General features: G+C 45.0%; 2 protein-coding genes, 1 long non-coding RNA gene, 1 other non-coding gene and 3 pseudogenes across 4 annotated transcripts; 4 read left to right on the top strand and 3 right to left on the bottom strand.

Moving 5' to 3' along the window:
• The first annotated feature begins 33503 nt into the window (after window positions 1-33503).
• Window positions 33504-34656, top strand: LOC100399258 (alpha 1,4-galactosyltransferase (P blood group)). The gene is given in 2 exon segments (XM_017963945.4): window positions 33504-33662; window positions 33664-34656. Coding segments are annotated over 2 exon segments (1065 nt in total). The 5' UTR covers window positions 33504-33590.
• An 11830-nt stretch (window positions 34657-46486) lies between these two features.
• LOC144576543 (uncharacterized) lies at window positions 46487-119213 on the top strand. The gene is made up of 11 exons (XM_078353695.1): window positions 46487-46602; window positions 50541-50764; window positions 107736-107840; window positions 108396-108591; window positions 111841-111945; window positions 112507-112716; window positions 113140-113244; window positions 115112-115163; window positions 115947-116110; window positions 116776-116827; window positions 117338-119213. Exons 5-11 carry the CDS (start codon window positions 111900-111902, stop codon window positions 117549-117551), a joined length of 843 nt encoding a protein of 280 aa, XP_078209821.1. The 5' UTR covers window positions 46487-46602; window positions 50541-50764; window positions 107736-107840; window positions 108396-108591; window positions 111841-111899; the 3' UTR covers window positions 117552-119213.
• On the top strand, window positions 69036-70372 carry LOC128930942 (prostaglandin E2 receptor EP3 subtype pseudogene; annotated as a pseudogene).
• Window positions 82009-85794, top strand: LOC100391109 (ran-binding protein 3-like; annotated as a pseudogene).
• Window positions 114546-114685, bottom strand: LOC118149402 (U4 spliceosomal RNA). Its single transcript, XR_004736772.2, has one exon. It is a non-coding gene; the product is annotated as a U4 spliceosomal RNA (small nuclear RNA).
• Window positions 119214-136758: 17545 nt separating the features above from the next.
• LOC144580049 (splicing factor 3A subunit 2 pseudogene) lies at window positions 136759-138200 on the bottom strand (annotated as a pseudogene).
• A 1695-nt stretch (window positions 138201-139895) lies between these two features.
• LOC144579864 (uncharacterized) lies at window positions 139896-142670 on the bottom strand. The gene is made up of 3 exons (XR_013528327.1): window positions 142430-142670; window positions 141929-142073; window positions 139896-141804 (listed from the first exon to the last, which is right to left on the bottom strand). It is a non-coding gene; the product is annotated as an uncharacterized LOC144579864 (long non-coding RNA).
• Window positions 142671-144179: the final 1509 nt, after the last annotated feature.

The following is a 144179-nucleotide window of genomic DNA, read 5'->3' as shown; positions in this document are numbered from 1 at the left end:
GGAAGTGTGTCTGTTTCCTGGAAGATCATACCCCTGGAGGAAGTGTGTCTGTTTCCTGGAAAATTATACCCCTGGAGGAAGTGTGTCTGTTTCCTGGAAAATTATACCCCTGGAGGAAGTGTGTCTGTTTCCTGGAAGATTATACCCCTGGAGGAAGTGTGTCTGTTTCCTGGAAGATTATGCCCCTGGAGGAAGTGTGTCTGTTTCCTGGAATGGCATCATTTTATCTTAAACATTCCCAAAGGTGTTTCATTTTAATTTACATTTCTTTGATGACTAGCAAGTAGAATATTTAAGGTTATTAGCCATTTTATTTATTGTTGTAAGAATACACTATTTATGTTACAGTATAGGGGTCCCAATCCAGGCCCCAAGAAGGGTTCTTGGATCTTGCACTCAGGGCGAGTCCATAGACTAAAGTGAAAGCAAAGGAATAAAAGAACAGCTACTGCATAGACAGAACTGCCCTGTGGGCTCCTGGTTGCCCATCGTTATGGTTATTTCTTGATGGTATGCTAAACGAGGGGTGGATTATTCATGCCTCCTCTTTTTAGACCCTATAGTGTAACTTCCTGGCATTGTCATGGGATTTGTAAACTGTCTTGGTACTGGGGAAAGTGTAGCCATTAGTACAACCAGAGGTAACTCTCATCACCATCTCTGTTTTGGTGGGTTTTGTTTGGCTTCTTCACTGCAACCTGTTTTGTCAGCAAAGTCTTTATGACATGTATCTTGTGCCTACCTCCTATCTCACCTTGTGACTTAGAATACCTTAGGAATTCTAAGGCTTGGAATGCAGCCCAGTATATCTCAGCCTTATTTGACCCAGCTCCTATTCAAGATGCAGTTGCTCTTGTTCAAATGCCTCTGACATTTATGTTTTGGTCCAGTTTACTTTTGATGTATCTATTTGTTTTACTATTTAATCCAGCTCCTTACAGGAATGCTATAGCATATATTCCAACATTATATGTAATGAATCTCTAAAGTGAGGGTATTAATTGATATGTTCTAGATATCAAACAGGTTGGGAGCAAAACTGATTTTTATTTTGAAAGATAAGAGGGCTGATTATTTTCATATTTTTGAACAAATGAAATATACCCTCATTCTCTCTGAAAAGGGACTGAACTGAGCAGTCAATAAATATTTGAAAGCAGGGTACATATGTGAATTTAGAAAAGAGAAAAAAATTTATCTGCATTATTCCCACAATATGCTTGGACTATATTTCATCCTGGGATAATTTGTCCTGTGTCTCCTGAGTCACAGAGACAGTGATTTTTAAGGTGTTGCTGTCACGTTTTCCTAGGTAATGAGCACAGGATCAAGGGCCTCATCAGCAGTGGTCTTGTGATCTCTTTTATGTTGCAGAAGCTCCTGTGTAAAGCTCACAGGGAAAGTGAACACTTTTAGCTTCCTCTAGGACCAGGGCCATGTTTGTCTGTGTCCTCCTTTGAGGCTGTTTCTTAATCTCTATTTAAAAGTGAAAGATAAATGGGAATAAAATAAGCTACATATTATGAGATCAATAAGAAGAGACAAAACAATAAAAATAAGCACCTACATTAAAAGCATTGAGTCGAGCAAAATGAACTATAACAAAGGATTAAGGCAGGTTTGTCCGATGGATTATTTATAACCCAAAACAATAAAACAAATCTAGGATATAAGCTTAAAGTTCAATTCATAAAATATTTTTAAAGAAATATTTGCAGAATAAATACTTTTTGTTGTACAATTAACCTATGGTCTGGGTCAGTTAATAAGGCCATTCTTTCCTACTGTAACTATGGTAAATGTCATTCATCAATCCAGCATTATTTAAAACTGGGCCTTGAAAAAGCCTTAAAATGTTTCTGAACAAAAATATCCAAGCAGCTGTTATCAATCAAGAAGTTGGCATTTGAATTAACACATATTACCATTTCAATGCTTGACTCATCTATGTACAGTTTTATCAATTTAAAGATAGAAAAGCGAATCAGCTTTTATGCAGCAAGTTAATTCTTTCTCCAATGTTAGCACCCCTAGCACAGGAATCTCTCTCAGCTCTTGAGCCTTCTTTAAGCCACAGCTTCCCAATTGGAATACACACCAATAGGTCAAAACACATACAGGTATATGGAAGTTATTAATTCCTCAGCCTTAAGAAAGCCAGGTGGGGTTGAAGATGCCAGACGTCCTGGGCTGTTACTTATAACCATAAACAGCCACATCTGTGTACTCCAGTGTGCCAATATTATTGTTTTCTATTCATATTATGAAAAAGACAGAAAGTCTTGCTTGAATTACAGAACAAACAATCCTGTCCTAGTCAGAGACATTAGTACATGGGTAGTTCCTTCTAACTCTTACTCAAAATGTTAGAATTTTTCAAAATAATCACAATAAAAAAGTCAAAAGATTTATATTTTAGAATGGAATGTGTATATATTTATGTATTCATGTGTCACCTAAAGGCAGAGATATGTTCTGAGATCATCTTTAGGTAATTTAGTCATTGTGAAAATATCAGAGGGTGTACTTACACAGACCTAGATTATATAGCCTAACACACATCAAGGCTATAGGTGCAGCCTATTGCTCCTAGGCTACAAACTTGTACCTGAAGACGTGTTACTGTACTAAACACTACAGGAAATTGTAATACAATGGGAAGCATTTGTGTATCTAAACAGCTAAACACAGAAAATGTGTAATGAAAATACAGTACCATGATCTGATGAGACCACCATAATATATGTGGTCTGCCATTGGCCAAAACATTTTTATGCAGGCATGACTGTATTTATTATATGTATACATATTTTCAGTCTGAGACACAACTGATTTTACTTGGAGTGAAATACATTGTTGTGTGCTGCACTTTTCTAGAGCACAGCTACTGTTCATTGAAACTCCTGGCATTGTAGCATAAAAGTCCACTAGACGATCTTGAGTATTTAAGGAGCATTATTTGATAATGAGGTTATTTTGGTGTCAAGAGATGTTATAAACTCTAGCTGAGATTAACTTCATGGAGTGACTTCCTAAGGCACCTATAACTTTTCTTTCTCATTCAAATCTGTCTAGCTTGTATCTCTCTAGACACTTATAATTATGGTACTAGATTGATATGAATTAATAGGTTGATGGAAAATATTTCTTAAGAAATTAAAAAATTTCAAGTACAATTAATTTTTAACTGCCAGGTATGTGTATTATGGGGCATTGAATGCGAACCAGTTTGGAAACATAAAACAAATTGTAATTTACACATTCAATACAAACAAAACTATAAAGCCAATAAAAAGCAAACTGACAGTTAATTTAATGTAACAGGTGATTGCTTTTAATAGAAAGCAATCACACTTAACATCACAAATATGAGTTGATTACTCCAGAGCGATTCTTTGGGTCAGGCAGGCTGATGCTGCTTCTTGCCTCATAACTGAGTGTCCTTCAGTCCTTTCTCAAATTGTTTTTAGAGTGGTCATTGCAAGTGATTGACTTCTTTGAATGGCTCCCTACTGCTTGCTATAATACACAGATATCATCAGTTAGTGAACAGAATCCTTTTTATCTGAGTCTTGCTTACCTCTAGCCTCATCTATTTTTAATGTTGTCTGTCATTATTTAAACAGGTCTATATAATTTGTTCCAGCTCTACTATACTAAGTATTTGCAGTCTCCACAGGTGTCATCTTGTTTCTCTCTTCAGAGCCTTTCCGGCATGCCATTCCCACTGTCTATGTATAGTTTATAGCAGCCCATGGTCATTCCTTCAGAACTGGATTTTGGTATCTTCAGGGAAATGCTTTGTAATACACTCCCTCTTCTCCTCCAGCTCTGTATAAATTGATTCCCTCTTTCTGCCCACCAAAGCAGCCTATGCATTCCTGTTTTGACCAGACTTGACACTCTATGCTACAAATAACTGGTTTATTCTACTTGTCTGTGAGATCCCTGAGAGAAGGGTGAGGTCATATTCACACCCCTTGCATTTTAAATTATATTTTGACAGTTTTAAATTCTTCATAAATATTTTTGAAATGGTCAAAGGGGATGAGCTCACGCTACTGGAGTTACTGCGCATGCTGGTTTCTGGTTTGGGTTTTTTTGTTTGTTTGTTTCATTTTGTTTGGGGACGTGTGTGTGTCCTCATAATGCTGAATGCAAGAAGGATAAGCAGATGTTTTGTGAGTTACTTCCCTGAGGGGGCTTCCTGTGAGATATTTTTCACCTTCCTTTTCTTTTTTGCTTCGTTTTGCTATTACTTCTGTGTCTGTTCCCCGGCTCTCCCTCCTGTCTGACCTGTATTAGACATTTTACAAATTTCAGAGTCTTTTTTTTTTGAAGCTGTGCAGTAAATACAGAAGTGAATTGTCTCTTGGAATTAAACAAATCCACAATTTTTTATAGTTATCTGTGATCCACTTTCTGGCAATATCTGAAGTAACACAGTGTAGTGGAAACAGCAAGTACTCATTTTCTGATCCTCATCAGTTCTGCCAGAAACTCATCGTTCAATCCTAGATAAATAGCATGACCTCCCAGGTTTTTAGGAAATAACATTAGATTTTCCTTAAATGTGCTTCTACCTATGATTTTCTGCCTACAGAATATAATAATTTGCTAATGAAAGTGCCCCATAATCACTAAATAACTGTTACCATCTATATTTTTTGACTAATAGCCACAACTTATAAAGAAAGATCAGTTGTAAAAGCCATGTGAGTCTAAGCTTCCTCCAAACAAGAGCACACATATCCTAAGCAATGCAATGCAGGGAGTCAGAGAAGGTGTATGTTGAATGATGTTACACGTGATCCACTAGTTAACTGTTCATGTAACACAATAACGAGATTTAAATTCTTACTAAGTTGCATGAAACCTATAATATAAAAATACTAGCAGTAGCTATGACACGTAAGCAAAATGTAAAGTCATTTTTTCCTGCTTTTGTAAACTGCTGAGAATATCTAATGTTACAGTTCTCAGTGGAATTTCATGAAAGCTACATCTGAACCACGTACAAGTTGACCTCATATATCAAGGACCATCAGCACTTTACTACTATCCATGTGCGGGAATAAATTACTTTGGCAACATGCATTTCTGGGAACGTCATATTTACTGAGGCTAGCAATTAATCACTTAAAGTTGTATTTGAATAAAATGTGTTTCCAGGAAATTATTTTAATTTTATTATCCCTTTTATAATTTCACTAGGCCAATTAGATGACTTGAAATAGAATTGGATTTTCACAAAAAGTTATTACTTGCTAGTACAATCTATACAATCACCTAAATCCAACTTTATCATGTGGGGCTTAGTTTATTATAACTCATGAATATATAGATTTTGATTCATTTTAAGCTGCACATGTCTACATTAACAGTAGAAGTAGTGCTCTTCAAGATTTAAAATGAAACTTTAAGCATCCTATAAAAATAAATTTTGAAGATTCTGTTTTGATATTACCTATAGTTGATTTATAATTTTATCTCTATGTTATTTTTATAAGACCCTCTTATGATTCAATATAATAAATAATTATTGTGGTGTTGTTCAAATAGTTACATGATTCTAAATTACCAGAAAAATGCCACCCATCCTTTAGTAAAGTCATTTTGAAGAGGATATGTAATGATAATTTAACTCATTTGAGCATTAGTAAATATGCACAAAGTCTCAGTGTTACTGAGATGAAGTTAAGGTTTATATATAATAATGTTTTTCAAATATGAAATGTTACCATAAATTATTAATGTTATTAACTTTGCAGACTCTATTTTGATAATTTCTTATGCATAAACATATTAATATTTTCTTTATAATATATTTTGCACACATTAAAATTTATCACTCTTGGTACCTTAATAACTTCCTTACAAACATATTATTGGAGAAGTAACAATGAACAATGATAAGAACCTTTCTTAAACACCTTCTATGTTCCTGTCAGGCCTTGTGTTACATCATTTGTGAGCACTGTCTCATTTAATCTGCCAATAATTCTATGAGATTAAGTACTAGGCTTTAATTAACTTTGTTTTAATATTTTCTTAGTAATTGTAAACACGAATACTGTGGTGAAAATTTTTTTATATTTTATTCTTGATTCTAGATATTGCTTGAACATTTCTTTTTTTATTCACGTGTATTTATGTATTGAGCACCTGCTAAGGTCGAGGCAGTGCTCAGAAGTGCGGCAAACATAGTAAGTGCTAAGGATATAGCAATGAATAGGACAGAAAAGATGCTTGCCCTCATGAAGTTTATATCCAGTGTTGCAGTATAGATGCTAACACATAAACAGATAATATCATAATTTCCGGTCATGATTACTATTAAGAAGAAAGAAAACCAAGGTAATAACTACAAAATGACAATGGAATGAATGAGAAAGATGGTGGTGTGAAATCAAGTCAGAGAGTCGGGCAGGAAGCAAATTATTCAGCAATTTGTAATTTTTACCTTTAAACTTTAAATGTTATTTGTTAAAGACAATTATCCAAACTCGGATTTAAATACATCTACATAACCACTGGGGAGAGCATCCTTGTTTGAGTATGGTCACTCCTGACTGAGGCACAACATTATTATTTTTTAGACGGAGTCTCACTCTGTCATGCAGGCTGGAGTGCAGGCATGATCTCCACTCACTGCAACCTCTACTTCCCAGGTTAAAGAAATTCTCCTGCCTCAGCCTTCCTGAGTAGTTGAGCAGGGAAGTACAACATTTTTACAACTCAGTGACATTAGAGGTTTGTTTAGGGAAAGCCGATAATGTGAAATGATTTTTCCTTTTATTCACTAAGAAGGTGGGACTGCCTAAGTGGCTGCTTAAATAACTTTAGTCTTGCAGTAGATTTGAACGGGGTAAATGTCTCCTTACTGTTTGTTTGAGCAAAGTATATCAGTGTTAATATTAGTATCATTATTATAAACATTGTCTTTATTCTTTTCCCTTTTGAAAATGATCTGGTTGTACCTCTTGAACACTTATTACATAAATAGTGAGACTGTACTCCATTTACTGTCTTGTATATGTATCATCAAACTGTTTCTTGTGTTGGCCTCTCTGTCTTTTGTTTTTGAAGTTCATTTCCTACTGCCTTTTGAGAATATTTTCCACTCCTTATCCCACCCACTTCCTTCACATTTTGTGCATTCTTGATTTTTTTTTTAATTATTATTCTTTTGTTCTGGCTTCCTGGCTAGGTTTTCTTCAAATAAAAATCATGGATTTTTGCATTTTATTTAAAGTGTCAGCTGGGCACGGTGGCTCATGCTTGTAACCCCAGCACTTTGGGAGGCTGAGGCAGGCACAATTTGAGGTCAGGCATTCAAGACCAGCCTGGCCAACATGGTGAAAGCCCGTCTCTACTAAAAATACAAAAGAATTAGCCAGGCGTGGTGGCACACACCTGTAATTTCAGCTACTTGGGAGGCTGAGACAGGAGAATCACTTGAACCCAGGAGGCAGAGGTTGCAGTAAGCCAAGATCACACCACTGCACTCCAGCTTGGGAGACAGAGAAAGACTCCATCCCCACCAAAAAAAAATGTCAACCAGGTAGCTGAAATTTTCTTCTGATTTCTATGATAAATCATTTTTTCTCTTATTTGCTTATTCTGAAACACCAAAACAAAGCTATATTACATGACTGATGGCTGATTGATGCCGAGTTCACATCCACATTCTTAGCATATATTAGACATCCATAGAGTGTGGCTGGTTCCCTTTAAAGAAGAATGTGCTTATATTCTATCTACTTCGTTTTTACATAATCTGATCCCAAGGAAAGCAAAGCATTCTATATGTTTTAAATATACTTCTGCATTACAAGCCTCAATATGTATTACCTTCATGACGTTTTCCCGCTACTGCTCAGGGAAAAATATATTTCTATAATACAATGTGCTTTACCCTTTTTTTCATTCACTCATTCTCTAGGAAATATATTCTGCAAATAAATATAGGAAGAGAGATACTTAGCATTAGCAGTAGAAGGAGAAAGTGAAAAAGGCACTCCACTGGCCTCAGAGTTCAGTAGTCAGAGACATGCAATTGAGGAATGGTTTTTGGATGGTATAGATTATATTTCTAAATCAAAATACATAAAACTGGGTATTTATTAGTGTATTAATAATAATTTTAAAAATTTAAACAGAAATATAAAAACTAACAATGCTTAAAATCTCATAACCAGAGTTGCATTCTTACTGCTTTGGAATGACCATTTTCTTTGACTGTTGCCTTTGAAATAAAAATGAATCCAGACTATATTTGGAACCCCTGATAAAATTTTAAAAGAATAAAGAAACTGAGATAGTAAATAATGTTTCAAAATGAATACTGCAATGATGTGTTTTGAATCATCCTAAAGACTGCCTTATGGTAAAATAGAGTGTTGTGGTTTATTTTGAGGGTCATAAAAATGTTACCATCTCTTCAATGACCTTGTATTGTCTTTATCAAAATTCTAAAATGTGCTTATATTCTATTTTTTCTCTTATTTGAACAAATTACTGTTAAAGGACATTTTGTATCGACAGTAAATAATCACGTGTTGGAAAAATAGCCAAATAAATGAAGAAGTTGAGAAAATTGAGGTTAATGGATTGCTGAGTTTTTAATAGAATCTAAGTAGACGTATTCATAAACTACAACTAAGCATCATTTATTTTCTTAGGTTTCACTTATAGTTATTTACACTACACCCACATATGTTTGTCCAAATAAATTTGATTTTTTATTACATTTCCTACTTTAAAATGTATATAGCCACTATTCTATTTTCTTAAATGACCTTGTTACACATGGAAATTTTTTCCACATGAACTCTGAGTTGTTTCCTTTTTTATGTATTCTGAATATCAACTTTACATGTTTCATTTTAAAAGCATAAATTTTCCTTGGTGTTTTATTCTCTTAGTAGCAATTGTGAATGGGAGTTCGCTCATGATTTGGCTCTCTGTTTGTCTGTTATTGGTGTATAGGAATGCTTGTGATTTCTGCACATTGATTTTGTAACTTGAGATGTTGCCAAAGTTGCTGATCAGCTTAAGGAGATTTTTGGGCTGAGATGATGGGGTCTTCTAAATATATAATCATGTTGTCTGCAAATAGAAACAATTTGACTTCCTCTTTTCCTAATTGAATATTCTTTATTTCTTTTTCTTGCCTGATTGCCCTGGCCAAAACTTCCAATACTATGTTGAGTCGGAGTGGTGAGAGAGGGCACCCTTGTCTTGTGCCAGTTTTCAAGGGAAATGCTTCTAGTATTTCCCCATCAGTATGATGCTGGATGTGGATTTGTCATAAATAGCTCTTATTATTTTGGGATACATTCCATCTATGCCCAGTTTATTGAAAGCTTTTACTTCTAGTTTTTAGTCATCACTTTGGGTCATCTCTTTGAGTAAAGTCATCACTTTGGGTAAGATGCATCAACAACTTGTGGGAATCTAACCCAGAGATTGTTGACTCACCTTGCCTGTGAAAAATTCTATATGTATGTTAAATTTAAACTCCAGTAGACTTTATTATAAATTACTTGGTATAATATGTACAAATATAAGAATACAAGAAATCTAGGTGTAATTTATTTTATTTAAACAAATAGAAAACATTTTTTTCCAACCTCTCTACCAAGAACTTACCAAGTTGTTTTAGATAACTTTTAAATTAATTAATTTAGGTGGCTCAACATTTTTCAGTTATTAAAAAAGTAAATATACATAGCATTTTAACAAATCTTCTCCTATACTCATCTATCGCTTTACTCCATAGGTGTTTATAGAGGATCTACTCATGCCAGGCATTCTGTTAAAACACTGTGAAATGTGAGCAAAACTACCTAATATACTTGCTCTTAAAGAGTTTTCAATCTAGAGAAGAAAATGGTCAGTGAAATAATTCACAAAAAAATGTTGAATTTTAACATATTTACATGATATAGTAAGCATGTATAGCTGGTAGCTCCAACCTAGGCTTTTATGAGGGAGACAAAGTCAGGGAGTTCTCTTTTGAGAGAGTAATAAGACAGGTGGTTCATATTTACAGTGAGTGGCATAAGTTATGATGCTGTGAACAGAACAAACAAGAAAAAGTGGATGTCAGACACCCTCTGTATCCTTTTTGCAAGGAGTAAGGGAGAGCAGGATGTAATATAGAACTGAGAGTGAAGGTAGTGGGACAGAAATCACAAGTCATGCTTATGATTGTAGTCTTTAATAGTGCAATAAGAAGCCATTGAAATATTATAGAGATCATATTTTTGTTTCATAAATTTGTTTTGGATGCAGTGTTATAGGCCCATGGGATGGACGAAAGAATAGATATAGTGACGGCAAAGAAAGAGAATGTCAATAAGCCATGGGGAATGTGATTATTATCTTAGAATTGAGAGGTAGCAGTATAGATTTAAACCAAGTGAATGGAATCAACAGATAAACACCAGGAAGGAGCAAGAGTGTTCTCTATTAAATTGCACAGAGGAGGTGGCCTATGATTTCTTAGTTTCTCTCATGCAGAAATAGGTGAATTGAGAGGACATTGCATTAAGGGGAACTGCAGGAAGTAGATCAGTTTTGAGTTATGCTCTTAATTTACTTTGTTTAGACAATGAAATACTTTCAAAAATTAGGCAAGAGGGATTAAGTAGTATGTATGTTAGAAATACTTGTCTGATTTTCAGAGGGGAATGGGGACTGGGGGTAAAAATTTGAGTCGATTCTATTGATGTTCAAATGGAAGTCTTGGGTATGGAGGAGTTGGCATGGGGGAAAATGAAGTAACGTAATGAGGTCTTAAGACAGGGAATTGGGAGAACTTCAACTTGTAATAAAATTGTATAACAGAGGAGTTGAATAGGCAAACAAGAAAGGGGAATGCTTGTAATCATAGAGAATGATTCTCATGAAGCAATTTCATTTTGTAACAAAGAAAAGGGGTGGGTGAAAGGGACAGAATATGACTGTGTCCATTTGAAATCCAGTCAGTCACAAGCTAAGATGTCCAAAATCAGAAACAAAAGTCTTTTAATTTTCTTGGGTAATGAACTATTTAAAACACAATTATATCAATAATCGGTCAATATTTTCATTCAATAGTGGAAGATCAACTCATCAGAGCCACTGGGAACTTCTCTGTGCATTGGCTCTGTGAAGATTGCCTGCAAGATGCCAAAGCATAGTCTACAAGTTCCAGGTAGAGGAAGGGCTAGAGTCAAATTATGAGCTAACATAGCCCGAAATTCTAAAAGATTAAATACATTCTGCAAGCCCTGATTTTAGATAGCAGGCTGCTTTGAAATGCCCAAGGCTCTGCCCCAAGGGAGAACTTCAGTCTGAGTCAGAATCCTGATTCTGGTAGCCATCACCTGATGGGCTGCATTTAACATTGTTCTTGTATTTGAATTATAATCAACTTGTATTTTTACTCTAAGTTGATGTCTGAACAAGTGTTGAAACACCCTTTACCAATTTTTACAGTCTTTTCCCCCCTTTTTATGCTAAGGATGACACAAAAGACATTTAGTGTATGTATGTGTACATTCACCCATATAGTTTCTGTGTGTTTATATAATTTTGTTGTGTTGGAATTTGTACCACTCTAAATAAGCAAGCATTTAATAAATAAATGGATGTTGTGCTTTTTTAAAAAATTGAACTTTACTGTAAAAATATTATCAGCATATGTTGTATGATACAGGAGGGAAAAAATTAGTATTTGGATAGCAATTCACTAAATAACAGTTCAGTTAAGCTGAGTGGTACTCTTGCCTGTTATCATTAAGATGGGGGTACTCTTGTAGATATTATTCTTTCCAAGAAATGAGCTGTTTTTTACATATCTCATTGCTTGGCATTATCATTATAAAACATCAAAATACAAAAGAAAAAATATCCAGATGGTGTTGTGAACATTCTCATTAATGAATCAGTTCCTTCACTACGTAAGGCTCAAATGGGTCTTATCTCAACAAAATAAAATAAAAAGAGGAAAAAGTTCTAAATTAATTCTTGAGAAACATATGCATTTTTCTGTATCTTTTGTTAAATTTTAATAACATCAGCCATTCCTGAGATTATCCATCTGATTATTTCAAATATTGGGATATTTTGGGTCAGACTGATTTCTGGTATACTAAGGAATCAGATAATTTATTTTTAATTAAAAATCCCAGCTGGGCACGGTGGCTCATGCCAGTAATCCCAGCACTTTGGGAGGCTGAGGCAGATGGATCACAAGGTCAGGAAATTGCGACTATCCTGGCTAACCCCGCCTTCACTAAAAAAACAAAACAAAACAAAAAAATCAGCCAGGCATGGTGGCACATGCCTGTAATCCCAGCTACTCAGGAAGCTGAGGCAGGAGAATTGCCTGAACCCAGAAGGTGGGGTTGTGGTGAGCCGAGATCGCGCCATTGCACTCCAGCCTGGGTAACAAGAGCGAAACTCCATCTCCAAAAAGAAAACAAAACAAAAAAAGGAGCCGGGCATGGCTGTGCACATTTGTGGTCCCAGCTACTCAGGAGGCTGAGGCAGGAGGCTCACTTGTACCTGGGAGGTCAAGGCTGCAGTGAGTTGTGATCATGTCATTGCACTCCCTCCTGAGAAACAGAGTGAGACACTATCTCTAAATAGAAACAATAATAATGATAATAATGAATTCCAGCCTGGGTAAGACGCTGTTGCAAAAAATAAAAATCTGCCCTCACCCACCCTACTAATAGAGGCAGATTCAACCCCAGGCAGACCACTCCCTTCTTTCACAAGCACCGTTTGTGGGTTCCTCATCTCCAGCCAGAAAGCCAGCCACAAGCCATGCCTTCCCTTTCTCTCAGAGCCTGTGTGCTCAACCTTAGGAGGAAAGAAACCTGCGGGGGTGCTGGTAGGGAGAGAAGGGACACACTGGGCTCAGGAGCAGAAGGGGTGCTCCAGGGTCAGGAGAGCCCAGGGTAGCGTGGGCCAGGCTGTGCTTCGGGGGCAGGGTTTCACAGATGAGCAAACTAAGTCCAGGGCAGGTCAGACATGAGGGCTCTTCGGTCCCATACTTCTTCCTCCATGCCCTGGCCTCTGAAGCTCTCCCTACAGCCAGGACAGGTCAGGCTAGAAAATAATTTGGCCTCAAAGGCTGCTGAGGCATTGGGGGCCAGGTAAATTTGAATTCCAACCTCTGCTTGTCTTTTTATTTTTTACCTTTTTTTTTTTGAGACATAGTTTTGCTCTTGTTGCCCAGGCTCGAGTGCACTGGTGTGATATCGACTCGCTGCAACCTCCGCCTCCCTCTGGGTTCAGGTGATTCTCCTGTCTCAGCCTCCCAAGTAGCTGGGATTACAGGCATGCACCACCATGTCTGGCTAATTTTTTTTTTTTTTTTTGAGATGGAGTTTCCCTCTTGTTACCTAGGCTGGAGTGCAATGGCACGATCTTGGCTCACCGCAACCTCTGCCTCCTGGGTTCAGGCAATTCTCCAGCCTCAGCCTCCTGAGTAGCTGGGATTACAGGCACATGCCATCATGCCCAGCTAATTTTTTGTATCTTTAGTAGAGATGGGGTTTCACCATTTTGACCAGGATGGTCTTGATCTCTTGACCTCGTAATCCACCCGCCTCGGCCTCCCAAAGTGCTGGGATTACAGGCTTGAGCCAGTGTGCCCGACTGACCTGGCTAATTTTTTATATTTATTGTAAAGACAGAGTTTCTCCATGCTAGTCAGGCTGGTCTGGAACTCCCATGCTCAGGAAATCCTCCTGCCTTGGCCGCCCAAAGTGCTGAAATTACATGTGTGAGCCATCGCACCTGGCCAACAGTCTCCATTTTTTCATCTGTAAAATGGGGATGATAGCAGGGTCATGGCAACCTCAGAGGGTTGAGAGATTAAACAAGCTGTAAGGAGGCAGTGTCCCCAGGCATAGCCAGGAAGAGCTTGTGGGTCTGGGCACAGCTCGAGTGATGGCTACCATAAGAAAGCCACTCCTGGCCAGGCACCGTGGCTCATGCCTGTAATCCCAGCACTTTGTGGGGCTGAGGTGGGTGGATCACCCAAATTCAGGAGTTCAATACTGGCCTGGCCAACATGGTGAAACCCCATTTCTACTAAAAATACCAAAAATTAGCTGGGTGTAGTGGCAGGTGCCTGTAGTCCCAGCTACTTGGGAGGCTGAGATAAGATAATTGCTTGAACCCAGGAGGTGGAGATTGCAGTGAGCCGAGATGATGCTATTGCACTCCAGCCTGGGCAACAAGAGTGAAACTCCATCGAAGACAGGAAGGAAGGAAGGAGGGAAGGAAGGAAGGAGAGAGAAAAAGGAAGGAAGGAAGACAGGCAAGCAAGCCAGTCAGCCATTCCTGGCCAGGCATAGTGGCTCACATCTTTTTTTTTTTTTTGAGACAGAGTTTCGCTCGTGTTACCCAGGCTGGAGTGCAAAGGCGCGATCTTGGCTCACTGCAACCTCTGCCTCCTGGGTTCAAGCAATTCTCCCACCTCAGCCTCCTGAGTAGCTGGCATTACAGGTGTGCGAAACCATGCCCAGCTAATTCTTGTATTTTTAGTAGAGACGGGGTTTCATCATGTTGACCATGATGGTCTCGATCTCTTGACCTCGTGATCCACCCCCCCTCAGCCTCCCAAAGTGCTTGGATTACAGGCTTGAGCCATCATGCCCGGCCTAGTGGCTCACATCTTTAATTCCAGCACTTTGGGAGGCCGAGGCAGGTGGATCACCTGAGGTCAGGAGTTCAAGACCAGCCTGACCAACATGGTGAAACCCTGTCTCTACTAAAATACATAAAATTAGCCTGGCATGGTGGTGTGCACCTGTAATCCCAGCTACTCAGCAGGCTGAGGCAGGAGGATTGCTTGAACCTGGGAGGCAGAGGTTGCAGTGAGCTGAGGTTGCGCCCCTGCACTCCAGCCTGGGTGACAGAGTAAGATTCTGTCTCCAAAAAAAAAAAAAGAAAAAGAAAAGGAAGGCTGGGCGCAGTGGCTCATGCCTATAATCCCAGCACTTTGGGAGGCTGAGGCGGGTGGATCACAAGCTCAAGAGATCGAGACCATCCTGGTCAACGAGGTGAAACCCCATCTCTACTAAAAATACAAAAATTAGCTGGGCATGGTGGTACGTGCCTGTAGTCCCAGCTACTCAGGAGGCTGAGGCAGGAGAATTGCCTGAACCCAGGAGGCAGAGGTTGCAGTCAGCCAAGATCACGCCATTGCACTCTAGCCTGGGTAACAAGAGCGAAACTCTATCTCAAAAAAAAAAAAAAATTACTGATTTTTAAAATAAATTTCTAGTCATATTACCTCATAATTATAAATTTTAAAAAAAATTTTTGGATGTCATTGAAATTTTCTTTGTGGACTGAATACGGTCAGATTTCATGACTCTTCCGTCAGTTCAGCTCTTGAAAAGAAAGCACATTATCTATTATTAGGATAGAGAGTTTGAAATACTGTAATACTGTACTGATTATCTTATTTGGATCTTCTGAATTCTTATTTCTGTTTGTGCTACTTAATGTTTCTTGGACTGAAAGTAGTGATTTAAAATATCTTTTTTTTTTAAGATGAAGTTTCGCTCTTGTTACCCAGGCTGGAGTGCAATGGCACGATCTCGGCTCACCGCAATCTCTGCCTCCTGGGTTCAGGCAATTCTCCTGCCTCAGCCTCCTGAGTAGCTGAGATTACAGGCACATGCCCCCATGCCCAGCTAATTTTTGTATTTTTAGTAGAGACGGGGTTTCACTATGTTGACCAGGATGGTCTCCATCTCTTGACCTTGTGATCCACCCACCTCGGCCTCCCAAAGTGCTGGGATTACAGGCTTGAGCCATAGTGCCCGGCTAATTTTTGTATTTTTAATGGAGACAGAGTTTCTCCATGGTTGGCCAGGCTGGTTTCAAACTCCTGACCTCAGATAATCTGCTTCCCTTGGCCTCTGAAAGTGCTGTTATTGCAGGCGTGAACTACCGTGCCTGCCCGGTGAAACTGATAAATAAGTTTCTTTAGTCCAGGATGTCAAGGCTATAGTGAGCAGTGATTGCATCACTGCATTCCAGCCTGGGTGACAGAGTGAGACCCTGTCTCAGAAAATAAAATAAAAGAGATAAGGTCTCTTGGTGTGGTGGCTCATACCTGTAATCCCAGCACTTTGGGAGGCCAAGGTGGGCAGATCACCTGAGGTCGGGAGTTTGAGACCAGGCTGACCAACATGGAGAAACCCCATCTCTACTAAACATACAAAAATTAGCCGGATGTGGTGGCTCATGTCTGTAATCCCAGCTACTCTGGAGGTTAAGGCAAGAGAATTTCTTGAACCTGGGAGGTGGAGATCGCAGTAAGCTGAGATCATCCACATCACTGCACTTCAGCCTGGGCAACAAGAGCAAAACTCCAACTCAGAAAAAAAAAAGAGAGAGAGAGAGAGAGAGAGAGACAGGGTCTCATTGTGTTGCCCAGGCTGGTCTTGAACTCCCGGGCTCAAGCAGTCCCCCTGCCTTAGCCTTCCAAAGTGCTAGGATCACAGGAGTGAGCCACCATGGTGGACTAAACGGTATCTCCTGTTTCTCTCCTGTAAATAATGAATGTAATTTGTTTCCTGTTCCTCCCTCCTTCTTCCTTCCCTTTCTCTTGTCACTTCCCCATTTTAGTTGAGAGTATATTGAGTGGTCCTTTTTTTTTTTTTTTTAACTGGGCTGCCTCCCGAACCAGAGTAGGTTCAGAGAGACCTCCTACATTGAGTGATTTTTGAGCATACAGGCTTTTTATTTTCAACTCTGGAAACTCTCAGTCAGGTGGTATTCAAGACAGATATCATTGCCTACTCTTCCTTTTTTTTTTTTTTTTTTTTTTTTTGAGACGGAGTTTCGCTCTTGTTACCTAGACTGGAGTGCAATGGCGCGATCACGGCTCGCCGCAACCTCCACCTCCTGGTTTCAGGCAATTCTCCTGCCTCAGCCTCCTGAGTAGCTGGGATTACAGGCATACGCCACCATGCCCAGATGATATTTTGTATTTTTAGTGGAGACAGGGTTTCACCATGTTGACCAGGATGGTCTCGATCTCTTGACCTCGTGATCCACCCAGCTCGGCCTCCCAAAGTGCTGGGATTACAGGCGTGAGCCACCACGCCCGGCCTATTTTATTTTATTTATACAGACAGGATCTCACTGTTACCCAGTTTAGAGTGCAGTACTGCAATCACAGCAGTCGCACTGCTGGGCTCAAGCTGTTCTCCAGCCTCAGCCGCCATAGGAGCTGGGACTACAGGTGTGCACCACTGTACCCAGCCTGGAATTACGTTTTGTTATTTTGATTTTATTTTTGAGACGGAGTCTAGCTCTGTCACTAGGCCGGTCACTAGCACAAGCTCTGCCTCCTGGGTTCAAGAGATTCTCCTGCCTCAGCTTCTGAGCAGCTGGGATCACAGGTGCCCGCCACCATGGCTGGCTAAGTTTTGTATTTTTATTTATTTTTAATTTTTATTTATTTATTCTCTTTAAAGATGGGGTTTCACCATGTTGGTCAGGCTTGTCTTGAACTCCTGACCTCAGGTGATCCACCCGTCTCAGACTTTCAAAGTGCTGGACCATACCTGGCCTGGAATTACTTTTTAAATTCATGCTGTAATTTTGGATTAGAATTTGTATTTGTCTTGTGACAATTTTTTCTTTTCTTTGACAGAATCTCTGTTGCCCAGGCTGGAGTACAGTGGTACGATCTCGGCTCACTGCAACCTTCACCCCCTAGGTTCAAGTGATTCTCCTGCCTCGGCCTCCCAAGTAGCTGGGACTACAGGAGCACACCACCATGCCCGGCTAATTTTTTGTATTTTTTTTAACCGGGTGCGGTGGCTCACGCCTGTAATCCCAGCACTTTGGCAGGCTGAGGTGGGCAAATCACAAGGTCAGGAGATTGAGACCATTCTGGCTAACACAGTGAAATGCCACCTCTACAGAAAAAAAAAAAAAAGATTAGCCAGGCGTGGTGGCATGCACCTGTAGTCCCAGCTACTCAGGAGGCTGAGGCAAGAGAATCACTTGAACTCAGGGGGTAGAGGTTGCAGTGAGCTGGATCGAGCCATTGCACTCCAGCCTGGGTAACAAAGTGAGACTCCATCTCAAAAAAAAAAAAATTGTATTTTTAGTAGAGACGGGTTTCACCACATTGTCCACGCTGGTCTTGAACTCCTGACCTCAAGTGATCCACCTGCCTTGGCCTCCCAAAGTACTGGAATTACAGGCATGAGACACTGTGCCTGGCCTTGTGGCAATATTTTTTCTTTTCCTTTTTTTTATTTTTTTTATTTTTGAGACGGAGTTTTGCTCTTGTTGCCCAGGCTGCAGTGCAATGAGGCAATCTCGGCTCTCTGCAACCTCCGCCTCCCGGGTTCAAGTGATTCTCCTGCCTCAGCCTCCAGAGTAGCTGAGATTACAGGCATGCACCACCATGCCTGGCTAATTTTTTGTATTTATAGTAGAGATGGGGTTTCTCCATGTTGGTCAGGCTGATCTCTAACTCTAGACCTCAGGTGATCTGCCCGTCTCAGCCTCCCAAAGTGCTGTGATTACAGGCATGAGCCACTGTGCCCGGCTGCCCCTTGTGGCAATATTTTCATAGTGAATTTTCTTTACATATAAAAGGAGTGTTCATGATCTCCATTTTGTATTATACCTTTACATTTTTTTCCATATTTGAATTAGTTGAATTTTCCTGGAGTGGAGATTAACAGGAAGTTTTGGTGGAAATTGGGAGAGAAGCCAGAGCAGTTCTCTGGGTTTCTCTGGTGAAAGGCTCTCTCCTCTATTGCCATGGTAATGGGTCGTGCTTTTAAAATGTGGCTTTTCTCCAGGAGAATTGCTTGAACCTGGGAGGCGGAGGTTGCGGTGAGCCAAGATTGTGGCATTGCGCTCCAGCCTGGGTAACAAGAGCAAAACTCCATCTCAAAAAAAAAAACAAAAAAAAAGTGGCCTTTCTCTGCTTGCACTCCTCCTTCACCTCCAGATTCTAACCTGGCTCAAGAGGTCATCCGCCTCCAGCCCTGAGCGCTCCCAGTTCATTGTGGCCATAGCTCCTGCCTTCCACCATCTCCTTTTTAGAAGTGGTCTTTTCGGGGGTCTTTCATTCCTGAGCCCCCCGCCTCCCCCTCGCCCCCGCACTGCCATGTCTGTTGCTGGCAGGTACTTCGGGTCACATTCACTCGTTATTGGGAGTTTATTGGTTTTTCTGCCTCTTACCCTTGTCTTTCCCCATGTTGCTTTGTATAATTTGGTAGGAAAGGGAAAATCCAGAGCTAAGCTGCTGCCTTGTTTTTCTTCTGCCATGAAGTCTTCACCTCTGTGAGTTTTCTGTTTGTAACGACCACCCAGAGAGCAAGACCGCCTGCTTGGTTTCTGGCTTCTGAGGACATTCAAGTCTTGGAGTCTTGGGAGGAAGAATATTTTGTAACCTCTGCTCTGAAAACAGCCCTTCTTACAAACAGCTCTTCTTTTCCTTCTTTGTTGAGTCAGAGTCTCACTATGTCACCAAGGCTGGAGTGCAGTGGTGTGATTTCAGCTGACTGTAACCTCTGCCTCCCAGGTTCAAGCAATTCTCCTGCCTCAGCCTCCCGAGTAGCTGGGATTACAGATGTGTGCCACCACGCCCAGCTAACTTTTGTAATTTTTAGTAGAGACAAGGTTTCACCATATTGGGCAGGCTGGTCTTGAACTCCTGACCTTGTGATCCACCTGCCTTGGCCTCCCAAAGTGCTGGGATTACAAGTGTGAGCCACCACATCTGGCCACAAACAGCCCTTCTTATGCCAATGACTTCCTCCTAAAATCTGTCATTCTTACTTCTTGGGTAGAAATATTGTATTTATTTGTACCCTGAAAGATTATGGGGACCAGGGACGGGCACAGGACAGTGGGCCCTCCAGCCAGGGTTTAGAAGCTCTGGGCATTGAATTTTCACACCAAGGGGGATCTGAGTTCTAAGGTCAAGGAGCCCACCTGCTCCTCTGATGGACAAAGCAGTGAAGGCCCAGGGAGGGGCAGAGGTGGGTTCAAGGTCATGCTGCCAAATTGCAGCCGATGTGGAAGTGGGCAGGCCAGACCTGGATCTGAATTCTGCAGTCCATGCTGCTTCCTGGCTCTGCAGCCTTCCGCTTCAGATCCCTCGGGGTCCTTGGTGCCTCAGGTCTGTGCTAAGGTGTTACTTATCACATGCGGTTAGCAGCAGGTGCCCACGTGTCCCCAGGGTTAGAGCATTTGGTTAGTCCTGCCCCCACTTCACTGTGCAGAAGGGAATCTGAGGCCCAAAAAGGAAAGTGACCTCTGTAAGGTGACACAGCAAGTCATCCTCTTGACCTCACTGGTGAGTGGGCCAAGGACAGCTTCCTAGTTCTGCACTTGAGAGTTTTCAAAACATTCCTTACTTGTTTAATAAATATGCCTGAGCCCTAGGCTGGGTTAGTCTCTGCCCGCAAGGCATTCACAGCCTGATGGGGGAACAGACACACACACACACACACACACACACACACACACACACACACACAGAGTAGGGCAGCATGCTGATACACACAGTAGGGTAGCATACTCACACACGGATACAGTAGGACAGCATACTCACACACACAGACACACAGTAGGGCAGCATTCTCACACACACACAGCAAGGGAGCATTTTCTCACACACACACACACAGACACACAGTAGGGCAGCATTCTCATACACACACACAGCAGGGGAACATCCTCTCACCCACATGGACTCAGCAGGCAGCATACTCACACACACACACACACAGCAGGGCAGCACATGACAGCCAAGGCTGCAGCATGGGGAGCAGGGATGCTGCAGCCAGCAAACCACACTGTGTTGCTCCCTAGCTCCAGTGCCACTGCAGTCCGCTAACTTTTCTGAAAGTTAAATAGGAGAGCAGGGGCTGGGATTGGCTGGAGTAGTCCCTGCAGCCCTCACTGGGGGTCAGGCTAGCTAAGACCACCTGCCCACCCCATTGTTTGGGCTAGGACCACCTGACTCCCAGCTGTGTCCTCAGCAAGTGGAAGAACTTGGCAGGCTCCCCACCTTCTCTGCACAAAGGCTCCTGACCCACTGCATCCCTTCCCCCAAACCTCCCAGTCCCAATGAGTCCAGGTGTCCTCTTCTGGCAAGGGGGCTCCCATGCCACTTGGAGGTCAAGAGTGTGGTCCACCCAGGCACAATGGCTCACACCTGTAATTCCAACACTTTGGGAGGTTAAGGCGGGCAGACCACCTGAGGTCAGGAGTTCCAGAACAGCCTGGCCAACATGGCAAGAACCCATCTCTACTAGAAGTACAAAACAATTAGCCGGGCGTGGTGGCACATACCTGTAGTCCCAGCTACTTGGGAGTCTGAGGAAAGAGAATCACTTGAACCCAGGCAGCAGAGGTTGGCAGTGAGCCGAGATTACACCACTGCACTCCAGTCTGGGCGACAGATCAAGACTCTGTCTCTGTAAAAACAGTGTGTTCCTCTGGTGGGGGAATCCCTTTGTGGGGCGGAGGGGCACGAGTCCTCGACAGCAGCTGCGTGCCTTCAGTCCTGCGAGCCTGGCCCTGGCCCTCTCTATCTGCTGCTATTGCAGCCCCCAAAACCCCATATGATGTTGTGGGGTCAGGGATCCTGGTGTCTGCTGAGGGGGATGTGGAAGGAGAGAGGGGAGACAGAAAGAAAGAGAGACCAACCTGGACTGACAGGACCAAGAGAAAGAGGGGAGGTACAAGGAACCCCAGAGAGAAAAAGCAGGAAGAAGACGCTGACAGGAAAGAAGACATTGATTGATTGAGGAGGTCATCAGAAGTTTCCACCATTGACTTCTAGGCACTCCGTTTCTCTTTGGTGGGTACACAAGGTAGGTCACCATGGGTCTCTGTCTCCTTCCCTTGGCTCTCCTTGCCTCTGGGCCGGCTTCATTCCCAGGCAGGCTCTCCCCAAGGGTTCCTGGCTCACACCTAGCGACCCCATGGGAAGCTTGGCCTGGCCTGGGTTCTGCACGCCTCAGCCTGACCAGTGCGGTACAGTCATTAGCCAGACCTGAGTCAGTGCTCACCTTGACAGCCAGGGGGTGGGGCCCAAGGGCTCCCCCCACAGGACACCAGGTGTTCTCAGGGGAGGTAAACCTAGATGACCCTCTGTCTCCACTGCAGAACAGCGGTGCACGTGACTTTTCTCCTGCTGCAGAGGGAGATTCTCTACAGAGCTGCCATAGTAGTGATGTTGAAAGCCACATGTGACCCATAAGGTCATGGGGACCCTGGAGAAGGTGATGTGAGAAGTTTCCTTTCCACCTCACCCTGGCCAGGGTTCCATCTCGGGCTCCTGTCTGAGTTTAGGACCCAGCTGAGCCCTGACCACACTCAATCCCCAGAGCAACCTGTGACCTGTCCACAGAAGAGGAACGAAGGCTTAGAGCAGTGGCCTGTCTTGTGGGCACGGGGCAGGGCCAGGAAGGAAGCTCAGGCATATCACCGTGGGCCTTGGTCCTCCAGGCCTGGCCACACAAAGTCCTGCTCAGGAAGGAAGCTGGGAAGCAATGGGCTGGGAGACTCTGGGGTGAAGTCCACCTGGGTCTCTGTCTGCTCAGGCAGGGGTGGAGGTGGGTGAGGAGGGGAGCCGATTTGGCTCCATTAGAAGCAAGTATGACCATGGGACAGGGATGGCATGCCTGGACCGTCCAGTTGGTGACAGCTGTGAGACTGGGAGCGTGATAAAGAGGGTGCTAGTTCTGGCCGCATGCCTGTGCTTCCTGGCCTTAGAGACTATCCTGAGTGGCCGTACCCTCCCAGCCCCTTCACAGACGTCTGCACACAGATATATGCCAGTCCCCCCTGCTGAGAAAAAGGCCTGTGTTGTGATGGTCATTGCCACATCTGTTGAGAGCCTGCTCCAGCAGGGGCTGGGCCCTGGACATGCATTGCCTCCCCCCATCCCTCCAAGGTGGAGTTAATCACATTTCTTTTTTTTTCTTTTTTTTTTTGCGATGGAATTTCCCTCTTGTTACCCAGGCTGGAGCACAATGGCACAATCTCGGCTCACTGCAACCTCTGCCTCCTGGGTTCAAGCGATTCTCCTGCCTCAGCCTCCTGAGTAGCTGGGATTATAGGCACCAGCTACCATGCCCAGGTAATTTTTTGTAATTTTAGTAGAAACAGAGTTTCACTGGCCAGGTGCGGTGGGTCAAGCCTCAAATTCCAGCACTTTGTTAGGCGGAGGCAGGTGGATCACGAGGTCAACAGATCGAGACCATCCTGGTCAACATGATGAAAACCCATCTCTACTAAAAATACAAAAATTATCTGGGCATAGTGGCGCATGCCTGTAATCCCAGTTACTCAGGAGGCTGAGGCAGGAGAATTGCCTGAACCCAGGAGGTGGAGGTTGCAGTGAGCCGAGATCACGCCATTGCACTCCAGCCTGGGTAACAAGAGCGAAACTCCATCTCAAAAAAAAAAAAAAAAAGAAAGAAACAGAGTTTCACTATGTTGGCCAGGCTGGTCTTGAACTCCTGACCTCAGGTGATCCACCCGCCTCAGCCTCCCAAAGTACTTGGGTTACAGGTGTGAGCCACTGCACCCGGCCAGAGTTAATCCCATTTCATGGGCAGACAGACTGAGACTTAGAGGAGGAGCATGGCCTGACTGCAGTCACATGGCTGGTGATGGAGGGGGAGCCCCCATGTACCTCCACACTGATATCTTATACCTCAGTGGTGTAAGGCGATATAATCACAAATGAGCAGGGGTGGCCACACCCCAGCCTGGCTGTGCACAGGGGCCAGCTCCTTATCTGGAGGCTTGGAAGCCACGGCAGGATCCGGCCGCGGTACTGATGGGTGCTTCTTTGCCATTGCTGGGTGTGTTTATCCCCACGTCCCAACTTTGAATGAGCTACTGGCCTCCCACCATGGGGCCGAGGCTTTGCTCCTGGATTTCCAGTTCCTGTGCCCTCCTCTTGAGACCCCAAGAACCTGAGAAGAACAGAAATAGCCCCTGGCTGTACTGGAGGGCCGGTTCTTGTCTCTTATCTGCTGAGCTCCTGCTGTCTGCGGGGTCAGAATGAGAGATGGAGTAGCACCTGCCCCTTAGGAGTGAGACAACAGAAAACAGTTATTTCCAGGGGCTGAGGGCTGCACTGCGTGTGGTGGCTCCATCTGGTCCTACCATGGAGCTCTGGAGCCCCTGACTTCTGGGTGGATTGCCCCCTGCCTCCTGAGTGGCCTGTCCCCAGTGACCCGATGTGGGCTAATGTCATTGTAGGCCCCTGGGTTAGCTGGGGTTCTCCAAATAAACAGAAGCAGTCCATGAGAAGATGAGATGAGACGGCCCAGCTCAGCAGTGAGGCAGGAGGATGTGGGGCCAGTTTCTCCATCCTCAGCCTTTCCTTCTGCTCAGGTCCTTGAGGGTTGGGGGCCCACCCACCCTGGGGGCCATCTGCTTCTTGAGTCCGACATTCAAATGCTAATCTCATCTGGAAACAGCCCCCAGACACACCCAGGAGTAACGTTTAATTGGGGCACCCTGTGGCCTGGTCAAGTTGACACACGGAATTAACCATCACAGCCCCCATTACGATTTGGAACACATCTCTGAAGGCCAGTCCAGCTCCAGAGCTCCTGTGAGAGCAGCCAAGGCTTCTGTTTTGTTTTGTTTTGATGTGGTTTTTTTTTAGACAAAGTCTTGCTCTGTCGCCCAGGCTGAAGTGCAATGGTGCTATCTCGGCTCACTGCAACCTCCGACTCCTGTGTTCAAGTGATTCTCCTGCCTCAGCCTCCTGAGTAGCTTGGATTACAGGCACCCACCACCATGCCCAGCTAATTTTGTATTTCTAGTAGAGGTGGGGTTTCACTGTGTTGGCCAGGCTGGTCTTGAACTCCTGACCTTGTTATCCACTTGCCTTGGCCTCCCAAAGTGCTGGGATTTCAAGCATGAGCCACCAGGCCTCGTCGGCCTCTGTTTCAACAGCCTGACAGCTCACCTCTCCCTCTGCCCAGTGTTAACACGCACACTCTGAATGAAGAGATTCCCCCTTATCAGGCTTTGCATAATCCACATGGCTGTTTATTCGCCCAGGTGCAGGCGGGTTGAGTCTGAAAAAAGAGTCAATGGAGGGCGGTGGGATAGAAGTTGGTTTTATAGGTTTGGGGTGGGCAGTGGAAAGTTACAGAACTTACAGGTTAGGGCACTTGTTTTGCAAGCTGGGAGGGGGTTGTAGGGTCTGGAGTCGGGAGGTTGACCAAGTTGGTTACAAAATCCAATTGCCTTATCAATTAAGGTGTTTTGGAAAATTTTACCTGACAAGAAACCCAAGTGGCACTCGGGATTGGAGGAACACATTTTGTTATGCCTAGAAGGATTAGCACCGAAAAGTTTGAACCCTGGCTAAGAAAAGTACACAGTTTTTCTAAGTGAAGGGTCAGGGGAAGGAACTCAGGACTTTAGACAACGCAGCAGGTTTTAGACAGCGAGGCAGTTTTTTTTAAGGTTTTCCCGTTAGTAAGCAGTAAGCTGAGGTACAGAAGCAGAAAGAGGCCGTTATTAATTTTAAAAACAGGGATGGTTGCTGACAACATGCTGACAAAATCCTGGGCAAAATTTCCTCTTTGTTTCCCCCTTTGATGCTCTCTTACGGATATTAGGGAGCATCACCTTTTACACCCTAGTGTTTGTACTTAGTGGCTTGTACCCAGAGGGCTGGATGTTCATTAGGCAAGGGCCAAAGGCTAAAAGGAGCAATATGGCAGCAAGGGGTTCCATTAGTGGGAGGAGCCACGTGCCTGACTTTAAAGGGGGGACCACGTGGTTCCTGAGTTTGAGAGGCACTGTCTAATTTCAGAGGCCCTTTTACTTAGCCGTTGGGCTGTATTTTGTACCAGTCCCGACTGGCTGGTATAGAAGCAACATTCCTTTTCCAGAACAGAGATAGGGAAAAGCAGTGATAGACAATGTCTCAAGTTAATTAGGCCCGGCAGGGGTTGATAATGCTTCCTCTCTTCAGGGTCTTCCAGTTACTTTAGATTTTCTGGTTCCAGGAGGCCATCCAAAGTATACCTGCTGGTCATGGGTACCGCCACTGCATCCACGGAGCCCTCAGTCAGCCTAAAAGACCTTACACCCATTCCTGTATCCCTAGCCCTAACAGGGACTCAGAGCCCTCCCCAGGCCCTGCATGGGGTTCTCCAGGTCCTCAGTCTGCTCCCTGGGCCAGGCCCATGACCAAGGGCATCGAAGGAAATGTTGAGTGATGTGGGGGCAGCGTGGTGGGAGGGGGTCGTGGTCACTCATGCCAAGGGGCAAGAAAGAATTCACGGCGAGTTTGAAGTGCAAAGTGAAAGCAGGTTTATTTAAGGCTGGGCCATTGGCTCATACTGTAATCCCAGCACTTCGGGAGGCTGAGGAGGGAGGATCACTTGAGGTCAGTTCAAGACTAGCCTGGCCAACATGGTGAAACCCCCTCTTTACTAAAAATTAGCCCAGCATGGTGGTGGGCACCTGTAATCCCAGCTACTTGGGAGGCTGAGGCAGGAGAATCACTTGAACCAAGGAGGTGGAGGTTGCAGTGAGCCAAGATGGCACCACTGTACTCCAACCTGGGCAACAGAAAAAAAAATAAAGGAATGAAAGAATGTCTGCTCCATAGACAGAGCAGGCCCTAGGGCTGCTGATTGCCCTTTTTTTTTTTTTTTGAGACGGAGTTTTGCTCTTGTTACCCAGGCTGGAGTGCAGTGGCGCCATCTCAGCTCACCGCAACCTCCGCCTCCTGGGTTCAGGCAATTCTCCTGCCTCAGCCTCCTGAGTAGCTGGGATTATGGGCATGCGCCACCATGCCCAGCTAATTTTTGTATTTTTAGTAGAGATGGGGTTTCACCTTGTTGACCAGGATGCTCTCGATCTGTTGACTTCGTGGTCCACCCGCCTCAGCCTCCCAAAGTGCTGAGATTACAGGCGTGAGCCACCGGACCCGGCCCTGATTACCCATTTTAATGGTTATTTCTTGATTATGTGCTAAACAAGGGGTGGATTATTCATGATTTCCCTTTTTAGACCATAGAGGGTAACTTGCCGTGGCATTTGTAAACTGTCATGGCGCTGGTGGAAGTGTAACAGTGAGGACAGAGGCCACTGTCGTGGTCATTTTGGTTTTGGTGGGTTTTGGCCGGCTTCTTTACTGCAACCTGTTTTATCAGCAAGGTCCTTATGAGCTGTATTTTCTGCTGAATTCCTCATCCTGTGATTTAGAATGCCGTGACCGTCTGAGAATGCAGTCCAATAGGTTCCAGCCCCATTTTACCCAGCTCCTATTTAAGATGGAGTTGGTTTGGTTCACACGCCTCTGACACCTTTACCTCTCTGGGCCTCTGTGTTCCCATCAGAATGTTGGAGCCTCCAAGGGCACCACCGCGGCACTCTGGGAGCCTCTGTGTCCACACTCAGCCTGGATGGGGGCTCAGTGTGGGACTCTGTTTTGTTGGGTCATGGTTAGCCAGTGTAGGCCAAGCTGGGCTAGACACGGGGCCGTAGGGGTAGTGCCTCTACTGTAGGGAAAGGTGGAGGTGCAATTTGTGTAGGGATGACAAGCTCCAGCTTGGAGGGCCTTTTCCCGGCCCTTGTTGCTGATGCCCTCTGTTGGGGCCTGAAGAGCTGGTGCCAAGGGCCTGGCCAGCAGGGGTCTGACCTGGCATTTGGCTCTCTGTCTCCATTGCCCTGCACCTCTCAATTTTTATTGTTTATTTGTTTGAGACAGAGTCTTGCTCTGTTACCCACACTGGAGTATAGTGGTGAGATCTTGGCTCACTGCAACCTCTGCCTGCCAGGTTCAAGTGATTATCCTGCCACAGCCGTCTGAGTAGCTAGGGTTAGTGCGTGCCACCATGCCTGGCTAATTTTTGTATTTTTAGTAGAGATGGGGTTTCACCAGGTTGGTCAGGCTGGTCTGGAACTCCTGGCCTTGTGATCCACCCATGTTGGATCCAAAGTGCTTGGATTGCAGGCATAAGCCACGTTGCCCAGCCGATTTTTCTTTTTTTTTCTTAGAGATAGAGTCTCGCCCTGTCACCCAGGCTGGAGTGCAATAGCTTAATCTCCACTCATGGCACCTTTTCCTCCTGGATTCAAGTGATTTTTGTCCTGCCTCAGCCTCCTGAGTAGCTGGGATTACAGGCACCCACCACCATGCACAGCTAATTTTTGTATTTTTAGTAGAGGTGGTGTTTCACCATGTTGGCCAGGATGGTCTCAATCTGTTGGCCTCATGATCTGCCTGCCTCAATGTCCCAAAAATGCTGGGATTACAGGCATGAGCCACCGCATCCAGCCATGCCCTGCACCTCTTCTCACTCCTCACTTTCTAAGATAAGTCATGGGGGATCCTGGTGATGGGAGCCATGGAGATGCTTAAAGCAGGGGAGTGGCCACAGCAACAGGCTAACTGGGAACAGCTCCCTGGTGACGGGGCAGGAAGAGGTGAGCCTGGAGGCAGGGGCAGGCAGCAGGGGTGTCCCAGGCCCAGCTGACAAAGCCCACGATGTGGGCCGCAACTGTGAGGCCCGTCTCAGGCCAGGAGCATGCTTTGGGCCTGAGGTCACCCAGGTATTGGGCTGTAGCCAACTTGGCCCCATAAACAGTTTCTATTCCTGGGTCTTGGGCTCTGACACCAAATATGGCATGGCCCTTGTCTGGCATGCCCAGCTGTGGTCCAGCAACATCTCCTGCCCCTCCAGGTGGGCCCAGACCCCACCCACACCATGGAGGCAGATCATTCCAGCACTTGGAGCCCCCAAATGGCCAGAGGCCTGTGCTGCTGCTCCTGGTCCTCCAACTGTCCACCCATCCACGTGATTCACGTGGGGTTAAAATTACCCAGGACCAAAATAGCCCCTCTCCCTACAGAAGAAAGATGGGGCTGGGGGACAGTGTGTTTTGTTTTACACCAAAGTCCTGTCTTGCTGCCCACATCCCAGGGAGCTCACCTGGCCTCTGACCCCACATCGATCTGCACACTCACTCATTAATTCACTCACTCATTGATTCATTCATTTACTGATCGTTTATTAATTTTTCTTTTTTCTTTTTTTAATTTTGAGACAGAGTTTCGCTCTTGTTACCCAGGCTGGAGTGCAATGGCATGATCTTGGCTCGCCGCAACCTCCGCTTCCTGGGTTCAGGCAATTTTCCTGCCTCAGCCTCCTCAATAGCTGGGATTACAGGCACACGCCACCATGCCCAGCTAATTTTTTGTATTTTTAGGAGAGACAGGGTTTCACCACGTTGACCAGGATGGTCTCGATCTCTTGACCTCGTGATCCACCAGCCTCGGCCTCCCAAAGTGCTGGGATTACAGGCTTGAGCCACCGTGCCCAGCTTTTTTTTTTTTTTTAAAGATGGGGTTTCCCCATGATGGCCAGACTGGTCTTGAACTCCTGACCTCAGGTGATCCACTCAGCTCAGCCTCCCAAAGTGCTAGGATTGCAGATGTGAGCCACCGCGCCTGGCTATAAATCATTTATTAATGGACTTGGTGGTTAATTCATGTAATCACAATTTACTGACTACATGCTAAGAGCTGGGCACTGTTCTATTGTTCTAGAGCTGAGCAAAACACAAAACATAAGGCCAAGCGCAGTGGCTCATGCCTGTAATTGCAGCACTTTGGGAGGCCAAGGCGGGCAGATCACAAAATTGGGAGTTCAAGTCCAGCCTCGCCAATATGTTGAAACCCGTCTCAACCAAAAATACAAAAATTAGCTGGGCATGGTGTGGGCACCTGTCAGGAGGCTGAGGCAGGAGAATCACTTAAACTAAGGCAGCAGACATTGCAGTAAGCCAAGATTGCAGCACTGCGCTCCAGCCTGGGTGTCAGCGAGACTCTGTCTCAAAAAAAAAAAAACACACACACACACACACACACACAAAAAATAGCTATCCTCATAGGGTTATGTTCCAGACAGACAAGCAAAGCAAACAAGTAGGATGTACAGTGTGTTAGAATAAGTGCAAGGATGAGTAACCTAATGAGGGGGCTCTGAAGCGATGGGGGGGGATGGGAATTTCAGGGGGCCCAGGGAGGACCTGGTGGGAAGGGGACTTTTGAGTGGACACCTGAGGGAACAACCTTCCAAGCAGAAGGACACCAAGGCTCTGGCATCCACACGAGGCCTGAGAAACAGGTGGCCAGGTGTGGCTGGGGCACAGGTGGCGGGGAGAGCAGCAGAATATGAGGTCAGGCTGTGGGGGACACATGGGGCCCAGTGGATCAGGACTTCCCACATCACTCAGGGTCTGACCTGAGAATGACATGGCCAACGTATTTGTAAATTATCCTGCTGGCTGTTGAGTGAGTGGGTCAGAGTGAGCCTTTTCCCCATGTGCCTACCGTGTGCTGAGCTCCAAGCCGGGTAGTGGGGAGAGAAGACACAGGTGCACACTGGACGCTTGTCCCTATGGTGCTTATGGAGGTCTGGAGCCACCGCATCTCCTCCGTCTGACATGCTCATCCTTGGTGCTTAACCAAGTGTCACTTCCCTGAGGGAGTCACCATCTTTGTTTGTGTCCTTTTTTTGAGACAGAGTTTCACTCTTGTTGCCTAGGCTAGAGTGCAATGGTGCGATCTCAGCTGACTGAAACCTCTGCCTCCTGGGTTCAAGCGATTCTCCTGCCTCAGCCTCCTGAGTAGCTGGGATTACATGCATGTACCACCACACCCGGCTAATTTTTTATGTTTGATAGAGATGAGGTTTCTTCATTTTGGTCAGGTGGGTCTCGAACTCCTGACCTCAGGTGATCCCCACCTCGGTCTCCCAAAGTGCTGGAGCCACTATGCCTGGCTTTTTATCTTTTTTATTTTATTTATAGAGATTAGGTTTCACCTTGTTGGTTAGGGTGGTTTCGAACTCCTGACCTCAGGTGATCCACCCACCTCAGCCTCCCAAAGTGAGCCATTATTTCTTTCTTTTAAGATAGTCTGTGCATTGGAACAACAACAAAAAAAGTTTGTCTTTCTCACCCAGGCTGGGGTGCAGTGGCGCAATCTTGGCTTACCACAACCTCTGCCTCCTGGGTTCAAGCAGTTCTCCTGCCTCAGCCTCCTGAGTAGGTGGGATTACAGGTGTGCGCCACCACACCTGGCTAATTTTTGGACTTTTAGCAGAGACAGGGTTTTGCCATGTTGGCCAGGCTGTCCTCAAACTCTTGACCGCAAGTGATCAGACTTCCTCGGCCTCCCAAAGTGCTGGAATTACAGACATGAGCCATGAGACCTGACCGCTGTTTCTAAATGGTGCTCCCACAAGGCTGATAGCTCCTTCAAGGCAAGGCTGTGTCTGATTCTCCTTTTCTCCTGGGTACCAGTGCAGGGCCTGCCCTGTCCCTGAGTGTCCGGTGGAGCAAGTCAATGAATCAGTGAACACGAGTCCCAGGCCTGATTTGTGTGTGTGGCCAGGGATACAAGGCCTCTGAGAGCCAGTGGCCTGTCTCACTCAGGGACACAAGGCCTCTGAGAGCCAGCGGCCTGTCTCACTCAGGGACACAAGGCCTCTGAGAGCCAGCGGCCTGTCTCACTCGGGGTTACAAGCCTCTGAGAGCCAGCGGCCTGTCTCACTCGGGGATACAAGCCTCTGAGAGCTGGCGGCATGTCTCTCTTCTTGCCATCTTTTGCAGATGAATTTGGAGGCACTGCAAGTGCGTGGAAGGGCCGTATTTGTGTTGGCAAAGAAGGTCGGCCGCTGAGCCAGGGTGTGTCTCCCGGAGGCCTGCGGGCTGCCAGGATCCCCACTCTCTGCCACGGGCTGCCAAGGCTGGTCAGTTACTAGCCAGCGATATCATCAAGGTTCCCTGCTCTCTACCCTGGTAAGGGCCCAGCCTACGTCACCAAGCCCCAGGCTCCCAGAACCACACGCACAGGCTCACAGCCCATGTGAGATTACCACTCCAGCTTCTGCCTGTCCTTGGGAGGGGACCAACTCCCAGCTCCCATTAGTGCCCAGGTTGCACCCAGTCCCTTGACCTTGTGCCCAGGTTCTCTGGCACCTAATGTAGAAATGATGCAACTGCCCCCAGGCTTGCTGAGGGCCAGAGGGGGTAAGTTTGTCACAGAGCACTTAGAAATCATTGAGTCATTGCTGGTCCTGCTAGCTGTTAACAGTCGATATGGCTCAGGTCAGCTTCCACCGAGGTCCTTCAACACACGGGGTACACTGGCTAGCCACCTCTCCTAGGCAGGGTGGTGCAGTGGTGAGGGCAGGGACCTCAGCCAGGTGGCCTGGGATCTAACTCCTGTGCTGTCACTGCTGGCTGTGAGGTGGAGTCCCATGCCTCCCAGGTGTCCACACAGCCTTGCCACCAGGAGCAGAGTCCAAGTCTGTCTTGTTCTTCCAACCACCTGCGAGGAACCTGTGCATGTTCCTGGCCACCAGCCAAGTGGACATCACCAGGAAAGAGTGAGGTCCAAGGCAGAAGGACCAGTCAGCGTCACAGCCTGCAGCACGACCTCCCTGGTTCTTTCCCACCTGTGTCTATGAGAAGCACAGCCCAGGGTCCGGGCTGGACAGCCAGGGGACTCAAAGACCCCCTTGTGTCTGGGGCAAAGGGCTCTGGGACACAGTAGGCATCCCATCCTTTGTGCCTGGAGCAGGCACCCTGTGAGTGTACCTGCCGGGCCAGCCCTCAGCAAGCCAGCGCCTGGGCCCGCCAGAGCCCCAGGCCTCATGCTGAATGTCCACAGGCCCACTCAGTGGCCTGCCCTCGGATGAGCCTCAGGTCTGGCTCATGGAGCTGAGGCGGGCAGGAGCTGGACCTCAAATCCCAGGCTGCCCCTCCTAACAGAGCCCTGTGTGTCACATGGCAAAGACATCACTTCTGACAGTTCTTATACAGACCACACTCTGGCCTGGGCTTGTGATGGCGGCATGCCATGGGTGGCACTGGCCGGTCCTTGGGGGAGCTCACAGGCGTGAGTGGAAGGGATCCTGCTCCAACCCCAGTCCACAGCCCGCTGTGCTCCCTTTTGTTTTTTTTCAGATGAGTCTCACTCTTGCCAGGCAGGAGCGCAGCGGTGCAATCTCAGCTCACTGCCACCTCTGGCTCCCAGGTTCAAGCAATTCTCCTTCTCAGCCTCCCTAGTAGCTGGGACTACAGGTGCGTGCCACCACATCCAGCTAATTTTTTGTATTTTTTTTCCTTTGTTTCTCATTTTAACTGATTCTGCAATAAATTTTTGTATTTTTAGTAGAGAAGGGGTTTCACCATGTTGGCCAGGATGGTCCCGATCTCTTGACCTCGTGATCTGCCTGCCTCGGCCTCCCAAAGTGCTGGGATTACAGGCATGGGCCACTGCACCTGGCCAGTGCTCTCACTTTGTAGGTGAGCAGCTGGTAGGCTAGAATTCAAGCCTTGGCCTCTGTGGCCCTGGGAGCCCATGGGCTTGGAAGCTGGGCTTGGCTCTGGCTGATGGTCACAGGAAGCGTTTTTCTTTGAGTTGGAAATGCCAGTGGCCTCCCTGATGGCAGGTGCTCATGTCTTACGGACCAGCCAGTTCCTGCTGGAAGCCCCTGGTCTGATCTAGGAAGATCATGTCCAAGCCCCCCGACCTCATGCTGCGGCTGCTCCGGGGCACCCCAAGGCAGTGGGTCTGCACCCTGTTCATTCATCATCGGCTTCAAGTTCATGTTTTGCATCTCCATCATGATCTACTGGCACATTGTGGGAGAGTCCAAGGAGCAATGGCAGCTCTATAACCTGCTGGCAGATATTCTTTGCCCCACCATGGCACCCCTCACCCCTCCCTCTTACAGCCCCCCTCTGGGCAAGATCTTCTTCCTAGAGACTTCGGACCACACCAACCCCAACTTCCTCTTCATGTGCTCAGTGGAGTCAGCCGCCAGAACTCACCCCAAATCCCGTGTGCTGGTCCTGATGAAAGGGCTTCCAGGTGGCAATGCCTCCCTGCCCTGGCACCTGGTCATCTCGCTTCTGAGCTGCTTTCCCAATGTCCAGATGCTCCCACTGGACCTGCAGGAGCTATTCCGGGACACACCTCTGGCTGACTGGTACACAGCGGTGCAGGGGCGCTGGGAGCCCTACCTGCTGCCCGTGCTGTCTGATGCCTCCAGGATCACACTCATGTGGAAGTTCGGTGGCATCTACCTGGACATGAACTTCATTGTCCTCAAGAACCTGAGGAACCTGACCAACGTGCTGGGCACCCAGTCCCTCTATGTCCTCAATGGCCCCTTCCTGGCCTTCGAATGCCAGCACGAGTTCATGGAGCTGTGCATGTGGGACTTCATGGACCACTACAACGGCTGGATCTGGGGCCACCAGGGCCCCCAGCTGCTCACACATGTCTTCAAGAAGTGGTGCTCCAACTACAGGCTCACTGAGAGCCACGCCTGCCACGGGGTCACCACCCTGCCCCCTGAGGCCTTCTACCCCATCCCCTGGCAGGACTGGAAGAAGTATTTTGAGGACATCAGCCCCTAGGAGCTGCCCCAGCTGCTCAATGCCACCTATGCTGTCCACGTGTGGAACAAGAAGAGCCAGGGCACACACTTCGAGGTCACGTCTAGGGCGCTGCTGCCCCAGCTCCATTCCCGCTACTGCCCCACAATGCATGAGGTCATGAAAATATACTTGTGAGGGGCCCACCAGGCCACCTCCCCGACCCACTCCCGATGGAGGGGGCACTTGGCCACCCTTACTGGGGAGGCGAGATTGAGGACCCAGGAGAGGGAGGTCTGAGCTGCCACCAGGCTTAGGCTGTTGCAAAGGAGGAGCTGTGGGAGCAGGCCCAGTGGGAGGCTGTGGACACCCTCAAGACAGTGCCCTGTGTCAGGGCAAAGCTGACACGTGGTGCCAGGGCCAGCAGAGTGAGCTCAGTGAGTGCCCTGGGACTTCTGGATGGCAGAGAGAAGGATGAACCTTAGGGCACCCCTGGGTGGCATGGGAAGCCAGACGGTTTGGGCAGAGGTGCCCTTGAGGCCAGTGCTAAGGGGAAGGAGGGATGAGATTCCAGAGAGGAGAGGAGGCAGAAAGAGGTAGGAGAGCGGGGGTGGGGGGAGACCCAGCCCCAGGGCCCAGGGTGGGGAGTGCTTTTCTCTTTTCTGGTTTTGGTTCCTCTTTCAAGGGGCCATCAGGGACTGAGCAGGGCAGAGGCCCAGCAGTGCCAGCCTGGGGAGCCCATTAGGGGCAGCCCCTCCTGCCCACCCCATCCTTCCTCCTCTCCAGAGATGAAAGGGGGGGCATGTACCCTCTGCCTATTCACTCAGACAAGGGGTGGGGGTTCTCTAAAGAAAACACCCCCTCCCAATTATAAACACAGGAGAATAATAAACAGAATAAATGTTACCAATTGTCACCTAGTGCCCTGTGATTGCTGAAGTGCATTCAGGCTCACAGCCTCCTCTGCTTCGTTCTTCTGACCAGGAAGCTGCTGGGTGGACTGGCGGTGAATTTGATGAGGTCTCACAACCTGCCCTGCACGGAAGAGCTCGGAACCTGGCTCCTAGCCTGGCATCCCTAGTGATGGGGAGCCCCTGAGGTGGGGAATGGGGGAGGCCTGTTTTTCCCTCCTTTTTCAAGGCTCGCAAACACCCGAGGATGAGTCCCACCAGCACAACCACCCCCATGACAACCCTCAATCTGTTTCACATAAATGGATCCAAATGAGGACACTGACAAGCCTACCAGTGGAGCAGGGGTGAGCCACAGCCTGTCCAGGGAGGGGTCCCAGCGAGGGAGCTTTGAGGGCCTGTGGGGTCCCTCTGGCCTCAGCCTGGATGCCTGGCTGAGATCCTGAGAGGGACCTGAAGGGCCTGTGGGTGGCTCCAGGGCTGGGCCACAGGGATATCTGCTCCCTACATGGTGAGGCCCCAGCTGGTTGGCATTGTGGAAGCTGCCTGGGCATTCCCACCAGGCTGGAAGAGAGCTGCCCAGTGGAACTGGGGCTGCTGCCAGGAGCACTGAAGCTCAGCACGCTGCTTTTTGGCAGTCGAAGCAGAAGATGTTCATTAGGCTCTGTTTTCTGCCCACAGACCATCTTGGGTGGCATGGGAAGGAGGTGAGCTCCCTGGCTCTTAGGGGTATTCAAGAGTAGGTTATGTGTTTTGGGTTTTTTTTTTCTTTTGAGATGGAGTCTTGTTCTGTCACCCAGGCTGGAGTGCAGTGGCCCCATCTTGGCTCACTGTAACCTCCACTTCCTGGGTTCAAGTGATTCTCCTGCCTCAGCCTCCCAAATAGCTGGGACTAAAGGCACGCACCACCAAGCCAGTTAACTTTGTATTTTTAGTAGAGATGGGGTTTTGCCATGTTGGCCAGGCTGGTCTCGAATTCCTGACCCCAAGTGATCTGCCTGCCTGGGTCTCCCAAAGTTCTGGGATTACAGGCAGGAGCTGCTGCGCCCGGCCCTTAGGGTTTTTAGGTTGGCCAAAGTGTGGAGATCCTTCACTGGCTGAAGAGTGTAGGGTGAGATCCTGGGACAGGGAGAAGAAGAAAATGTGTTCTCACACTGATTTCATTGATCTGTTGGCGGGGGGTCTTTGCTGTTTCACAGGAATTTGGGATCTGAAAAACATCTTAAGCTCATGCCTGTAAACCCATCACTTTGGGAACCAAGGTGAGTGGATCACCTGAGATCAGGAGTTCAAGACCCGCCTGGCCAATGTGGTGAAACCCCACCTCTACTAAAATTACAAAAATGAGCCAGGCACAGTGGCGGGCACCTGCAATCCTGGCTACTCTGGAGGCTGAGGCAGGAGAATCATATGAACCTGGGAGGCAGAGGTTATAGTGCTCTAAGATCACACCCACCACTGCACTCCAGCCTGGGTAACAGAGAGAGACTCTGTCAAAAAAAAAATATGTGCATAAATGTCTGCTTTGGGCAGAGAGGTGGGCAGGAGGTGCCAGTTCCCAGGGAGGGTGCTGTTGACTCCTCATCCACAGCCATTCTCCTCCCACATCTTTTTTGCTAAGGGAACCCCAATTTTGTTCTACCCTCAGGTAGCCTAGGGCTGTAGAGGAAGTGAACCCTCCCTCGGCCCTGGGGTTGAATCTCCATTGGTCTAAGGCAGTCCTAGTCGGTCCAGTCCCTTCCTAGTAATTGGAGTGGAAATGGGCATGCAATGCCATTCTGGCCAATGAGAGGGAAAGTCAGCTGGAAAAGGGGGTGTCTGAGAAAATTTTCATAGACAAGAAAGCAACATTTCTTTTCCGCATTTCGCATAAGAGTGTAATGGTCAGCACAATGGCAGCCATCTTGAGGCCATGAGGGGACAAGTCAGATCAGAAGTCACCACACCAGATCCTTGAAGACACGGAGATCTCAACGAGCTGCTGAAATAACCAACCCTGGAGGTGGCCTATCCTGACTCCTTGTCTACCACGTGTGTTAGATGCTGTTAATTGTCCTCAAGTGTGCAGTCTTTCTGCAGTCCTTAGTGATAGGACACACTGAGTTCTAGGTGGGCATGTCACCTCCCCTTGGCAGCTGGCTGCGGCCATGTGACTAAGTCCAGGCCAACGGGGTGTGACAGAAGTGATGTGTGTGAGTCATGGATGATCTCAGACATTTGCTTTGGGCACTCCCCGCTTCCCACTGGCTGGAGCATGGCAGCAACTGGAGCACTTTGCAGGGAACATTTTGGGGGTGGCAGAGTGGACCCAGTGGCCTTGGAGCACTCACCCTGGGACTGTGATGTGAGACAGTCTTTTTTTTTGTGACAGAGTTCCGCTCTGTTGCCCAGGCTGGAGTGCAGTGGCGCAATCTCAGCTTGCTGCAACCTCCACCTCCTAGGTTCAAGTGATTCTCCTGCCTCAGCCTCCCAAGTAGCTGGGGCTACAGGTGTGCGCCACCACACCCAGCTAATTTTTTTTTTTTTTTTGAGACGGAGTTTCACTCTTGTTGCCCAGGCTTTATTGCAATGGCGCAATCTCGGCTCACTGCAACCTCCGCCTCCCAGGTTCAAGCGATTCTCCCACCTCATCCTCCAGAGTAGCTGGGATTATAGGCATCAACCACAACCAGCTAATTTTGTATTTTTTGGAGAGATGAGGTTTTTCCATGTTGGTCATGCTGTTCTTGAACTCCCGGCCTCAGATGATCTGCCTGTCTCAGCCTCCAAAAGTACTGGGATTACAGGCATGAGTCACAGTGCCAGACCTATTTTTTTTATTTTTAGTAGAGACAGGATTTCACTATGTTGGCCAGGCTGGTCTTCAACCAACTCCTGACTTCAGGTGATCTGACCGTCTTGGCCTCCCAAAGTGCTGGGATGACAGGAGTGAACCATCATGCCTGGCCTGGCCTGGCCTCGTTTCTCTCCTTGGAAGTTGGTGGGGGCTGGGGCTGAGTCTTGACAGTGGACCACAGCTGGAAGGAATGTCATTCCCTCTGAGCTCAGGTCTCACTTCCCGTCAGTTTCCTGCTGCTGCTGCACCCACACTGGAAGGGGATGCTCCTCCCGGCCCACCCTGCATTGCAGCACAGGTCACACCTGAGTGCAGTTAGGGCTTAAAACCTGCTTGAGGGCTTGAGGCCACACTGACGCCTAGCCTCACAGCAGAATTCCCAGCATGCCTTGCACACTGGGCTGGTCCAGGTTAGAACAAGCAGAGATTTAGGAACAAGTGAAGCATGAAACCAGACTTCCAGGAACACAGGGTCTCACTCATCCCCGATGTCTGGTAGGCACTCCGAGGAGGACATTACAATTTAAGATTTAAACAAAAAGTTGAATATTGATACACCAGGCAGGGGAAATTATTTTCCCTCCCTTAGAGCTGCTGGGAAAGCAACTCCCTGCTTGCCTATGCCCGGCCAGCTGGGAAGATTCCTATCACTGACAGGATGCCTGCCCCAGGGCCCCTGTTGGGCCATGCAGTGCCCCCCAGTAAAGGATGGGTCCACCACTTTCTCAGTCCTGGCCAAAAACATCTGTGAACACACCCACTAGAAACAAGCCAGGAACAAACTGCAGCTCTGAGGCTCTGATTACATTTCCCCAGGGCAGCTTTCCATGGCGAGCACCCCTCCCTCCTTTCCCAGAACTCACTTGCCCAACAACTGTTCCTCCTCCTGCTCCTGCAAGGTGCGGGGGCAGCATGAGGCAACCAGGCCCTCAGGCGACAGCCAGCCGGGTTGGGGTGGGGGCAGGACAAAGTGCAGGGTCCCTCTGGAATTCCCCTAGGCAGAGGGCAGCGGCCAGACTCCTCCGGTAGCTGTGGGTGCTCCAAAGGGGACACTGGACTCTGGTCTTTGGCTGTTGGCACAAGGAGGTGGAGAGTGGTCGCTGCCACCCGAGGTGGGCACTGGACCCCGGTTCGCCAGCCAGCCTCCTTCCTACCCTGCGCACCGGACAGTGAAGGTGTGGGTTCAGATCTTAGCATGTCACCTACTTGCTGAGCCTGTTTCTCCCGTGTGGAAAGTGGAGGTGTGATAACACCTCTGTCATAGAGAATGTGCTTTGTGCCAGGAGCTCGGCTGGCTTGTTTGATCATTATGACTATGCTGGGACGGGGCACCATCCATCTCTTTGCAAAAGAGGAAACACAGCTCTGGCCAGGGGTCAGAGGCCAGGAACAGGATCTGTGGGGCCCCTGCCCTGCCCTGGGTCTTAGGCCCCTTGCTCCCAGCCCAGAGGTACAAGAGCATAGCACCATGATGGGCAGAGGCTGGGGTCCTCACCTGGCACCTTCTGGCCTTCCAGCCTTTCTGCTATTACCCCTGCCCTGCCTATGCCTGTGCTTACTGCCTCTGTTCTCCAGGATCCTGGCCCATTTACAACAGCTGTATTAAGAGGCTGGGCTGAGGCTGGGCCTGGTGGCTCATACCTGTAATCCCAGCCCTTTGGGAGGCTGAGGTGAGCAGATGACTTGAGGCCGGGAGTTCAGGACCAGCCTGGCCAATATGGTGAAACCCCATCTCTACCAAAAATACAAAAGTTAGCCGGGCTTGGTGGTGGGTGCCTGTAATCCCAGTTATTCAGGAGGCTGAGGCAGGAGAATTGAACCCTGGAGGTGAAGGTTGCAGTGAGCTGAGATAACACCACTGCACTGCAGACAGGGCAACAGTGAGACCTTGTCTCAAAAAATAAAAAAGATAAAGAGACTGGGCAAGGCACAGGTTCAGTGAGGCAGAGCCTACCTCTGCTGCCCTCAACCTCTCCAGCCCCACCATCCAGGCTGGTGGACAGGGGATCCTTACTAGAATGTGGAAGAGGAAGAATCGACACAGCACTTCTGCCTCTTCACTGCCCAGCTTCTCAGAGGCAAGGATACCAGGAGCATCTGGTAGGTCTCCCATTCTCTGATGGAGCCCATCCTGGCAGAAGTGAGGAGGGTCTGGGGCCGAGGCTGCCTCCTGGATCTGGTTTCCAGAAAGTGGTCCTCGGAGGCCAGTGAGCACTCCCAGCCTGCTGTCCTGTAGAGCTGTCAGCAGCTGCTCAAGCCTGCTCTGGCCCAATTCTCTGGGTTAGGAGGAGTCAAGGGTACAGGTTGGGCCCAGTGCGGTGGTTCAGACCTGCAATCCCAGCACTTTGAGATGCCAAGGTGGGACGATCACTTGAGGTCAGGAATTCAAGACCGACCTGCCAAACATGGTAAAACCCCATCTGTACTAAAATCCAAAAATCAGCTGGGTGTGGTGGCTCATGTCTGTAATTCTAGCTACTTGGGAGGCTGAGGCACAAGAATCGCTTGAACCCACCAATGGAGGTAGCAGTGACCTGAGATGTGCAGTGGTATAATCATGGCTCTCTGCAGCCTCAAATTCCTGGGCTCCAGAGATCCTCTCACCTCAGCCTCTCAAGAAGCTGGAACTACAGGCCTGGGCCACCATGCCCACACAGCTAATTTTAATTTTTTTTTTTTTTTGTAGAGAAGGGCTTTTACCACGTTGCCCAGGCTGGTCTCAAATTGCTGGCCTCAGGGATCCACCTGCCTTGGCCTCCCAAAGTGCTAAGATTACAGGCAGGAGCCATTGCACCCAGCCTGGTTATTTCTTGATGTGCTGGTTAAATGGTGTGTAACGTGGTGAAAATTCACTGATCGCTGGGCGCGGTGGCTCACACCTGTAATCCCAGCACTTTGGGAGGCTGAGGCGGGTGGATCACGAGGTCAAGAGATCGAGACCATCCTGGTCAACAAGGTGAAACCCCATCTCTACTAAGAATACAAAAATTAGCTGGGCATGGTGGTGCATACCTGTAGTCCCAGCTACTCAGGAGGCTGAGGCAGAATTGCCTGAACCCAGGAGGTGGAGGTTGCGTTGAGCCAAGATTGTGCCATTGCACTCCAGTAAGAGAAATTCCATCTCAAAAAAAAAAGACACAGGCCGTGCGGGTAGAGAGTGGAGAGGGAGACGTGCTTGGGCCAGGGAACAGGGCTGGATGTTGGGGAGTTAGGGAGCAGCCTGGCTTCTGGCCAAGTGTCTGGAGAGGTGGGAGGATGAGCAGATGAGACTCAGCTGAGACAATGCGAGGGCACCTCCAGAGATGTGGCTTCTGGGGACCCAGAGTGAGGAGATGACCTTTAAAAAAAATGTTTTTAAGATAGAGTTTCACTCTATCACCCAGGCTGGAATACAGTGGCATGATCTGGAGTGCAGTGGTGCCATCCTGGCTTACTGCAACCTCTGCCTCCTAGGTTCAAGCGATTCTCCTGCCTCAGCCTCCTGGGCAGCTGGAATTACAGGTGCCCACCACCACACCTGGCTAATTTTTGATTTTTTGTAGAGACAGGGTTTCACCATGTTGCCCAGGCTGGTCTCAAACTCCTGACCTCAGGTGATCCACACACCTCAGCCTCCCAAAGTGCTGGGATTATAGGCCTGAGCTGCTGTGCCCAGCCAAGCTGATCTTAAGAAGAAATCTGACAGGACAGTGGGATAGAAAGTGATGGGGGATGTGGGACTACATTGGATGCAGTGGCCATGGAAGGTGGCCCTGGGAATGTGGCTCTTGAGAGTATTCCTGCAGAAGGAGCAGGAGCTGGTCACAGGCAGAACTGAGGAAGAAGTGGCTAGTGTGCAGGGCGATGGGAAGGAGGGCTGGTTTGGGGGGAGGGAGTTGAATGAGGGGCCTGGAACCCAGGCACGCACCCTAGGGGATACCTGACCCAGAGAGTGGGTCCTGGAGGAGGGCCTAGGGGAGATGGGGAGAGGACCAGAACCCAAAGTGGCCAAGGAGTGAGTGAGCAGGGTGGCATGGAGGTGTTCTGGAGCTGCTGCTGACATGGTGCTTCAGGAAAGAACCAAAAGCTGGGCCCTTAGACCCCATGTCAGCATCGCCAGGCACTCTCACCTGGGACAAAGGCAGCAAGCGGCCACACACCTGTTTATAGAAAGGGGCTGGCAGGGATCCGGAGGCCTTGTGGGAACCCTGGGGAATGGGTCATGGGCAGGGGATGGTGGGGGCTCCGCCAGGTCTCTGCCAGCCCCGCCCACACCCTCAGAGCAGAGGCCAGGCCACAGTTCAAGGAGATCTGTGATAGATGCTGGCCAGCTGCACTGTGCAGGCACAGCTGGGCCTAGGAGCAGGGGCTTGGGTCCATCTGCTCTGTGGGGTGAGGGAGACTTGGTGTCCTTTTCTGTGGAACAGAAGACCCTATTTATCTCTGCCATGAGACCACATCCTCCTCCTGGAGCCCAGAGTGTGGTTCCCTTTTGGCCCCAGCCCAGTCCAGGGTTGGACAGCACACACCTGCTAACTGAGGGGTGAATAAATGAGAAACATCCCCAGAGGCTGAGCCACCTGTACAAACCCCAAGCCTTCTCCAGGGGCACTCGGTCCCCTCTGATGTTGCCCTAAAGACCTCAGTGCCTCCACGTGCAGAGGCTCACACCTGTAATCCCACATGCAGAGGCCAAGGTGGGTGGATCATCTGAGGCCAGGAGTTCGAGACCAGCCTGGCCAACATGGCAAAACCCCATCTCTCCTATAAATACAAAAATTGGCCAGGCATGGTGTGATAGTGTGAGACTTCATCTCAAAAAAAAAAAAAGTGCCCCCAACAGCAGGGGCTGATGATAGGGTGAGCTAGGCCTCCAGACCAGAAGGTGGGGAGGGGCCAGGCTGGACCTTGGAACTTAGAGCCTTGGGGCCCTTGGGAAATTCACCTTAAACATTACCTTAGAAACTCAAGAGATGGCCGGCATGGTGGCTCTCGCCTGTAATCCCAGCACTTTGGGAGGCCGAGGCGGGTGAATCACCTGAGGTCAAGAGTTTGAGACCAGCCTGGCCAAATGGTGAAATCCCATCTCTACTAAAGATACAAAAATTAGCTGGACATGGTGGCAGTCACCTTTAATCCCAGCTCCTTGGGAGGCTGAGGCAAGAGATCACTTGAACCTGAGAGGCAGAGCTTGCAGTGAGCTGAGATCATGCCATTGCACTCCAGCCTGGGTGACAGAGCAAGACTCCATCTCAAAAAAGACAAGAAAAACTAAACAGAGTGAATTGGGGACATGCAAACCACACTTGAGAGGCCCCTCAGAGGGCTGCCCTGCAGTGTCACGAACAGGATGTTTCTCTAGCAGCTGCTAGAACTGGCCACAAACTCCCCGTGAGAGCTGAGCAAGTTATATCTTGGAGTCTCAGTTTCGTCATCTGCAAAGCTGGGGCTGGGAACCAGGGAGCCTTTATCCAGTTTCTGGCCCTAAAATTCCTCATTGGATGAAGCTCTTGAGCAGTCTCGAGGTAAGAGCTGGAACGTGGCCATAGGCCCTTTGTGAGGCATGCGTGGGATTGAGGGTTTGCACCCAGCTACCTTGGAGGGTATCTGTGTCGTGGATTGGGAGGAAAGCTCCAGGTGCAGCCCACAGAGCCACGAGAGGTCACCCATGCCAGGAGGCCACATCACAAAGTCCAGAGGCAGTGGAGGCCCACATGATGTCCCTAGGCAGCCGTCATGGGCCAGGGGAAAGTGCCTACCACGTGCTACCTCACCCAGCCCTCTAATGTGGGTATCATGACTGTCATTTTGCCAAAGAGGAAGTGGTGCCCAGAGAGGGCAGGTGTATTTTCAGAGTCACACAGCTGCGTCTAGGGCATTTCCAGCTCCTGCCATCCAGAACAGCAGCAGTGGCTCAGTCTTGAGCCCAGAAGCACATGCACCCTAGCCCCATGGTCCTCTTCTGTCCTCTGTCTCCCTGAAGGCTTTGACCATCTCAAGGACAAGGTCAGACTGTAGATGAACACCTCTCACGGGCTGCAGGATTCTACGTTTCACAAAGCACTCCCTCTCCCTCTTCTGCACAGAATTCTGCAAGGCAGATGTGAGCCCGGGTGACCCAGGAGGACTCTGGGGCCCTGAGAAGTGGTTGGAGGACTTGCCCAAAGCCCACAGCTTGTAGGAGGCAGGGCCAGAGTCCAGGTCTGCCTGACCAAGCCTGGGCATATGTTGTGTTCCACCCTCCCTCAGACAAACCCAAGAAGGGCCAACTTGCTCATGGGGAAATGCAGGCAGAGCCACAGGACAACCCCTCCTTCCACACAGTCAGATGCAAGCCACCGTCAGGTCCATTCCATCATGGAAAGTGCTGTTAGAAGCCAGGAGACTGACTGTAATGGGGGTGTCCAGGCAGAGTGAAGCCCTGGGGAATAAGTTTCCTAGATCACCCTGCTGCTGCTGGCAGCCGCGCCCAGTGCCCGGCCCAGCCTCCCTGGCTGCTCTGAGTGGTCTGGCCCTGGCTCTGCAGGCACTGGAGCCAGCGGAGGCATCTGGATCCCATAAGCTTGTCATGAGCTGGTTTGAGCAGAATGGCCTCAACAGCCCCCCAAGAGTCCCCTCACCCCCGGCTGCACAGATGCAGCTCCCATCTGTCCCCAGCCTGCCGCAGCTCCCGGGATGGAGGGTGTGAAACCTCAGGGAGCATTGTCTAGAGGCTGTGGGCTGGATGGGGATCCCAGGCTGACCAGTGGACACGGCCTGAAGCCTCCTGCACTGCACTTGCTGCTCTATTTTGCCTGTAAGCGCCTCCCCCATCAGACCTTGAGCTACTCCAGGACAAGAACTGTGTCTGGGGCCAGGTGCAGTGGCTCACACCTGTAATCCCAGCACTTTGGGAGGCCAAGGCGGGCAGATCACCTGAGGTCGGGAGTTCGAGACCAGCCTGACCAACAAGGAGAATCCTCGTCTCTATTCAAAGTACAAAAGTAGCCGGTTGACTGGTGGAATTGCCCAGAAAAATAAGAAAGCCTTGAAAAGCAGTATGCTATACTACTGATTGCCATGCACATAACCTTTTAATTCCAATTAAAATTCCCAGGTACTAACATCTGCCATGCACAGCTGTCACTGGTCTTGTCTATTCACACAGAAAATGCAAACAGAATTATGCTTCGCCAGGAATCTTGTCAAATCACTGTACACCTCCTTCCTTAAAAAAGAAAAAAAAAAAACCTTTCTCTGTATGTAAATTATTAAAAATCTCTGAATTACAAAATTCCAAGACATAGGGTGGGGCAGATCTAGGCGCCCAAACTCCCAGCACGATCCGACAGCGGGTTCCGCCTCCTTTGGCAGTGAGGCGGAAACCAGGAGGGGAGAGGGGGACAGACAAGCGGAGAAAGGGAGCAAGGGGACTGGCAGCACCGATCAGTACGACCCTCCAGCCAACCGGATCTCGAGGAGGTGGAAGAACTGAGACTTCACGCGCCCTCCCTGCCGCGCCCAGAGTCTACTCCTGGAGACCCCCTACCCGGCCCGGACCCCCGCAAGGCGGAGCGCGGCCGCACGCCCGAGGCCCCGCACACCCGGGGAGGAGAGGGTGTGATCGGCTGTAAACCGCCCTCAGTGCGAAGCCGCCCAGCCCCTTTCTCCACAATTGCACGGGTTCGCGGGTCCTGCCTCCGAGAGGCAGCGCGAGAGCCTGTCCCACTCAACGTGCAACCGGACTACACCCTCCTCCTCCCTCGCGGAGACCCACCCGCCTCTCACAGCCACACACCTCCAGCCCGTCTGCTCTGCGGGAAGCCAAGGAGGTCAGGCCCCCCCACCCCATACACACCCGAGAGTGCGGCGTTACCCGCCACCAGGCCCCCGCCCGACCCCCGGCCCCGCGTGCTCTCACCGCAAAGCTGCTCCGGCCGCTCGTCACCGCACGTCCCTCTCAGCTTGAGCCGCGGACTCTGCACGGAGGCCGCCAGAAGGGCTGGGGGCACAGGCCTACCGAAGGTGACTGGAAGCTACCTCTCCGGTAACGAAACGGTCACAGACCCTGGTGCCCAGACTAGGAAGGAGGGAGGGAGGGAAGATGGCGAAACCCTCAACCACCTTTACCACCCGCCACTTCTCCATTACCAGGGAAATACCGCCCCGCCCCGCCCCGCAGAGGAAAACCTCAAGCTTCGTTCCAACATTGGACACAATACCCATCCATCAAAGACTCAGCCAATCACCGAGCCTGGATGCTGACTTCCCGCCCCTCCCCCTTGCTCACCTTCTCCAGCCCCTATGGGCGGGGAGCTTCCCTAACTCAACCCCCGCCTATTGAAGAAGTACCGCTGGAGCCCACCCCCGGCCTTGGGGTGGGCGGGGAAGCAGGCCGCTCCATGTGTGCCAGGGGGCTTTGGAAGCCGGCAGCTCCAGGTGTGCAAGGGGGCTTTGGAAGCCAGCAGCTCCAGGTGTGCCAGGGGGCTTTGGAAGCAGGCCGCTCCAGGTGTGCCAGGGGGCTTTGGAAGCCGGCAGCTCCAGGTGTGCAAGGGGGCTTTGGAAGCCGGCAGCTCCAGGTGTGCAAGGGGGCTTTGGAAGCCGGCAGCTCCAGGTGTGCCAGGGGGCTTTGGAAGCAGGCCGCTCCATGTTTGCAAGGGGGCTTTGGAAGCAGGCCGCTCCATGTGTGCCAGGGGGTTTTGGAAGCCGGCAGCTCCAGGTTTGCAAGGGGGCTTTGGAAGCCGGCAGCTCCAGGTGTGCAAGGGGGCTTTGGAAGCCGGCAGCTCCTGTGCCAGGGGGCTTTGGAAGCCGGCAGCTCCATGTGTGCCAGGGGGCTTTGGAAGCAGGCCGCTCCATGTGTGCCAGGGGGTTTTGGAAGCTGGCAGCTCCATGTGTGCCAGGGGGCTTTGGAAGCCGGCAGCTCCATGTGTGCAAGGGGGTTTTGGAAGCCGGCAGCTCCATGTGTGCAAGGGGGGCTTTGGAAGCCGGCAGCTCCATGTGTGCAAGGGGGCTTTGGAAGCCGGCAGCTCCATGTTTGCAAGGGGGTTTTGCAAGCAGTCACCTCCATGTTTGCAAGGGCCGCGGGGCGAAGCCGCGGAATTCCTGGGGGTTTCCGCACCAGCTGTGCCAGCTCCTGCCGGCTCGCAGCCTGCCGGGTTCCGGGACCGAATGCTGACTCGACCCCCAGGAGTCAGGGAGTTCAGAACCCCGGCAGCTCACAGGGCTAGCGGCGAGGCGCAGGTGCTTTTCCGGTAGCCTCTCCCGCCCCAGGCGGCCGCCCCTCCAGCAACACAGGTGTTGCCCCCGTCCCCAGAGTCCAAAACAAACGCGGGCCCACAGTGTTGGCGCCTCACCGGAGCGCGCTACCGCCCCCTCCGACAAGTTTGCTGGCAGAAATAAAACCCTCGGAGCGGCTGCCGCCCTTGCTCAGCGTGGGGAGCCGGGAAAGCCGCGGGGGGGCAGCTTGCTCGCTAACTCCAGCTCTGGAGCAGCTCCGGGCGCCTCGAGCTCAGTGGGTTCTGCCGACCTTGCTCCAGCCTTCGCCCCCTGCCGAGCCTGCAGGCTGCAACCTGGGTCGCGTTCTAGTCGGTGTGCGGAATCCCCCTTTTCTTTCATATATATATCTATATATATAGATATATATATATTTTTTCTTTTTTTTTGAGACAGAGTTTCACTCTTGTTACCCAGGCTGGAGTGCAATGGCGTGATCTCGGCTCACTGCAACCTCCGCCTCCTGGGTTCAGGCAATTCTCCTGCCTCAGCCTCTCGAGTAGCTGGGACTACAGGCGCATGCCACCATGCCCAGCTAATTTTTGTATTTTTAGTAGAGATGTGGTTTCACCATGTTGACCATGATGGTCTCGATCTCTTGACCTCGTGATCCACCTGCCTCAGCCTCCCAAAGTGCTGGGATTATAGGCGTGAGCCACCGCGCCCGGCCTACATACATATTTTTTTTTTTTTTAAAAGACACAACTGGCTTGGCGCGGTGGCTCACGCTGTAATCCAAGCACTTTGGAGGCCAAGGCAGGCAGATCACCTGAGGTCGGGAGTTCAAGACCAGCCTAACATGGTGAAACCCCGGCTATAAAAAAAAAAAAAAAAAAAAAGGGCACAACAGAAGTGGAGGTCTCCTGCTCATCCCTTCTCCAGTTCACTGCCAAAACCTACTGAAACTGACTGCTCGGTGAGACCAGTGAGCGGCCCTGCCGGCAGGGATGACCCCCTCCCCACGGGCTCAGCGCTGGCTCCGAAACACACACAGGCCAGCGGGCAGCGCCAAGAGCTCTCCTTCCAGGCCTGTCTCTCATCCCTGAGACAGTGAAAGCAGAGAGAGTGGAATCACAGTGAGGTCTGTTCCTCAACTTGGCCAACTAAACAGAAAAATCATCAGATAAGGGCAATCCATGTGGAGTTAACCCAGTGTCACCACAAACTAATATTCTTGGCTCCAACAGGTAGCAACTGGAGGGAAATAAGTCATTACTTAAGGATGAGGCCTTGTGGCAGGAACATGGCAGAGATGTGTGTGTCCTCTTTCACCACGCTGTAGCCTGACAACAGGAGACATGACCACCAACTCCAGCTAGTCCAGGATAAATAGTAGGGTCCAAGAAGCAAGGAGCTCTGACTGCAACACGAAAGCCCCAGGAACTTCTACCATGGAGTATCTGTGTGTATATGCATTTATAGAATATAATGTCACATACTATGTATATATTATACACACACGTACATATGGACCCATACGCCTAAGTACACATACACACATGCACACACACAGAACGACAGAAAGGCCTGGAATACATGCCCTACTTATAAATATGCTTGGCACTCAGGACCATCTTTAGAATAAGTAACTTGGTCAAGCTCTCTGGGGAGAAAGGCAGATACTCATCAAACTTCCCCATAAAATACTAGTGAAGGGAAGGAGTCCAAAAGTTTTTTGAGAATCAACGTGTGTTCTTTTTAGCCATTTACTTTGTGCTAATTTTATATAGTAGCCTTAGGGAATAAATAAATATAGGGAATAACATCTCCACACTTTCAGTTTATATCATTTCCCTTTGGGAAGTGGATCTGAAATGCAGATATTACACCCTTTTCGTTAATATTAGGATTAAGGAGACCCAGCTTGTGTGAGTTTTTTGCACTTGAGTCCACTGGCAATTGTCTACATGGGGTATTGAAGCTTGGGGAACAGCCAGAAAATCTCATCTGCTGATGTTACTCTAATGTCTGTGCCTATATTATTATGGGATACATAATATCTAGAATTACTCTTGCATTAAAAGCAAGATTTCCCATAGAAAGAATTTAATTTGTGCCTGTGTTGCTAAATCAGAAAATAGTGCACATGAGGTGAAGCAGACGAGAAAACCTAGCTGTGATTTTTTAGTAGAAGAAATGCATCGGCATTGTGAGGCAATCTTACATATGTTAAAAATAGGAACAGAAATAGAGGACGTACAGAAATAATTTAAAAAGTTTAAGTTTTTTCCAAATCAGATTTAGATTTAAAATATATGTGTGTATTTACACAAAAATAAAACATTTTAAAAAATTAAAAAGGAACATTAATAGTATTAGCCCATAGACTTATTATTAAATTAAATGGAATGCTATACATGAAGCAATTAGCAAATAAATGCATGCTAGAATTACTTCATAATTGATGATATTTAAAGCACATGTTGTGTTTTAACTTTTACATAAGAAAAGAGCATTTTTGAAAAAGCAAGTTTTTCACAGATGTGTGGCCTATTGAATATTTTAATTCTGGAACCATGACACTGTTTAAACTCATGCCACTTAAAATGCTCCTCATGCTTGGTCACTCATATAACAAATGACAAAATCATACCTGAATGTAAAAGAGTGCATTGCTTCCTTCATGGAAAGTCTTGGTTTGAAACAAACACTCAGCTGACATAAATAGTGTAGTGATTCATGGCTCTACTAGTCTCTGTTTCTTCCCTGATAGTGAATAGTTCATGGACTGGCAGCTGATCTGTGGATGACACCCTGGGCAGCCCTGCTTCGACACAATGGATCATTCAGTCTTCGTGGTTGAGATCTCAGCCCCATGCACTGTCCCTGGGCTGACCAGTATCAACCCTGAGCCTGAGCCATTTGATCACGAGGGATCACCTGTGTGCCTCAGCGTCACCCCACATCCCAGCACTAGCGACATGGACACCAGTGTCTTAAAGGAGCATTCTAGGGTTTGCTAAGTTGGTTGGGACAGTAAATAGAATGACCAACTTCTACGGTTATATAAAATGAACCGTTTTCCAACCCCAGGACATGCCAGTAGCTTTTATAGCTAACGTGCATTAAAACTGAAAACTACACTGAAGTGTTCTCTTTTCCAGCCTTCTCATGCCCCTTGGTGATGGAACAACCATGGACCTTTCACCGAGTAAATGGCCTCCTCATCAAGTTCATGGATGGGACCAGAAAGTTCAACCCTGTTCCTGCTCTAATTATAGGGGTTTTTGCCTCTAGCCCACAGCAGGGCTCCTGGAACCCTCCTCACTCCCTGATGCCCCTCTCAGGGCCACCATTCTATTTTCACTAGGCTCCACATCCTTCCCAGGTGAGTAAGAACTGCATCCCAGGAACCCCTGTCCAGGGAAAACTTCCTACTGCTCAGGCATCAGGCTCAGGTAGCTGCTGGCTGCATATCTCTCTCTGACATGCCATCCCACTCCAAACCTTCCATCTTCTCCTCAGCAGCCTCCACCTCCAGGGTGGCCTCTCCTGGGGCCAGCGCCTCTGCGACTCCCAACCATGCTCCTCTGCCTTGATTGGCTTTACGCTCTCAGCAGTATGCACTGTGATGTCTCTGAGGTGTCACCCTTATTCACAGCCTTCATGCCAGCATTTTCTGGATTGTGCCTCTGCAGCCAAAACTGAAGAGGAAGGAAGCATGAGAGAACTCATCAGCCAGGGACAGCAAAGACTCTGTAACAAGGGGAGGGCCAGGGACACAGCCTTTGCTGGGACTGAGAAGTCCTGAGCACCACACACTTGCCTGCATTTTGAAAGGCCCATTTATCACACCATTATCAGCTTCTGCAACCTAAGAGGCTGCTGCCAGGAGAGGGGTGGGAACCAGTCTGGAAGAGGCAACTGGTCATTCACCTGCAGCCAGAAGGAACAACTGCCACCCCAGACAGCCAAGTCTGGAAAAGGGCAGTGGGACAGCCAGTAGCTAGGAGCTCACACTGTGAGGGAGCCTGCTTGTGTTGAGACCCCCAGCTCTACGCTGACTGTCTATAGAGGCTGGGCAAGTTGATTAACTGCTCAGTGCCTCAGTTTCCCTAGGCATTGCCTACCTACAACAGAAATCACCCATTTGCTTAACACAGTTAAGGACTGGAAAACTGTATGCCTGTCTGGACAACTTATATAATGCCATGCCATGTAAGATGGCCACGCTGTTTAAGATAATCTGAATTACATTTTTGAGGAAAAAAAACCTTATGAAACTAATTTTAAAAGGCTGAAGATAAAATATAATTCATTTTATCCTGTCTTTTTCTTATAAGACTATTACTGAGAAATGTATTAAAAAATTATTTTTTGACTGTGACATTCAATGAATTTAGGCCATAATGTGGAGAATGCTGTTGAGGGATGAGCCTCAGGACTGGTGAGGCAGCATTGTCCCCTCATGCCACAAGTGCTTATCTACTGTGATTTATGTGCCAGGCACTGTGGTAGCTTCTGGAGACTCAGTGGCAAGCAAAACCAGGTAGGGTTCCTGCTCTCATGAAGCTTATAGCTTAGATACAATGACAATTATTAACAGCTAAGTTTTCTTAAGTTTCTATTTGGAATCCTTTCATCTAAACAATATTGAATGATATCTGGTAATAAATGTCCAAGTTTAGAACTAGATCTCTAGGCACAATTACCAAGCTAAATTAGGTCTTTGAAACCATCTTGTCTCCCTTCTTGCTATCTGGCATACATAGCTGGTATTGTAGATGTTGGTAAGAAGGCAGGGAATTTCCCCACTTTGCTCCCTGTTTTTGACATAAGGGTTAAATGTTTTTAAATGTTATTTAAATAAATTTTAAGTGTGTGTGTGTATGTATGTATTTGTGTAGATGGGTTTGTTGGATTTTTTTTCTTTTTCTTTTTTTTGAGACAGAGTTTTACTCTTGTTACCCATGCTGGAATGCAATGGCATAATCTTGGCTCACTGCAACCTCTGCCTCCTGGGTTCAAGCGATTCTCCTGCTTCAGCCTCCAGAGTAGCTAGGATTACAGGCACGCACCACCACACGTGGCTAATTTTGTATTTTTCATAGAGATGGGGTTTCTCCATGTTGGTCAGGCTAGTCTCAAACCCCTGACCTTTGGATCTGCCCATCTCAGCCTTCCAAAGTGGACAGGTTTAACTAAAAGACAGTTGTGTGTGTGTGTGTGTGTGTGTGCGTGATATTTGAGTAGACCGTTTTAACTAAAAGTTTTATGTGTTTGTGAGTGAAAGGGAGAGATTTGCAGGCATTATCTAATTCTCCCTGTGATATTGTGAGGTTATATACTATTGCATAGCTTCTGTTTTATGAAAAGGATACTTAAAGCACAAGGAAATTAAAGCCTTGTCCAAGGAAGCCACAGGAATAGCAAAGTAGGGATTTACCCCCAAACATGATGACAGATTTCAGTATTATGTCTGATAAAAGCCAAATCTCTTTGAGGAAATAAATGTGAAATTGCTAAGCCAAATTTTTTTTAGACTGGTAATTTTGTAGAGAATATTTAATTTCAGCCAATTATAGGTTAGACAAACACTATTTGGATGATTTTGATTTATGCAAAGTTGCAAAGATAGTACAGACAGTTCTCATAAGTCCCCACCAAGCTTCTATGGTCATTAGTATCTTATATTACCAGGTATTATATTTCTCAAAACCAAAACCAACGTTGGAGTATTACTATTTATTACATTACAGATTTTATTTGAATTTTACCATTTTTCCCCTTAAGATATTTCATAATCTAGAGCACCACATTGTACTACTACTATCTTCCCACTCTCTTCTGTTCAAGGACAGTTTTTCATTCTTTCCTCATTTTCAATGGCTTTGACCATCAGATTGAGTACTGGCTAGGTGTCTGTCCTCTAGAATGTCCACCACTGCATTCTGTATTTGACTGGTTTTTCTCATGATTAGATTGGGATTGTGGGGTTTTCAGATAACACCACAGAGGAAAAGTATCTTTTTCATCACTTCCCATGAGTGTACATGATAACCCTGTGACTTCACTGGGAATGTTAACTTTCATCATTTGCTTAAGATAGGGTTTGCCCTGATTAACTATTGAAGTTACTGTTTTTCCTTTTACCTACTCTTATTCTTTCAAATCAAGTTATACTAAGTGTAGCCCATCATTATAGTAGGACGAGGGAATTAAGTTCTGCATCTTCTTGGGGTTAGGATCGACACAGTATTTGGAATTTTTCTGTAAGAAATGTTTGTCTCCATTTGTTTTATATATGTACTCAGATTTGTTTATTTTATGTTTGTTATTTATTTTGTTGCTCGGTTTATTTCAGTTTTGGCCATTCGGAGTTCTTTCAGATTGGTTTCTGTGACCTTTCACAAGCCTGTATTCTCTGATAGCAGGGAAAGTACATGATGGAGAGAGGGAGGGAGGGAAGAATTGTTGGAGAGGTATCAAATAGGAGGAAAAATGGAGTCTAGAGCTGTGGAAAGGTGGTAGGGAGTGCCTTTAACATTAAATGGGAGCCTCCACAGTTAATTATAGTATGAGGAGGGATGGGTTCAGATTGTATTACAGCCAAGTTTGTAGTCACCGAGAGTGAGCAGTAAACACTTAATGGATTTTTTTTTTCCCCAGCCGCATTGAACTACATGGCAGCTTAAATAAGGGTGTTGTAACATTACACATGGATATAAAAAATTAACATCTAGTAATTGTTACTAAATATTTGTTGAGCAAAATGAAAAGTGCCGGAATAAGAAAAAAGTTAGCAATAACTTGGTAAATTCTAAATACTTCAATGCATGATTAAAATATATCTAAAAACATTTTGAGGAAAGTTATATAACTTTAGTCAAAGAAATAAAAATACCTAAATTTGAAGCAAAAAATGTGTAGAACAACCCCTCCCCTTAACCTCAATTTAGTGGGAGAAAGCTCTTATAAAATACAGTTATACTTAAGTGTCTGTGGGGAATTGGTTCCAGCATCACCCACAGATAGCAAAATGTAAGGATGCTCAAGTCCCTTATATAAAACAACATGGTATTTGCATGTAACCTATGTATATCCTCTCATATACTTTAAACCTCTAGAGTAACCCTAATACAGTGCTATACCATACTTCATGTAGAATCAGCATAATACCATGTGGCAAATTCAGTATTGTCTTTGGAATTTCGTAGCATTTCTTTTCCTTTGAGTATTTGTAATTTGCAGAATCCATGGATACTGGATACAGAACCCATGAATATAGAGGGCCTTTTGTTCTTCAGGTTACAGATAAAGCCTCATAAAATAGGAACAGCTCTGCCTGAATAAAGAGGCAAACTCTTAACGAGTTGACTGAGCAGTCTTGAAGGACAAGTTTATAGATAAGAAAGGCGAGCTAAGGTTATTCTCTTTGCAAAACTTAAGATTTGATGTTTTAAGGGAACTAAAAGTACCATGGCTGTGGGAAACCTCAGAGAAAGACAAGGAACTTTGTAATAATGCTGTTGGAATTGAAGTGGACCACAGTGAATATTGGCTACAAACTGATTATTTGAAAACCTAAGTGTTTGACACAGAACAATAAGATTTTTACACCTACCTTAAAATGAAACATCTATGTTTGGTTATCAGTGAGGTTATCACAAGGGCTAAGTATCTGCAACGTAAATGTAATGGGAACTAAAGTTTAATGAGTGTGATGCAGTGGTAGAATTGTCAGTGATGCTTGGTTGCTGTCTGTTTCTTCAGCTTGAGTCAAAGTGCCTGACTTCAGTTTTTAGTTCATGGTAACTAAATGACTTGGGATATTCTTTATGCCTAAGTTGTTACACCTGTAAAATGAAAATGACAGTGTCTACCTTGTAGGAATTCTAAATAATAAAGTATTTGGCACATAAGTATACAGCCAATATTGCCAGTTTTTACCATTCCCCATGTCTACAGATATCTCATACGTGTGTGTGTGTGTGTGTGTGTGTGTGTGTGTGTGTGTGTATCACAGCATAATACCCTGTGGAGAATTCAAGTATTGTCTTTGGAATTTTGCAACTTTTCCTTTTCCTTTGAATGTTTTTAATTTGCAATTGTTGAATCCATGGATACTGGATACAGAACCCATGAATATAGAGGGCCTTTTGTTCTTCAGGTTAGAGATAAAGCCTCTCATAAAATAGGAACAGCTTTGCCTGAATAAAGAGGCAAACTCTTAATGAGTTGACTGGGCAGTATTGAAGGACAAGTTTATAGATAAGAAAGGCGAGTTAAGGTTATTCTTTTTGCAAAACTTGGGATTTAAGTTTTACCTGAAGACATTATATATAATATATATATATTTTTTATTTATATATATATATATATATATATAAGTCTATATCTGTGAATGTGTGTATATAGTCTCAGATGCCTATTTCCCAGTTACTTTTGGCACTAGAGCCATATATCTAGCTGCCTCCTGTGTATTTCCCTTTATTTTTATTTTTTATAGAGATGGATCTTGCAGTGTTGCCCAGGCTGGCCTTGAATTCCTGGACTCAAGCAGTCTTCCTGCCTTGGCCTCCCAAGGTGCTAGGATTATAGGTGTGAGCCACTACACCTGGCCTGTATCTCCCTTCCCATGTCAAACAAGCAATTTCACTGTATCTAAATTCTCTAAACCCTCTATCCACCAAACCTGTATCTCATGTTGTATTTCATATTGATAAACATTATCAGTAACTTGAGAATCCTTTTAGATTTCCTTTTTGCCTTCCTATGCCAAACAAAATCTGATTTACTTAGAACTGATTTCTGCTTCTTAATTCTCAAACCAATACTCTTCTGTTACCACTGCTTTCATTTGTAGGCTGGGATACTGCAGTTTCTTCCTAAATGGTCATTTGGCATATAGTAGGGTTTTAGTAGTATTTGCTAAGTGAATTTGTTTCACCAAGCATTAACGTTTTCATCACTCTGATGCTACAATGCTCCTAACAAGCAATTTAGTTCGTGTTATTTCTTTGCGTAAAGTCTTTCAGTGCCTTTTCATGGCTTTCAGAATTAAACTAGAATCCTTTTGCATGTAGTAAAAAGTTTCAGGTTTTCTTATTCAAGACACACTACTCCCACCTCCCAATTCTAGCATACTTAGGTACACTAGCTACGCTGAACTAGTAATAGGCTTTCATCTTAGTACAAGTTTCTTATACCTGGATGCCCTACACATACCCACTACCATTCCTTTTTAGCCTTCATGACTCAATTCGGAATACTAGGATGCCATCCCTGGTTCCTCTTCAGTTTCCATGGGAATTTGGTGAAAATCCTAAGAGTTTCTCCTTCCCCAATATCCCTCTCTCTTAGCATAGTGTCTGTCATTATAGCAAGTCCTCAGTGTTCGATGAGGGTCAATCAATATCTGCTACCTTTCTCAAGGTTTTGATCAGTTTTATTTTTTCCTCATTACTGATATAGCATAATACATTCTCTGTTTTTCACTGGAAAGCATTCTTTGATTGTGAAAGGAGTTTTTATTCTGAAGTTAAAACTTTGTAAGATAGACCATTGTGACCATCATTAAACTTGTGTCAGAAGAAACTTTTTTTTTTATCTTAATTTTGGAGACAGGGTCTCACTCTGTTGGCCAGGCTGGTCTGAAACTCCTACCCTTAAGTGATCCTCCTCCAGCCTCCCAAAGTGCTGGGACTATAGGTGTGAGCTACTATGCCCAGCTTTTTTCTATTTCTTACGTCCAACAAGGCCATGTCTTCACCAGCCAAAAAACACTTTGATGTTATCCATCCAGCTATACTTCAATAGAGGATAGATGCCTCTCGAACATGTAAATAAATGTTATTGTCCTCAATTTTATACTTAAAGTATGCCAACTTATATTTTATTACACACAACTAAAACATTTATTTTGGCTTATATACATAACACTAACTGTTATGAGCTATTTGTGTGGTAAGTAATGAAATAAATACCCGAAAGTCAAAATCAAAATGGAAGTGTTGAGTTTGGATGAAGCAAATCTGGTTAATTACAGTCTATCCTTATATTAACTCTGTTAGTGACACTGTTACCTCTAGTCTAGCGTTGACTGTGAACCTGTCAAAAATGTGGCTTTTTCAGCAATATTTTCCCTGTGTCAGAATGGGAAAATACATTACCTGTATTCTAATGATTTGAATAATGTATTAGAGCCTAGGAATTTTAAAGTGGCATTAGCAACTGTGACATGAGAATAGGAGATAATTTCCACCTTTGTAAATGGTGCAGTTGGAATTACAAGATTGTGTTGCCCTATATCACACTCAGAATTGTGCCTCCTATTTGTTATTATTGATGCCTTAGAATCACACACAAAAAAAGAGAGAAATGTTAAGGAGAGTGTAGCTAATTCTACCAGAAGAGACTGGGAGAGTCTACATCAATATTCTCAGCCTACACACCCAGCACCTGTGGTACTAAAACCCTAGTATAGAAGAGTGCTAAGAAAGAAGAAAAAATAGAATAATGAAAGTTATGTTTTGTGTGTTTTCCTCAAATTAGTGATAATGAAAATGTTGAAATTCAGGCCTCCCATAAAGTATTCTATATCATAACGTCTAAGGCAGGTACCTTACTGTGAAAAACATTTTGAAGCATTGATGACTGATATGAGAGACATAAAATGTTTGACCTACAATTTTGGTAAAGCCATTGGAAAATGGCAAACCTAAACTATGTTTCCTCTACACTTGAAGACTTCATCTGTTGGTAAAGGGTGGGAGGGAAGCAGATGTCAGGGTTTATAGTTAATGTAGATGCAAAAGAAAGTTTTGTTCAAGGACTCTAAAGACATATTTAACACTTAATATTATACATTAAAATTTCATTTTTTAGGTACCACTGCATTATGGTATCATTGCTAAGTGCCCTTCTGATGATATTTGCTGGGGCCATTTGAATCAGTATGATCTATTTTTGTAAAATCTCTAATTTTTTTTCATTAGAGGATAAGTTCGCCCAGCGTTTTTAGAGGCTAATTTGAGAATATCTGAAAAATTAAAATATTCACAGTATGAGCATTTAAACATACTTATGAATTGTTAGTTCATGTTAGGCAGTGAACTAATGTTAGGTACATTGATTGAAGCAAGGAGAGCAATTCTGATTGGTACTGTGAAGGACATGAAAGGGATCGATGTATACTACTCTTAGATAGGACAGTGAGTATAAGACCTTGCGGTCTGGCAAATTATGCTTGGTAGCTGAATTCTCAGAGTTCAGTGCCAGGGGAGCTAAGTCTGCTCTTGGAAATAACAAGCCAGTAAATGGTTTGGGGAAAAAATGGTCTAAGGGTTGTTAGAGTTAGAGGACCTGTCATGCAAGCCTGGTGAACCATGACCAAAACCACTAAATTTTAGGGCAACTACATGACAAAGACCAATAGTGCTTCACGGCATTTAAAATGTGGAAATGAAGTTACAACACAAAAAGTGGAAGTAGGTAGGTTGAGCCATTGTGAGATTCATTCCTCAGTAAATGGAGAAGTACTACTTAAGGTAGACTCTAATAAATCATGGAACCATATTTTAATCTCCATAACCATTGAAAGAATAATAAAGGTATAACAAAAAGTACAGGGGAAAAATGGAATAACGAAAATGATTAATACAAATTAGTGTTTTACAAGGTAAAACAGCAAGCCAGTTAAACTGTCATACCTATAAGTGGATTACGCACTCAAGTTAACCTGGATATCAGGGTTAAGATGAATTCACAAAACAAATTGTATATTTGTAAGATATATTTTCAGAATAAGAACAGTTTGGAAATAAGAGAATGAAAAGTAAACATTTGGAATTAAACATCCCCATGGGTCAACAAATAGTAGTGAGATTTTTTAAAATGAAAATATAATTCATCCACACCTGTTAGATTCAGCTAAAGTATGGTGCTTGGAATAGTGTGACTTTGGAAGCCTACATTAGAGAAAAGTCAATTAAGCTTTCAAGAATACAGGAAAATAATGGCAGATCAAACATAATTCGGAGAAAAGAGCAGAAGAGTTTTTCAGGCCAAGATTTACCCTTCAACCTGTAGCAAACTAAACGAAATGTGTCAAGCAGCGTTTTTCAGTACATCAATGTAAAGCTGTGGAGGAGAGGTACTGGAGAAAGGAAAACAAGGTGAGTCCTATTAATTCTCCCAGCTTACTCCCTTGAGAGAATTTCTGGGACACATCGCTGGGAATTACCTGGATGGACCTCTGCGATCTTCCTGAGTTGAGGTGAAGGGGGGTGGGCAGAAGGCACAAGGCCACTAAAGTTAATAGAATACAAAAGAGGAGAGATCACAGATGTCTCTGAAAATCTGTAGAAGTTTCTCTTTGAGTCTTCAGATGAGTACATCTATCAGGAAATCATATGCCTTTGAGGAAACTATGACAAGCATAGGAAACATGAAGATGGGAAAAAAGTCAGTGATTAAAAGGGAAGGTGGTGGTGGTGGGGAATAATGTACTGTATAGAGGAACAGTTGTAAGGATGACACCCGACTTGTCAGAATCAATGTGAGCCAGAGGATGATGCAACCTCTTAACGTACTGAAAGGAAATCTACCAGTCTGATATTCTGTACTTGGTGAAAATATCTTTTGAAAATACATGTGAAGTACAACCCTTAGTCTCTTTGGAAGGTAATTGACTAAAATTATGAAACAATACAAGTAAAATATACAGCAACAATAGCACATAGGTCGGGGGAAGAAGTGGAAGTGCACTATTGAAAAGTTGCTATACTGTACACAGATTGGCACATCATCTTGAAGGATACTGTAAATACCAAAGCAACCCTAAGGGTATCCAAGGGTTAAGCCTATAAAGTAGGGAGAAAGTGAAATCATAAATACTTGATCCAAAAGAAACCAGAGAAAAGAAATGAGCAAGAGAAATCCAGCCATACTCATAATCGCACTAAGGGTAATGATTAAACACCCCAGTTCCAAGACAGCATTGTCACACTGGGTAAAAGAAGCAAGACTATGTGCTCTTACACGATACTTACTGGAGACAAAGACAAATAGCTACAAATAAAAATATGGAAAATGTAAACCATGATAAAATGATCTGAAGAAATAGAAACCTGGAGTAGTTACATTAATTTTGGAAAAATTTGAGCATTAAGGTAACAAAAGTCCTTTCATGTTGATGGAGTCTATCAGTCTCAAACACGTATACACCTACTAAGCTTCAAAACATTTAAAGCAAAAACTAATGGAGACAAAAATAGAGGGATCCACAGTAAGAGATTTCTCTGCTTCCAGAATTGATGCAAGCTGTAGAAAATAACATAGAATTGAAAACCAACTTGATTTAATTGACATCTAAAGAGGAATCTACCCAACAACATAATGCACAGTATTTTTAAGTATATGTGGAACATTGATGGAGGTCGACCATGCAGGACACAAACAGGTACACAGTCTGATTCCGTTTATGTGAAGTTCAAAGAATGCAACATTAATTATTGTAACTCAAAATAGGAATCACCTCAGGTCAAGGTGGCGATTATTAGTTGGGTTGGGATGCAAGGGACCTTCTGGTTGATAGAATTTTATAAAGCCACCTGGATGGTAGTTACAATTGTGTGTAAATTTGTAAAAACATTTTTGTAAGGATATTTTTGCACTTTGCTGTATAAATTTTATGCCTCAAAACAATATAACAGTACCTATATATAGATACAGGTAATCTAGTGAACTAAGATAAGCAAATAGAAAAAATCCAGGCCTTAATGTGAATCTTTTTTAAACTTTATTTTTGGAATAATTTTAAATTTATGGGAAGTTTGCAGAGCTACTTAGCTCCCTTACACCTCTTGTCCAGTTTTTCTATTGTTAATTTCTTACCATAGTATATTTGCAAAAACCAAGAAACCAATATATGCACAATGTTAACTGAATTGAGATATTTGAATTTCACCAATTTTTCTACTTAGGGTTCTTTTTATTCCAGTAATCAGTCAAGGGTGCCACATTACATTTACTTGTCTCCCCATTGTCATTTGTCAGTTTCTCATTTTGTTTTCACAACCGTGATATTCTTGAGGAGTCCTGGCCTCAATCTTGTAGAATGACCCCCATTCTGGGTTTGTCATTTTCACGACTAGATTGGGATTCTGGGTTTTTTTTGAAAGATTATTACAGGAATCAAGTGACTTTTCTCATCACACCATATCAGGACATGTATAATATCCACCACATCACTCTTGATAGTAACCATTAGTTGATAAAGATATCGTTTGCCAGGTTTCTCCACTGTAAAGTTACTCAAGTTACTATTTTCCCATTGTATAGTATATTCATTTGGCTTATTCAATACAACCTTACATATTTTGTTGTTCAACTCGTTCCACCTTTGACCATTGGAATTTTTTTTCCTGTTGGCTTCTATGTCTTTTTTGACACATCCCCCAATTCTTCTGTCTTCTGAGCACTTCTTTACTTTCTGGCAGTACAAGATGCTCTAGGCTCATCTTGTATTTTCTCCACCACAGATGTAGAATCAGCCATTTTTCCAAGGAGCGCTGTTTTGCTTTTAAAGAAGAACTGTATTTAGAAACCAAGATCTGGACACTGGACTAAATCATCATTTAGTAAATGATGAAGTAGGTTTTCAATTAAGATGAGAATTATGATTTAATAAATGATGTTAGCTGTCTATGTGATAATCCATAAGAAAGAAAGAAGTTAAACCACTTCATTACATTTGCTAAAAAGGACAAAATGTAACATCTATTTAATTGAAAACATGACTGTTAAAGTGAGAATATTATCAAGTGCAACTTGGATATAGGAATTAAGGAGAGACCTGCTTAATCAAGCAGGAATACTCAAAACCTAAATGAAAAAGATAGTTTTCCTGAATAAATTGTTTATATATGTAATAAACATGGTACAAAAAGTGAAAAAGCAAACGACAGGAAAATGAGAAACAGATGGTACCTCTATATAAAGAGTTCCTACAAATTAATAACATAATGATAATCTAATAATGTATATAATTAATAGAAGAGGATGTTATTTAGCTTCACTGGTAGTCAAATTAGCATAATAATATATCTGGCTCATTGGGTTGTAAACATTTTCAACACATTTTATGAGTAAAAATATCTTTGTATGAGCATAGAATAAAGCATAAAAGAATATGCCCCAACCAGTTAATATTAGCTAATTTGGAAGTTAAAGAAGGATCAAGAGATTATTCACATTTAAAATATCTAAATGCTCATTAAACTTTAATTTGTTACAGTAAGCATAGTTTAAATTTATAAAATCAAGGCAATTAGAAGTCTATTGCAGGCCAGTTGTGGTGGCTCAAGCCTGTAATGTCAGCATTTTGGGATCCCGAGGCGGGAGGATCACTTGACGTCAGGAGTTCGTGACCAGTCTGGGCAACATGGTGAAACCCCCTCTCTACTAAAAATACAAAACTTAGCAGGTCATGGTGGTACATGCCTGTAGTCCCAGCTACTCGGGAGACTGAGGCACAAGAATCACTTGAATCCAGGAGGTGAAGTCTGCAATGAGCCAAGATCATGCCTCTGCACTTCAGCCTGGGTGACAGAGGGAGACCCTGTCCAAAGGAAAAAAAAAATCTATTGCATCCAGGTGTGGTGACTCATGCCTGTAATCCAAGCCCTTTGGGAGGCTGAGGCAAGCAGCTCACTTGAGGTCAGGAGTTCAAGGCCAGCCTGGCCAACATGGTGAAACTCTGTCTCTACTAAAAGTACAAAAATTAGCCAGACATGCCCACTTGAACCCAGGAGACAGAGGTTACAGTGAGCCAAGATCATGCTACTGCACTCAAGCCTGGGAGACAGAGCAAGACTCTGTCTCTAAATAAATAAATATCTATTGCAGTAGATTAAGCAAAATATTGTAGTGACCTCAACCAGGGTGGTGACGATGGAGAGGGATATGAGTATATATAAGATATATTTTGATATGAAGTTCAAAAGAAGTGTAGACTGCAGGTACAAATTTGAAAATCATCAGTATATAACAGTCCACTTCTAATAATGTTTCATGTAAAAGTGAGTTCCACAAATATACATACCAGTATGTATAAGAATGTTATTAAACCACTGTTTTCTTTAGCAAAACAGGTAACCCAGACATTCAGAAAAAATTTGATTATTCTTAAAGCCAAGTGGAAGAGCCTGAGGAAGTGCCTCCCAGGTCATGCTCATAGGACACGCACTGTTACACAGCAGAGAGCACTTTGAAGTTGAAGGGGAATAATTTCTCAGCATCGGGTGGGAGGGTGGGGGGGCCTGTGTGGTGGACAGTGTGGGGCTGAGATGGTGAGATTGCTTGCAGCCAGGAGTTTGAGACCAACCTGGGCCACATAGCATGTCCGTGTCTCTACAAAAAATAAAATTGTATAGTTAGGAAAGTATAGAATTTCTGGGCATACTAACCAAAAGAGATAGTCACACATTGTTCAATACAACAACAAAAAAGCTGTAGGAGTACTTGAGGTAAGGATAGAGGAGGAAAGAGGTCACAAAGAAAAATCCTCTTTTAATCTAGGAGGTTTACAGTTTTAACAGGTACTATTTTTTTTTTTGAGACAGAGTCTTGCTCTGTTGCCAGGCACCAGGCTAGGGTGCAGTGGTTCTATCCCAGCTCACTGCAACCTCCACCTCCTGGGTTCAAGCAATTCTTCTGTGTCAGCCTCCCTAGTAGCAGGGACTACAGGCACGTGCTACCATGCCCCGCTAATTTTTTTTGTATTTTAGTAGAGACAGGGTTTCACCATATTGGCCTGGATGGTCTCGATCTCCCAACATTGTGATCTGCCCTCCTCGGCCTACGAAAGTGCTAGGATTAAAGGCATGAGCCACCACGCCTGGCCTTAACAGGTACATTTAAGTCTGTTATCTATTTCATTTTGTGCTGTAAGGTCTATGTTCATTTTTGTATCCATTCAAATAACTAGTTTTTCCAGCACCACTTGTTGAAAAGTCTGTTCTTTTGAATCACCTTAACACTTTGAACAAAAATCTGTTTAATATGAATGTATGCATATGTACACATAGTACTATGTATCTTTCACACACATATGTTTATATACATGCTCTTTATAATTCTTGTATTGATCTACACATCAGTGTCTTTGTTTGTGCTGCTATAAAGAATACCATGACTGGTTAATTTATAAAGAATAGAAATTTATTTCTCAAAGTTTTGGAGGTTGGGGATGTCCAGGAGCAAGGTGTCATCATCTTGTCTCTGGTGAAGCCCTTCTTGCCCTGTCTTCACATGTCAGGATGACAAGAAAGAGACCAAACTCCCTCTGTCAAGCCCTTTTATAAGAGCAGCTAATCCCATTCACTGAGAGAAGTCCAGATAGAAATCTAGCCTTAAAGATAGTTATTCAAGAATGCATCTACTTTGATGCTTTACATAAGGGGATGTATGCCCAACTGTGCTGTATGTAGCTTGAGTGGCAGAAAGGTGAAGCTTCAGAAGCTTGAAATGTCAGGGAATAGCCTTAAGCTGTCAGCACAGCTGGAAATAAGAGGAGAATTTCTAGACTCAAGAAATTTACATGGAAAGTGATCTCCATCACTAACTGACCAGCAAATTAAGAGGCATAGGGAAATGAGTCTATAGGGAGCCAAGCTAAAAGAGCAGCCATGGAAAACTATGAGAATAAAGCAGAGATATCAATAGCTGCATGCACCAGGGGAGGCAATGTTGGCAGCTTGAATCTGGAAAAGTTAACTGTCAAACAGAACAAACAAACATAAAATCAGTAGTACTCAGGGGAAACAAAAAAAACAGTAGAATCAGAGTCATTAGAATACATTACAATGTCCAGGTTTCAATAAAAAATTATTAGGCATGTAAAGAATAGGAAGAAAAGACAGGAGAAAGGCAATCATAGCAAGATACTCGAGTGTATCCAGATATTTGATTCAGCAAAGACTTGTAAGCATTGCTTCTGTTTTGCTGGCACAGTAATTATCTTGATTGATGTTTAAATGTTAAATCTGCCTTGCATTGTACTTCCATGGCAGTCATCCTGAGAAGACAAAAGCCATGGGATCAGTATTTTTTCTTTGCTTATTTGGCACTTAAAATCAATAATTTTGCACTAAAATATGAACTCCATAAATGTAGAGACTGTTATATATTGGTTTTGTATCCCTAATGACTGTAGCAGTGTCTGACATAGATTGGGTGCTCAATGAATAGTTAATGAATGAATGAATGACTAAAATATAAACCAAAATTACTAGTTGGCTCCATGGAGAAAGACTTTCAGACATTTTACATCCACAGTGAGGCAGTCAAGGGCTGATCATGTGACTAGTTATTAGTCTTGTTTTGTACCCATATTTAAGATTTTAAAATAGATGTCCAATAGAAGTAAATAGCACAATAAATTCATCATCACTAGCTAAATATTAATATATATTACACATTTTACACTGTAGGTACAAGAGGGGTACAATTAAGTAATCTGTGAATTTAAAACTGTCCAGGGTAGAATTTCATTGAAAATGTAAGAGGTGAATATATACTCAAAAAATTTTTTTTTAAAACATTGAATATCTGTCTTTCAATTTAATCCTATACTGGTTTGTTGACTCTTAAACAAAGTTGCCAGATTGTAACCTCAAAGGAAAACAAAGTGACGCAATTATGTACTGATAAGTAGATCTCTAGGAAAGAAATCGGAGATTCCTTAAGCAAAGCATCCATTGGCCCTTTGGAAATTCTCTTAAAACAGAATGAAGCATGTTATTAGCCTTTATGTCACTAGAGGGTGGTGTTGCTTCAGAGAAACACAATTCAGACTCATCTGTAGTAACTGACCAAAAAGTGCCAACCAGAATCCAACTGCTAGCTTCACATTGTTATTCCACAGAACCTCATGACCCTGTCTCTACATAAAATAAAATTGTAAAATTAGCCAGATGTGGTTTCATGTGCCTGCAGCCGTAGCTACTAAGAAGGCTGAGGTAGGAGAATCACTTGAGCCCAGTTCAAGGTATCATGAGCTAAAATCATGCTACTGCACTAAAGCCTGGGCAACAGAGTGTGACTGTCTTGTTCACAAGGTGAACAGCTAAAGGCAGACAACTTAGGATGAAGCAAAATGCTGATAAAAGAGAAATGTTACACAAATTATCTGAAATGCAACACATCTAGTTCATTGGTACAGCGGTAAGAGGCTAACAGTTCTTTACTAATACATGCTCTGATGCTTATGCTTATCAAGTCCTTTTGGCTATAGCAAACATTTCAGTGGGAGAAGTAAAAGTTTCAAAGAAGTCAAATATTTGTAAATAAAAATGAGAATAGTTTTTGATGTAACTGGGAAAAGATCAGCTTTGCTTCCTTTACTGTGTGAACGGTGAAATAGTCTCAAATTTTCAATAATTAATTACACTAGAATTGTATTAACTCCAGAAGGAATAAACTTGATAGCCACTTTCATCCAGTTGCTTTGGATAAAGCTTTATCTAAGAATAACCTCAAATATTATTTTACTTTTCAAATGATATTAGTCTAGAAAAATACTCTCTCAAATATGGGTTTAAGATTAATGCAAAATAATAAGACAAAAGTTTGGGGAAGATTTTAGAGTTAAACCATTTCACCCTTCCTACCTCTTGTTCCCATTGTAAATGTGACATTTTAATTAATAAAACTTAAAAGTGCAAAAAATTTTTTAAATGACAGCAAAACAAAACGAAATTCATGTTGTGATTAATGTGTTATTAAAGTGGAATTTAAATTGCATTCTTGCTTTTCCTTCTTTAAAAAACATATAATGTTATAGTGATATTTTTTCAAACTCTCATACAGAATCAAGACAATAGCACATAAAGAAAGCATGCAGAGGGACATATCCTATTCTTTTTTTTTTTTTTTTTTTTTTTGAGACAGTCTTGCTCAGAGTGTTACCAGGAGCCAGGCTGGAGTGCAGTGCTCTGCCTCCTGTGTTCAAGCAATTCTCCTGCCTCAGCCTCCCGAGTAGCTGGGACTACAGGCATGCACCACCACCCCCGGCGAATTTTTTGTACTTTTAGTAGAGATGGGGTTTCACCATGTTGGCCAGGATGGTCTTGATCTCTTGACCTCATGATCCGCCCGCCTTGGCCTCCCAAAGTGCTGGGATTACAGGCGTGAGCCACCTCGCTGGCCGACATATCCCATTCTTACCTCTTAACAGTAATTTAAAAGTAAAGAACACCCATACATCAAGAACATCAGCTAAGCTACAAAAGGCAAAACTGATCAGTCTTGTTCTGAAAGTTGGTCTATGTCCGTTAGAATAGTGGTCTTTATAGTGCTTTATGATTATGTCTAATTTCTTATAAATATGAGGAAAAATGAACTTTGCAATTATTTTTTAAAATCTTTTTATTTCTTGAACAGCATGAAAAGGAAAAAAAAAAAGACTTTCCTAAGGTTAGGGGAAAATGATCTCACCTTTGATATTCATCTTCTGAGAGCAGTTATGGGATCCAGGTCTGGAATACATGGTTCAAATAAGATGGGAGTTGAGAATTGCTGAGACTTCAAGAACATTCTTTAGCTTCTTGAGGTCTGAGTTACCCCCCTTTAAGGTGAATAATAATAGCAATAGTACCTTGGAGGATTTCTGTGATAAAATGAGAAAATGCTTGTGAGAAGTACATAACATATGGCTTACTGAAAGATGTTAGGAAGCAAGCTCATATGCCTATTTTCATTCAGTGTTTATTATGTCAAAGGCAAAGTTTCCATGTAGATTAAGGCCTTCATAATATCTAAGTATTTTTCTAGTTCTTAGTGTATGAAGAAAAGAAGGATGGTTGGAGGCTGTGTAAGGAATACCTTTCTCCTCTACTCCCCTCTCACTCCCGTAGGCTGGGAGCAGCTGATTTCACTACCTCAGATATGCAAACTGTGCCACCCTCCTGTAGCCACTTTGGCCCTAGCTGACTGATTTGCTGGGGTCAAGGGAAGTGGGCAGGATTAGGCGAGGGGTAATAGATGGGATTTCTTGGGCCTGGAATTCAACCAACCAATGTATTTGTTTCCCTGTGTCTATTCCCTTAAGTCTACAGGCATTCTCTAGTAATTTTATAGCTTTTAGCGGCACCCCAGGAGACAGGATGGCTTGGCCATTTTATAATCACTCAAGCAGAGTCCCAAAGCAAAAAAGAAAAAGGTAACGATCACCTATGCAAAGGCTCATGTGGATCGCTTAAGGACAGGCGACTTACACTTTACTAAGAGTTACTAAAGGACCTCGGGAGAAGGATCCGGTCCCTGTAGGAGCGTTTGTGGTCGAAGACGCAGGAGGACGAGCGCTCAGCAGCTTGCTGGGGTCCCCAAGCCCAGTGAGACTTACTAGCTGCTTGCCGCCCCCGACACTTTGGCAGGGAACTGGAGGAGGCGCCCAGTGGGCCCCGCGTCCGGCCAGGAGCAGGGCATTTCAGAGGAGCCCGTCTGAGGGTTTTCTCAACCCAGGCGTTCAGGTTAGGCAACAGCCAAGAGAGACGCTCAGTTGCTTTGCACCCTCCTCCCACCTCGGTTCTGTCCACACCCACGGGCGCCCCGCCCCCTCGGCCTTACACAGGGGACCTGGCACCTCTGCACGCCTCGGAGCCAGAGGTTTCTCGGAGAGGAAGGCGCGGCTGCCTCCGGGGCCAGTGAGCCCTGGAGCCGCAGCGATCGCGGCCTCAGTAGCGGAGTAGGGCGGCGGCTGCGCCCCCACACCATGGAGGGCAGCCCAGCCCCAGCCGTGGTAGCAGCCGACCTCCGCCGCCGCCCGCCCCGCTGCTGCCCCGTCCCGTTGCGGCTTTCTAAACGCCATCCCCTCCTCACCTCGAAGCCAACATGAAGGAGACCCGGGGCTACGGAGGGGGTGCCTCCTTCTGCACCCGCCCCAACCACTCCTACACTGGCATGTGGGCACCCGAGCGCTCCGCCGAGGCGCGGGTCACCCTTACGCGCCCTCTAGGGTCCGGCGAGGATTGCGGATCGGTGTCCGTGGCCTTCCCGATCACCATGCTGCTCACGGGTTTCGTGGGCAACGCTCTGGCCATGCTGCTAGTGTCGCGCAGCTACCGGCGCCGGGAGAGCAAGCGCAAGAAGTCCTTCCCGCTGTGCATCGGATGGCTGGCGCTCAGCGACCTGGTCGGGCAGCTTCTCACCACCCCGGTGGTCATCGTCGTGTACCTGTCCAAGCAGCGCTGGGAGCAGCTCGACCCATCTGGGAGGCTCTGCACGTTCTTCGGGCTGACCATGACTGTGTTCCGGCTCTCCTCGCTGTTCATCGCCAGCGCCATGGCCGTCTAGCGGGCGCTGGCCATCAGGGCGCCGCACTGGTACGCGCGCCACCTGCGCTGTGCTGCTCGGCGTGTGGCTGGCCGTGCTCGCCTTCTCCCTGCTGCCCGTGCTGGGAGTGGGACAGCACACGGTGCAGTGGCCCGGGATGTGGTTCTTCATCAGCACCAGGCGAGGGGGGCAACGGGACTAGCTCTTCCCATAACTGGGGCAACCTTTTCTTCGCCTCTGCCTTTGCCTTCCTTGGGCTCTTGGCGCTGACAATCACCTTTGCCTGCAACCTGGCCACCATTAAGGGCCTGGTGTCCCGCTGCCGGGCAAAGGCCACGGCATCTCAGTCCAGTGCCCAGTGGGGCCGCATCACTACCGAGACCGCCATTCAGCTCATGGGGATCATGTGCATGCTGTCGGTCTGCTGGTCTCCGCTACTGGTAGGTAGTTCCAGGGTTGGGGGAAGTCGGGGTGCGTGTTCTAGAAATGGCAGCACCTGCAGGGGTGTGTTTGCAACCGCAGAACACTGGAGTGTCCTCTACTCCTGCCCACGCTGTCTTGGGTACAGCTGCAGAGGTGAGCTCCTCACTTACTCCCCGACTCGCTGAGTGCCTTCCAAGAGCCAGGACTCGCGTTAGGCACTGGTTATGCGCACATAGAGGCACAGGGCTGCTCACATTATAGTCTGGGCGCAGGATATGTCATTAAAATGACATATTTTCTATGCAGAGATAGAAGTTTGTCGTGGGTGCAATAAGAGCAGAATGACTATGATAACTATGATAACTGTAGCCTGTGTGGGTGGGTGGTGGGAGAGCTTCTTTATTTAAAATACCTCTCTCAAGTTAATGCGATTTTCGGTCTGCAATCCCAGACAGATATAGCCCTCTTGTAGCTTCCAAAACACTGCGTGACCTATGGGCGCCTTCAAGGTTCACTTTCTCTTTCTTTCTTGGGCGCCTTCAAGATTCACTTTCTTTCTTTCTTTCTTTCTTTCTTTCTTTCTTTCTTTCTTCCTTTCTTTCTTCTATCTTTCTGACTGAGTCTCTCTCTGTCACCCAGGCTAGGGTGCAATGGCGCGTTCTTGGCTCACTGCAACCTCCGCTTCCCGGGTTCAAGCAATTCTCCTGCCTCAGCCTCCTGAGTCGCTGGGATTACAGACATGCGCCACCACACTGGCTTATTTTTTGTATTTTTAGTAGAGACTGGGTTTCACCGTGTTAGGATGGTCTCGATCTCCTGACCTCGTGATCAGCTCCGCTTGGCCTCTCAAAGTGCTAATATTACAGGGTGAGCCACCGCGCCTGACCTAGGTCCACTCTTGATGAGGCAGCAGAATGAAAGATGCGAGTTGCCTCCTCAGGCCTTTGGCAAGGTGCTTGACCCTCTAGGAAGTGCCTGAACAACAGTCTGGGGTTCGGAAGCCCAGCAGCTCCTTCAGGTCAGCATTTACTTACCCTTGTTGCAATCAAGCAGGATTGGGTATTCCTGAGATAGGAGGAGGTAGGGGTTTCTCCATGTCCTAGTTTCTCACACCAGAGCAATGTGGAGGAGCAAGGGGTGTTTTCATAGGCTCCTTGTCCAACACCTGCCTTTACATGGTATTTTTGAGGTTTGTTTGTTTTTTGTCTGTGTTACTTTTAGCTAATAAGTGCTGTTTACTAATTCCTGAAGAATAGATGCTTACTTACTTAGGCCCTGGGGAGCCTGGGTAAACAGATGTTGCAGAAAGAGTGATCTGGTCACTTTCAGAAGGTATAACCAACTATATATATTATATAATCATGGAAAACCTTTGAAACACATGAACACATTTTTTTTCTACTTGTGGTCTAATATATTACATACAATTTGGAGTTTTAACCATCATCATGTGTACAGTTCAGTGGCATTAGGCATTAAATACGTTGACTTTTTTGTGTGCCATATATAGTTTTAAATCCCTTGCATTTGAAAATAGAAATGTAATTCCTTTCACCTGGTTTGGTATCTTGGAGCACAAATCTTGGCTCCAAATCAGTGGCATGAGAGGACAAGGAGAGTTATGTTGGGACCTAACTGCCCACAAGTCACTGCATGGTCACAGTTCTTTATTCCAGGAGTTGGAACTCAGGCTGATGTCATCACTATGGCTTATCAAAACCAGCACCAATTTTAGACATGGAGTGTTTACTTCTACAGCTGAGGAATGGAGTAAATAAGTGGCCAACTAGGTAGGAAGAGCTCTAAATAATAATCACTTTATTAAAGTATGGTAATTAGTACCTATAAAGGCAAACAGGGTATCTGAATTTTTTACAAGTGTCATTTGAGTCCCACATCTTTGAGTTTGCTGTATCACATGATTTATATCCTAGGAGAAAAAACAGTTAAATCAATTGAACAAAAGGCCCATACAGTTAATCAGACTTATAATTTATTATTTGTATATATTTTTTAAGTCAAAGAGAAATCATATAGTGTGTTTTTATTCAGACACTTTAATTCTAGTACCATGAGTATGGTGACCTCAGAAACAAAGTAGATCAATCTTGAAAACTGTAATTTAGGATGGCCAAACTCACTCTTTCAAGAAAGACTATATTTGAAACTAATCTTACTTAATTTCAATTTATTTTCATTCAGACAATACTTATTGATTTATAGCATTTACTGGGCACTTTATTAATTCAGTTATAGAAACATTAAATAAATTCAACATGTAATCATATCAAAAAGAATTTTTTTTTAGACAGAATCTCCCTCTGTCACCCAGGCTGGAGTGCAGTGGCAAGATCTCAGCTCTCTGAAGCCTCCACCTCCCAGATTCAAGTGATTCTCCTGCCTCAGCCTCTCCAGTCACTGTGATTACAGGCACCAGCCACCACACATGGCTAATTTTTGTATTTTTAGTAAAGATGGGATTTCACCATGTTGACCAGGCTGGTCTTGAACTCCTGACCTGAAGTGATCCACCTGCCTCAGCCATCCAAACTGCTGGGATTACAGGCATGGGCCACCACGCCAGGCCTAGGAGAAATTTAAACTTTCAAAACAGAAACTTTTTAAACAAAAAGGCTCCATCAGCCGGGCATGGTGGCTCACACCTGTAATAACAGCACTTTGGGAGGCTGAGGTGGGTGGATCATCTGAGGGCAGAAGTTCAAGACTAGCCTGGCCAACATAGTGAAACCCTGCCTCTACTAAAAATATAAAAATTAGCCTACCATGGTGACATGCACCTATAATCTCAGTTACTTGGGTGGCAGAGGCAGGAGAATTGCTTGAGCCTGGGAGGCGGAGGTTTCCATGAGCCAAGATTGAGCCACTGCATCCCAACCTGGACGACAGAGCAAGACTTTGTCTCAAAAAAAAAATCTTCAAATATCTTTAAAAAGATTTACTGTACAAAGTTGGAATTATTTCAAAGAAAAGAAACTGGCAAAGCTGCTTTCTTAATAGAGAACTGTAAGAATAAAAACACTTGAATTTAGTGAATTTAATTTGCAGCATATTGGTGTTAAAATGAGAGATTTTTTAACACTTTTTTTCTAACTATGGGTAAAATATAGATTTCCTGTTAGCTTTTGGTAAGTTGAATACAGGATACTATTCTAATTGTCCCAACTTCTTACTCAAAAGGACCCTGAGTATATCCTGGAAGGCTATCATGACTGTAACAAATATTCAGCTGTTACTGCAGGAAAACTTGGTAGGGCAGGAATACCATAATAAGAAAATGTCTGAACTGCTACAAGTTCCCACTACATAAATACTTAGAGGTTTGTGTATCCTTAAACGATAGTTAGTTTCCTTTTTCTTTTTCTCAGAGACTTTGCAAAATCCAACATAAAATGTGAAATTAAGAGAGTACAGTGGGAAACAATGCCACCATGATCGATGATCTGCAGTTCTTAGTTACTGCTTACATAAAGCATCACGTTGTCCTTCTGCTGCAATCAGCCAGTTGATTCAGCACTGCAATCTATTTGACTTTTGTCATTATTGGTTTATATTTTATGAACGATGTTCACATAGTTCAGTTTTTTGACATGATTTCTAAATTTCCAGAAGTGGGAATAACCTTAGGATTTTGTTCGAAAGAAGTCGTGAGTACATTTTGTACTTTTATAACTTGGCACTCCCAAATGGGTAGAATGTGGCTAATTCTGTAAGCTATCTCAAAAACAGTAAATATAAAGCCAGTTATCAACATTGTGAAAAGTGAGATGTGAGCAACAAACAGTTTCTCATCATCAGTCTTGGAACTGGATAAAAGCAGCCTTAAAAACTGTTGCCTTTAATCTTGAACCAATGAATTCCCTGCTCAGTATCCACAAATCCAAACAGGGATGTTTCAATTCAAGAAGATATTTCACAAGGTAGTTGTGATTTAAAATATTTTTTTAGTTAGGGAATCACTGATTTATTTTGACAAGTGAAATTTGCCTTTAATATGCCACATGTGGTAGATATGTGTGATGAACTACTTTTCAGAAATAACATTGTTTGACAGCACATAAAAATATTATTCAATAGCTAATCTCTTCTGCCTCTAACTTTCTGTGATATTCAGGATGTTGCTTCAGAGAAAATGAGTAAACATATGAATCCACATTGTAGGAAAATATTCTGTAATATTTCTCTTTAAAAACTGTGAAGGTCAACAAAATATTCTATGATTATAAAAGTGATTAATGTTATAATCTGTTCAGAAAAGCAGAATTTTCATATTTATGACTGAAATATTTAAAAAACAATGGTACTTTGTTTCATTCAAAATAGTCCATCTGAATTTGCCAGAGTAGATTTCTAGGAAGAGGTGAAATGGCATAACTTGACTTCATGACTGACAGCAAGTGTGTCCCAAAACCCAGCCCAATGAGAACAAAGGGCGCACACTAACTAGATCAATGGGAATGATGGTTTGAAAATGTGCAAGTAAACAAACTTAGACAATTGAATGACAAGATGAGGACTTCGCTCTTTTGCCTGTAGGCAGTAGAACCTTCCTTTTGGGTTTTTGAGTAGGGAAAAGAGATTATTGGCAGAGTTGTACGGTGTGGATAGATTTAGGCTGGAAAATGAGAATGTGAGATCAGTTATGACTTGCTAAGGTTGGTTAGGGCCTTAGGGGAGAAACAGTGAGAAGAGCTGAGTTAGAGAAGGAAACATAAAAGAGAACTGATGCTATTAGAAATGGTTGATCTTAAGGAGTCATTGATTCAACAAACACTGAGTGTCTACTGTGTCTTATGAGCTGTGATAAATGTGTTTCCATACATTGTGTCATTTAATTGCATCCTGTAAGATTGCCACTATTATCTACATCATTCAGATGAAGAATTTGAGTACAAAGAATATTGGAATTATATTTCTAATTCAGGATATCTGATTTTCAATTTTAGTTTTCGTTCTTGTTGTTGCTCATTTGTTTGTTTGTTTAGCATAGATAGAGGCCAGGAATTCTAATCCTAACAGCAGCAATAGGGGATTTATGTATTCTCCTATCTATAAACACAGAAGTAGGACTAATAGAGCTAGTATCTTTTTCCGTTTTTAGTATTCTCAAATTCTCTTCTTTGGGGGAATCATGGTTCAATGAACCAAAATGGGCAATTTGGAAGGGGAACTGTTTGGTAGATGCTAAACAAGGATGGAACTCCCTGAGTGACTGGACATGTGAACACAGTACATATGGGTCGATGGTGGATTATGTAAATGATATATCCAGAATCCAATGTAACTTGAAGATTAATGAGATAAATCAGGGCTAAGAAATGCAGATTTTGAAATTTTGAGTTTATCAAAAAGAGCCAAGAATTAAACACTTCTTAAGCCATCATCTTTGAGGAAATTCACATGGTCTGAAGTTGCAATATAATTGTGAGTCACTGACCCTTCTCTTTTGAAAAAGCTGTGAAGGTCAACAACTAAATCATAAAAGTTTCCATAGGTTTAGTTTTCCGGGCTACCACTCAGAGCCATTCAACACAAGCATCTGTAACAGACTATGATTCATCTGAGTGTGCAGAGTGATGATAGGTGAAGAATACTGGGTGCTAAGTTTCAGTTTTTAGTTCCCTTGCACTGCAGGAAAGAAATGCAGGGAAGTCCTTCCTAAATCTCTTTACATCTGTATAGCATTTTTGCAACCTGCTAGTGCTCCACATTTATCTACTCATGCCTTGCAACTCTAAGATCTATAACGGTAAAATGTCAAATTCTTACTCTCCTATTTTTTCCAATTCCTTTTCAAAGAGATAGGAAGGAAGTTTGTATTTCAAATCCTCCCAGTTATGCTTCTTGAGAATGATTAGAGAATCTCTCAAGTCCTTTTCCTTAGAAAATTTCAACTTTCATAAAAATGGTAACTGATGAAGGAGTCTAATTTGGGAGGGGGGTTCCTCTTACATCTTGTCCCCTAAGCATATGACAACATTTTACTGTAAAAATAGTACAGACAGTCTCCAGCTTAGGATTTTTCAACTTCACGATGGTGTGAAAGGAATGCACATTCAGTAGAAACTGTACTTGGAATTTTGAATGTTGATCTTGCATCGGGCTGGTGATATGCAGTGTGATACTTCCTGGTGATGCATGCACAACTCCCAGTCAGCCACACAAACACAGGGTAAGCAACCAGTACTCCACGGTGGACTGTGCTGCCAGATGATTTTGCCCAACTGTAGGCTAATGTAAGTGCTCTGAGCATGTTTAAGGTAAGCAAGGCTAAGCTATGATGTTTAGAAGGTTAGGTGTATTAAACACATCTTTGACTTTACAATATATTCAACGTAACAACATTTTCAACTTACAATAAATTTACCCAGATATAACCCTGCTGTAAGTTGAGAAACATCTGTAATTTATTCTTACACAGAAATGACAGTTGGACAGCATATGACTGAGATACATACAACATAGAAGTAGCACTACAGAGTGGACATTCTCTGTGAATTCCTGCACCCTGCTCTCTTTACACAGAACACTTCCCTCTCCATTTTCCATTGCCACTTTGCCCCTCAGCCATTCAACAGCATCTGCGAAGCACCCACCTCTCTTGGATTGGCTAAGATTTTGAGTTAGAAGTACCTTTATAGTGAAGCCTTCTTTCATCCTCTCTAGGCTGTGGTTAGGTGCCCTGACCATTTTATCTCACGATACCCTGCATGTTCCTCTTGTAGTCTGAGTCACACTTAATTGGAGACGTTGATTTATTGTCTTTCCAATGTTTCATTCTGCTAAGGGCAAGTACAGTGTCTGTCTTGCACATTATTTGTTTCCTAGAAATGATCATAACTACTTGCCATGTAAGATTTGCCCAATACATGCTTATTGACTGAATACTATATTTTTATTTATTTATTTATTTTTGAGACAGAGTCTTGCTGTTGCCCAGGTTAGAGTGCATTGGCACGATCTTGGCTCACTGCAACCTCTGCCTCCGGGGTTCAAGCAATTATCATGCCTCAGCCTCCCGAGTAGCTGGGATTACAGGAATGCACCACCACATGCCTGGCTAATTTTTGTATTTTTTTAGTAGAGACGGGACTTCACCATGTTGGCCAGTTTGGTCTCAAACTCCTGTTCTCCTGTGATCCACCTTCCTCAGCCTCTCAAAGTGCTGTGGCATTATAGGCCTGAGCCACCCCCATGGCCTTGACTGAATACTTGAGCAACCAAATCAGAAGACAGGGTTTGGTCCCATGTAAATAAGCAATTAGTTTTTGACCTTAGACAATTCACTTAATGTCTTTGTGAATCATTTTCTTTTCTTTTCTTTTTTGGAAAACAGAAATAAAAATGTCTACTCAGTTCATTTCACAGTATTATAATGAAAACCAACAAAATTAATATGTGAAAATAATTGGGTAGCATATTACTATGAAAACGCTTTATTAGCGAGTCTTGTAGCAAGCTGGGAATATTCCTTCCATATTAGGAATACTATTGTGATGTTTTACTGGATAGTAATGTTGGCTCTTGTGTTGAGATAGATCTTTCCCTTAGTAAACTGGAGAAAAGAGGAGAGTAATGTTTCACAGCTTGATTAGTTATAGTTGACTGGGGAAAAAAATGTGGTAGGGAATGCAGCCTTCAAAAACAGAAAGAAAGAAAAATGGTAAACCACCTGTGCATAATTCATCCCTTCTTCCCTCCCCCTGCTGCCGTCTCTGCTCTGCACTCTCTCAGCCCTGTAATTTATTCCTCTTTACAGCTTCTAGTTAGCTCTCTAACTCCAAAACACACTGATCCCATTTCCCCTTTCCCTTACATCTGAGGGAGAAGCTAGTACCTTGCGTCCTGAAGACCTCTGACACAAGTCTGGAATGCTCTTTTCTGCTCTATGGCCCTAAGAAGGGGAGGACTCACCTGCAGTGAGCTGCTCCCCTCCCCACCTAAATAGTCATTCCTCTGTGTTGGGCTTGAATGTGGGTCTTGCTAGCACCCACATTGTCTCGTGTGAGCTGTTTCCAGTCAGGTCTTCCTCCTGTTATCTTATATGTGCACACACCTGTTGTGAACTGAATCTTGAGTTGAATTAATTGTGCATCTAACTGTTGTCTGGGATCAAGCCATTCTGCAAACTTCTTGAGAGAGTCTCTCCCTCAGTTGTCTTTATCTTTTCACAGGTAATTAGGAATGTTGGGGCTGAAAAGAACCTCTGCTGCTGACTGACAGCCCAGAATTGAATTAACACAAGCCTTAAGTCAGACCAAAGTGTGCGAATCAGAGCTGTAAACTGCTTCACACAGTCTGAGCAGGTCCTGACAGCACATTAATATTATTTGCAGCCTGCAAAGAGCACAAAGTGTTATTTTCCTATGCAGCAGCCCTCCCAGATATTGTATGGGACAACATTTATAAGGAGAACATTTCAGTGACTCATGTGGGTGCTAACTTAAAATCTATATATTGTTTCAGCAGAACTGATTTTATGATAGATATTTGAAGGATCATCAATCTAAAATAAAAAATGGTAGCAGAAATGGAAGCAGAGGCTTGATTATTCACACTTTATGTTAGAAAAAAAGAAAACACCTACTAAGTTAGATAAAAGTCATGCAACATAAATACAAGATAAATTTTCCACCAAATACCATTATTATTTTAAAAACTCAGTAAAACAGAAACAAAAAGTCATGTTGGAACTGGAAGCCTGTGTATTTCAAACAATAATTGGTCCCCAAATAGTAAGTGTAATTTTAAAAATCTACTTTTCACTAATTTTTTATTTCCTGAAAGTAACTTTGATTTGTATATCTTTTTGTCTTTCTTTCTGAATACATAATTATTGTCATTTTCCATGGTTGAGAATATGCTGCTATCGTGATTCATAAAAACTTAGAAAAAGAAGTATGTTTTTAATGTTGAAATGATGAAAGAGTGATTGTAAAAGATAAGAATCATTCTGAGAAAGTAACAAGACAGTAAAGTGGAGCTCTAATTGCTGTTTGATGTATGAAATTTTATTGGTAACATCTTGCTACCAACAACCTTATTTGGGTTAGAGCTTCTGGCAGATCATATACTTTCGTATTTTCCCAAACAGAAGAATGCCTCAACAGCCAGCTGTTTAACCACAGGGTAGCATCAGTGATTATGTGACCCCTGACTTGTGAGGACTCCTCTTTGCTTCATAAGAAGAACAGAAGAAATTTATCAAAAAAGCAAGTGAGGGCCACAGGAGAATAAGACACTGGATGGCAAGAGACCTGGGTCTGGTCATGGCTTTGTCATGTGATCTAAGTCACTTATCTTGCTGGACTTTCCTTTTCTCATCAGTGAGATAAAACAATGAACAACTCTAATCTTCCTTTCTCACTTCCTGTGCCTCTAAATAGATTAAATAGCCCCCATTGGACATACTATTTCAGATACATGGGGGAAAATACCTTAAGACTTAATGGGAAGAAGCATAGAAATGTACACAAGTGGGCAAAATGGATCATACATTCTTTCATCCAATGCTTCTATAAATATTTATTGAGAGCTTGTTATGTGACTGACACTCTCATCACCCTGGCAATACAGTGGTGGCCAGTGCTGATTCATGTGGCCATACAGGTTGAGCAATTACGTTGCTCGAGAGGATGCTATTCACATTATATTGTAAGATAATGACAATCTTTGGAGTTGAGCAGTATGCAATCTGTGCAGCTCTTCGTGGTAGCCTTGACGGTAATCCAAACAGAGCACTATCTTCCTTCATGGAGCTTTCAGTCTACTAAGGTAGAAGACAGTAGATAAACAGTCATTCCAATAAGCAAATGTAACTAGTCTGATGAGTCTTATTGTGGTTGCCCTTACTACCACACAAGAGCTAGGCCTCATGTAGGCTGGTCCACTGCTGCATGATTGCTCGAATGCAACATGCCTGGCCCCAACTGTACTGGGTCTGTGCTTGGGCTCCATAATTAGGGAGCACACTAATTTACACCTATGACTCCAGCCGTAATGCTCAGCTGCAATTCTCCAGAGCACAACCACTGCTAGAGTGAGTATATGGACTCAAAGGGCTGCTGGCCTCAGGCCATATGCTGTTCTGGAATCAGCCTTCCCTCTGGGGGCATTAGGCTATGGGTGGTACACAGATTACCTCCTGACAAATTTGTCTTTCCCTTTCTTTTACTTTTTAATTTATTTATTTTGAGACAGTGCCTTGCTCTATCACCCAGGCTGCAGTAGAGTGGTGCGATCATAATTCACTGCAGCTCGAGTGATCCTCCAGCCTCAGCCTCTGAGTAGTAGTACTATTAGGTGTGCACCACCATACCCAATTTTTTCCTTTCAATAAGTTTTCTTCTAAGGTTTTTATGTCTTTTCCCCGTAGTGAATGTGGCCAAATACACTCTGCTTCATGTTTCTTGGCTTCAGATCTTGAGAGAAGAAATTCAGTGTCTTGGTCTCTTCTTTCACAGAAGGCGCTGAGCCCTTAAGTACCATCTACCTCTTCCCAAGTGACCGGCTATACCACAGAGTGTTGTGTGGGTTTTCCTTTGTTATACCACACAATTTGCACTATGTAAACCTAACGATTCAAAATTTACCAAAATAAGTAATTCTTCTCAATCTTCTGCTCCAATGTAATTTGCTCTGCCCACTTGACCAGAGAAGTGCAGATGGATGCTGGCATACCTTTTTATACATCAAAAATGAGCACTATGAAGGCAAGAGAAAGGTGCTTTGGGAGAGTGTCAAAGGTCTCCTGTTGATACATTGGGGTTAGGGAGGGCATCTCTGAAAAAGGGTCATTTATGATAAGTCTTAAAAGATAAGACTTCACACACCAGGGTCTGTTGGGGGATGGAGAACTAGGGGAGGGATAGCGGGGGTGGGGAGATTGGGGAGGGATAACATTAGGAGAAACACCTAATGTAGGTGACAGGGGTTTGGGGGCAGCAAACCACTATGGCATGTGTATACTTATGTAACAACCCTGCAAGATCTGCACATGTACCCTAGAACTTAAAGTAAAAAAAAAAAAAAGACTTCAAGGAAGAAAGAGCAGGATGTGAAGGTATCAGTGTAGGAATACACTGGAAGCATTGGAGAAACTGAAAGAAGGCAAGACGGATGGATTAGAGTGAATAAAAGGGAGAGTGCCTGCAAGGCCAGCTGGAGAGGTAGGTAGGGCCAGGTAATTCATAACATTGTCGTTTTTGCTTGTGAGTTTAGATTTCTACCACAAGTACAATGGAAAACAACTAAACGCTTTAGGGGAGTGATTTGATCTGCTTTATGTTTTAACAGACCACTCGAGGTTGCCTAATGGATTAGATGGGTGGAGCATCAGAGCCCTCCAGGACTGGGGGCAGATGGAGATGTAGAGACATTAATAAAAAGAAAAACTTTTTTCCTCAAATGTTGCTTTAAAAAAAAGAGTGGGAAGTAGCTTGGCTTAAAATTGGTGGGAGAGGGGAAGTGGCAGTGGGTCTGTACAGATGATACACCATGGAAAACATTGAACTGAATGTGCTGGGAATGGTAAGCAGGTCTGTTTTTGTAGAAGTACATTTGAGAATGTCAAGAAATACAGATTCAGTAAAATAGAGACTGAAGGAAGAGGGAGAAACACCTAAGAATATTGCTTAAGATTAGGAATGAGAATTTGTATTTCATTTTGGGCAAGTTGTATTGATGTTCTGTACTGTCCTATATTTGTAAAACAAGATAGTGGGCATTATAAAATCTGAATTCACAAAGGTCATTTAGGAAAACAACTCATCTAATAGTTGATGTCTTTCTAGAATATTCTTAGTGAAATTGTTTCAGCTGTGTTTGTTTCCACTTTACTGAACACCCTCACTAGTAGGAAATTTTGTGGCAGGCTGTTTCTCGCACATACTTTTCTTTATTTTTTGCAATAACTCTATGAAATAGGCATTCTTGTCTCCAAAGTTATAGATAATGAGAAAACTAAAGCTGAGAGGATGAGTGATTCCTCTAGGTAGCAGAGCTATTAAGTGAACAGGCTGGGATTGACAGGCCAAGCTGTTTCCTACATGCCATGATGCCTTAGAATACCCCATTCCGAGAAAGCAGGCGAGCCCGGGCGGCACGGGGCCTTGTGGGAGGGCTTAAGGAAGTAAGATGGCAGACCTCGCGAACGAAGAAAAGCCTGCCATTGCTCCGCCCATCATTGTGTTTCAGAAGGATAAAGGACAAAAGAGGTCAGCTGGCGGCTCCAGTCCTGAAGGTGGAGAAGATTCTGATCGAGAAGATGGAAATTACTGGCCTCCTGTGAAGCGAGAAAGAACGTTCTCTTTAACCCAGTTTCCACCCTCACAGTCAGTATGAAAAACTATGTTATGATGCCATGAAGCTCCTGCAAGCCATCTGCAGGCAACTCCGACTCTGAGCCAGAGGAAAGGAGCAGTGGCTTCGGGTTGAAGCCACCAAGGCTGGTCCACGGCCAGGCCCTCAGCCAGGTCTGCCCAGCCATCTGCAGGCAACTCCGACTCTGAGCCAGAGGAAAGGAGCAGTGGCTTCGGGTTGAAGCCGCCAAGGCTGGTCCATGGCCAGGCCCCCAGCGCAGGTCTGCCCAGCCATCTGCAGGCAATTCTGACTCCGAGCCAGAGGAGAGGAGCAGTGGCTTCGGGTGAAGCCACCAAGGCTGGTCCACGGCCAGGCCCCCAGCCAGGTCTGCCCAGCCATCTGCAGGCAATTCCGACTCCGAGCCAGAGGAAAGGAGCAGTGGCTTCGGGTTGAAGCCGCAGACGCTGATCCACGGCCAGGCCCCCAGCGCAGGTCTGCCCAGCCATCTGCAGGCAATTCCGACTCCGAGCCAGAGGAGAGGAGCAGTGGCTTCGGGTGAAGCCACCAAGGCTGGTCCACGGCCAGGCCCCCAGCCAGGTCTGCCCAGCCATCTGCAGGCAATTCCGACTCCGAGCCAGAGGAAAGGAGCAGTGGCTTCGGGTTGAAGCCGCCGACGCTGATCCACGGCCAGGCCCCCAGCCAGGTCTGCCAAGCCAGGAGCCCAGGGAAAAGCAGCGGAGTGTGCTTCGTACGGCAGTGATCAGGCCCCGCAGCCAAAGGCACTGTCCCAGATGGTCCCCAGCAGTGGCACCAATGGGGTCAGCCTCCCAGCCGACTGCACTGAGGCCGTGCCAGCAGCATCCCCTGACAACCCTGCAGGGAAGAGTCCTTCCCAAGCTGCCGACGAGGTGTGTGCACTTGAGGAGAAAGAGCCCCAGAAAAATGAGTCCAGCGATGCCTCTGAAGAGGAAGCCTGTGAGAAAAAAGACCCCACCACACAACAAGCGTTTGTACTTGGGCAGAACTTGAGGGACGGAGTTAAGCTGATCAATGAGAGTGCGGACAAAGCCGACATGGAGAGTGCTGGACACCCCAGCGCAGACACACCAGCTGGACAAACTATTTCCTTCAGCGTATCAGTTCCAGTTTAGAGAACTCAACCAATAGTGCCGATGCCTCCAGCAACAAACTCGTATTTGGCCAGAATTTGAGTGAGCGAGTTTTGAGCTTTCCAAAATTAAATGAGGTCAGTTCAGATGCCAGTAGGGAAAATGCAGCTGCCAACGTGGGGTCCACGTCCTCATCCCAAGAGGCCACCCCCGAGAAGGAGTCCCTGGCCAAGTCGGCAGCCGCCTATACCAAGGCAAAGGAGCGGAAGTGCTTGTTGGAAAAAAGTGGAAGTCATCACGGGGAGGAGGCGGAGAGCAACGTGTTACAGATGCAGTGCAAGCTCTTCGTCTTTGACAAGGCCTCACAGTCCTGGGTGGAGAGAGGCCGGGGGCTGCTCAGACTCAATGACATGGCGTCCACTGACGATGGCACGCTACAGTCCCGACTAGTAATGCGGACCCAGGGGAGCCTGCGACTGATCCTCAACACCAAGCTGTGGGCCCAGATGCAGATCGACAAGGCCAGCGAGAAGAGCATCCGCATCATGGCCATGGACACCGAGGACCAGGGTGTGAAGGTCTTCCTGATCTCGGCCAGCTCCAAGGACACAGGTCAGCTGTATGCAGCCCTGCAGCACCACATCCTGGCCTTAGGCAGCCGCGGGGAGTGGGAGCAGGTGGCCAAGATGCCCGCCCCGGAGCCTGGAGCAGCCCCATCCAACGAGGAGAATGACAGTGACGATGACGATGTCCTGGCTCCTTCAGGGGCAACTGCAGCCGGTGCTAATGACGAAGGGGACGGGCAGACGACTGGGAGCACATAGCGGCCGGGAGCCCAGCTGCACACCAGGCTGCTGCTTTGTCCGTCTATCCGCCTGCCCACCCGCCCCAACCCCACAGGCAGCTTCCAGGTGCCCGGCTGGGAAACACAAACCCCGCTGGGCCGGCCACAGTCTGGACCCGCACGTCCTGTTCAAAAGCAGACTCAGAAACTGCCTGAATGTGTTTTGGGACATGAGACCTCATCATACTGATGGGCGAAACAAACAAGAACATTTCCTCCCTCTTCTCCTTTCAATTGAAATGGCACATTAAGACTCGTCACAGCCTCTCACTGGGACTGGAGACCTCCTTCCTTCACCCTGCCTGTCGCCAGCCTCTGGGTCCAGCCAGAGCCCCTGGCTTTGCCGCAGCCCACACCCTTTTCTCCCTGCTGTGGCGCCTCGCCCTTGTGGGGAGCAGCTGGCCCTTGGCCTTCTGCCCCCTCCCGGGGGTCTTCAGCTACAGGCCTGGGACCCCTGCCCAGCCTGGGGAGCTGCTCACACGAGTGTAGACACTGGGCCTGTTGGACGTGCTGTTAACTACTATCTTCATTGCCCATTTCCCCCTTTCTGATTGGGGGGTGTGTATTTTACATCTTTTTTCCTTTTGATTTTCAAAGGCTTTGTTTTGGTTTCTTAGGTTAAGATGCTCTTGAGCGTTGAGCAGGCACAGCTCTGTCGAGGCGTCTGTCCCTCACCTGTGGTTCTGGCCTCTGAGGTGGGGGCAGGGACCCCACTTGTTTCCCACCCCAGGTTCCTCCAGGCTGAGTCAGGGGGTACTGAGGAGTTGGGGCCCTGTCTGACCTAGGCCTGGAGAGTGCCTATCTTGGAAAAAGTCACTGGACCTGAAAGGGTTCCCAGGGTTCCCTGCCCACCCCAAATCCCTGTCTGTCACATGGTTCAGTGTCATCAGGCACCAGTCACCAGGTACAAACTGCTTCCCACTGTTGGCCATCCCTCTCCAGCCGCAGGCATCACTGCCCCCAGGACTGTCCAGGGCCAGGGGCCTCTGTGAGAGCCAGAGGAGGACCCTTGCCAGGTCTTGGTGGAGGAGCTTGGGGGCTGGTCCCAGAACAGGTAGTCTCACAAGCATGCAGCACACTGGAGTGGACACCTGTGCCCACCTGACCCTGGAGTGTGGCCAAGAGCCAGCTGGCACCACCTACCTGGGGAGGCAGAGGAGGAGGTCCCCTGGGCACAGGGCCTCTTCAGGACCTCAGAGGAAATCTCCGAGCCCCACTGTCAGAGGGTTAAGAGAAGGCCACCTTCTGCAGCTGTGCCGCCCACTCCTCTAGGTCGCCAGAGCCCTGGCCCACAGCCCCCAGCAAGCCTGAGCCAGGGAAGAACCAGAGGCCCTCCCGAGAGATGCAGTCACACATCTCTGCTTTAAGCCTTAGCCAGCTAGTGACGAGTACAACCTGATAACGCCCATGTGTTTTGGAACATTTCTGTAAGATTGTCATATGAAATGTATGTGGGAACTACATTAAAGTTTTCCTAAAAAAAAAAAAAAAAAGAATACCCCATTCATCTTGAGCTGTTCTTTCTTTTTTTAAAAATACATATTTTATTGCATTTTAGATTTCAGGGTACATGTGAAGTACATGCAAGATTGTTACATAGGTGCATACATGGCAATGTGGTTTGCTGCCTTCTTCCCCAGCTGTTTTTTCTATTGGAAAAATATCACTTCCCTTGTATTGACTGAGTCAGAATCTGTCCTCCCTTTTGCTTCCACCCTTCGGTGCTAATACAAGCTTTTGGATTAGTTAGAACCATACTAAATTTATTTCTATTTTACTTTTTTATCACAAAGATTATATTTTTCACTGAAACTTAGTCACTGCATACATACTTTATTGCACGAGTTATAAGTGGATCAACAATGATATTAGCAACGTAAGTTCATGTGCATTGACATGCAACAGCTGCCCTAGATTCCGGTGCATTTTGTGCCAGGCACTTTGCTTTGTAAATATTGCAAACATAAAGGGACTTTGCTACTTCAGTTCATGTGAACAAAAAATTATATATATCATCTTATAAAATACCTGTTATGTCAAACCCAGGAACACACACACACACACACACACACACCACACACATATTTATTTATTTATTTATTATTATGGTACTTTAGGTCCTGGGGCACATGTGCAGATCATGCAGGGTTGTTGCATAAGTACATACATGGCAATGTAGTTTGCTGCCTCCATCCCCCGGCACCTATATCTGGCATTTATTCATATGTTATCCCTCTCCAACCTCCCTACCCCCTGCTGTCCCTCCCTTAGTCCCCCCAACAGACCCCAGTGTGCGATGCATCCCTCCCTGTGTCCATGTGTTCTCATTGTTCAATACCCACCTATGAGTGAGAATGTGTGCCGTTTGATTTTCTGTTCTTGTGTCAGTTTGCTTAGAATGATGGTTTCCAGATTCATCCATGTCCCTACAAAGGACATGAACTCATTAAAAGAAAATGTAGTGATAAAAATGTTAGATTAGTTTCATGTTCTTAGGGAACTAGCATTCTAGGAAGGAGAGAGGCAATAAACAAATAGACTAGAAGTCAGATTGTGATAAATACCATTAAGAAAATAAAGCAGTGTACCAGAATAACCCAGAAGCATCCTTCTGGCAGCGATGTGGGGCTCAATTGCAGAAAGGCACTAATGGGAGTAGGGAGATCAGGTAGAAGGCTGTTGAAGTCATCTAGGTGAGAGGTGGTGACAACTGGGATTGGAGTGGAGAAGTGCACATATTCACATGATGTTTTGGGGACAGAGTTTACCAGGCATTCTGGAATTTATTTGGTTACTGTCCTATGGCTCTGACAAGAAATAGGGCTCTCTCTGGGCCTTTGGTTTTGAGGTGGACAGCTATTTACATAGGGCTTTCCATTTGGCTCCCCAAGATGGAAGTGACTGCTCTAAGCTTACACAACTAGGAAGGAAGAGAATTAGGAGGTAAATTCTATGTAATAGATGTTATTTCCTTTTTTCTGAGACATGAATCAGAACCGTCACACAGAGGCACAGAAGTTAGCAAAGTTTGCTTATAAAGTAATAGAATGTCATAAGAATCATGATTCCCAGAAGATCTAGAGCATGCTGATTTCCAGGCTAGGTCTCAGAAGAAATTTTTTGTTGTCATTGTTCTTTTGAAACTGGCTCTGGTTATTGTTTGCCTCTTTATCTTTTAAATTGAGAGCAATTCTCAAATTAATATTCCCTACTTTTAAAATCCAGATTTTTTGGCTGCAAATGACTGAAAACTAATGCAAACTAGCTTGAGAAAAAAAATAAAAGGTAGGGGGAGTTGCTTGATGCACAAAAATTGCAGAGATGTGAAAAGTGTAGGTGGCCGTATAAAAGACTGAAGCCAGGACTTTGTGCTGCTAACTTTAGCTTCTTACTATGTATCAGAATCCCCAGTTCAGGCTCTGTTCCTAAGGAACCAACCTAAGCCAGAGCTTTGCAGCTCTTTGGCTAGCCCTTGTGTTACTTTTTCAAAGCTTCAAGTTAATAAGTTTATATTTGCAGTCTATACATGAGGTTTTAATTTTGCTTTTATAATAATACAATATTTTACTGAATACATCATCTTGAAGCACTGTTTAGACATCATAGATTTTTTTCTATTGTTTTGTTTTATAAATACAAGAAACAGTTATAGATGACAAAGTCTCATTTTCAAAGACTAGGATGAGTTTTCTAAGCTATGAGGAAAGAATCAGGCACTGAGAATTGTCCAGAAGTAAGTTAAGAGTATAATAAGAGGTGGCATTATAAGACTTAGAATCCTACAAATACTCCATTAACACCACAGTGAGATGACTAGAGAAAAAAGAAGTTCCTTCTTGATTTTTTTATAAAGGATGAGTTGTAGTCTGGCTTTTATGTTGATCTGGCAACCAGCTTTTTCTTATAAATCAGTAGCTGTGCTAATAGCCAACATGCTGGGTGGCAGACTTTTGATTTTATTTAATGGTAGTAATTTTCCCCAAGAATAGACTGAGGATTTGCCTGGATCCAAAAGTGAATTTCTTAATATTAGCTTTTGCTCTATAAAAGACATTAGGGAACATTTTGAAATTCTTCTCTCTAGCATCTATTTCTAATTAAATTTCATTACAGATCAATATCAGGAAGCATGGAATATCTTCTGACTTCAGAATTCCACCCTCCTCCTTAGAGGAGGTTCTCGGTTGCAAACAAATGACTGTGATTCCAAGTACAACGGGCATATGCAGAAGGATTTCAGGAGCTCAGAGTCCATAGAAAGCTGGCAGGGCAGGTCTGGAAAACAGGCAGGACCAGCATGTTCTTGACAATGAGCTTCAGGCCACACAGCCAAAGTACTGCCACAAAAATGTTTGCTGCTGTGATGAATCCAGTGTCTCAAAACCCCTTCTCCTTTGCATTATGCTTGTAAAATTCAAACTTCTATTGCCAGCCTGACTGCTCTCACTTGGGTTATTTACTCCCAAGCTATAACAAAAAATGAAATCAGGCGCCTCTAGAACTTGGTTTATGAAACATGTGCTGGGATTTCTCTCCCACCCAGAAGACAGAGAAAAAGTTATCCAAAATTTGGATATTAATAATAAAAAGTGCGGGTCCATTTTTTACCATTTATCTAATTTATTATTAGAAACATTAATATATTTTTGAAGCCATGTGCACGTGTGTGTGTGTGTGTGTGTGTGTGTGCGTGCGCACATTCCTGTTGTGTGTCTGTTGCAAAAATTGGGGTAACAGTATAGAGTGAAAACTGAAGAGAGTCACAAAATATAAAAGGGCTTCCATTTACTGAATACCTATTATGTGCAGGTACATACTTGAGAATTATCCTTTCCATACATTATCTAATTTAATTTTCACAACAATTTATGAGTTTGTTGTTTTTCATTCCCATGTTTCAGTTGCAAGTAATAAGACATAAAAAATTTGATAACTTTCCTTAATCATATTCCTAGTAATTGATAGATCTTAGGCTTTTTTTACACTGTAATGCTATGTGTCATATTGTTTCTCTCTTTCTAATTAGTTTACAAAAATATTTTAAAATTATTTCATTGAAAATGTTGTACAAAAAAAAAACAGATTGAGAAGAGTAAAAAAAATCACAGAAACAGCATTGGTCAGACAATTATAGTAATTAAGATTTCCTGTAGAATATTTAATGATTCATCAATGGATCAATGTTTGTAGGAGCTTGAGTATCTAGGGAACAAATTCTGCAAATCCCTTTAGAAGGCGACGAGAGCTTTCACTTGTCGACAGTCACCTGTTAAATGATTCCATTCATCATGATACCTGCAATTTAGAAAGTGTTTTTTTATAAAGGTGTGGCATCAATTTTATTTACTTCTGTGTGTCTTTTAGGCTTAGAACATTCACATCCAGTGATAGTTTTACTAGGCAAACATTTTTCAGTTAGTACAAGTTACATGTATTATTTTCTTCATTAAACTATTTATAAAACAAATAAAACTGTCTATTGAGTTCTTTTTGCTTACTGGGAAAGTGTTTGACTACAGTCAAAATTAGAAACTTTGTTTTGATGGTTCTAAAGCCTCCAGTATGACACAGTGCAATTGGGATTCTTGCAAACCTGCTTTCATCTTTTTTTCTTGTAATTATGGAAAAGAGAAAGCCATAGAGAACCTCAGTGAGACCACGGTGACTCTCTCGCATGGAATTCAGGCATGTAACTATGTAGTAGCCTCTCACCCAGAATGAAAGGCTTCAGATTCTTTAGTTTTAATCTTCAAGATCTCGGATTTGGCCACACTTACCACCATAACATTTTCTTCCATCCTTCCCCTCATATGCTTACCTTCAGTGATAAAAATCAGTTTGCAGTTCTTATAATGATTCACACAATTTCACACTCAGAAATACTTTGTCTCACATACAACGTATCTGCTGTTTTGGGAGATGGAATTCTCTGAACCTAGAAACTTATTTATTTATTTATTTATTTATTTTATTATTATTACTATTATCAGCTTTTGAGATGTCGTCTCACTCTGTTGCCCAGGCTGGAGTGCAGTGGCATGATCTTGGCTCAGTGCAACCTCGACCTCTGGGGTTCAACTGATTCTTCTGCCTCAGCCTCCAGAGCAGCTGGGATTACAGGTGTGTGCCACCACACCCAGCTAATTTTTGTATTTTTAGTACAGATGGGTTTTCACCATGTTGGCCAGGCTGGTCTCAAACTCCTGACTTCAAGTGATCCTTCTGCCTTAGCCTCCCAAAGTGCCGGAATTACATGTGTGAGCCACCATGCCCTGCCCTAGAAACTGATTTAATTGCCCTTTCTCTTTACTCCACAGTTCCTGTGCATACTTTTACACACTTAATTATCACAATGAGGATGATTGGCCATTGTAGACAAATCTTATTTTACAATTAATGCACATTGTATTTCACAGATATAATCTCATTTTGTTCTATTGATGACAACTTGAAGGGATACCGTCATCTTCATTTTCAGAAGAGGAAACTGGTTTTGTGATGTTAGGTAACTTTCTTGGGGTCAAATCCACATTTGTCTGATTTTATTGCCTATGTAATTAAACGCTAAGCTTTATGGCCTCCCTCCTGTTAATATCTATTTGTCTGATTTAGTGTAAATTATAAACTGCTTAAGAGCAGAGATCTTGCCTTATTTGTCAATAAACCTTCCTGGCCCCAAGCAGTCACTCAATAAATGGTTGTGGAATAAAGTAATTAAGTGAAAAGGACACTAGATTAGGAAGAAGATCAAGGTATAAATTTTGGCTTTAAGAGTTTTACATATATTAGATGGTTTTTAATCTTCACATAAATCTTGAAACATAGATGACATTAACTCCTGTTTTTTATTTTTATTTTTTTCTTGTTGAGTAAGTAACTTAAGGCCACAGATGATAGTGTTGAGTGACTCAAACTCAAATCTTTTTTTATTCTAAAGCCACTAATCCTCTTGAATCTAATGAATAATAGGTACCATTAATACAGTAAAATGTATGAGTATTTAAGATAACAGTACATGTTTTGCTTTATTCATTACTTTTGTTTTTCCACTCTGTTGTTAGTAATAAAAATTCTAGGGAAGATTTAAACATACCTTTAGGGAAGACAACTGTAAGAGAGGCAACATAGTTTTTAGAATGGAAGAGAGAAGTTAATTGGAAGCAATGGGAAGGAGCTCTAGAAAACAACTTCTCTAACACCTGGTGTTTAAAAAAGAAAAAAATGAAAGGGATGCTTGGAAAGGTGCCTTTGGGGGTAACAATTAAACATGAAGAATTTCAGCAACAATAGGAAAACATAGTGAAAAATAACAAAGAAAGGAAAAAACATAAGGCTTCAAAAGATGCTCAACAGTTTCACTAGACTTGTGTTACCCTCAGTCATTATTAGAGATGATGTAATATAGTGGTTTGGGAATAAAAAACATAACTGAAAATCCAAAGTTGGGGTAGCCTTCAGAGCTGGTCAAGTCAAAAGCTCAGCATTGTCATCTAGGACCAAGGTTTGCCCCATCTGTCTTTCACAGTACAGTCTTGGCCTCATCCTACAGCTTGCTCCCTGCTGGTAGTAGCAGAGATGCTAGTACATGCTTCCTAGTTCCCGCAGGAGAAAGAAGCAGTGTTTTTCTATGACTTTCTCTTAACAATGAGGAAACTGTTGGGATCTCATTGGCTAGGATGAGGTCACATGATTATCCTAACCCAGGCACATTTCTAGCTAGGGACGGGGTCAGCCGTGAAGCACATAGACTTCAATGCAAATAACTATGTCGATGAGCAGGGGAGATGAAAGAATGGACGCTGGGTAGGTGACTAATAGTGGACACTGCAGTGATAATACCTATGCAGTTTAATTGACAGAATGAAGGTGGGAAACCCTGAAAAACAATAAAGTACTACACTTTTATCATACAGCGTAGTAGCCATTAGCCACATGTGGTTATTTGGACCTTGAAATGTGATTAATCTGAATTGGATACTTTAAATGTAAAGTACACCTCAGAGTTGGAAGATTCAATACAAAAAGGTGAAACGTAAAATACTGCATTAATAATTTTTATATTCATGACATGCTGACATAACATTTCAGATATAGAGGGTAAGTAAAAATTCAAAATGTTTCTTTTTACTTTTTAAAAAATCTGGCTACTAGAAAATGCAAAGGTATACATGTACCACATATTTGTGGCTTGAATTACATTTCTCCTGGATAATGCTGCATTAGGCTGGTGATTTTTTTTTTGTTTTGTTTTAACTTGGGGAACTATGTCACTAAATCTCTTTAGAGAAATAGACAAAAACAGAGCTGTTCTGGTTAAATGGGATGGGGGAACTGGATAGTTCCGAGTCCCAATAGATCTATTTGCCAATTCCTGCAAAACCATTCTTGAAAATATCTACATCGGCTTGCTGCAGTGGCATAAAATCTTTTGTTTTTAATTCCAGTGCTTTCAGAGGCCCAGGCAGGAGCATCACTTGAGGCTAGGAGTTCAAGACCAACTGAGCAATGTAGGGAGATGCCAGTCTCTACAAAAATTCAAAAAGAAAAAAATTAACCTGGCATGGTGACACATGCCTGTAGTTCTACCTACTAGGGAGGAACCCTTGAGCCCAGGAGTTTGAGGCTACAGTGAGTAAATTGTGATGGCATTACTGCACTCCAGCCTGGGATACAGAGAAACCCTGTCTCTTAAAAAAGAAACTTACATGAAATACAGGATTTTATCTGAATTCACCAAAAGCATTTTCCCTACTATAGTTGTAGGAATTATTTTGTTATTACTTGTTTAAGATCTTCCCTAGGAAAGTAAGTAGTGCAGTAAGAATGGCTTTCATTGGGCTCACACATTAAGGAGAGAGGGAGTCAATGGTATTGGGATCTGTTTATCTTTTTACAGGATCCTAGGAGCCTGTGATCCTCATAGTCATTAGGCATTTGAGTCATGTAGGACAGGGTTCTTCCTCATATTTGCTTCCTTCTTGTTCTTATTATTTGCTGTTGGACCAAAGTCCAATGTAATATTAATATAATATGATATAATAATAATATAGGATCAATAATAATGTAGGATTGTATATTATTATATAGTATTAATCCAAATAATATATTAATAATAACATAGTATTAATCCAAATAAATCAATAGATGAGAAAAAAGCAACCTAAGGGGGTAAACATAGAAGATGAACACATTATAATTTTCGATTTTTCTGCATCACATACAATACATATTGTATCTTATTCAAACTTCATTCAAACCTGGTACAAAATTGTAAGTGCTAACCATTATTTAAGTGAGATTTTAAAGTCTGATTTCCTGATAAAGAAAATAAACATTTTTTAGAAGTTTTGAAAACTAAAGTTTACAATGAATAATTTAAATATAGCATGGCACTTGCTGGTTTTCAGCTGTCACCTATGTATTGCATGAAAGGAAAGAGTGATTGTGAGAATGAGTTACAATAGTGCTACATAAGCCTTGATGGGTAAGAGGGTTAAGACAGAACCCATTTCTGTCTTGGACGTAGCAAGTTATCATTCTGTGGTTTGTCAAAGCCACACTCCCCGATTTGAATTCAGATATCTGGGAGGTCTCAATGAAGACATCTTTAATGCTTCCGTTTATAAATACATAACATCCAGATAATAACAAAACAGCAAGTAGTGCTTACATAGCGCTTACGTAGGTAGGGATCTGTGAGTGTTACTCAGTCCCTATTTACAGTCAACAGGACAAGAGTTAGCTATAAAGAAAGCTGGTAAATTAAGCCAGGGGAGTGTTTTGTGTTGGGAAAAGGAAAATGAATGAATATAACGTCAGGAAGTTTCTGATGCCAATACTGAGTACAAGCCTAACTCTGGCAGGGAATTTGCAAGTGCTAAATTAAACTGTGACTGGGGTGTCATCTCAGATTCTGAGGAGCATTTTAAATATTTATTACAATATAAGCAAGGGCTGAGTAATCACACAATGGCAGATTCACAGCTTGAGGAGCTGAAAGTGTCCCACAATGGCAATTCTTTATCTTTTAACATTAAGAACATTCTCCGGTTTCCTAATTATGACAGGGAGTTTGGTCTTCAAGGCCTTAACCTTTCCAAAGACAGCTATGCTGACTGGGTTTAACCCTCAATGTTACTGCTTGGCTCTTGTGAAGGGAAAAGTGGCAACCAAATATTTCTGCGATCCTCTCCTCTTGGGGCTACCAAGTGGCAGCACTGAAGACAATGATTCCTGCAACCCACTCACCCCACAGGCATGCATGGTCTCTTATAGTAAGTATTATGCAGGTATTAGTTGCTGTGTTTCATTCTTCTTCGTCAGATGTTAAGTATAAGATATAGTCTTATATTTGGGGGCAAAAATTCTCTAAGAAAGGAATGCTAGAATCATATATAACACTTTTACAGTAATAAAAGGACTTTTGATACTATGTATTAAAAATTTCATGGTATCCTCATTACAGACTCTGTTAATATGCTTAATATCTTCTATGTTTTTTCCTTGGGCTATGTTTTTAATACATGTTATTAAATAGTCAATAGAATTTCTTCTTATAAATTCAATATATTTTATTTTAAATACTAAATACTTGCTTGTCTTTTTCATTCTATAACTTCAACTTACCAGCCTCAGGGTTACTACTGGCTATCATCTGAAAACCAGAACATTGCACTGAAAATTATGAGTGATAAGAAGATATGCTTATAGTCCATTAGCACCTAGTTTGAAGCTGTTATCCTGGCTAATTATAATAACAGGAAGGAAGGGAGGAAAGAAGAAATGAAGGAAGGAAGGAAAAAGGAAAAAATGAAGGAAGAAAGGAAGGGAGGGTCTGGAGTCTTGAAAGGCGTTGAATGTTGGTAGATTTGTCCACTAGAAGAAAATTCTAGAATCTCTTAACCCCTAAATGAGAAGGATACACTCTACCCTTGCTCTCATTAACTTGTTAATTCAAAAAATATTTATTAATCTATTTGGCTTGACCCTTGCTGTGATATACCTAGAATATAAAATAGAATTGATCCGTACCCTTGTAACAAATTTTTATTATTGAGAGAGACCAACAGTTAAAAACAAGCAGCAATATAAAATGTTTAGGGATGACAAATGAAGTAGAGAATTGTGGGAGTCCATATTAAGATTATATTAAGCCTTGCTTTTATCAAAGGAAATATCAAACAAATTGATGTTTTGAGACCACACACGAAATAAGTCAGAATTTTTCAAGTAAAGAAAAAAAGGATGAGAGTTTTAAGACTGGAAGATCCACATTTGTAAAGCCTCAAATGCATGAAAGAACTGGCACTTTTAAAGACCTGTGAGAAGTTCAAGGTAATTGGAATATTGATGCATGAGGGTCAGAAATGATGATAAATTAGGCTAGAGAACACAACAGGTACTCACCAAGTAGAGGAGCTTGGAGTTTAAGTGTTTGTACTTTATACTCAGGGCAATGTGTATACATAAAGGACTTTTCAAACTGGAATAACAAGATTACATTTTCATTTTACAAGAATCCTTTGTAAGCAGCAGCATGGGCCAGACCAGATGGAGGCCAACATATGATGTTAGATGATTGTGATAGTTCAGACAGGCATTGATGGAGGCCTCAGTTTGTGGTCAATTGGGTGTGTAAATAAGAGAAGAGACACATTAAACAGAAAACATAAAAGGTTAATTGGAGACGTTGTGATTGATTGGATGTGAGGAATGTGGTGAATGTGGTGGAATGTGGAGACAGACAGATGTAGAGAGACACACACAGAGACATGAATCAAGGCTAACTCCCAGGTTTCTGTTTTAGAGAACAGGATTTACTGCGATAGGGAAGATGACTGTAGAAACACCTTTGAGGAAGAAAATAAGAGTTTCCATTTTGAAAGTGCTGAATTTGTTGTAAGACATTTAAACAAAGCCATGCTATAGCAGCTAAACTAATCAGTTTGGAACACAGAGAACTGGCCTATAGCATATAGATGGGTTTTGAAGCCATTGAGATGAAAGACCTCACCTAGTCATATTTTGAGAGAGAGAAAAACAGGAGCATATAAAGGGGACTGCAGAGGAATGCCCAGAAAGGCAGCAGAAAAATTAGTAACAAAATCAGAACAAATGGTCACCTGAAATTAGGGAAGAGAATGTTTCAAGAGACAGCTACACTCAGTTAGGACTGATGTTACAGATAAGTCAAAAGACTGGAGTTGATTCTGCAATCTTGTTGGTGGCCTTGGGAACAGCTCTGTCTTAAAATTTATGAGCACAGAGGTTGGGCTGTAGCAGGTTTTGGAATAAGTTTAAAGATAAGGAGAGTAGACGTCTCTTTTGAGAAGTTTGGCTGTAACTTCTGGAACAGTCTATATGCAGGTAGGTGAGAACTCCACAGCAGATTTTATTTTCTCAAGGTGGCAAAAATTTGGACATGTTAAAATGTGAATGAGAAAAATGCCAAAAGTGGAAGAAGTTAACCATAAAAGAGGAAGGGAACGCTTGAGAATACATGGTCTCGGAAACTTAGGATGGGTAGTATCCAGGGGATAGACAGAGGCTTTGCCTTAGATAGACAGGTCACCTCTTCCAGTCAAATAAGAGGAAGAAAAAAATGGATGGCTGCAGGTGCTGAAGTTGGTGGTAAGAAGATGGGAAGCCCCCTAAACAGACTCTGTGTGTGTGTGTTTCTGTGTGTATAAAAGAAAGAAAGCCCTGACTAGAGAATGTATTAGGATTGGGAAGGATACATTTAAAGACACCCCAATTCGCTCATATTCACCCAATGTCCATCCCGAATATAAGATGCATCTATTTTGGATTCTCCTATGAGATAAGGTCTTCACAAAATCTCCTATGAGATTTTAAAGGCAGTGTCATTTTGACATACTGCAGAGTTTAATAAGAATTTATCATATGAGATTAAAACCATATTCATTACCCTGCATTGTGTACTGACTGGGGCACAGTAAAGGATTCTTTTGCATGTCATGGCTGTATTGTTCATGAAGTCTGTCACAATGCCAATAATTTACCACAAAATTTAGTAAGCCATAATTGTTGATCAAGCTAAATGTTTGGATCAGATCAGTTATAGACTGTCGGACTACTTACCTCTTGTTAAATTATGCACACACTGATCTCCTAAGGATTCAACCTAAAATGACCACATTGTAGTTCTAGGATTGCAGCTCTAACTCTTTACCAATAAATGGATAAATGATTGATTATAGATAAGACACCAGCTACTCTAAATTTGTTGCTTTTTAAAGTGTAAAAAATAGCATATTTATTATAAATAATTTGGGAAAGAATACAGAGAAGAAAATAGATATTGCCCTAATTCTCACCCAGAGAAAACTGCTCCTAGTATTTTTTTCTATATATAAGCACAGCTATTTTTTAAAATTTAGATTATACTGTGCAACATTTATTTTTACTTTTCACATTCTGAACATTTCTTCATATTGCTAAATATTCTTCAATAGCATGATTTTCAATATCAAAATTAGAATACATATAAATTATGCATATGAAGGATTTTCCATAATTTAAACAATACTCTATTGTCAGTCATCTAGATTTTTTCTGATTTTCTATTTTTATATTGAGGCGACTATCTCTGCACACAAAACTAATTCATATCTCTAATTTTCTTTTCCTTTGAGTGTTTAGCTGTTTTTAATTGTCACTAATACTCTGGTTTTTTTTTTTTTTTGAGACGGAGTTTTGCTCTTGTTACCCAGGCTGGAGTGCAATGGCGCAATCTCGGCTCATCACAACCTCCGCCTCCTGGGTTCAGGCAATTCTCCTGCCTCAGCCTCCTGAGTAGCTGGGATTACAGGCATGCGCCACCATGCCCAGCTAATTTTTTGTATTTTTAGTAGAGACGGGGTTTCACCACGTTGACCAGGATGATCTCGATCTCTTGACCTCCTGATCCACCCGTCTCGGCCTCCCAAAGTGCTGGGATTACAGGCTTGAGCCACCGCGCCCGGCCTTCTCTGGTTTTATAATGGATGAAAGCAAAGTTGAACATTTTGTGTTTAAATGAAACTATATTTTGGGAGGAAAGAACTCTTAAATCTGAGCATTTTAAAATATTAATGTACTTTAAGCCTTGAAAATGACATATTATCTAGACTTTCTTTTGACATCTGAGATCTAGGTGTTTGAAATACAGTAAAGACAACTCTTCTTACTTCTGTGTCACCCAGCTAATCCATCATCTATGATCCAAGAAATAAATCCTTCTATAGAATAGATTATGCCTTCCCCCTGTCAGCCTGAATTTGAATACTTACTCAGATATTGACATTCTGTGACTTTTCTAATAGAAAGATAAGCATTTATCTAGACATATGTCTTGAGCTATACTGAGCCAAGTCATAAAGAATTTACAATTTGCACTAATTTAAAGTGAAATTCTTACATAGCAAATAATGTGGAAGTGGGCTGCTGGCTTCTTTATAATTTTGATTTTTCATATCCAGTAACTGAATATAATTCTGCATTACTAAACATTTTTAAACTTCATATTTCAGGTGAGTTTTCTAAAGTTGCTTTATTAGCTAGAAATTCAAGGGAAATAGACATATTACATTTATTTCCTTGCAGTATTCCCCTAAGCATTTTCTGTTCTCTTTGTGTCAAGGCATTTTGTTCTGGAAGTATATGCAATAGTGTGATAATGGGTGTGGCATGGGAAGAGATATGCTATGTAAATTGAAGGTATTAATTATTCCTATCTCACTTCAATTTTGGCAACTGCACTACTAGATGGAGATGATATACAGTATGTATGTGTGAATCACGTTTTAGAGAAGGAACAAGTTAACAACCAAAATTAGATAACTAGTCTCCAAACTAGAAGCAGAATTAAATCAGATTTACGGAATTTCTTTAACTCCTGGTCAGTATGTTTGCCAGAATCTGCTACTTCTTTTAATAAAAATATCCCCACCACGCCCCCCACAACACACGTACTCTGCTGACATACACCAAAGCTTCATGAATCTTGTTCTTTGCTCTCATACACTGTCTTCTAACTTTGTAATTTTTCTCTTTCTACATTTGCCTGTTGGAGTTTTTTTGAAGAGGAATTTTGACTTTTGTTTCACACCTTTTTCCTGTAGGTTTTAATTCTTTTCCAAATGAAATCCTTTCATTTTCCAGCTTTGCACCAAAAATTATTAGAAAAAAAAAACTGTAAAAGTGTATGCAGGGGCCATCCAGTTCAGCCCCACTGCTTACTAGTAAATTTAGTAAAGTTCAGAGATAGATGACTTTTCTAAAGTTGTAAATGATGGCAAAACCGACAATATAATTTAATTGATTCTTAATCCATTGCTATTTTTAAAAATCTTATTAAATTACATAGTAGTAAAGATTAAGTGTCACAAATTCTAGTAATTTTTTGAAATGTTTGTGAGATGTTTATTTATAATGTTTTCAGCTTAAATAAGGAAGGGAAAGCTTTCAAAACAGTAGTCTAGGATCCCGAGATGATCTGACTACTGGAGAACGTTGTAACTAGATTGGAAAGACTACAATTGTTTCTTAATCCACAGTGAAGCTTCTTCCCATGCAAATCCTTCAAATTATGTAATTAAGTAGTTTAAAGGGCCCAGACTGGCTTTAGTATGTTATGATGAAATACACTTATCAAACAACAGAGGGGAATTTCCAGCAGAGCAGGTTATTCTTCCATAGCTTAACAACAGAGAATTATGGAAAACAAAACATCACAGATAAAAAGTGGCTTGTGAGGAAACTTCTGTTAAACACTTACATTACAAATAAACTGGAAATGCATAAACAACCCAGAATTGAGCCTAAATGCCATTAACCAATTTATTTCCTCTCCCAGGAATTAATTTTTCTGGGTTTACTCATTTATCATCTTTAATAAATATGTGTGGCCTACAATCTAAAGCACTTTTAAACTAAGAAGTGAAGTACTAAAGATGTTTAAATGCATAATTATAAATCCTGCTGCAATATAATAAAATCCAAGGGCAGAATATTAAAAACAGCTTCCGTGATTAATGCTTTGAACACTTAAAAGAACATTATCACTGGGGAAAGGGCAAATCATTTTTTTTCCTTTAGGATGGAACAGGGTAATTGTACTTGACAGTAGCCAGGGATGGAGAATTTACAGGTCACGGATGTAGTTGTGTTCCTGGTTATCTTAAGTGCATAAAGAGCTCTCTATTTCTGCTGATAACCAAGGGAAAGCTCTGCTAGAGGGCCTGGGGAAGTCACGTGGAACCTAGGGAAGAGGCTGGCAGAAGAGCTGCAGCTCTGTTCTGCTAGAATTGGTCTCACCACTCCCTTTACCAGGTCATTTGTTATACAAGGCTGTTCAAAAGGAGAAATAGTGCAGGGTATATGTGTGTTTGCTAAAAACAGTGAACAGCCTGTCTGCTAGCTGAGCATCCTGCTTTTTCTTTGTCTCCCTCCCTTGTATGACATAAAATTGCACTAATAGGAATAATTAATTCTATCAGAAATCTGCAAATTCATGCCTAAAGTTTTCTCTCAAAGTCTAAACAGTCTGAAAAATATTTGCAAACACATACAGAAAAACTATAATCACTATATAGCTGCTTAAATATAGAGACTCAACAGATGGATGCTTATTTGAACTTACGTTCAAAATTGGATGAAGAATTTGGAGCCCCATTTCCATCTCTGCTGCCATTTGGAAATGGCAGTAGCATGCTCGCTGCATCTAATTCCAGTTATCTCTGTATTGCACGTCTCATGATTTCTGGGAAAAGCTAGAGTGCCTCTCCTTATGTGCCAGCTACTGCTATAGAGCTTGGTTTTATAATTTCATAATCACTTTATTCTCAATAGGAAATTACAGTGTACTAAACAGTGTAAGGCATATGAAACCTATATTTGCCTCATAAAATTAATTTTAAATTATTAGCCTCACAAAAATTAATTTCCAAATAATGAAGGAGGAATGTGTAAAATGACTAAAATCTCATTTTAATAAGTAATTTCATGAATTTTTCTGATCACAAAAAATTAGAGAAATCTAATTCTTTATTTTATAAAGAAAATAAAAATATAATTTAAGTGAGTTTTTACATAATTCTAGACCAGGCCCAGAATACTCTCTAGAGGATGGGAAGTGGTCAAATATATTTAACCATTGGGTGGGGTAAAGGGCTGAAAGAGAGAAGCAAAACTTTTCTAATAGTTTACAAAAAGAGGGGAAAGGGATTAATAAGCTTTTTTTGCATAAAGCCAACTGAGTTGAAAATATTAATTTTATACCTTTTAGTCAAACACATTGACATCTAACTGATGCCACTAGAATACAGGCATTCGTTTTTGCATGTTGTAAATTTAGAAATTGAGATAATTTGGATAGGAGTTAGAATGAAGTTTACTTTTTTTATAAACTTTTTATTGCATTTTAGGTTTTGGGGTACATGAGCAGAACATGCAAGACAGTTGCGTAGGTACACACATGGCAGTGTGTTTTGCTTCCTTTCTCCCCTTCACCCACATTTGGCATTTCTCCCCAGGCTATCCCTCCCCACCTCCCCCTCCCACTGGCCCTCCCCTTTTCCCTCCAATAGACCCCAGTGTTTAGTACTCCCCTCCCTGTGTCCATGTGTTCTCATTTTTCATCACCCACCTATGAGTGAGAATATGCGGTGTTTCATTTTCTGTTCTTGTGTCAGTTTGCTGAGGACGATGTTCTCCAGATTCATCCATGTCCCTACAAACGACACAAACTCATCATTTCTGATTGCTGCATAATATTCCATGGTGTATATGTGCCACATTTTTCCAATCCAGTCTATTATCAATGGGCATTTGGGTTGATTCCAGGTCTTTGCTATTGTAAACAGTGCTGCAATGAACATTCGTGTACATGTGTCCTTATAGTAGAACGATTTATAGTCCTTTGGATATATACCCAGTAATGGGATTGCTGGGTCAAATGGAATTTCTATTTCTAAGGCCTTGAGGAATCGCCACACTGTCTTCCACAATGGTTGAACTAATTTACACTCCCACCAACAGTGTAAAAGTGTTCCTTTTTCTCCACACCCTCTCCAGCATCTGTTGTCTCCAGATATTTTAATGATCGCCATTCTAACTGGGGTGAGATGGTATCTCAATGTGGTTTTGATTTGCATCTCTCTGATGACCAGTGACGATGAGCATTTTTTCATATGATTGTTGGCCTCATATATGTCTTCTTTCGTAAAGTGTCCATTTATATCCTTTGCCCACTTTTGAATGGGCTTGTTTGTTTTTTTCCTGTAAATCTGTTTGAGTTCTTTGTAAATTCTGGATATCAGCCCTTTGTCAGATGGGTAAACTGCAAATATTTTTTCCCATTCTGTTGGTTGCCGATTCACTCTAGTGACTGTTTCTTTTGCCGTGCAGAAGCTGTGGAGTTTCATTAGGTCCCATTTGTCTATTTTAGCTTTTGTTGCCAATGCTTTTGGTGTTTTGTTCATGAAGTCCTTGCCTACTCCTATGTCCTGGATGGTTTTGCCTAGATTTCCTTCTAGGGTTTTTATGGTGCCAGGTCTTATGTTTAAGTCTTTAATCCATCTGGAGTTAATTTTAGTGTAAGGTGTCAGGAAGGGGTCCAGTTTCTGCTTTCTGCACATGGCTAGCCAGTTTTCCCAACACCATTTGTTAAACAGGGAATCCTTTCCCCATTGCTTGTTTTTGTCAGGTTTATCAAAGATTGTATAGTTGTAGATATGTTGTGTTGCTTCCGGTGCCTCTGTTTTGTTCCATTGGTCTATATCTCTGTTTTGGTACCAGTACCATGCTGTTTTGATTACTGTAGCCTTGTAGTATAGTTTGAAATCCAGTAGTGTGATGCCCCCTGCTGTGTTCTTTTTGCTTAGAATTGACTTGGCTATGCGGGCTCTCTTTTGGTTCCATATGAAGTTCATGGTGGTTTTTTCCAGTTCTGTGAAGAAAGTCAATGGTAGCTTGATGGGGATAGCTTTGATTCTGTAAATTACTTTGGGCAGTATAGTCATTTTCATGATATTAATGCTTCCTAACCATGAACATGGAATGTTTCTCCATCTGTTTGTGTCCTCTCTGATTTTGTTGAGCAGTGGTTTGTAGTTCTCCTTGAAGAGGTCCCTTACGTTCCTTGTGAGTTGTATTCCAAGGTATTTTATTCTTTTTGTAGCAATTGTGAATGGCAGTTCGTTCTTGATTTGGCTTTCTTTAAGTCTGTTATTGGTGTAGACGAATGCTTGTGATTTTTGCACATTGATTTTATATCCTGAGACTTTGCTGAAGTTGCTTATCAGTTTCAGGAGTTTTTGGGCTGAGGCCATGGGGTCTTCTAGGTATACTATCATGTCGTCTGCAAATAGAGACAATTTGGCTTCCACCTTTCCTATTTGAATACCCTTTATTTCTTTTTCTTGCCTGATTGCTCTGGCTAGAACTTCCAGTACTATATTGAATAGGAGTGGTGAACGAGGGCATCCTTCTCTAGTGCCGGATTTCAAAGGGAGTGCTTCCAGTTTTTGCCCGTTCAGTATGATATTGGCTGTTGGTTTGTCATAAATAGCTTTTATTACTTTGAGATACGTTCCATCGATACCGAGTTTATTGAGGGTTTTTAGCATAAAGGGCTGTTGAATTTTGTCAAATGCCTTCTCTGTGTCAATTGAGATAATCATGTGGTTTTTGTTGTTGGTTCTGTTTATGTGGTGAATTATGTTTATAGACTTGCGTATGTTGAACCAGCCTTGCATCCCCGGGATGAATCCTATGTGATCATGATGAATAAGTTTTTTGATTTGCTGTTGCAATCGGCTTGCCAATATTTTATTGAAGATTTTTGCATCTATGTTCATCATGGATATTGGCCTAAAGTTTTCTTTTTTTGTTGGGTCTCTGCCAGGTTTTGGTATCAGGATGATGTTGGTCTCATAAAATGATTTGGGAAGGATTCCCTCTTTTTGGATTGTTTGGAATAGTTTTAGAAGGAATGGTGCCAGCTCCTCTTTGTGTGTCTGGTAGAATTCGACTGTGAACACGTCTGGACCTGGGCTTTTTCTGTGTGGTAGGCTCTTAATTGCTGCCTCGACTTCTGACCTTATTATTGGTCTATTCATAGTTTCAGCTTCCTCCTGGTTTAGGCTTGGGAGGACACAGGAGTCCAGGAATTTATCCATTTCTTCCAGGCTTACTAGTTTATGTGCATAGAGTTGTTTGTAATATTCTCTGATGATGGTTTGAATTTCTGTGGAGTCTGTTGTGATTTCCCCTTTATCATTTTTTATTGCATCTATTGTTTGTTCTCTCTTTTCTTTTTAATCAATCGGACTAGTGGACTGTCTATTTTGTTGATATTTTCAAAAAACCAGCTCTTGGATTTATTGATTTTTTGAAGGGTTTTCGTGTCTCAATCTCCTTCAGTTCAGCTCTGATCTTAGTTATTTCTTGTCTTCTGCTGGGTTTTGAGTTTTTTTGATCTTGCTCCTCTAGCTCTTTCAATTTTGACAATAGGGTGTCTATTTTGGATCTCTCCATTCTCCTCATATGGGCACTTATTGCTATATACTTTCCTCTAGAGACTGCTTTAAATGTGTTTCAGAGATTCTGGCATGTTGTGTCTTCGTTCTCATTGGTTTCAAAGAGCTTCTTTATTTCTGCCTTCATTTCATTGTTTACCCAGTCAACGTTCAAGAGCCAGTTGTTCAGTTTCCATGAAGCTGTGCGGTTCTGGGTTGGTTTCTGTATTCTGAGTTCTAACTTGATTGCACTATGGTCTGAGAGGCTGTTTGTTATGATTTCAGTTGTTTTGCATTTGCTGAGCTGTGCTTTACTTCCAATTATGTGGTCAATTTTAGAGTAGGTGTGAAGTGGTGCTGAGAAGAATGTGTATTCTGTGGATTTGGGGTGGAGAGTTCTGTAAATGTCTATCAGGTTTGCTTGCTCCAGGTCTGAGTTCAAGCCCTGGATATTCTTGTTGATTTTCTGTCTGGTTGATCTGTCTAATATTGACAGTGGAGTGTTAAAGTCTCTCACTATTATTGTGTGGGAGTCTAAGTCTCTTTGTAAGTCATTAAGAACTTGCCTTATGTATCTGGGTGCTCCTGCATTGGGTCCATATATGTTTAGGATCGTTAGCTCTTCTTGTTTTATCAATCGTTTTAGCATTATGTAATGGCCTTCTTTGTCTCTTTTGATCTTTGTTGCTTTAAAGTCTATTTTATCAGAGATGAGAATTGCAACTCCTGCTTTTTTTTGCCCTTCATTTGCTTAGTAAATCTTCCTCCATCCCTTTATTTTGAGACTTTGTGTATCCTTGCCTGTGAGATGGGTTTCCTGTATACAGCACACTGATGGGTTTTGGATTTTTATCCAATTTGCCAGTCTGTGTCTTTTGATTGGTGCATTTAGTCCATTTACATTTAGGGTTAATATTGTTATGTGTGAATTTGATACTGCCATTTTGATGCTAAGTGGCTGTTTTGCCCTTTAGTTGTTGTAGATTCTTCATTATGTTGATGCTCTTTAGCATTTAGTGTGATTTTGGAATGGCTGGTACTGGTTGATCCTTTCTATGTGTAGTGCCTCTTTCAGGAGCTCTTGTAAAGGGAGCCTGGTGGTGACAAAATCTCTGAGTACTTGCTTGTTCGCAAAGGATTTTATTTTTCCTTCACTTCTGAAGCTCAGTTTGGCTGGATATGAAATTCTGGGTTGAAAGTTCTTTTCTTTAAGAATGTTGAATATTGGCCCCCACTCTCTTCTGGCTTGTAGTGTTTCTGCCGAGAGATCTGCTGTGAGTCTGATGGGCTTCCCTTTGTGGGTGACCAGACCTTTCTCTCTGGCTGCCCTTAGTATTTTCTTTTTTATTTCAACCTTGTTGAATCTGACGATTATGTGCCTTGGGGTTGCTCTTCTTGCGGAATATCTTTGTGGTGTTCTCTGTATTTCCTGCATTTGAGTATTGGCCTGTCTTGCTAGGTGGGGGAAATTTTCCTGGATGATGTCCTGAAGAGTATTTTCCAGCTTGGATTCATTCTCTTCGTCCCCTTCTGGTACACCTATCAAACGTAGGTTAGGTCTTTTCACATAGTCCCACATTTCTTGGAGACTTTATTCATTCCTTTTTGTGCTCTTTTCTCTGATCTTCGTTTCTCATTTTATTTCATTAAGTTGATCTTCGACTTCTGATATTCTTTCTTCTGCTTGGTCAATTCGGCTATTGAAACTTGTGCATGCTTCGTGAAGTTCTCGTATTGTGTTTTTCAGCTCCTTTAATTCATTCATGTTCCTCTCTAAGTTATGCATTCTTGTTATCATTTCCTCAAATCTTTTTTTATATCTTTTTTCAAGGTTGGGGTTACAATCCCAGCTATGGGATTCTGACGCAGGCACGGAACCACCTGTTTTTCTCAGCAAGAGGCTGAATCCATGTTGACAGGAATCCTCTCTGTACAGTATAAGATCCTGCAGAGAAGTAGCATCTAGTCTGTTGGTCCAAATGTTTGAGGCTGCTGAACTTGCATTTGGTTCTGGTTTCGGCTGAGGCCCAGCAGGCAAAGCTGTGTGTGTTGGGGACCCTGGGGGAAACACAGCAATAGCAGACAGTACCTCCTGTGAGGAACTGAAAGGGGATCCTGCTCCTGATAGTAGAACCTGTGGTATGTGTAAGTGGCCCCATCAAGAGCAGGAAGTACCCTGTTATACCGGTGCCTCAGCCTCCCAATTAGCTGGGATCCCCGTGGGCACCACCACGCCTGGCTACTGTTTGTGTTTGATGTAGAGGCGGGGTTTCTCCATGTTGGCCAGGCTGATCTCGAACTCCTGAGGTCAAGGGATCTGCCCTCCCAGACCTCCTAAAGTGCTGGGATTCCAGGCATGAGCCACCATGCCGGCTCCACAGATACTTCTTTTAAGTAGAGCTTGTTAAAATACATCCGTCAGTCCAGTCTCCTGTATACATTTCTCTAACCCTTCGTTGGCCATGATACAGGATGAGCTAGATGAGTATTGCAGCAACCCTTCTGGAAAGCAATCAGGGGAAGTTTTGAAGATTTTGGGGTAAAAGTTTTAATCATTTGCACTGACTGAAGTCAGAGGATATGGGATTGAGATCTACAAGATGAGACCGATTTTGTCCCATGGATCTGAAAAGCAGGCTCATCTGCTTCTGAGGCAACTGAATGTAGGGCCCCAAGAGAACATTCCCATCATAGTATCGCATTCTTCCATTGAGACTATTTTACATCCTCATGCTATGACTGGACACTGATTTGGTATTGTGCGAAGTGCCATTTGCTTACTGTGACCTGCTCTTTTGAAATTTTTTACAGATGATCAACAAGATCATAATGAAAAACGAACATACAGAGACAGCAAAAATAAACATTTTACGAGTCAAGCGGCCTTCTGCCTGGGCTCTCGGCTGAAGATGGAAGGTAAGTTTTATAATTTCACCATAACGGAAGTGCTGTAAAATGTCCTGTGTTGTCTCTTACAAATGATGCACTCTTTTCTTCAAAGTTAATTTTATTCTTCCCATGCTTCTAGGAAAATAGCAATGAGTATTTTAACATTTTAGCAAATCTGGAAGTCAGGGCCAAGGTATTTAGCAACTCTTCCATGTCTGCAGTATGGTGGGTTTGGGACTAAGGTCAATATCACAGCTAATGATTCCTGACACAGGCACAGAACCACCTGTGTTTCTCAGCAGGAAACTAAATCATGTGTACAGGAATCCTTTCTAATATATAGGATCCTGAAGAACTTATCAGCAAGATAAAGGTAGCAATGTATATTTCCTGGTTTCAGAGTGAATGAATAGCTTAGACACGTTAATCTAAAGGAGATCAAGAGTGGAGATGAGAGGAGTCAAGGCAGGGAAACACCATGTGCAATAGGCAAGGCTGTCAGTGACATCACTCAGTCCTGATTAAACCAATTTGACGTCATCGGTTTCTAACCCATCATGTGTTTGGGTTTCTTCTCCTTAGTCCCTGGCTTTCAGTGTTCTGCCCCAAACGTCCACTGGTGGCGTCCGGCAGGCCTTCCAGAATAAACCCAGAGGTGAACGTTTCAGAAGGCATTGAGAAATCCTGCTCACAACAGGAGGAAAACAAACCAAATGCTGGAACCACCAAAAATAGAGTCAGGTGGCCTACTTCCAGAACTACCAGCTGAAGTCATACAGTAAGTTCTATAGGTTGACCACCACGAAAATGTTCAATGATGTCCTGTGTTTCGAGAAACTCACAGTTCTCTTCCTCAAAATTTATTTCATCCTTCCCATACTTGTAAAAAGTAGAAATGGGTATTTTAACATTGTTGTTAAAGATGGAAGACGGAAACCGAAGTACTTAGCTACTTTTCCACGTCTGCAGTAAGATGGGTGTGGGACTGGGGTCACAATCCAGGCTATCAATTTCTGACACAGGTACAGAATTGCCTGTTTTTCTCAGCAAGACACCGAATTCATGTTTACAGGAATCCTCTCTGTACAGTATAAGATCCTGCAGACAAGTAGTATCTAGCTTGTTGATCCAAATGTCTGAGGCTACTGAACTTTTATTTGGTTCTGGTTTTTTGAGGCTTAGTAGGCAAAGCTGTGTCTTTCGGACCCTGCGGGAAACGTGGTGATAGCACACAGTTCCTCCTGTGAAGAGGTCGAAGGGGCTCTGCTTCTAACAGAACCTGTGTTATGTGTAGGTGGCATCAGCAAGAGCAGGAAGTACCCTTCTAATGGTTCCTCAGCCTCCCAGTTAGCTGGGATTCCTGGTGGGCACCACGGAAAATGGCTAAGTTTTGTATTGTTAGTAGAGGTGGGGTTTCACCATGTTAGCCAGGCTGGTCTTGAACTCCTGAGGTCAAGTGATCTGTGTTTCTGGGCCTCCTAAAATGCTGGGATTCCAGGTGTGAGACACCGTGCTGGCTCCATGGATTCTTTTTCTTTTTTTTTAATTTTTTATTGGATTATAGGTTTTGGGGTACATGAGCAGAGCATGCAAGACAGTTGCGTAGGTATACACATGGCAGTGTGCTTTCTTTTCTTCTCCCCTTCACCCACATTTGGCTTTTCTCCCCAGGCTATCCCTCCCCACCTCCCCCTCCCACTTGCCCTCCCCTTTTCCCCCCAATAGACCCCAGTGTTTAGTACTCCCCTCCCTGTGTCCATGTGTTCTCATTTTTCATCACCCACCTATGAGTGAGAATATGCGGTGTTTCATTTTTCTGTTCTTGTGTCAGTTTGCTGAGGATGATGTTCTCCAGATTCATCCATGTCCCTACAAATGACACAAACTCATCATTTCTGATTGCTGCATAATATTCCATGGTGTATATGTGCCACATTTTTCCAATCCAGTCTATTATCAATGGGCATTTGGGTTGATTCCAGGTCTTTGCTATTGTAAACAGTGCTGCAATGAACATTCGTGTACATGTGTCCTTATAGTAGAAGGATTTATAGTCTTTTGGATATATACCCAGTAATGGGATTGCTGGGTCAAATGGAATTTCTATTTCTAAGGCCTTGAGGAATCGCCACACCGTCTTCCACAATGGTTGAACTAATTTACACTCCCACCAACAGTGTAAAAGTGTTCCTTTTTCTCTACATCCTCTCCAGCATCTGTTGTCTCCAGATTTTTTAATGATCGCCATTCTAACTGGCGTGAGATGGTATCTCAATGTGGTTTTGATTTGCATCTCTCTGATGATCAGTGACGATGAGCATTTTTTCATATGATTGTTGGCCTCATATATGTCTTCTTTCATAAAGTATCTGTTCATATCCTTTGCCCACTTTTGAATGGGCTTGTTTGTTTTTTTCCTGTAAATCTGTTTGAGTTCTTTGTAAATTCTGGATATCAGCCCTTTGTCAGATGGGTAAACTGCAAAAGTTTTTTCCCATTCTGTTGGTTGCCGATCCACTCTAGTGACTGTTTCTTTTGCCGTGCAGAAGCTGTGGAGTTTCATTAGGTCCCATTTGTCTATTTTGGCTTTTGTTGCCAATGCTTTTGGTGTTTTGTTCATGAAGTCCTTGCCTACTCCTATGTCCTGGATAGTTTTGCCTAGATTTTCTTCTAGGGTTTTTATGGTGCCAGGTCTTATGTTTAAGTCTTTAATCCATCTGGAGTTAATTTTAGTGTAAGGTGTCAGGAAGGGGTCCAGTTTCTGCTTTCTGCACATGGCTAGCCAGTTTTCCCAACACCATTTGTTAAACATGGAATCCTTGCCCCATTGCTTGTTTTTGTCAGGTTTATCAAAGATTGTATAGTTGTATGTATGCTGTGTTGCCTCCGGTGCCTCTGTTTTGTTCCATTGGTCTATATCTCTGTTTTGGTACCAGTACCATGCTGTTTTGATTACTTTAGCCTTGTAGTATAGTTTGAAATCCGGTAGTGTGATGCCCCCCGCTGTGTTCTTTTTGCTTAGAATTGACTTGGCTATGCGGGCTCTCTTTTGGTTCCATATGAAGTTCATGGTGGTTTTTTCCAGTTCTGTGATGAAAGTCAATGGTAGCTTGATGGGGATAGCATTGATTCTGTAAATTACTTTGGGCAGTATAGCCATTTTCACGATATTAATTCTTCCTAACCATGAACATGGAATGTTTCTCCATCTGTTTGTGTCCTCTCTGATTTCGTTGAGCAGTGGTTTGTAGTTCTCCTTGAAGAGGTCCCTTACGTTCCTTGTGAGTTGTATTCCAAGGTATTTTATTCTTTTTGTAGCAATTGCGAATGGCAGTTCGCTCTTGATTTGGCTTTCTTTAAGTCTGTTATTGGTGTAGACGAATGCTTGTGATTTTTGCACATTGATTTTATATCCTGAGACTTTGCTAAGTTGCTTATCAGTTTCAGGAGTTTTTGGGCTGAGGCCATGGGGTCTTCTAGGTATACTATCATGTCGTCTGCAAATAGAGACAATTTGGCTTCCACCTTTCCTATTTGAATACCCTTTATTTCTTTTTCTTGCCTGATTGCTCTGGCTAGAACTTCCAGTACTATCCATGGATTCTTTTTTAAGTAAAGGTTGTTAGAATTTTTCCATCGGTCCAGTCTTTTATATAAATTTCTCTAACCATTCACTGACCACGATATAAGAGGAGCTGGATCAGTATTGCGGCAATGCTTCTGGAAAGCAGTAAGGGCAAATTTGGAAGATTTGGGAGAAAAGGTTTAATCATTTGCACTGACTTAGGTCAGAGGATACATGATTAAGATGTACCAGATGAGGGAGATTTTGACTTATGCATCTGAAAAGCAGGCTCATATACTACTGACGCAACCTAATCTAGGGCCTGTTAGAACATTCCTATCAGAGTATCACGTTCTTACACTGAGAATATTTTATGTCCTTGTGCTATGACAGGACACAGATTTGGTCTTGTGTGAAGTGCGATTTGCTTAATGTGACCTTCTTTTCTGAATTTATTTACAGAAGATCGAAAAGGTCACGACAAAGAACAGAAATACAGAGACAGGAAAAATAAACTTCTTATGAGTCAAGTTGCCTACTACCTGGGCTGCCGGCATAAGACGGAAGGTAAGTTCTGTAGGTTCAGCATCACGGAAGTGGTCAACAATGTTTTTTCTTTTCTCTGAGGAAGTATACACTCTCTTCTTCAAAGTTAACTTCATCCTTGTCATACTTTTAGGAAAATAGTAATGGGTATTTTAACATTTTGTTAAAGACGTAACACAGAGGTGAAACTATTTAGCAACTTTTGCACATCTGTAGTAAGACATGTGTTAGACTAGGGTTAACATCCCAGCTATTGATTCCTAACACAGGCACCAAACCACCTGCTTTTCTCTGCAAGAGGCTAAATCATGTTTATAGGAATCTTCTGCATACCATATAAGATCCTTCAGAACTCATAAGAAGAAAGAGGTAGAAATGTTTATGTACTGGCTTCAATTTGAATGAGTAGCTAAGACAACTTGACTTTAAGGAGATCAAGAGTGGAGATGAGAAGAGTAATTTGGGGAAATAACATCTTCAAGTCAGTAGGCAAGGCTGTCAGTGTCATCCCTCAGTCCTGATTCAACTAATTTGACGTCACCAGATTCTAACCCACCATGTGTTTTTGTTTCTTCTCTCCAGTTCCTGGCTTTCTGTTATCTTCTTCAAACATCAGCAAGGTGGCATCTGGCCGGCCTCCTTACAGAAAATACACAGAGGTGAAGGTTCCAGAAGGCATTGAGAAATCTTGCTCCCAGCAGGAAGATAACAAACCGAATGTCAGAGTCAGCGAAAATAGATGTCTTCTGAGTGAGGTGAACTACTCCCTGAACTGCCGGCTGAAGACCTACAGTAAGTTCTATTGTATGGATGAGTAAGTACTGACCCATTGGTTCAGTCTCCTATATAAATTTCTCTAACCATTCCTTGACCATGATATAATAAGATAGATCAGTATTGCAGCAATTCTTCTGGAAAGTAGGGCAAGTTTTGAAGATTTTGGGGAAAAAATTTTAATTGTTTGCACTGACTTAAGTCTTAGGATATGGGATTGATTTCTACAAGATGAGACAGATTTTGTCCCGTGGATCTGAAAAGCAGGCTCATCTGCTTCTGAGGCAACTTAATCTCAGGCCCATTAGGACCTTCCCATCATAATATCTCATTCTTCCCTTGAAAATATTTTATGTTCTTCTGCTATGACAGGACACTGATTTGGTCTTGTGTGAAGTGCGATTTGCTGAATGTGACCTGCTCTTCTGAATTTGTTTACAGATGATCAAAAAGATCATGATGAAGAACAGAAATGCAGAGACAGCAAAAATAAACATCTTAGGAGTCAAGCGGCCTACTACCTGGACTGCCGGCTGAAGACGGAAGGTAAGTTCTATTCATTCACTATCACGGAAGTGCTGAACCATATCTTGTCTTTTCTCTGAAAAACTGAACACTCTCTTGGTTAGAATTTATTTCTTTGTTTTCATACTTCTAAGCAAATGTAAATTTGTATCTTAACATATTGTTACAAGCAGATGAGAAAGCCAAAGTATGTAGCCACTTTTCCACATCTGCAGTAAGGTGGGTGTGGGACTTCGTAACATCTCAGCTATTGATTCCTGACACAAGCACAGAACCACCTGTTTTTCTCAGCAATAGGCTTAATCATGTTGACAGGAATCCTCTCTGTACCACATAAGATCCTGCAGACAAGTAGCATCCAGTCTGTTGGTCTAAATGTCTGAGGCTCATGAACTGCCATTCAGTTCAGGTTTCTGCTTAGGTCCAGTAGGCAAAGCTCTGCTCTCGGGTCCTGGGGCAATGCAGTAATAATACACAGAACCCTCTGTGGGGAGCTTAAAGAGGACTCTGCCCCTTCCATAATCTGATGAAAGGCGGTCTTTGGAACAAGAGGCAGCATCTTTTCAGGTGTAAAGGACAGGAAGGAAGCTGTGACAGGAGAGGGGTTGTTGGAGTGGAAAGATCTCTGGATTGAGAATGAAGGTTCCCAGGCTGTATTTTCAGCAGTGTCTTTAGTAACTGTCACTGAGCACTTGATTTCTCTCCTTCCTTCCTTTCTGTCACTCCATCTGCAAAGGCAGACATCTTGCAGTGTCTGAAGCATTCAAATGTGCGAACACTCGTGACCGCTTATCCAAATGAGGTAAAGCCCCTCGCTTTGTGATGTTGGGACCGCAGGTGCCCATTACCACACCAAGCGAACTTTTTATTTTTGGTAGAGATGAGGTTTCACCATATCAGCCAGGCTAGTCTTGAACTCCTGACCTTAAATTTTTCACCTACTTTGTCCTTTCAAATCATAGGTTTTGTTTTGTTTTGTTTTGTTTTGGAGGTGGAGTCTCTCTCTCTTAATCAGGCTGGGGTTCAGTTGCATGATCTCAGGTCACTACAAACTCTGCCTCCTGGGTTCAAACGATTCTGCTCCCTCAGCCTCTTGAGTAGCTAAGAGTGTAGGCGCGTGCCACCACGCCCAGCTAATTTCTTTGTATTTTTAGTAGAGACAGGCTTTCACCGTATTAGCCAGGATGGTCCCGATCTCCTGAGCTCGTGAAGTGCTCACCTCGGCCTTTCAGAGTGCTGGGATTACAGGCGTGAGCCACCATGCCCAGCTCAGAGATTGTTTTTTGTTTGTTTTTGCTTTTGTTTTGTCTTTTTTCATTCCTTCTCCCTAGAGACTGTCAAAATTTGTCAATGCCGACTCTATTACATGTCATCTCGGCGGGGTATTGGGATTGTTTTCAATTAGCGATAATCTCATCTCAGATAAACCCCATTGGCTATGATACTGCCACTGCACAAAGCTTACAGATTCTATTTGCAGGAAGTGTTGTTAGAATTTACATATCCATCTCGTTTCATGTATAGATGCTTCTGACCCTTCAATGACCTTGCTCCCTGGTGAGATAAGTCAGTATTGCAGCAACACGCCCAGGAACAAGTTTGACTTATTTTTGGAGATTTTCTGGGAAAAATTTGGTTTAAGTTTGCATAGACTCAGGGAGAGAATATGGCATTATGGTCTACCCGTACAGGGAGCTTTTGGCCTGTGCATCTGGAAAGCAGGCTCATCTCACCAGGCTTCATCTAGGGCACCCTAGAATCTTCCAGTCAGAATTTGTATTTTTGCCGTGAGATCATTTCTGTGCCTGTGCTATGACTAAACACTGATTTGGTCATATGTGAAGTGTGATTTGCTTAATGTGACCTGCTTCTCTGAATTTATTTACAGAAAGTCAAGGTGATGTTGAGGAAGAGGAGGAGAAAGGGCCAGTGCCCCCCAGGTAATGCTGTGGAGCTGTGGGCTGTTAGTTCCATAGTGACACCTGGAGACTGCAGATCCAGAAAAGGAGAAAATGATGACTAGAACTCTGCCTTCCATTCACCCAGCTACAGATTGTCCTCATTGACAGTGCTGTGGGTGATGTGTGGCACTTGTATAGGTTTTAATTTCTTAGTCCTCCCAAGATAGGGACCTGCAATCTGCTGAGCCAGGTGAACTCAGCAAACAGGGATTTCCTGGTTTCCCCTGTTCTCTCCCATGGGTTTAATTCCAGGGAGAGATGCGGATATGCTTTCTACCCATTTGTGGTTAGCATGTTTGCTAGGACTTGTGAAGAGAAGAAATTCAAAAAATATACATAAGCTATCAAAATACTGGAAAAGGGAGGCCCTTAGTACACAAGATCTGGGTGTCTGAAATGCCTCAGGAGCTCTGTTCACTTGAATGCTGCATGTAAAATTCAACACAACTTATGCAAGGTAGTTGAATCCCCATGTTAGTGCTTGTGTTGCAGTTCATGATGGTAGTTTCCAGGGAGTCTGGGTGGCCTGCAGTGGCTCATCTGTGGCAAATGCACTGAGCACCTGCTGCTCATTTGTGCTGTGTCCCCAAGGTAGTCACCCTTCACCCTGCATTTAGAAGGATAGTTTTTTTTCTCTTGAAGGAAAAATCCCTTTGCTTTCTGTGACCACTCCATTGTGACTTCCATCAGATCAGCTGGGGGACTTAGTTGTCTAATCTCTGTTGGTTTTAATCTGTCGTCCTTTCCTGCCTGGCTCATCAGGAATCTGCAGGAGTCTGTGGAGGAGGAAGCCCCCCAGGAGTCCTGGGATCAAGGTGATTCGACTCTCTCAGTTCCTCCTGGCCCATCTGCCCTCAATGAGACTTTGAGGAGCAACTTGCACTCATTAGAGGAGCAGCAAGTCATCTTGGCTGTTGACATAGACAGTGAGTACTCCATTGTGAAGGTGCTAAAGCTCCATTTTGTGTCCCAGATAGACCCCATAGTCTTTGGGCATTGCTCCCCTGGCCGGGCTGAGAGTTGTCATCACTGTGGGCTGAGCCTGTACGTGAGTGTAGATTTCAATCACTCTGGATTCCAGTCTGAAGCACCGGCATGGAGTGCGACAGTGAGCTTTGCCCTGTCTCTAGTCTCAGGCCATGCCCGTCGCACCCTGGACCGACTGTCAGGACATTGAAACTTAAGGCAGGTGTTGCACACTCACGCCAAGCTCTGCAGCACATGCCCACAAGTTGTCTGTCAATCTGAATTAAATGTCTCTTGCCAGCTACCAACTTCCTCATGAGTTTTGTTCCCCAAGCATGTCTGTGAGGTTCTTCCCTGTTTGTACAACCTTGGTGTAACTGTCTGTAGAAACTTGGGATAAAAGGATAATGGTCTACCAGAATAGGGACATTTCATCATTGGTCTGAGACAGGAACCAAGAAATCTCTCTCATGATTGGCCTTCAGACCTCCTGAAGTCTGTCTCTCACATTATCCTGCTCTCATGTTGAGGAGCCTGAGGTCCCTGTGCAGGGATTAGACAGTGGACGGTTATGGGTGTAGGATAATTGGCTTATTTTGTCTGTCCCTGTCTGAATTTATTGCAGAGATTAAAAATGACCAAGCATCAGTAGAAGACCAAGGCCCACCATGCCCCAGGTAACTTTGAGCAATTGTGAACAGCTAATTTTATGTTGACACCTGGAGACACCAGGTCCAGGGAAAAGAGTGGGCTGACAATATCGATACCATGTTTTCAATGAAGCCTGAATGATTTCTACTAACATTGCTGTTGGTTTTCATTGCGGTAGATACTTAGGTTTCCATTTCTCCCTCCCCTTATCATTTACTAACTACCGTAGGTTGACGATACTTGTTTTTATGATCAGTGTACGCTGTGTGTCCTGAGGGTACTCACTCAGAGTGTCCTTTTACTCCCTCATCAGTGTGTCACCTGGACGGTTCACTGAGCTTACTTTCCCTCTCTCTTTGATTCTTTTTTACCCTACTCCTGCCCATCCCGACATAAAGCAGTAATTTGTTATGTCACTAATGGATCTATGTTTTTTCTTTATTAACCACTTTCTTGTGCTCCCCATGAAATCTAGTTGGGGCTCTGCGGTGTCTTATTTTCCCTGACTTATTCTTTGGTTTTTCCTCCTTTTCTAGGCTCAGCATGGAGCTGGTGGAAGCAGAAGAACCTGAAGTCTTCCGGTACTCACTGGATGTATTGTATTCAACTTATGCAGCTCATCCTGAGTTTTATTTCACATGCCAGGCTTACACATGTGTTATTTTTTTATTTGTGGAAGAGCGTGTTCGCTTGACTTTGGACATGGACAGTAGATTTCTCACTACGACGGTGACAAGACTCCTCCCCTAGGTCTCCCGGGTAGGGGTCATATTTCCACACTAAGACAACGTGTCATGTGGGACTCTGCCGATGCAGAGTATGAACACCACCATGTTCTTGCTGAAACACTTAGCCTGAGTTCCATAGCCTGAGGTAATCTCCAGACAACTTCAGAATGTAGAGCAGGGAGCAGCACAAGTGACCTTTCTCCTTCAGAAAGCCCATGTCACCACAAATCACACAACTAAAAGGAGAAGAGACATTTTGGGTTGAAAAAGAGTAAAAAGATAATGTAGCTACATTTCTTTAGTTCTTTTGAACCCAAAGTGTCTCCTCACCTTTTGTTGTCATTGATGGTGGTGACATGGGCTTGTTTGTAGAGGACAGGTCAGCTGTCTGACTCAAAGCTCTACCCTCTGAAGTTGTCTGAAAATGTCCTCATGATTAAATTCAGCCTAAGTGTTTTTCCGGGAACACCGCAGGGTCAATGCTACTTCACCCATCTGCAGGCAGAGAAGGTCCTGTGTGTCTCCCACCGTGATGGTGATACCAGGACTGTTCCATCATTTGTCTTCCACCATGATCGTGATACCAGGACTGTTCCACCATTTGTCTACCACCATGATCGTGGTACCAGGACTTTTCCACCATTTGTTTACCACCATGTTCGTGGTACCAGGACTGTTCCACCATTTGTCTACAACCATGATTGTCATACCAGGACTCTTCCACCATTTGTCTATCACCATGATCGTGATACCAAAACTCTTCCACCATTTGTCTACCATCATGATCGTGATACCAGGACCATTTCACTATTTGTCTATCACCATCATCGTGATGCCAGATCTGTACCTTTCAGAGACAGCTTATTTATACCGAAGTAATTGGAAAAATGGTTTTTAAAAGAATTAATATGCTGTGTTCAAATGACCATCCCCTCAACATTTTGTTCATTAATCATCCCTGGCATTGTCAATTATTATATTTATATCTCTCTACTGGAAATTTTCCATTTTTCCTGTATCTTTGCTTTTTCTAGTTGTCTGTTGTTGGAAAAAAAATTTCCTGCGTGCATTTTAATTTTTGCCAAAGTTAATTATAATCTATACTATTAAAATGTTTTCTCTTAAGACTGTCAGTACATAAGGCCACAGCAAAACAGAGAATTCACTGATTTTGAAGCCTTTTTTGATTTGTTGCTGACAAGAGACGTAGTTTTCTTAGCTGCTAATAACTATTTGAGCAGCCAGGAAAGGTCTATCAGACTAAGGACATGAAAATCCCAGGCCATTCTCTTTGAGCCTTTTAAACTATTTCAAAAGAGAAGAGAATAGGTAGATTCCACATATGTGGACAGGAGGGAGAATACACTAAAAGCAACAGAAAATTATTTCCCAAAACAGAATAGAAAACTAGATTTAAATAAACATACACCATTAAAATTCATTAAACATTTTCTCATGAAATGTAATCTCTCTAAACTTACCTGTTATATGAAAGTCAGTTCTTAATATTCCACACTGCATTGACTGTTGACATTCATAAGAACATATTTCCAAGTTTATTATTTGAAAATGCAAATGGACTGCAATTTTTTTGCAGTAATCTTTTTAAGATTGAAGATTTTATTCAAAATAAAACCAGAGATTTTAAAGATTGAAAATGACATTAAAATTTATCTTCTCAAAATAATGATGTTTAACTCTGTGTATCTTACTCCTGTTTATAGTGTAACTGTCAAGTGATCATTTAACCATTCTTTAAATATTTCAAATTACTGGGGACATGTACATACACATAATGAAGCAATGCCTACTCGGTGAGGGGCTGCCTTGTGAGCAACCCCAAGGGCCCTGGCTCATGAAGCCCTTGGCTAGAAAGGTGGAGGGATCAGCCAGGTGGGCACACAGCAGGTTTCTTGTTTTCTTCTGGCAAACACACAAATATCAGCACCTGCTCACTGGAGTCTCTGGCAACCCTGACCAGGCTTCATGATGGGTGAGGTGGGCTAGAAATGGGAAAGTGGATGACCCCAGACTTAGAGACTGCCGCTGTCACCTAGGCACCTGGAATGTGTGTGGAGGAGTCTCCCACAGATTTGGGCCTGGATCAATGCCCAAACATGCACAAGGACAGGACTCTTGGCCTGGATGTTTGCAGAGCTCCCAGTCTTCTAAAGAGGCTGGTGGTGGGGAGGAAGTTTCAACAAAACAGCATAGTTATGGGTACTTGAGCTTGGAACAGAGAATACCTCCCTGTACTACTAAATGACAGTATCTGACAATGATGAATGACACTTGAGCAGCAGCTTTCACTGTTTCACAAGCAGTGTCTCTGGACCACTAGGTTGGTGCTGTCAGATGTGACTGAAACAGTGGTTCGAGCCCATCCAGTCACATTAATGTTTCTAGCGGACATGACCTTCTATCTGAAGAGTCTCTTCCTTGGACCAAATATATCTTAAAACTTCTCTTCAGGCCAGGTGCTGTGGCTCACGCCTGTAATCCTAGCACTTTGGGAGGCTGAGGTGGGTGGATCACCTGAGGTCAGGAGTTTGAAACCAGCCTGGCCATCATGGTTAAACCCCATCTTATATAAACACACACACACACACAAACTCCTTGTCTCTTGTCTATTTTCCAACATGTCTCTTTGTTGCTTGGGGCAAAAAACTCCATTTTTAATCTCCCCCCAACAAACATCTTCCCTTATTTTGGTGTTTCAGGTTTTGAGTTTGTTTCCTCAGCTGCTCATATTTGGAACACTGGAAATTTCTAAAATGGAGAATGGCAGAACCTGAGTCACACCTCTGGTGAAGCCACAGACTTTGGGGGAGAAATCTAATCTGCCAGGGTCTGAAGTTAAACACATGAATTTTTTGTGCCTCCATTTCTATGTCAAATGCACTAAACCAGAATACTCAGGTTGCCCAATGTTTAAATGAGCTGTGCAGGAAAAGCGTGGAGCCCAATGCCTCTCACATAGTAATTGTTCAATACACATGAGCTCCTATCAGTGCCATTGCCTCCAGCATTTCCATCAGGCTTTGATCTTTTAAACATCCTTCTTGATACAAGTGGATCATTCTTCAAACCTTCTCTAGCTGATGGCTGTGAAATTGCTCCAATGTGTATTATTACAAACACAGCTGCAGGGATCAGACTGACACATACATCTGTCGTGCATCCCCTGTCTACTTCTGCGCAGATACCTGGAAATGGAATGGCCAGATCAAGGTATTTATACATTTCAGATTTTGCTAATTTCTGCCCAAATTACTGTAGAAAGACGATATAACAAGTCACATTGTTAACATTTTGTGAGAATACTTTCTATCTCCTTCTTCTGGCCAAAACTGGGTAGTATTGCCTACCATTTCCTCTGAGCTTTTTTTGCCAACATTTCTGTAGTCATTCAGTGGGGACACGTGTTATGCATGACATCAAACTCAAATCCTTAAAGAAAAAGAGGGATTAACATGACTGTACAAATTTATATTCAAAATACGATGAATAGAAATATATATGTGGATGTAAATATAGACACAAAATATATGGCAAAATGTTTTTTATTTAGGATACTTCATCAAAGTTATGTATACTTCAAAATTTGTTTAGTAAAACAGCAGGCCCCATGTGTACATAATTATTCAGCTCCTTATCTCTAAATAGCTATTATTAGTCTTTGCTTTCTGAGGTTAAGCCCTATCTCTCCTTCAAATACTCGCTCATCACCACCACCCCCAAACATGCCTCTCAACACCTCACCCTCTAACATGTTCGTGTCCTGGTTTGCTGAGTCAATTACTACATTATTATAACTTGTACATTTTATTCAGAGCTCAGTCACATTGGATATACACAGCAGGAATGAAGGACCAGTATCTTCCGGGACTCTCTCTCAAGTGGATGAGCTTCAGAGATTCATGTAGTCTTTGGCCACCCTGCCTGTCTTCTATTCCAGGTAAGTACTGGATAGGATGGCCCAGCTCAGATCAGGCACTCTCTCCATGAGCAGGGGAGGGCGGGACATCTTCATGTGCAGTAGCAGAAAGACACTGTCCAAAGAGGGAGAGGCAGTTCTACAAAAGAAAGGTCAGTCTGGGGCATGGGCAGGCAAACCGAGGATGTGAAGAAAACTGTCTGCTCTGTGAGGGGAACATGCAGTAGAGGATGGAATCAGAGTGGGAGGAAGAGAGGTTTTGGAAATATGGGCCGTGGATATTCCTGTGTGAGCTGGAGCCACACGAGACTGTTAGGTACTTACAGGGAGCTTAGGAGAATCTGCACTCCCCAACCTGGGAGACAGGTGAGGGGACTGTCCTGGTCACCAGAGATAGGGTCTGGTCCAAACAGCTCTGATGGGAAAGAAATGACAGGACATCTTCTCCTTAAGGTAAGGTCCTGAGTTCAGGTCTTGGTAGGGAGGGAGGCTGCCTTGGGCATTGGCAGCTGCAGATAGTTGGCCAGATGAGGGCACTGAATTCTAGGTGCTATCACCTTGTGGTTCTAGTAAAAGAATCGCTGGTCACGGTGGCTCACACCTGTAATCCCAGCACTTTGGGAGGCCGAAGCGGGTGGATCATGAGGTCAAGAGATCAAGACCATCCTGGTCAACATGGTGAAACCCCATCTCTACTAAAAATACAAAAAATTAGCTGAGCATTGTGGCGTGTGCCTGTAGTCCCAGCTACTCGGGAGGCTGAGGCAGGAGAATTGCCTGAACCCAGAAGGCGGAGGTTGCGGTGAGCCGAGATCGCGCCATTGCACTCTAGCCTGGGTAACAGGAGTTAAACTTTATCTCAAAAAAAAAAAAAAAAAGAATCGCTGTATGAAGGGTTCTTAGGAAGAGGAGGTGGATGACCTGACTCTGGGTGGGGGCTCCAAGAAGAGTGTCTGCGGTGCTGTACAGAAGCCTGCTGCAAAACCTCCCTGGTTCTCTTGCTCAGTCTCCTGGCCAGACCCCCAGAGTCCCTGCCCTGTGTGCCCTGGAAGCTCAGTCAGATGAGCCAAGGCATCTTTAGCTGGGACTCATCCCTGGGCATTTTTGTGGCTTTGGGCGCCCAGGGCTCCTCCAGGCCTTGTCCTGCAAGCAACTGTCTTGCAGGGGGAGTTGGGGGAAGGAGGCTACTTGTCACTTAACTGTGGGGGACCACAAGGTCCTGACTTGGGTCCTAGTCACTTGCAAACCTATGCATCCCCATCCTATCCCCCAAATGATGAAAAGAAACTTTGCCAGGAGTCACACCAGACAAACAGGATGGGGCCTTTCTATAGAGTCTAGTTCTTAGGCCACCAATAAGAGATGGAAACCACCTGCAGGAAGGTGCCACGGTGGGAACCTGGGTGGCAGGTAGCAGTCACTCAACTGTCAGGGTGAATCCTGGTCCTCACACACCCTTTCTCCTCCCCCCCTCCTTGTCTTTTTTCTCCTGTCTGCTCTTTCCCCTCCTTTCCCAAACTCAAAACACTTGGTAAGCTTGGACAGTTTCAGAACTGGAAAGATTTGGCCACGACATTTGTCAGGCTAAGAAGGTCTCCCAGAACTATTGCCTAATTTTTTGTGTTGATTAGAAGAGAACAAAAGAGTTTCCATCTGATCTGGTCCTAAGTCTCCCTGAGTCTGGGCAGGAAGCAGAGCAGAGTCTGGGCAGGAAGGAGGAGGATGCCCAGGGTCCTGGACTTGCCCCTCCCAGCTGCTCAGCTCCTCGCCTGTTCACTGTGAGAGAGCTGGCCTGGAATGGGGAACCCATGGTCTCCACAGAGGCTGGGATCCCAGGCTGAAATCTAAATACTGGCTGATTAAGGAGGCTAAGGAAGGCAATTCCCTGGAGAGAGGTGTCAGAATTTGGGACAAAAGCAGCATCTAGTCGCTGTCCATAGAGACCTCAAGGACAGGAATCCACTGGTTCCCAATTGGAGGGGATCCCATGAAAATGAAATGAAACCCGCACATTAGTACTAGACCGAAGACAGGAGATTAAAAACTGCACCATCCAAAGGGATGAAGGAATTAGGAAATCTGGAAGTGAAGTTTCTTATATAGGTTGTTTCTTCCAAAGAGACACAGGGAAACAGTTCAATGACATGAGTAAAAGAAATCTCAGGGCTTGGGATTGAGGGGTGGCAGCCTCTTTAGCAGAGGAGACCTCTCAACTGAAGGCCCAGGGTTGCCCTGAGAGGGGAAGGGTCTTCAGTAGCACGTGGCTGGCAGCCTGGAGAATCTGTGAAATTGCAGCAATTTTCCTGTGGCCCAGACCACTGTAAGAACCCAGTTTGTGTGACCCTCAACACCAAGGAGAGTATTGGAGACCTGCAGCACTGAGCCTCTGAATTTCAGTGGAATCCACATTCCATTTAGGGAGCAATAGAGAGCAACATCATTGTAATTATACAGAAAGGTCCCCTGAGACTTGAAGTCCGATTGCTGTGTTCAGAGTCCAAAGAGCTCACCATTACACCATGGAGGCTCATATTAGTGCAGAACCTCACACTGGCTCATTACTGGAGGTCACATTTAGCAGCCATAGTTCCCACGCACCTATGTTAAGGCGTTTCTTCTGATCCCTCATGCGACACTCAAGGAAGGTGGACCTGCGAGGGAGGAGTCGTCCCTCTTCTTTGTCTCTGCCTTCTCCTGTGATCAACTTTTATCATTTCATTTGCACATTAGAAAATGAGGCAAAATCCACTCTATTCTTAGGGCCTGAGAAGAGCCGTTGAGGCCTCCCTCACGGCACACACACTCTCTCAGTTTACCCGAGTTTCCTGTACCGAGAGGACATTTCTGCAAACAGTAGTGTTATATGCTCTTTGCCTTCCCTCTTTTTCTTTTGCCCAAGGAGGCCAGATTGTTGTCAGAACAGGAATTGGGACTGCCTTGGTGCCTTTCCCTTTCTTCCGTGTAATATGTAATGGCTGGCACCAATCCAGTGGGATTGGGAAACAAAATCTCTCATTTTCTTCTTTGTTTACTCCTATGTTTGGTTGGTTTGGGCAACATTTTCTCACTAGAAATGGAGATTTGTTGGATTTAAAACAGAAAGCAATCAGCCATGGTTGGCATTTTTTCTTTTTTTGAGACAGAGCTTCGCTGTTGTTACTCAGACTGGCGTGCAATCTCCACTCACCGAAACCTCCACCTTCTGGGTTCAAGCAATTCTCCTGCCTCAGCCTCCGGAGTAGCTGGGACTACAGGCGCATACCACCATGCCCCGCTAGTTTTTGTATTTTTAGTAGAGACAGGGTTTCATCTTGTTGACCAGGATGGTCTTGATCTCTTGACCTCGTGATCCACCCGCCTCGTCCTCCCAAAGTGCTGGGATTATAGGCATGAGCCACTGCGCCCGGCCTTGCATTTTTATAAAACACTCACATCAGGCCATATTCACCTGCTGTGACTCAAAATCAACCAGAACTGTTGAGGTCAGGAGGCAGGGCCCTGACATTTAAGCACAGTGTGCTTCCAGAGAACTTGGCCAAGTTGATACTACTCCAATTTCTCAATATGCCATGACCCATTAATTGTGGTTTTTAAGCGTGTACATGAATAGCTTATGAAACCCCAGGGGTTCCGTCTAGGTCCTGCTTCACAACACAAAGCCCATCATTGAGACATTGAGTATTGTGAGGAAGAAGGTTTAATCAGGTGCTACAGCTGAGAATATGGGAGATCAGTCTCAAATCGATCTCCCTGATCAACTAAAGTTAGGGGTTTATGTAGCAGGGAAGAAACGTAACTGTGTGTGGGAAAGGAGGAACTAGGGAGGGGTGAGGAAGCACTCATGATGAATGAGGGGGCTGGCATCTCAATGGATGCTGTGCTGAGTTTCAGGTCTATGATGCTTTTTGAGAGTCCTGAGGGTCCTCTCCTGAGGAAGAAACTTTGTTAAAACAAATGTAAGTTTCTTTTATCAGATTGCTTGACATCAGGAGTTTGAAACCAGCCTGGGCAATATGGTAAAACCCTGTCTCTCTTAAAAAAAAAAAAGAAGAAGAAGAAGAAGAAGAAAAAGTAAAGGAGAGAAAAATCTCTGAACTAAACTTACTTCTTGAAATTCTCATGCGCCCATTTCTACTGCCTAGAGGAGTAGGGCCATGAGGCAGAAGAGAGGGGCATGTGGGATTGTTGGGCCTAAGTGGATTGAATAATTTTAATTTCTGGTTCCGTGATTCATGAAAGCAGTTCATTCTGATTGTCATCTTCTTTAAGTTCTGAAGACAAGGCACGGATTGGTGTGAATGTTGAAGATTTAGCAGGAGCAGGTGCGTTGTTCAGATCAGGAGTGAGAGCTCTGTAAGCTAACGGCACAGGGACTAGTTAATAGACACTTGTACTGCAGGAAGTCCTGTTTCTCTCTAACATGCCACAAATGAAAACACTGTGATTTGGTGTTCATTAGCTACTGCCTGCAGGAAGTCAAACCATTGCATAAACGTGGTTAGGTTACTCCTTGCATGTCCCTATAGTTTCCAGCATTCTAATGACAGAACCGTGAACAGTGCACCGCCTCTTCTAATATTCGGCAGTTCTTCATTGAGTTAAGCCTACCCTATAAGGAAGCAAATTTACTTGCATTGATTACACACGAAAAATGAATAATACAGCCAATAAACTTCTACAAAATATGCTAGGCCAGGCACAGTGGCTCACGCCTGTACTTCCAGCATCTTAGGAGGCCAAGGCTGGTGGATCACCTTAGATCGGAAGTTAAAGAACAGCCTGGCAACATGGAGAAACCGCATCTTTACTAAAAACACAAAAAATTAGCTGGGCATGGTGGCATATACATGTAATCCCAGGTTCTCAGAAGGCTGAGGTAGAAGAATCACTTGAACCCAGGAGGTGGAGGTTGTGGTGAGTTGAGATTGTGCTATTGCACTCCAGCCTGGGCAACAAGAGCAAAACTCCATCTCAGAAAAAAAAAATGCTGTTGTGTAAATTTCATTTTTATACTAAGGAAAAACTAGGTATAATATAAATCTTCATCAACAAGAATTTAAAACCTACCCTTATATAGTCATAAAACAATCCCAGAAGTTTACTCAATAACATCAAAACCAAAAACACACACTGATGAGACAGATAGCAGAAAATCATGATGTGAAAATGACAGAGATGTGAGAGAGAGAGAGAGAGAGAGAAACTGCACTATAGCCATAGTAGTGGGTAAAAGCCAAATAGCTTAATTTCTATCATGACATTCAATAGAACTGAAGGAACATGAGGCAATAGCTCTAAGGGTCCAGGTCCGCACACGGTGCCTGCTGGGTGCAGGGTTCTGTCGGCTCCCACAATGCATCGCAGATGAGCTAATTGTTATGGCCATGGCTCCTGCAAAATCTATCAAAGAATAATACAGGGACAGTTCTCTGCATGCTAATTTACCATGGTATAGCAGGTATAGGAGGGCAAACTGGCATTAGATTGGTTTCCTCAAATAAAATCAAAACCAAGATTTATGAAGACAAGAGGAAAGGGAAGAAGAAAGTCATCCCCTGGGACCTTAGTGATTATATTTTTGAGACCGGCCTTGAAAAACATTTGTAAAGGGTTAAATAAATGACACAAACTGAGGAAGAAATGCTGTTTTCACCAACCATGGTGAGGATCAGCATGAAGATGACTGACTGACTCCACTGGTCACATTATTGATAGAGCAATCAGTAAACCCAGGCACATTGTGGGGATAGGATGCTACTGTAATAGGTCTCCTATGATTATAAATAAAAAACTTGAGGCACCTCACTCACCCAAGCCTTCCATGGCAGCAAAGATTTTTATCCAGAAGTGAATTACTATCTAAGGTCTCTGGGATTCCTCAGTTTGACATGTATAAGGTGCAGTTGCTCCTTCTCACGGCCTCAGACATAAGGAGGTCGGGAAAAGGACATGTGTGTCTCAGGATTAATGTCCCATGATTAACCCAGTTGATTGTATGTTAACCTGGTTGACTGAAATGGGTTAAAACACAACATGAGGCATCCCTGGGTGGGATCGAACCACCAACCTTTCGGTTAACAGCTGAACGCGCTAACCAGTTGGGCCACAGAGACCGTGACTACAGTTTCTACAGGATGCTGTAGGCACGGTGCACTCACCAAACTACCCCCAGACCTTCTCTCCTCAGGATAACTGAGGAGGCCTTGGAATACCGGAGAGATTAGAGACCGGTGAGTCGCTGGGGTCACCTGAACACCTGCGCTTTGGGAGATTCTGGAGCCAGGACAGTCAAATGGCCTTCACCCACCCTGCCCCTGGCCTGCTTCAGACGTTCCCGGAAACACCCCCCTCCAAAACCTGCCCAAGCCGCCTGGTGGCCCAAGCCAAGCTGAACGCCCGGCAGGCTCCCGGGATGGCTCTTCCCATACTTTGCTCCATGTTCACCTAGTACGGGAGCCTGTGCCCACACTGCTCAGTGGCTTTTGGGGCGCTGCAGAGCTGCCGCTGCGGTCATCGGATCCTGTGCCCCGATCCCGGGCTCCACCAGGGCAGGGATGTGGTGAGGGTTGCTGGTGGGTCTTCTCTCAAGGAGCAGGGTCTGGCACTCACCAAGGCCCACGGCTAGGACTTGTGAAACGAATGCGTCGTCGCCTTTTGCTTTCAGTCCTTTTAAGAACACTGAAAATAGAAATCAGGAACTGTTTTCCCATCAGGAAGTTGTTTTTTTTTTTTTTTTTAAAACAGTTTGGCTCGCATCTGTTTAATCTTCCAGTTTAGCATATTTAAAAACTTAGTCTGTACTCAAATGCATAGTTTAAAAAATGAAGCGAGATGGCAGAGTTGGTGCAGTACTAGCTGCCCTTCAAAGTTCATGCAACCAACTAATGCAACTTTTCCTTTCACTCCTAAATCTGAATGCAGTTCAGTCATTTGAAACCATCTGCAAAATGCACCAGATTAAGAAGTTTGCCAAGATTAATATCTAACAGTTGAGCACTGAAGAAAGTGAGGGAAAGGAGTAAAAACGACGAAAAAGACCAAGTTAGCTAGATATTTCAATTATATAAGGGAAGTGAATGTCAAGGCTGCAAAACGAAAGAAAAACGGGAAAAAAGTGGCAGCAATTTTTTTAAACCAATTTGTACAAGTTTATAGTTGACTTTATTTCCAAGTTTTCAAACCTTTCAAGATCTGAAAAGTGAGATACTGTGTCTGAGGGAATGTTTCTTTTAATTCACACCAAAGAAGTTGGGGGTTTGATTGCTTTCTCGGGGTTTCCATGGAGTCAACAGCTCACTCTGCTGGGCTGCTGTTTGCTCACGAAGTCCTTCATAAAATCAAACTCGTTTTGCACCAGCCAGAGTTCGGGCAGATCCTTGATGCGGTCCAAACCCATTTCTATCACCAAGGACATAAGAACTTCGTGGATGAAATCAGTGTCTATGACATTGGGTGGCAGCATTGCAGCAGGGACGTGGGCCACGGAGGCGGGCATGTTGCTGCTGCAGCTGCCGCTGCCACTGTCGCTGCTGCTGGCGCCGCTGCCGGAGCCGCCAGAGTACTGCTGCCACCCGAGCCGCCAGGGGTGCCGCAGCCCGAGCTGCAGGGATGCTGCTGCCGCCGCTATTGCTTCTGCCCGTGCTGCTGCCAGAGCCGCCGTGGGTGTTGCTGCCGCCCGAGCAGCCAGAATGCTGCTGCTGCAGCCACTGCTGCTGCCCGCGCCGCTGCGGGAGCCGCCGCCTGAGTCGCGGAGGTGCTGCTGTCGCCTGAGCCGCCTCCCGAGCCGCCGGGGTGCTGCTGCCACCGCTGTTGCTGCTGCCGCAGTTGTTGCTGCTGCCCGCAAGCCACTGCCTGAGCTGCCCGGGATGCTGCTGCCCCAAATGTTGATGCTGCCAGCGCCACCGCCTGAGCCACCGGGGGTGCTGCTGCCACCGCTGTTGCTGCTGCCCGCACCGCCGCCTGAGCCGCCGGGGTTGTGCTGCTGCCCTAGCTGCCGCCTGAACCGCCGGGGGTCCGCTGCTGTTGCTGCTGCCTGTGCCGCCGCTCGAGCTGAGCCGCTGCCTGAGCCGCCGGGGCGCTGCTGCCGCCGCCGCCGCTGTTGCTGCCCGCGCCATCGCGCCAGCCGCCGCCTGAGCCGCCGCCGCGTGAACTGTCGCCCAAGCCGCCAAGGTGCTGCTGCCGCCTGAGCCGCCGCCCGAGCCGCTGGGGTGCTGCTGCCACTGCTGTTGCTGCTGCCCACGCCACCGCCAGACGCCCTGGGTGCTGCTGCCGCCGCCGGAGCCTCTGTGGGTGCTGCTGCCACATGAGCCGCCGCTTGAGCCGCAGGGGGGTGCTGCTGCCGCCGCTGTTGCCACTGCCTGTGCCGCCGGGGTGCTGCTGCCTCCCGTGCTGCCGCCGGAGCCCCCGGGGGTGCTGCTGCAGCCCAAGCCGCCCTGGCGCTGCTGCCACCACTGTTGCTGCCAGCGCCACCGCGCGAGCCGCCGCCTGATCCGACACCGGGGGCGCTGCTGCCGCCTGAGCCGCTGGGGGTACTGCTGCTGCAAAGGTTGGTGCTGCCAGCGCCACCGCCTGAGCCACCGCGGGTGCTACTGCCACCGCTGTTGCTGCTGCCCGCGCCGCCGCCTGAGCCGCCAGGGTGGTGCTGTTGCCTGAGCCACCGCCTGAACCGCCGGGGGTGCTGCTGCCTCCGGAGCCGCTGCCTGAACCGCCGGGGGTCCTGCTGCTGCTGCTGTTGCTGCTGCCTGTGCAGCTGCCCGAGCCGCTGGGGGTGCTGCTGCCTCCTGAGCCGCTGACCGAGCCGCCGGGGCGCTGCTGCCGCCGCCGCTGTTGCTGCCCGCACCATCGCGCCAGCCACCGCCTGAGCTGCCGCCGCGTGAGCCTCCACCGCCGGGGTTCTGCTGCCTCTGGGGGTGCTGCTGCCGCCGCTGCTGCCACTGCCCGCGCAGCCGCCTGAGCCGCCGGGTCGTTGATGTTGCCTGCGCCGCCGCCCGAGCTGCCACCCCAGCCGTGGGGCGCTGCTGCCTCCCGAGCCGCCGCTGGGGTGCCGCTGCCGCCCAAGCCGCCAGGTTACTGCTGCCGCCCAAGCCGCCGGGGTGCTGTCACCACCCCAGCCGCCGCCCCAGCTGCCGGGGTGCTGCTGCCGCCTGAGCAGCACCCTGAGCCGCCGGGGTGCTACTGCTGACCGCGCCGCCACCCGTGCCGCCGCCTAGGCCGCCGGGGTGCTGCTACCGCCCAAGCCTCTGGGGTGCTGCTGCCGACCAAGCCGCCGACTGCTGGGGTTGCAATCTCGAGAGTGCTGGTTTGTCCCTTTCATCTGGTGGCCTGCAGCAGGGTGCAAATCTGGCATGCAGTGGCTGCGGGGATCAGGGGTGATGGTTGAAACACTGGCCATTGAGCCTCTGCAGCTGCATGCTGGCCGGCAGGGAGCCTCCCTGGCGGGCCACCGGGGAGATCATGAACTGGGAGTTGTTAAACCTGGCCACGGGGTCCAGTGCGCTCGGGGGCTGCCCTCCGTTCACAGTCCCCGGCCCCATGGCGTGCCTGATGCCGCTCTTGGCATTCATGTTGCCTGTGCTATGTGATCGCCCATTAGGGTGTTGAAGGCACACTGGGGACGCTGCTGCTGCTGGTGATGGGGGCCTGGAAACTGCCCCATGCCCGTGAGGTGGGTAGGGTAGTGGTGCAGCCCATTGGTATCGTCTGGGAAGCGCCCGTGGTTCATGGCCATCATATGGTCTGCCATTTCCAGTCCTTCCGTTTTTGCGATTTCTGCCCCCAAGACCGAGGGTGGGATCGTCGGGTCCAGGATCGGCTCAGCAGCACATAAAGGGAGCCTTCCTGGCGTGCCGGGCTCTTCGATGTCGGCACTGAGGTCTGGCAGTGGCTGCTGGGGCAGATTCGGAGCTGTTCCCTTTTATTTCCCCTCCGCTGCTCTCACAGCTCGGTAGGAGCTCCCGGCAGCTGCCAACAATGAGCTGTCTCTTGAGGATGATTTTCACTGGGCTCCTTGGCTGGCTTCACTCACTGCTGACACAATGAATGCTGAGGTGCTTCAAGGCTCTGGCCTGGTCTTCTTCCTCTCCAAACTTCTCCTGTGAGTTACTTCACCCAGTCAACCCTTCAATCTTTGTCGAAATGCTGTTTCTAGGGGTCTTCACCTGCCTGTATTCTTTCCATCCTTCATATCTTTCCCAATCTAAAGAGGCATGATACACACACACACACACACACACACACACACACACACACCAATTATTCTCTGATGCAACACATTGCCTTATGATTTTTCACAGCAGTGACTCGAATCTGTAAGTATCTTGTTGTTTGTCCATAGCTTAATTTATATAATCCTGCAAGGTTATCCACCTCATACCATCTCTCTCTTCTTTTTTTTTTTTTTTTGAGACGGAGTTTCACTCGTTACTCAGGCCGGAGTGCAATGGCACGATCTCGGCTCACCGCAACTTCCACCTCCTGGGTTCAGGCAAGTCTCCTGCCTCAGCCTCCCAAGTAGCTGGGATTACAGGCACGCGCCACCATGCCCAGCTAATTTTTTGTATTTTTAGTAGAGGCGCATTTTCGCCATGTTGACCAGGATGGTCTCTATTCACCCACCTTGGCCTCACAAAGTGCTGGGATTAAAGGCTTGAGCCACCACGCCCAGCCCCACCCTTCTGATTTCTATCTCTGTGATTTACTTTTCCTTCTTCTTGAAATCACATAAAGGTGCCTCTCCCACAGAAGATAAATTTGCTAAAAGTGCTGAAGTTTGAGGCATTATATAAGGCCGGATGCAGTGACTCATGCCTGTAAATCCTGACACTTTGAGAGGCCTCACAGCTGTTTGAGCCCAGGAGTTTGGAGACCAGCTTGTGCAACATGGTGAAATTCCTTCTCTACAAAACATACAAAAGTTAGCAGGGCATCATGGCCCATGCCTGTAATCCCAGCTGCTGGGAAGGCCGAGAGACACGAGGATCGCTTGAGCCTGGGAAGTCAAGGCTGCAGGGAGATGTGATTGGGTCACTACGCTTCAGCCTGAGAGACAGAATGAGACCCTGTCACAAAAACTAAATGTAATATGGCAGGGGCACATCCAGTTCTCTACACTATAGAAATATCAGTGGCCACAGATGTGTGTAAAAGAATGACGATTTCGGGATTCTTTGTAATCCTCAAACTAAGAAGCCAACCTCATTTCAAACACATTTTGAAAAGGGTTAAATAAATCATGCACAAACTGAGGCCAAAAAATGTTGTTTTCAAAAATGATGGAGGCGATTAGCATGATGATGAATGATTCCACTGGTCACATTATTGATAGAGCAATCAGTAAATCCAGGCACATCCTGGGGATAGGACACCTCTCTAGGCCTCCTATTAAAAATGAAAACATTAAGCTGGTATATAATCCTTCCAAGCCTATAAGGGGCAGCATGAGGGTTTTATCGCATCAGAGGTGACTCCTTTGGTCTCTGTTTCTTGTTTACAGGCACAAGACAACCTGACTTTTTGGGAGGTGCTCTAGCAGAATTGGACATGGCGAGGTGGGGGCCACACCTTGACAAGGATCCCTGTTAACTGTAACTAGAACCCTGGGAAGAGAAAACCCTCCCTGCCATGGGCATACCAGGCCGGCCTGGAACCGCCAATCTTTCCGACTTAGGACTATGGGAGCAAACGGGGAAGATTCTCTAGTGATCGATAATACAGGAGTGCTTTAAAAGCTAGAGCAGGTGTTCCTGGGTGGGCTCGAACCACCGACCTTTCGGTTAACAGCCCAACGCACTAACCAATTGCGCCGCAGAGACGATTATGAGCAACTCCACTGGGTACTATAGGCAGGGCACACTCACCAAATTCTCATTCCTTTCAGCCTCAAGTCTTGCCCGACAGCACGGACGACTGTACAAGGTCTGGGGAAATCGGAGAGATTAGAAAGCGGTGAGTCGCGTTGGTCATGTAGGACACCCACGCTGGGAGATTCTGGAGCCTGAAGGACAGCCGAACGGCCTTTGCTCGCTCTGCCCCTGGCCTGCTTCAGCAGCCCCTGGAATCGCCCCCATCAGCGACCCAAGCCACCTGGGGACCCAAGGGAAGCTGAACGCCCGGTGGGCTCCAGGAATGACTCTTCGAGTTCTTTGCACCACCTTCACCAAGTGAGGGAGCCTGTTCCCACCCTGCCCAGTCACTTTCAGGGCCACTGCGGAGCTTCCACTGCCATCTTACGATCCTGTGTCTGGCTCCGGGCCTCCACCAGGGCAAGGATGAGGTGAGGGTCGCTCACGGGGAGCAGGGTCCAACGCTCAGCAGGGCACACGACTGGGGCTTGTTGAATGAATTCGTCGCCTTTAGCTTTTAGTCCTTTGAAGAGCCCTGAGAATGAAAATCAAGACAGATTTTTCCAAGGGGAAGTTCTTTTTGCAAAGCATTTATTCAGGTTGACTTCTCGGCACCCCGTCGGGTGGGAAGGAGCAGGGCATCCAGTGCATCTTCTGCGCGGTGGAGCCACCGGGGCTCAGCTGGGGTGGGAGGGCAGAGCGGGGAAAGAGAAAAGTGGGGAAAGAAGCTGGGGAGGGGTGGACCAGACATCTGCACCTCCTAAAAGGTTCGTGCAGAGGCACAAGCGGGAGAAGAATTGTTTTGTTTTGCTGGCTTTTGGTCTTTGTTTTTTGTTTTTGTTTTTGTTTTGAGAGGGAGTCTTGCACTGTCGGCCAGACTGAAGTGCAGTGGCATGATCTCACTGCAACCTCCGCCTCCTGGGTTCAAGGGATTCTCCTGCCTCAGCCTCCTGCGTAGCTGGGATTATAGGCGCCCGCCACCACGCCCAGCTAACTTTTGTATTTTTAGTAGAAATGGGGTTTTACCACGTTGGCCAGGCTGGTCTCGAACTCCTGACTGCCCACCTCAGCCTCCCAAAGTGCTGGGATTACAGGTTGAGCCACCCCACCTGGCAGAGAATTGTTTTTTTATTGTAGCAGAATGAGGGGGAATTGAAGGAAAAACGGAAATAGAACCCGTAGCTCCCAAGAATAAGATCCTCCAGAAGAACTGGGCCGAAACTTGGCATCTGGGAAGCCTGAAACCCAGGCGGGAGTAGCATTACCCTGGCCCTCTGCGTTCCTTTAGGCAAAGGACATGCTGCCATTGTTTGTTCAATTGCTTGTGTTTGTTAAATAAATAAAACCCTTTTCATGTATCTTTGAAATGACGTTGGTTCTACTAGCTTGTGATTACAAACAATGCTGCAGTCATCATTCTGTACACTTCTCATTGGCCACTGTGTATTTCTATAGGATAGAGGCCTGGAGAGCAGTTGTTCCAGCAGAGTGATTACCTGGGTTTTTGTTGTTGTTGTTTGTTCATTTGTTTTATTTTGAAAAGGAATCTCACTCTGTTGCTGAGGCTGGAGTGTGCAGTGGTGCAATCTCAGCTCACTGCAACCTCTGCCTCCCAGGTTCAAGCAATTCCCTGCCTCAGCCTCCCAAGTAGCTGGGATTACAGGCACCTGCCACCACACTTGGCTAATTGCTGTAGTTTTAGTACAGACGGGGTTACACCATCTTGGCTAGGCTGGTCTTGAACTCCTGACCTCGTGATCCACCTGCCTTGGCCTCCCAAAGTCCTGGAATTACAGGCATGAGCCACCATGCCCAGCCTGCATGGTTTTTGTATATTTATTTATTTATTTATTTTTGAGACAGTCTCGCTCTGTGACCTGGAGTCACAGGCTGGAGTGCAGTGGCGTGATCTCAACTCAGTGCAACCTTTGCCTCCCAGCTTCAAGTGATTCTCCTGCTTCAGCCTCCTGAGTAGCTGACATGACAGGCTCAAGCCACCACACCCAGCTAATGGTTGTATTTTTAGTAGAGATGGGGTTTTACCATGTTGGCCAGGCTGGTCTCAAACTCCTGACCTCAAGTGATCTGTGTGCCCTGGCCTCTCAAAGTGCTGGGATTACAGGCGTGAGCCACAGTGCCCAATAATTACATGGTTTTTATATCCTTCCATTTTTTGGAATTATTTTTGGCTCATTAGCTATAATTCTTTCTTTCGTATGTCAGTGATGGCTTTAGGGTTTCTAGACTACATCTTGATCAGTCTGCCATCCAGTGACATTGTACCTCCCCTTCTGGCCTTTATGCTAGTGTTGTCATGTAATTTGATTTTAGACATGTTATAAACCCCAGAATTCCTTATTCTTGCTTTTATTTAATCTGTCAAATTTTAAAAAATATTTAAATAATAAGAAAATAATATATTTACATGTATAGTGACTTTCAGTCATCTCCATTGCCTTGTGTGGGTCCAGGTTTCTGCCTGGTGTCCCTGTCTTTAGCGACTTTCAGCCATCTCCATTGCCCCGCATGGCTCCAGGTTTCTGCCTGGTGTCCCTGTCTTTAGCGACTTTCAGTCATCTCCATTGCCTTGTATGGTCCAGGTTTCTGCCTGGTGTCCCTGTCTTTAGTGACTTTCAGTCATCTCCATTGCCCTGCACGGGTCCAGGTTTCTTCCTGGTGTCCCTGTCTTTAGCGACTTTCAGTCATCTCCACTGCCTTGTATGGTCCAGGTTTCTGCCTGGTGTCACTGTCTTTAGCGACTTTCAGTCATCTCCATTGCCCTGCAAGGGTCCGGATTTCTGCCTGGTGTCCCTGTCTTTAGCGACTTTCAGCCATCTCCATTGCCCCACATGGCTCCAGGTTTCTGCCTGGTGTCCCTGTCTTTAGCAACTTTCAGTCATCTCCATTGCCTTGTATGGTCCAGGTTTCTGCCTGGTGTCCCTGTCTTTAGCGACTTTCAGTCATCTCCATTGCCTTGTATGGTCCAGGTTTCTGCCTGGTGTCCCTGTCTTTAGTGACTTTCAGTCATCTCCATTGCCCTGCACGGGTCCAGGTTTCTTCCTGGTGTCCCTGTCTTTAGCGACTTTCAGTCATCTCCACTGCCTTGTATGGTCCAGGTTTCTGCCTGGTGTCACTGTCTTTAGCGACTTTCAGTCATCTCCATTGCCCTGCAAGGGTCCGGATTTCTGCCTGGTGTCCCTGTCTTTAGCGACTTTCAGTCATCTCCATTGCCTTGTGTGGGTCCACGTTTCTGCCTGGTGTCCCCATCTTTAGGCCTGAGGACTCCTTTAACATCTTTTGTGGTGTGGTTTGGTGAATTCTGTTTTGTTTTTGTTTGTTTTCCAGGGCTGGTGGAGGCCATTTAATGAGCTAGGACAGTACAAAGAGCAGCCTTCCCTCCCTGGGAAAGGCAGGAGCACCTGGGCTGGGCTTGCTGGGAAGGGAGCAGCTTCTCAGCGGGCTGGGGGAGGGGGAGATATGTTCCCTGGGCCTTCGGAGGGGAGCGGGGGCCTCAGCATTGGGGGCATGGGAGTTGGGTGTACCCCAGGATTTGAGGGGTGAACTTTAGGAGGTTGAGGGTGGACCCCAGGAGCTGATGGATGGACCCTGGGAGGTTGGGGTGGACCCCTGGGGCCTGAGTGTGCATCCCTGGGGCTGGTGGGTGCATCCCCAGGGCCTGAGGGTGAACAGCCGGGGCTGCTGGGTGCAACCCTGGGACCTGGGGTGAACTGCTGCTGATGGGGGAGGGTGGACCCCCGGGGCTGGTGGGTGGACTCCAGGGGCTGGTGGGTGAACCCCAGGGGCTGGAGTGTGAACTCCAGGAGCTGGGGGATGGACCCCAGAGGTTGGTGGGTGGACCACAGGGGCTGGGGGATGGACACCAGGAGCTGGGGGGTGAACCCCAGGAGCTGGGGGATGGACCCCAGATGTGGCAGGGTGCACCACTGGGGCCAGTGGGTGAACCCGTGGAGCTGGTGGGGGCAGCTGGGGTGGTCCTGGGGGCCCTGAGGGTGCAGGCCTCATGGGGGGGCATGGGTGGCAGAGGCAGGCCTCCTGGTGGGGGCGGTGGTAAAGACTCGGGCAGCGGTGGCCGAGGGGGCAGACTGGTCATCAGTGGGGGTGGAGGCCGCTTCACCCCAGGGGGCCCGGTGGGGAGGGTGGGTGGAGCCGGGGGCTTCTGCATCTTAAAGTGGAACTGGAGAAAGAACTGCTTGGTCTCCCGGTTCCAGTGAGTCCAGAACTTGTCCTCTGCCTTGTCGATCTCTCTGCTCAGCACCTTGAAGGTGATGGTCTCATAGGTCTTGGCAGCCATCAGCAGGTACTGCCAGAGCCAGTCCGGGGGCTGGAGCTGTGGCTCGTAAGCAGACGTGAAGCGGTGGCGCAGCATGATGCCCTCGGCGATCTCAGCGTAGTCGATCTGGAAGAGGAGGCTCTGCTGGCCCATCTCTGAGTCCCTCTGCTTGGCCACTTTGTAGCCCGGGTGGCCGATCTTCACAAACTTCTTCACCTCCACCTTGACCTTCTCAGGCGCAGGCTGGGCAGGGGCCTCCTTGGCATCCTTGGCCGCTTGCTGGGCCAAGTTGGTCTTGTGCTTCTTCCCCTGGGTATGTGCCAGGTAGCTCCCCTCGTCGTGAAACGTCAGGCAGAGCTTGCATTCATAGGAGCCCAGGTGGTTTTTCATAAAATATGGGTCCTTGTTGATGTCGATGGTCTCCAGGGCCAGCTGCCGGAGGCGCTCCCTGCAGTCACCATTGCTCTTGGAGGAAGTCACGCCCTCCCCTCCCAGTCTTGCCCCCAGGGCGATGCTAGAAGTCCATGGTGACGGCCTCTGGGCTTCAGCAGACTGGGAGACACCAGAGCCCAAGGCCGCACTATCACCACCTTGATCCGCCACAGCCACGATTTCGCTCTGCGCTGAATTCTGGTTTTTTGGGTTTTTTTCTTTTTTTTGAGATGGAGTTTCACTCTTGTTACCCAGGCTGGAGTGCAATGGGGTGATCTTGGCTCACCGCAACCTCTGCCTCCTGGGTTCAGGCAATTCTCCTGCCTCAGCCTCCTGAGTAGCTGGGATTACAGGCAAGCGCCACCGTGCCCAGCTAATTTTTTGTATTTTTAGTAGAGATGGGGTTTCACCATGTTGACCAGGATGGTCTCAATCTCTTGACCTCATGATCCACCTGCCTCAGCTTCCCAAAGTGCTGGGATTACAGGCTTGAGCCATCGAGCCTAGCCTTTTTTTTTTTTTTTTTTTTGAGACGGAGTTTCGCTCTTGTTACCCAGGCTGGAGTGCAATGGCGCAATCTCGGCTCACTGCAACCTCTGCCTCCTGGGTTCAAGCAATTCTTCCACCTCAGCCTCCCGAGTAGCTGGGACTACAGGCACACGCCACCACACACGGCTAATTTTTGTATTTTTAGTAGAGATGGTATTTCACCATATTGGCCAGGATGGTCTGGATCTCTTGACCTTGTGATCCGCTCACGTCAGCCTCCCAAAGTGCTGGGAATACAGGCGTGAGCCACGCACCTGGCCTTTTTTGCCATGTCTTTAAATGTCCTTATTTCAGTCACATTTTGAAAACGTTTCCAATTTGGCATAGAATTCCAGGGAAACTTTCCTTCACTGCTTTAGGATGTCGCCACTCTGACACTTTGTCATCGATATATCATCTTTTTTGCCTTTGTAAAACTGGCATAAAATGGGCTTCTTGTACTTGTTGTATTTTTGGATTGTCTTTAAATTAAAAATATTAAAATACCAAAAGGCCCTGGGTGAGGTGGCTCATGCCTGTAATCCCAGCACTTTGGGAAGGGGAGGTGGAGGATGGCTTGAGGCCCAGAGTTGGAGACCAGCTTGGGCAAGATATCAAGACCCCGTCTCTACCCTAGGTATGTATATATAAGTCCTAGATTCATCTTAAGTTCTGCAGCGATCGCTTAAAGTAAAATGCGCCCACCCTGAGGGTCAGACCTACCTGCTGACTTGCGCTCTGTGTTTGTGAGACATTCTCAACTGCATCTGCTTTCCCTGGCCAAGGTAGGTTTTTGCGTTTTCCTCACACCTGAATGTCTTCAGTGTAAAACTTGTCAGAAATCATTTTCTTTGCTAAAAGATTTCAAAATACTCTTACTTCAATTAAGTGCATTAAAAATGAATTTCTCAGCCAGGCCTGGTATCCCAGCACTTTGGGAGGCCAAGCCGGGCAGATCACCTGAGGTCAGGAGTTCGACACCAGACTGACCAACATGAAGAAACCCTATCTCTAAAACAAAACAAAACAAAAAATAGCCAGGGATGGTGGCACATGCCTGTAGTCTCAGCTACTCGGGAGGCTGAGCAAGAGAATTGCTTGAACCCAGGAGGCAGAGGTAGCAGTGAGCCGAAATCGCACCATTGCACTCCAGCCTCCATCTCAAAAAAAGAAAAAAATAAATATATTTCCCAGTTGCATCCCTGGAATCCATGGAAAATCCAGGAGAGACAATCAAGAGCTACAGAAGCAAGCACTAATCAGGGGAGGACCAAGCCTGACTTCCTCACTAGGAGTCAGCACAAAGTTATCTGCTTTGGTCTCCAGTGCAGAGTGGAACTCAGTTCACCTGTGATGGGAGAACCCAGCCCAGAGGAGGCGGACTTCCTTTTCAAGGTGCCTTCAGATAGGAAATCTCCTAGAATTTCTTTCTTTCTCTTTGATCTACTTCCAACTCTTTTCTCCAAAACCTTTTTCAGATCCCTCCCGCCCAGGACCTAAGGGGGCGGTGCCCTTCCCAACAGGTCCCTTCCTGCCTGGGTGTCTTCTGAGCCCAAGCTCAACCAGAACGTTACTGCCCACCACAGACAGCCAGAGGACCAAGGAGGGCTGAGGATGCGGTGGGAACCACAGAGCAACCGCGCACCTGTGCCTCCCAGGCTCTTCGCAGATTGAAGCTTCCCCCTGAAGCTTCTCTTCAAGTCACAGGGAAAGGAAAGGTGGCTGCTGACCCAGCGGGAGAAGCCCCTAGGGAGGACCTGGCCCTCCCCCCTGGGCCCTGAAGGCAGGCCTGGCAGAGGTAGATTTTGACTGGGAGACCCAAAGAAAAGGCTCAAGGGCAGCCCAAACTCCAGCCCCGAGATTAAGGCTTTCAAATGTCTGATCTTTTCCAGGTTGGTCAGTTGAATCTATCCCACCTTTATCAGGAGAATCCTTTGCCAAAATTCAAACACCTGGGATTCTTGCTGCTTGCAGCAAAGAAAGCCAGTCACTGAGATGATTACTCCCAAGAAAGGATTTGAATAGGGTGCTGCAGCGGGGAGATGAGAACTCAGTCTCAAATACATCTCCCTGACCAACCAAGGTCAGACGTTTAGATCTCAGGGAAGAAATGTAACAACGTGTAAGAAAACCAGAACTAGGAGGGCAAGGAAGCAATCATGGTGAATGAGGGTCCAGCATCTCACTGTCTGGATGACTTTCAGTTCTTTGATAGCTTGAGGGGCCTGAAGGAACTCAAATAAAACAAATATTAAGTTTCAAGCTTTAAGATCAGAAGCTTTCTATGTTTACCAAAAAATCTACATTTTATTGGTTTCAGACCGAGAGAGATTGTACAGATCGCAGTCTGCAGTTAACCAAATAGAAAACCAAATGGTTTCCTGAACAGGATGTATGGGGTCAAAGAACGACCACCCTACAGAACTGCCTTGTGGCCTGAGCACAGGGAATGACAAAGCTGCATCAACTAAAAGGGATGAAGCTGCAGGTGTGGGCTGGATGCAGCGGCTCACACCATAATCCCAGGACTTTGGGAGGCTGTGGGTGGATCACTTGAGATCAGGAGTTTGAGACCAGCCTGACCAACATGGTGAAACCCTGTCTCTAATAAAAACACAAAAATTAGCCAGACTTCTTGGTGGGCACCTCTAATCCCAGCTACTAGGGAGGCTGAAGCAGGACTATTGCTTGAACCTGGGAAATGGAGGTTGTAATGAGCCGAAATTGTGCCACTGCACTCCAGCCTGGGCAACAGACCGAGATACCTTCTCAAACAAAAACAAAAGGCTGCAGGTTTTAAAAAAAAAGATCTGGATTTTGGTTCAGAGCCCCTGGACCTTCCTAGAGAGTTTCCTCTTTCCTTGAAAAAGGAAGCCTGTCTCAGTTTCTGCATCTCTCTGAGTCCTTCTGGAGATTGAGGATAGTGAGGTCTCAGTGCTCGGCCCCCCTCTGACTCTGGAGACCTCCCCTCCCATGGGTCAACCTGGTCCAGTGCACAGGCCTCAGCTCTGGCGACTATCTCACCCCTTTGCTCCCAGAAAAGGTCATTTCTAGGTCAGTTGCGCGGTGCAGCCAGGACAGGGCAAGGTGCAGCCAGGACAGCCAGGACAGTTGCTTGGTGAACCCAGGACAGGGCAACTCGCTCCGCGATTTTTGGCCCTGGAACGCAGCGAGTGCTGTGGTCCTGCGGAACACTGTCTCCCTCTTGTGGAGAAAGTGTGGAGGGCAGCGAGGGCTACACCTGCACCTGCGGAGGCAAGCGGCAGTTCCGGGATCTCAATGCAAAAGACATTTGTCATCTGAGAGGCTGAACTCAGTTATGATAATTTTAAATTTTTGAATAAAAACTGAATGGAAATTTGTTTTCTTACTTGTAGAAATCTTCTCACAAGAACTCCCATCTTATATTCCAGGGAAAATAGGGTATTCCACGAAGACATAGGGGAGACTGCGGTTCTGATCTGCAGGCCTCCATGCCCTGCACAGGAGCACCAGTGCACAGTCAAAGTCCTTCCCCTACACAAAGAAAGGGTGTTATGTCTACAACAAAAGGAGGACACTAACAGCCCCAAAAAGCACTGCTTTTATTCCAAAGAAAACCACTAGTTCTGAATACAACTTCTACCTGGCTCTGTTAGCTGAGTATACGTTTCCCCAGCACAGAAATCCTACAAATTCCCGTGAATACTGTGGCAAAAAGCAGGAGCTACCCAGGCGCGATGGATCACACCTGTAATCCTAGCACTTTAGCAGGCTGGGCGGATCATCTGAGCCCAAGAGTTGGAGACCAGCCTGAGAACATGTTAAAACCTCTACGAAAAAAGGAAAAAGGAAGAGAAAGAAAGAAAAGGAGGCTGGGCATGGTGGCTTACGTCTGTAATCCCAGCACTTTGGGAGGCGGAAGCTGGTGGATTACGAACTCAGGAGATCGAGATCATCTGGCTAACGTGGTGAAACCGGTCTCTACTGAATAAACAAAAAAATTCGCTGGGTGTGGTGGCATGCGCCTGTAGTCCCAGCTACTCGGAGGCTGAGGCAGGAGAATCGCTTGTACTTGGCAGGTGGCGGTTGTAGTGAGCTGAGCAAGATAGCGCCACTGCACTCCAGCCTGGGCGAAAGACGAGACTCCATCTCAAAACACGAAAAGAGAAAAAGAAGAAAGAGAGACGGGAAGGGGAGGGGCGAGGGGAGGGGAGGGGAGGGGAGCAGAGGGGAGCGGAGGGAGGGAGGGAGAAAGACACAAAAAGCACTTAATAGCCTAGCCGCGTGTGGTGGCGGGTGCTTGTCCTACTCAGGAGACCTGAGATAGGAAGATTGCTGGAGCCGAGATCGAGATCGTGCCACTGCTGCAGCAGTGGCCATTTAAGAGCTAACTTCTGGGGATGGCGGGAAAACACTAAATTTGTTAAGAATTGTTAAAAGCCCTCGGTGGCTCACGCCTATAATCCCAGTACTTTGGGAGGCCGAGGCGGGAGGTCACGAGGTCAAGAGATCGAGACCATCCTGGTCAACATGGTGAAACCCGGTCTCTACTAAAAATACAAAAATTAGCTGGGCATGGTGGCGCGTGCCTGTAGTCCCAGTTACTCGGGAGGCTGAGGCAGGAGAATTGCTTGAACCCAGGAGGCGGAGGTTGCGGTGAGCGGAGATCGCGCCATTGCACTCCAGCCTGGGTAACAAGAGTGAAACTCCGTCTCAAATTAAAAAAAAAAAAAAAAAGAAGAAAAATAAGATGAGATACATAGAGTGCTTTGCAAACACAGAGGGAGGAAGACTGCCTGGGTAGAAGTAAAAAGGGGCTACAGGATCAGGTTTAGGTTGAACCTTAAAGTATGGGAAGGGTGGGGTGGAAGGGATGAGGTTCCAGCAGAACACACAGCATGGACAGAGGCTGAGATGCAGGAGGAAGCACGTGCGCTGGAACTAGATCAGCAGAGTCGGAGGCTGGAGCACAGAGCGCACTGCAGGGGCCAGTGGGGAGGCTGGAAGGTGGACCAGCTTGTGAAGAGCCTTGACAGCTCTACACAGAAGACTGGACTTAATCCTTTAAAAGTTGTAAGCAGACATAGGGCACAATCAATTTGCTTCCTTTCCTCTCCTTGCTCCCATCCTTATGGTGATGTACAGATGAGTTGAGGATCAGAGAGGTTGTGGCCTGCCTGAGGGTGCACAGCAGATTAGCTGTGAGACCACAGGAAGAGTCCAGTGCCTTTGCCTTTGGCTTCCCCTAAGTGGTGCTTCATGTAGTGGACTGTCCTAACAGTGTTGCTTGACTCCCTCTATCATCCTTGTGGGTAGCCATGGCCTCTGGGTAACGCTATTCCATATTCCGACCTGAAAGAACAGCCTTCTCCATGTAAAGAGCTCAGTGTGATTGAGCACGGACCTCCCGCTTCACCATCCGCCCCCTTCTTTGGCTCAAAGAAGAAGCCACAAGCTCCCTTGGAAATAGCCTCCTGCTTCATTTCCAGGTGCCCGGCTGCCTGGCATGCACCAGGCTTGGCTCGAGAACATGTTTTTCAGAAAAGATCAGGCAGGCTTTGCAGAATGTAATGGCATTATTCTGGGTTTTTGGGGGAAAGCTAAGAAACCCTCTGCCCCCCTCTTCATCCTATACACACA

This window comes from Callithrix jacchus, chromosome 17 (assembly GCF_049354715.1).
Source record: "Callithrix jacchus isolate 240 chromosome 17, calJac240_pri, whole genome shotgun sequence".
Lineage (NCBI taxonomy): Eukaryota > Metazoa > Chordata > Mammalia > Primates > Cebidae > Callithrix > Callithrix jacchus.
This window is presented reverse-complemented; position numbering and strand designations above follow the sequence as displayed.

What these genes read in the sequence shown, in the direction of transcription:
- LOC144576543 (XM_078353695.1), top strand. Translation starts at nt 111,900, where the DNA reads ATGAGTCAAGTTGCCTACTACCTGGGCTGCCGGCATAAGACGGAAG. An exon ending in AAAGGGCCAGTGCCCCCCAG is followed by an intron (nt 115,164 to 115,946) that starts GTAATGCTGTGG and finishes CTGGCTCATCAG; the next exon opens with GAATCTGCAGGAGTCTGTGG. An exon ending in CTTGGCTGTTGACATAGACA is followed by an intron (nt 116,111 to 116,775) that starts GTGAGTACTCCA and finishes AATTTATTGCAG; the next exon opens with AGATTAAAAATGACCAAGCA.